The sequence below is a fragment of the Chrysemys picta genome, chromosome 6 (genome assembly GCF_011386835.1).
Source record: "Chrysemys picta bellii isolate R12L10 chromosome 6, ASM1138683v2, whole genome shotgun sequence".
In the NCBI taxonomy this organism is placed as follows: domain Eukaryota; kingdom Metazoa; phylum Chordata; order Testudines; family Emydidae; genus Chrysemys; species Chrysemys picta.
In genome coordinates this window covers 83,991,033-84,118,817 of record NC_088796.1, presented here as the reverse complement: position 1 = coordinate 84,118,817, position 127,785 = coordinate 83,991,033, and the positions used below count along the sequence as shown (strand labels likewise).

Here is a 127,785-nt window from a genome sequence, read left to right as displayed (position 1 = left end):
TCAGTGAGAGCTGAGATTGCTGAGCACCTCAAAGGATTGAGTCCCATATTTGCTCAAGTTACAAACAAAGGTATTTCCCCCTCCCCCCCCCCCGACTCCTATCACTAAAATCTTGACCTAGGATCTGAAAGTCAAGCTGTGACCTTTCTGGCTCATGATCATCACTAGTAACTTCATCCCAGCTGAAGGTTACCCAGGGTAATTGAGTTGTACATCCACCATAACTGTTATCTGGATCAGGGTTAATAAGCCCTAAAAAACACAGCCTAAATTTCAGTTCCCAGGGTAAGCTTGCAATGATGTCAGCTAGGGAAAAAAAACCATGCTACTTATAAACTGAACAAATTTGTTATGGAGTCACTGAGACACAATAAACATAGACCCTAGGATGCCATTGTTACAGCAGAATGTTTCAAAGTATAATGGCAGTTTAATACTGTGCTTGCTGGTTTAAACGTGATGAGAAAAGCACCGTTGTTAATATTTCAATAAAACATTCATTGTTTAAATATTGCAATACCTTTCATCATTTGTTAGATCAGTATGAAAACAGGAAGGAAACTCTGGTTTCTTGCACTGTGCTTCCTCACTGGCTCTAAAGGTTGTCCGTTTTTAGCAAGAGAGCTTCAACTAACACTGGGATCAAGAAATCACTTTTAACTAAAGAGTGCTTTTCAAATATGGTTCCTGATTTGCTTATACAGAGAAGAGCTTCTTACCACTTGAACTTTCAGGCTACTGAGGTGAACAAAATGGGCCACATCAGCTGGTGTAAATCAATGGACCCTCAGTTAATGAACACTTCAGTGAAGCTATGCCAATTTACACCAGGTGAGGATCTGGTCCTATTTTTATTTTGGGGAAAGAAGTCATGCTTAACTATGATTTGAAACCCATAGATTCAAGTCTGCTCATATGGTTTGATCCTTGGTCAGACCCAAAACTAAAAGGAGCCTCTCTTCCAGTTCTGGCTGGGGGGGGGGGCGAAATCTTTTAAAAATAATAAGTAAAATATTACCTTCTAATGCTTCAGAATGATATTTGGCTACTTTGCTACTCTGCAACACAAAAATTACTCAGAATGTTTGAACATATTACATTCCATATACTGTAGTCCAGTGGGAGCCGCGATCGGCCTGACCTGCGGACGGGGCAGGTAAACAAACTGGCCCGGCCCGCCAGGGGCTTTCCCTACACAAGCGGCGACCCCAGTTTGAAAAACACTGCTGTAGTCATTCAATTTTTAATTTAAATGTGATTGCTACTGAATCTAGCCCATTGAGTAGGAGTGTATTCCACCTATTCACCACCATCTCCATAAAATAACACCTATTCAGACTCATCTTACTTGCAACCTCTCTTAATTAAAATCTGTTTCAAAGAATCAGAGAATCATAGAACTGGAAGGGACCTCGAGAGGTCATCTAGTCCAGTCCCCTGCACTCAAGGCAGGACTAAGTATTATCTAGACCATCCCTGACAGGTGTTTGTCCAACCTGCTTTTAAAAATCCCCAACCTCTTTAGGCAATTTATTCCAGTGCTTAACCACTCTGATAGTTAGGAAGTTTTTCCTAATGTCTAACCTAAACCGCCCTTGCTGCAATTTAAGCCCATTGCTTCTTGTCCTATCTTCAGAGGTTAAAAAGAACAATTTTCTCCCTCCTCCTTGTAACAATCTTTTATGTACATACTTGAAAACTGTTATCATGTCCCCTCTGTTTTCTCTTCTCCAGACTAAACAAACCCAATTTGTTCAATCTTCCCTCATAAGTCATGTTTTCTAGACCTTTAATCATTTTTGTTGCTCTTCTCTGGACTTTCTCCAATTTGTTCACATCTTTCCTGAAATGTGGTGCCCTGAACTGGACACAATACTCCAGTTGAGGCCTAATCAGCGCGGAGTAGAGCTGAAGAATTACTTCTCATGTCTTGCTTACAATACTCCTGTTAATACATCCCAGAATGATGTTTGCTTTTTTTGCAACAGCGTTACACTGTTGACTCATATTTAGTTTGTGATCCACTGTGACCCCCAGATCTCTTTCTGCAGTACTCCTTCCTAGGCAGTCATTTCCCATTTTGTATGTGTGCAACTGATTGTTCTTTCCTAAGTGGAGTACTTTGCATTTGTCCTTATTGAATTTCATCCTATTTACTTCAGACCATTTCTCCAGTTTTTCTTCTTCTAATCCAGGGGCAGGCAAACTTTTTGGCCTGAGGGCCACATCAGTTTTCTCCCTGACCACCCCAGGAACCCCTGCCCCGACTGCCCCCCGGCGCCCCATCCTTCCTGACTGCCCACCAGGACCCCTACCCCATCCAACCACCCCTTCTCCCTGACCGCCCCCAGAACCCCTGGCCCTGACTGCCCCCCGCCATCCCATGCTCTCTTGCCATCTCAGAGCCACATGGAACAGGACAGAATCATTATCCCCAGAGGCAGAATGTAGGGGTATGACAAGAATTCAGTGACAATGGGCTGGTGGGGGAGAAATGAAAATGAGAGACAGGGGAAAGGAAAAGCTAAACATTAAATAGATAACACATTCTAGAATTTGTATTTATATTGTTCAATCACAGAACCACACACGAGAAACCTGAATAACCATGTGATGTCTCATTGTACCCTCATCTTTCCCTCTCCATTCCCTTCCCTTTGTTTGTTGCATTACTTTTTGCCTCATGTCTGCTGTGACTGCTGTAAGGACTTCATGACACCATCACTTATTGTATGTATTATGAATCCTGGCCAGGCTGGCCAGTAAAAGTTGAGAAAGGAGCCTGTGAGTGAGAAAAACCATCTTGAACAAAGACTGTGTCCAAAAGATGTGTGTTTTCTCTTTCATTTGCTTGTAACCATCTCTACCTTTATCCCTTTTACTTGGTGTTGCTTAATCCATGTTCTTTTGTCAGTAAACTTGTTTTGCTTTCATTGAATCATCAGTGCTGTGTAAATTCAGTAAACTGTGTACTTCTAGTATGCTGACAGATTGGAGTGTTTTACCATTTCTGTGAGGGTCCAGTGGGGGGGACTGGTCTTTGTAGCAGAATGATTTGGGAGACAATTTGGGGCTGGAAGGGTACTAAGGTTAGTCTGCAAGGAGTAACCAGGCTCGGCAAAGCGATGGTGAGGCTTCTGGGCTGCTGGCAGGCATTTGGGGATCAGAGCTCTGGACCAAAGCTGCGCAGCCACAAGATATCCAGAGTTACAAGGCAGATAGTGACCAAACCCCTTACTGGCCTGGGTGAACCCCAAAATGTCACAATGTATTTGTACAGTACCAAGCACAATGTGGTCTCTAACCTGATTTGACTCTGAGTGCTACTAATAATAATAAATACAAAATGCCCTGTCTTCTCTGAGCGCACTGGAGGGAAGGGCCGCCGGGACCCAATGCCCCTCACCAATGCACCGCTGCAGAAGCAGCCATACTTGGGCATAGCTAAGTATGTAATTGAGCTAGACAAGTACATATTATGCAGATCCTTGAAATCTCAGTACATTCACACAAAATAATAAAAAGGATAACAGAAGCCACAAAAGTCACATGATCTTGCATTTAGCTTTTAAGATAATAGTAGCCTGGCTTGGACATCCTAAATAACAATCTGAAGCACCAGTAACAGGAAAAGATGTAACTGTCATTGAATACTCTATATACTGATTGCTCTAAGAGTAATATCAAAACTTAGATCACTAAAGCAACATTAATATTTTTAAAGTTCTCTAAATCAAAAATATTATTTCTTTAGAAATCACTAAATAAATATATTCATTGAAAATACATAGTCAGAATGTGAGCTGCTACTACTTAATGTTAGCATAAGTGAATTTTTTGAAATAAATATGTAGGATTTTGTGGACCTAGGCTGCAATCCTACATTCTTTGCATACTCAAAAATCTCAGGTGAATTTAATGGGAATTTGGAGTATACAGGAATGGAGTTTGGGAGCTCCTGCAACTTAATTATCAAAGTTAATTGCTTTGTGAAAGAAAAAAATAACACAAACTTTTACAGCAAATGAAGGCAGGCCAGAAGACAATAAAATTGTGCAAGTGCAAAATAATTGGATACAGATGACAAATATTAAGGGCTAATCATTTCTACAGTTTGCAAAAACGTCCTTTCTTAAATCTAACTGTGACAAAAGTTGTTTGGGGCCCCATTGCCTCACTATATTAACCAAATTTATTTTGGTTGTCACACTTTAGGATCCAAAAAAAGTCCTTCATTGAAGCTTTCTGAATTAAACCATGTTGCAGACAGTGTAACATTAAAAGCAAATTTCAGACAATAAGTATAAGCAACATGTTAGAAAATCATATATGCCACAATAATTCATTATTTAGACAAAACAATGCATATTATTTATAGTTAAGATTTAAAAGTATAAAATCATTAGCAATGGAAAGTAGTAGAGCACTAAAATATTATTTAATATAGTTTGGTCAATTTCATTCTATTTTGAATTATAATTTTAAAATGACATTATTACTGTTTTGGTTTTAGAATGTTAGGAGTAAAGCCCTGCAGCTGGGCCTGTAAAGTCTTCCTGACAGCCTAATGCTGCCTGATGGACCGTCCTTCCTGAGTGGCTGAGGAAAGCTAGCAGGATGGTTCTTAAGCCCATCTGCAGCAGTTGCTTGCTCAATGCATGTGTCCAAAGATTTTCTGCCTCTCTGTGCTTGTCTCTCTTGCTAAGCCCTACTGCTCCAGCCTAGACCCTGCCTGCACCCAGCAATGTTCCAGTCCTGCTCCAGCCTTGCTCCAGCCTTCCCTGACTCCTGGTAGTCTGGTTCTGACCTTTGGCTCTGATTCCTATCTTGATCTTTGGCATTTGGACTCTGACCAGTAGGTCTGACCACCTACAACCTGCCCCCTGACATAGACAAAGCTAACCTACTTAAAATTTTTGAGAACATCTCATGTGTACTGAAAAGTCAGTCAAGAACTAAGACCCATATAATCAATAGATGAAAAGAATCAATGTCAAATCTTTAGAAGCATTGAATGTTAGTCTGAGGAAAATATAACTGAGATGCTATTAAGATGCTGATGGCATGAATTTTTAATGTTGGCAGAAGAAAATAAAAAATATGTCAGCATGCCCTAAACAACTTGTGGAAAGAAGGAGCTGTTAATGGATTTAAGGAGGACAGCCTCATACGTGATACATTAGACATAACTAATGTGTGGGGAAGTTAACCGATATCATTAGTCATCAAGAGCTGTTCTATCTATCATAATATGTTACTATAAATGTTATCTGAGGATAATTTCATATTAACTACAAACCAAGGCCCCAATTCAGGAAAGTATGTAAGCACTTGTTTAATCATGTGCTGAAGTCTCATTTCCTTCAAAGGGATCTAAGCACATGCTTAAGCGCTTTGCTGAACAGAGATGCTTTCCTGAATTGTAGCCAAAAGACTTGACCCAATGACAATTGAAATGAATGCAAGGAGTTCCATTGATTCCAGTAGGCATTTTATCAGTCTCCGTATACTCATCCATTGAAGTCAATGGAAGTTTTGCCATCATGTATTTTGTATATAATACATATTACAGGAAAAACACAGTAAGGAATGTTTTAGAGAGATTTAAAAAAATGTATTCAGACTATTTTTGTATCCCACTCTATATCAAATCAGGATCCTACAGTACTACGAGTCCAAGGGTTCAGGGGAATGCAATAGAAACCTCTAAAAATGATCTTAAATAGCTTTTCTGAATATATAAGTATCAGAGGGGTAGCCGTGTTAGTCTGAATCTGTAAAAAGTAACAGAGGGTCCTGTGGTACCTTTAAGACTAACAGAAGTATAGGGAGCATAAGCTTTCGTGGGTAAGAACCTCACTTCTTGCATCTGAAGAAGTGAGGTTCTTACCCACGAAAGCTTATGCTCCCAATACTTCTGTTAGTCTTAAAGGTGCCACAGGACCCTCTGTTACCTTTTACTGAATATATAAATGTCCCAAGTGTAAGGTCCAAAATCTCAGGAATTTTCTGAGCTAAAAGTGAATGCTGGCTCCTATTGGGAAGTTGGGAATGACCACTAAATGGGAGAAAGCACCTGTTTCTAATCCTCCAACATCCTGAGATCAGTTTAAATTTGTGGCCTGCTTATATAGCAAACCTGCTATTGGTGCCAATGAGAGTTTTACTTATCCTAGGCAACAAGCCAGTGTAATTCTGAGGAGTGAAACTAAATGTATACCAGGAGAAAGAGAAAACATTTCTCTAGCAGGGTTATTTATTTATTTATTTTTAAATGGGGAGTGTATGATATGCTTGAGGAGTCTGGAATGTTAGATTAAGTGCTAGAGAGATGGATTAGTGGGCAGAATGCAGTCCAAGATGTGTGATAAACTTGGCTATCTCCTCCACCTGTGTGGTATATTATAGAGACATCAACAGTAACTTCAGAATTACATTTGCATTGAGATTTCCACTTCAATCAGAACTAAAATCCTTCTGATTATACTTTAATAAATTGACCCAGTCTAAATTTGGCACGATAACTCTCCAAGAGACAATTTAAGATTCATTCCCATTTTAGCTTTTGTAGAGGAAAGATTTTTAAATGCTCACTTTTTAAAATGTTGCCCTTTTTCTTTCATTTATTTGGTTTCTTCTAACTTAAAAGATAAAGGTTACAGAGTCTTCAATTTTCAGCCAGTAACTAATCTTTACAATCTCTCAGACATTGGTTCAGCATTGAGAGTTGAAATAATACAATTTAAAAGGTAGTGCTATAATTTGTCATATCCAAATTGAATTTTGCCCCAAAAAGCTGAAAGACACAAGAAGTTTCATCAATGCTCCACTCTTCTATGAATCAAGAGACGTAGGGAAAAGTGTTCTTATGCAAAGGAGGGAAATTGGCATTGATTTCCTTTCATTTCCAATATACAATGACATATCCAGTTCCTCTAAATCACACTCCAATGTACAACCTTAACTATGGCCACCATGAGATTAAGATATTTTACTGAGAAATACAAATTCCCTGCGGAAGTGGGCATGTATTATTACTACATTAACAAATCCAAAGTCCTAGTTAAGTCTATATACCTCCGTGTTATTTAGAGGAATTGGATAAGTGCAGTGTGAGTAGTTTTACATTAGAACTGAAAGGATGTTTGTTGTGGTGTCTGTGGAAGATGTAAGTGTGATACTGACGGTGGAAAGAAATGTGGGTTTAGGTTGCTCTGAAGTTTATAATAGCCTTAAAGAGTGATTTCCACATCTCCTGACCTTATCACCCAAGACTGGGAGACTGAGGGCCTGATCCAAAGTCCAGTGAAGTCAATGAGAGCTTTGGACCCAGCCTTGAGTGAATAGATGAGGGGATATTGAGTGGCCAGTCACTGATTGTGGCTGTCAGTGTGGGAGTGGCAAAAAGACAAAAATAAGAATGAACTACCATTGGCCCCATAAAAATGACCAAAGGATTGGTTGACAGAGAGGAAGGATAGGTAGGATTTTCACTTCAGCAATTAAAGCCCCAGTCTAGCAACTGACACTATGTAGGGGACCCCTGCACCTCCAGAGAGCCCTGTGAGATCAGTGAGGCTCCACAAAAAGTGTAAGGTTTTGCCCACATTAAGTCAGGTGCTGGATCAGAGTCTAAGTTGTATTGTTCTGTTTGGAGGCAGGGTAAGGCTTTAAGAAACAATGACTAAGTAGTAGGCCATCAGATGAGGAACAAATATTGTTTCAATTTTGTGTAATGTGAAAAAAATGAGCCCAAATATAAGTACAGCTGTATAGTCCCATTACCCCAAAGGGTTACTATGCCTAGTGTCAGAGGAAAGTTATATTTGTCATATTTTTTTACCAATTTAGAAAATAAAAATCAGACTTTGAAAAGGCCATTTGTTCTGCCACTCTACCCGTTTGTGCTTCTAGCTTTCTCAATGCTTGAAAATTGTTCTGTTTTCTTCAAGGATTTGCTTTTCTACTTTCTCAGTAACAAAACTGCAGGCAACATGACAGACCTAAGTATTGCATGGCTGAGCATGTGGCACAAATCCCAGAGTGGCTTTGCACAACTCCAGGAAGGAGACTCCCAAGAAAAATACTGAGACAAGTTGGCAACCTTACAGGACTGTCTGCACTTAGCAATGGACCCATTACAGGAAAATTGATTGACGGAAGTGGTTTGTTGTATCACTCATCCTTACAAGTTCAGCACGTCCACCTAACAATGCTGTCTTTGGGAGAACAGTTTTGATGTATCCACAGACTCCTTACAAGCATGTTTGTACTTTTTGGAACTCCTGTTACACTAAAGTCCTCAGCGCCTCTTGACCAGATGTTTGCATATTTTCAAAACAGCTGCTTCCACATATTTTAATAGAGCCATCTAGAAGTTATGTAGCTATGAATTGTTCTTAACCACTGAGGATAGGACAAAAAGTAATGGTCCTAAATTACAGCACGGAAGATTTAAGTTGGACATTAGGAAAAACTTCCTAACTGTAAGGGTACTTAAGCACTAGAACAAATTACCTAGAGAGCTTGTGGAATCTCCATCATTGGGGATTTTTAAGAGCAGGTTAGACAAACACCTATCAGGGATGGTCTAGATAATTCTTAATTCTGCCTCACTGCAGGGGACTGGACTATATAACCTGCCAAGGTCCCTTCCAGTCCTACATTTTTGTGATCCCAGAACTCCCTTTTCTCAGTCAGTATCCCTGTCATTGTCAGTGTGGGCTCGTCTAAGAACCTATTATAGAGGAAGTTAGAGGCAAACAGTATAGTGTCCTTGCTGGGAGCCTCCATAGAGAAGAGCTTCAGAGTGGTAGCCATGTTAGTCTGTATCAGCAAAAAGAATGAGGAGTACTTGTGGCCCCTTAGAGACTAAAACATTCATTTGGGCATAAGCTTTCGAGGGCTAAAACCCACTTTATCGGATGCATGCAGTGGAAAATACAGTAGGAAGGTATATATACACAGAGAACATGAAAAAATGGGTGTTGCCATACCAACTCTAACAAGACTAATCAATTAAGCTGGGCTATTATCAGCAGGAGAAAAAATCTTTTGTAGTGATAATCAGGATGCCCATTTCAAACAGTTGACAAGGAGGTGTGAGTAACAGTAGGGGGAAAATTAGCATGGGGAAATAGTTTTTACTTTGTGTAATGACCCATCCACTCCCAGTCTTTATTCAAGCCTAATTTAATGGTGTCCAGTTTGCAAATTAATTCCAGTTCTGCAGTTTCTTGTTGGAGTCTGTTTTTTGAAGGTTTTTTGTTGGAGAATTGCGACTTTTAGGTCTGTAATTGAGTGACCAGGGAGGTTGAAGTGTTCTCTGACTGTTTTTTTAATGTTATAATTCTTGACATCTGATTTGTGTCCATTTATTCTTTTGCTTAGAGACTGTCCGGTTTGGCCAATGTACACAGCAGAGGGGCATTGCTAGCACATAGAATCATAGACTTTAAGGTCAGAAGGGACCATTATGATCATCTAGTCTGACCTCCTGCACAACGCAGGCCACAGAGTCTCACCCACCAACTGGAATATATCACATTGGTAGATGTGCAGGTGAACAAGCCTCTGATGGTGTGGCTGATGTGATTAGGTCCTATGATGGTAGGGTGACCAGACAGCAAGTGTGAAAAATCGGGACAGGGAGTAGGGGAGAGGGGGTAATAGGAGCCTATATAAGAAAAAGACCCCAAAATCAGGACTGTCCCTATAAAATCAGGACATCTGGTCACCTTATATAATGGTGTCCCTTGAATAGATATGTAGACAGAGTTGGCAACGGGCTTTGTTGCAAGGATAGGTTCCTGGGTTAGTGTTTTTGTTGTGTGGTGTGTGGTTGCTGGAGAGTATTTGCCCTAGTAGGTGCTGCTCTAATACAAATAACATAGTGATATAGTCAGGCTGAGCAAGGGAGAGCATGACTCTGACTGAAGAATGCCAAAAGCTCCAATGTAGTAAAGACTATCCAATATTTTTTTAAATGAAAAATATTAGCATTTTTGTTGCTCCAAAATGTTTGATTCCAATGCAGTTCACTGCTTCAAGGCAGTCACCCTCCTTTCCACCTATTGTTCCCATTCCTGTCACTACCTTTCCCTGCAGGCATCTGTATCAGAGATTGGTAGTGACAGCAGTAAGATCATAGAGACAGCAGCCAGCCAGCCTCAGTCCTCGCCACAAGAGCACAATATAGAGAGATACCTGAGAAAAGGACTAGAAATGGGATTTGGAAGAAAAGGGGGGAGGAGGGAGGTGAAGGAAAGAGGAGAGGAAGGGCAGAGGAGGGAAATTGAGAGGGAGAAAGAAGTGGAGGGTAAGGGTGGGAGGAAATAGGAAGAAAGAGTCAAGGGAAAAGGCTAGGATCAGGGAATGAAAGGCTGGCAGAAAGAGAAAGAGGAGGGATGAGGTGGAGTGGAAAAGAGAGGCAGGGATGGAGGGAGGATAGGGGAATCGAATAATGGCAAGAGGTGAAAGGCTCAGGTAGGAGTGGGCCACAGGACGTAGAAGGAGCAGAGAGGAAGGGGACGGACAGAGGCTGAGAGGGACAAAAGGGAGTGGAAGGACCAGAGAGCCGGGAATGGGAGGAGGGCGACACAGAGGGGAGGCACTGTGAAGCGGGGCAGTGCGCTGCGGCTCCTCCCAGGCAGCCCGGGAAGTTTGCAGAGCATCCCTGAGACACTGCAGAGCGCTGACTCGCTGCAGGGGAGAGAGAGTCACACGGTGCGGCTGGGGGAAGGTTCAGCTGGAATTGACGCGTTTGCTGGCTGGTCCCTGCTTGGCCCGGAACAGAGTCGGTGAGTGGAGAAAGCTGGGAGCCAAAAAGAAGCGGCTTCGGGGGCATATGCCTCAGACCAGTGCAGCTGCAGGCGCGCCGGACCCGTCACTCTCACCCAGAGGACTAGGAGGACACCCACAGAGACACCCCATCTTCTCCAGGATGCTGGGTCCCCGAATGCTCCCGAGCGGCAGAGGCGAGCTGAGAGTGTGCAGGCAATAGCTCGGGTGTAGAACGTGAGTACAAGCAAAGCTAAACCGCTGATCTCCGCACTTTTCAACTACAGGAAACTCTCTTTAGAAACCTGGCTACGCTCAACTCGCCGCTGCAGGGGCTGTTAGTCAAGAGGTGTCTATAATAATAATTACAGGACTCACGATCCGAGTCACGATCGTCTTTAATTGCCCGGCTATAGGTCGCTAGTGAGGTATCTGTTGGCTGGTTGGATTATTTGGCGCTGGTTCGGGGAAGGGAGTTTTTAAAAAGCGGGGGGGGGGGGGGAGGGGTCATGCTTGATTCCTGGAATTCAGCCCCGCACACCCCCCACCCGGCTTTGTGAATCCATCCAGTCCTCCCCTTGCGGAAAGCCGGCTGCAGAGTTTGGGGAAGTTTTGGACTCTCCGATTGGCTTTTACTGGAAGCTCGCGGCTCGCCTGGCGTTTTTCTAACGAGTCTCACTTCTCCTTGCAATCCGTGCAGGTGGCGCGGTGCGAGCTGACTGGTTTCCAGCCCGTGTTGGCTTCTAACGAATGCACGAGAATGAGCCTAGCTAGCGGTCTCGCTGCCGAGCGCGGGACCCACCTCCCTCGCTGCCGCTCGCGGGTCACCTTGTCCCTCGCGTTCCGGAATCCGAACGTTCACGCCTGTTGCTCCAGCTCAAGCCTGGCACGACGCGGGGTAGAGTCTAGTCAGACAGAGGGCAGGGGACCCAGAGTGGGGGTTTAAAGCGGAGCGTGCTATTCTGGCGGGTAGATGCAGAAAACAGGGCTCTGGGGAGGCACTTACGTATAAAGTGGTGCTTACAGAAATAACCTAGCTAGACATTATAGACCATTACAGAGGTGGGGCCAACAACTAAACCGTACATGCCACCTCTTGTTCACTGGCACCTCACTCTTCTGAGCTAGCTGGAGCTAGCAATGTAGTGGCGTATCAAATACTTTATCCTTAACCTGAATGCCTGGGGCTGACCTTTACGCCGTGGGTGGGTGTACTGTGCAGAAGGACGCTGAGGTAGTTTTGCTATTTGTGGGCTCAGGTCACTTGCACTAGTCTGATGGCTGCGATATGCTTTGCGAGGAAAGGATTGTGTGTGTGTGTGTGTGTGAGAGAGAGAGAGAGAGAGAGAGAGAGAGAGAGAGAGAGAGAGAAATCAGCTAGTTTGGACAGATCCAGACTTATTTGCTTAGTCGTGATTTTTAGACCGATTTGCATTTAAACGTTTCAACTAAAGTCAAGTATCATGACTAAAGTCAGAGGACCGGAATTGTGGTACGTGTCCATCACTCTTGCTAGTCCCAGTTATAAAACCACATATTCTTTGTCCTATTTCCATGTTGATTAATTATTACGAATTTAACCGGAAGGGATATGCCTAAGTAGTCAAGAACCAGCCAGCCTTACCTCCATTGTGCTAAGAACACGATTTAGACGGGCTGTGTGATAGGGCAGTTCCAGTGAACAGTCCTGGAGGTGCTAGTAAAGTGTCAAGGTTGGTGATCAAGTTCCTTGAAACTGAAAATATCATCATTCCCAAGGCTTACAGCCCAAGAGCGGTGTAGTATTGGAGTCAATTACAAATTTGGATCTCCACCTACAGCTGGTTGTTACATTAGCTTAGGCAAAGTTATATGCTGTGAGCCCTGCATTTCTCTGGTCATTGCATTACAAATTATTTCATTTTTTTCTTGCAAATTTTAGTACCTGTCATATTTTATTCCTCAATACTCTCATGTGGTAGTCAGTCTTGGAGGCTTTTTTAAAGTTATACAACTCCCATGTCAGCTTTTATAATCAGTTCTTTATCCTATGTGCTATACTTAATGTAATTTCTAAGGTTTCCTTATACTGTACTAGACAGCCTGAAAAAGTACATGTTGGTGCCACTTGCTGCTTTTTTTAGATTTATTTGTTGCCACTTTATTTGGAAAGATCTTGAAAGAGAAATTAGTTTGATATGTAAAGTGAAGGCTCAGTGTCATGCTGATTGAATTTTTGGGAGATTGGTTAAACAGGTAAAGAAAGTCATGAGAGTTGTTCCGGATTAGAAAATTACTTCCTATTTAGAATAGTGACTCTCTGCATACCTCAGTTCTTTGTTTAGAAAAGAAAGAGCTTTGACCCAAGTGAGTGAAAGTTGGGGTCACTGCAACTTTTTAGAATCTGGAAACTGAACAGTGGATTCTTTCTCAGGAGGGAGGGCAGCTAGAGGGAGTGAGGAGAAGAAAGGAGTGAAGATAACTTTTGCCAATATGCTTAAAGCCAAGATTCAAAACACCCAGAGCTCCTGTATGAGAGTTGCACGCTTGCTACTTGGAAGAATTACTAATGCAAAATGCTGTTGTCTAAAAGCTAGAAGCCAAGAAAAATAACGCTTTATTAAAGGTTTTGGCTTAAGCCATAAAACTGCCAGCACATTCATTTTAAAAACTTTTAAATTTCTTTTTGTTTGTTTGTGCTTTCCAAGAAATATTGTTCTGCAGCTGATGTTTGTTGTCTAAATCCCATTTGCAGCTAGAGCCATTCAATTTCAAATTGGGAATGTAGATTAAAATTCACCTATGTTCTCAGAAAGCTTTTTGTATTCTCAAATTTAATGCCACCAGGGCATGCCTGACAAACTACATACATTTACTCATCATCTGGAAAAGCTTTTAAAATAAACAAAATAGAAGACAGTTTGATGTCATACACATATTCTTTTATTTTCCTTCTCCTTTCTTAAAATTGTCATTTGTGGGTAAAGCAAATGGCTACATATGGAGAAGGATGGAGACCTGGAATGTGTGGACTCTCCAGTTCCTTTATTCAAGAGGGGGTTTTTTTGTTGCTGCTTGGAATGTAGGGAAAGGTCAGTTCCAGTGGTGTACTGGATAGAGATATAATTCAGTTACCAATGTGACTGTGTAATATAATATGTCCTTGTATAGACAAAAGTAAGAAGGAGAACATAGAAACAATGAGCCAAACTCTTTTCTCCTTTAGACCCATAAAACCTCTTTGCCTTCAGGGTGGGTGTAACTGAGAGCAAAGTTGCTCTGTTGTTGTTCCAAATAACATAACTCCTAGAAGACTTATTTCTTCAGTCTACTGCAAGTTGCTGAATGTCTATTGTGTGATGCTGAGAACCCTCAGTTCCCAATAGGAGTCTTACAGGAGTTGCTTAGCACTTTGCAAGATAGACCCTATACATTACGATATGTGTAATGGATCAGCTCCTGCTCCATTGATTTCAGTGGTGCAAGACTGGAGCCAACAGTGTTGGGGCAGATCTTTGGCTTCCATACAGGCCTATGAACCACTCCAACAGCACACTGAGACCACAAAGTGTATTAATTGGGCAGTTAGGTATTTCCCTGACACGGGAAAATCCCCAGCTACCACAGCCACATTACTGATTCTATACTACTGCCTCTGTTCTCAGCATAGAGAGCATATTGGCAGCGCTGCTTTGCTTTGGGATCCCAGGCCAATTTAGTGGGTACTGGGGGGCTATTTCTGCTGGTGTGAGAGCAGCAAGGAGGCTGCTATACTTTGTATAGGGACAAACTGGCCTCTAGCAGCACTGGGGTTTGGAGGATAAAGTGAGGTGTACAGGTGATATACATCCACCTTTGCCCCCTACCTTGAGGTCTGCATTGAGAACAGCTGAATCAGACATGTAGATGAAGGTTTGATATTTAAGTGTTCTCAGTGAGATGTTCATGTGAACCTCAGTTTTTCAAGGTGAGTGGATATCACATTGTTATAAATATGATGGGAGAGAGAGAAGTTTCACAGCTTTTCTGCTGTTATTGTTTAGCTGGAAACAATTTTCTGCTAGGGCAATTTAAAGGAGACCTGGAAATAAATGAGGGGTTTGTGATTTTTTGTTTGTTTGTTTCTTTAATGTATGATGTATGAAGAAGACATGGATGGCTTTCGTTTTATTTAGAAGAAGTGAATGTGGGAAGGTCCTGTTTCTTTGTTACATTAGAAGTTGGTCTCATCTACCCTATTTTACTTGGAACACTCTATGGACAACAGGAGAAACAGAAGAATTGTTAAGCAGGGATCAGTCATTTGTATGTAACTGGCATTAAGACATTTTGTAGAATGTCTACATCTGTAGTGCTGTAGTACAGGAAGTGCTGCTTAAAAATCAATAGCATAATATGGTCCAAAACATTACTTTTAAATGGTGCTTCCAGATTAAATTTTAATTTTCCAGCATTTTCTTAAATTATTTAGTGCATTATTATTAATATAAACATTGAAAAGGTTCATCAGTGAGATTCATTTTCTGTAGGTCCTAACAGGTAATATTGCTTTCTTTAGATCATGTTGACGAAATCATTGTTCAGCAGGAAACTCTATTGTTGATCATCCAATACACTGTCCAAAGCAAGCAAAGGTTTACTTTGATTGTGATACTGCATATGATCATAATTTTAACAAGAGGTAGTTAAGAACAATGGAAGATATCCGGTGTATTTTCTGTTGATTAAATACATAGTCCATGTCGTCAGGTGGTGTAAATTGGTGCAGCTACACTGACTTTAATAGAGCTACATCATAGAAAATACATAACAAAATGACGGCTCTACTCACAAAATAGTGACTACTGAACTATTTATTTTGTTGCATGTGATACTGTAAGTAGGTTTCCAACTTACAGTATCGCATGAACAAAATAAATATTTCAGTAGTCACTATTTTGTGAGTAGAGCCGTCATTTTGTTATGTATTCTCTATTATATATACATCAACTAATCATTTTGTTGTGTGCCCAGTGATGAACATCCTTGCTTGATCTAACTATGCCTATCTGATTTCTTCTATGGTCACACATAAGAATGTATTTTAGTGGGAAGGCACTTACAATGAATGTGGACAATGTGAAATTCCTTTTATAGTGAAGGAGAAACACCCAAAAAGTTTCAGTGCAATACAGTGTGCAGATTGTAAATTATTTATGATAGTCAACCTTTGCTTAGAATAAAGTTGTTTTGTTTAAAAGGTTCAAATTTATAGGGCTTCAGAAAAACTGTTGTCAACCTAATGGTCCAATCCTATTCCAGTGACATCAATGGGAGTTTTGCCTCCCATCTTCAGTGGGGAAAGGATCAGGCCCAAGTTGTAATAGTGTTTATTGAACAGTATATGTATTTTCTATAGTACCTAATAACTAAGTGTTGGTACCAGTCTGACCAGGCAGTATCTAAGTTCTAACAATTCCTGCAAAATCATAAGGCTGAAGCACCACCATACTTACATCATCACATATTATTTTTGCATAGTCATGTAGTCCTTTTGCAGTATTTGTATGTCATAATAAAAAAAAAAGAGTCTCGGAGACTCTATTGTGAATTTATATTACATCAAAGTTCATGGGAAAAACTAGTGATGATTCAAAGTCATGACAGAGAGAAAAATCAAAGCTATTTTTAAAAGTCTTAGTAAAATATTAAGTCTGATTAATCTTTCACGCATAATTCAATCGAGAAACTAATGTAGTTGTGAAGTTACATGCTATGAACTACTGATTTCTTTTCATTAGATGGTACAAATAAAGGTTGGACTTAGTTTGTATATAAAGTAATGATACTGAAAAGTTACCTAATGCAACCAACTAGTAGAATTGTCTTTGAGCTCATGGGTTTTCAGACATCAACTTAACTATAAATAGTATCATTTTGTCATGTTTAGAGAGAGAAACTATTTTAGGCATTTATAACACATCTATTACAGTATCAGCTGGGGCCTGGGCACCTGACAAGTTGAGCACAAGTGGCTAAAATCCACCTTTATACCTTTCTTAATCCTAGGGCTGCCAGGGACCAAAACAGCTCCCACAGCCACTTATAACAGTCACAGGGATGTTCCACTGGTTAGACATCAGCAGAGCACATAGCATTCAAGCACCGCTGCCTAGACCCTGTCACACTCTTGACCTGTCCCAGAATATTCCCATCCTATCCCAAGCTGCCTCATCACCACCTCTGGATTCTCCCATGCTCATCAACACTTTAGAGATGGTGCAAAGTCATTTTGTACCTCTTCAGTGGCCCAGGGAGTCAATACCCTCCATTTAACTCTTTTTTTTTTCATCAGCAGAATTATAATCAAAGTACATGCCTAAACTTTTAGTTAGTAGATGGTTGGCTTTCAGATACCAAATGATCAAACCCACTGTAATGCCAGTCCTTGGTATATATTTAATGTTCCCCCCGGTATATATTATTACAAGGCATATACATAGGATTTCCTTTATATAAAGACAGTGATATTGACTCTATTGACTTTTTTTCTCCACCAGGTTCTTGGTTTCGCTGCCACTGCTGGATGTTGACATGCAACAACTACCGAAGCCTGGGGCATCTTTAAACGACTCAGCAAACTGCGTTCGGGAATGTGACTTGAGCTCCCTCTTGTGGAAAGATATTGGAATTAAACTTTCATGATTTTAAAAAACAACACAAATTATGGCAACAGTTACCATGCCATTTGTTGCTACGTTCACCCCTCCAGAAAATGAAGAATCTGACTCTCTAATCGTGCTACATTATAATTATACAGGGAAACTTATTCTAAAAGAAAAGGCAACTGATCACATAGGGTTAACAACTGTTTCATTTCTGATCATATGTAGTTTCATAGTCCTGGAAAACTTGATGGTGTTGATTGCCATATGGAAAAATAACAAATTTCACAACCGTATGTACTTTTTTATTGGCAATCTAGCTCTCTGTGATCTGTTGGCTGGAATTGTTTACATAGTAAACATTCTTATGTCTGGAAAAAGAACTCTGAGCCTGTCCTACACAATCTGGTTTATTAGGGAAGGAAGTATGTTTGTTGCCCTAGGAGCTTCCACTTTAAGCTTATTAGCCATAGCCATTGAGAGACATTTAACTATGATTAAAATGAGGCCTTATGATGCAAATAAAAAGTACAGAGTCTTCCTTCTTATTGGAACATGTTGGCTTATCTCGATTTCCCTGGGTGCCTTACCAATCCTCGGCTGGAACTGTATCAACAATTTACCAGACTGCTCAACAATTTTGCCTCTTTATTCCAAGAAATATGTTGTATTTTGCATAAGTATCTTCATAGCCATTTTGGTGGCAATTGTTATCCTTTATGCACGTATTTACATACTGGTAAAATCCAGTAGCCGTAACGTCACTAATCATAGTAACTCAGAGAGATCTATGGCACTACTTAGGACAGTTGTTATTGTAGTTGGTGTTTTCATTGCCTGTTGGTCTCCATTATTTATTCTGTTGCTTATAGATGTAGCCTGCAGAGTAAAAGAGTGTGCCATTTTATACAAGGCTGACTGGTTCATTGCTTTGGCTGTCCTCAATTCTGCAATGAATCCCATCATCTATACGTTAGCCAGCAAGGAAATGCGTCGGGCTTTCTTTCGCCTTGTTTGTGGCTGTCTAGTGAAGACCAATGTGTCTAGATCTTTACCTATTCAGCCCACTCCAGATCAAAGCCGAAGTAAGTCTAGCAGCAGCAATGCACAGAAACCAAAGGATGATTTCCCACAGATTAGTGTTCCCTCAAGTATAACTGAAAAAGATAAATCACCATTTCAGAATGGAAACTTGTGCAAATGAAGGACTCAGCAAGTCAAGGACTCATCTATGGCTTTTTAGGATTCAATTACAAACTTTCATTTTTCATGCACTTAAATCATAACTTAAATCATAGGGGAAAATACTAACCACTTATTTAACTGAGTGTCTATTTATCACATGACTTGTTTTGGTTTGGGTTTTAATTCTGTAAAAGATCTGACTCAGGAAAGCTTTTTCTACTACCCAACAGTCTGCACAAAATTCTTGTGTATCATTATTACATGTATGACATCAGTGTATTTGGTAAAGTCTGATCTTACAGTACATCTACATCACCTACAAGAAAGGTCAGCTATTATACATATCCTACTATCCTGTTTATTGTTAATTGGGACAAAGGTTACTTACATTATACAAAGTGCATTATATTTCTCTATACATATCTTGCTATTATGTTAATAGCCTTACATGTATGTGGTATAAATAACTGTATATTTGTACATTTCTTTATTAAATAGTAATTGTATGGCAAAACTTTGTATTATGCTACGCATAGTATTACAGTATATAATGCAATAATACAGATTATACAAATATGTAGAAATTTCAAATAGTATGTTTGAAAATGTATGAAGTAGTAATCCTGAACTGAGCAGATGAAGATGCTATGTCTACTCAGTAGTTTTTCTTGCAACCAGTAACCACAGATTGCTCATGTTTGCATAGTAACAGAATGATCACTAGGGCTGTGGCCAAATTTTTTTAGTTTATTTTAAGCAAACTGTAGCAAATAACCATTGACAGTGAGTATATATGTTTGTTATTCAAGGTAGTTAAAATGTGATCTAACAATTCACACATATATCAAGTGTAGGTACTTTTTCAATGCATGTATTTTTACTTACATTTTAAATACTGTATATTGCAAACAGTATGTTAATCTGTGAAAATCTCTACAAAGTGGCATTCTTCCACAGTTAAAGCAGGCTTCCTTTTAAAAGGCAATGGACCATGACAAAATACTTTCAGAACCTCTAGAGTTCCATCCAGGAGCTAGTACAGCGTGAAGCTATATTAACAGCTTCTAGGGACAGATCCAGCTCATGCAGAACTGTTCGTTTGGCGTCATGCTGTACAAGAGAAGGGATATCAGAGTTTGTTCCTCTGGATGTGGGATGACTGCCCATGAGTCCACTGGGGACCAGTCCCTCTGCACCCATCTTGGCACCCCAAATCTATCCCCTCTGAGGACTTTGTGGACTTTTCCTGCCCTGCTGTCCCCTTCCAAATGCATTCTCCCAAGAGGAGATAGTCTGGTCCATTGTGATTAACAACTCATAAATATATGGGCCCAGAGCCTCAGCTGGTCTAAATCAGCATAGATTGCTTGAAGTCAGTGTAGCATGCCTGATTCACACACAAGTATAAATGAATTGTGCTTTAAGGCTAGGATTTTTCAAAGGGACCTATGTGAATTAGTGCTCGAATTAGCTCCCATTGACTTTCAATAGCAGTTGAGCACCTAGCTCCCTTGGACCTATTTGAAAATCCCAGTTTAAATTAATTAAACCAAGCATTAGAGTCATAGAGGTTAAGACCAGAAGGGACCACCAGATCATCTAGTCTCAGTGGCTGTATATCACAGTCCCCCACCCCACCCAGCACCCACACATTAAATTCAACAACCAAAATTAGACCAAAGTATTACAGCCCACAGGAGACTAGACTCTTATGTGCCATAGGGAAAGAAGAGGTGCACCACTGCCTAAAGCCCCTACAATGGCAGGAAATCACTAAGTAAGGTATTGTAATCCTCAAACAATCATAACCCTTATTAATTCACAATTTACAAAAACTGGTGCTTAGTTTTTTTCTATCTTAATTAAAGCAGCTGTGTTTAAAGAATATGTCCAAGTATGTACAGTGCATAAACCGTGTAATGTATGTAGCAAAGCCTTTCAACATATACTGTTTTGCCTTTTCATTGTCAAGTGCAAGGTAAGAGTCTACGTGTTAAAAATATCAGCAGTAGTCTTTTGACAGCTGTAAAAAGAAAGAGGCTGATTTTGCAGCAACTGTGAAGATACCAATAAATATGAAATGACTTGTATAAAATAGAGACTGCCCAAAGCAGTGAGTTACAATTTATTAGCCACTTGAAAGAAAACCTTGGCAAAGAATGGCAAGAAAACAAGTGTAATGACATAGGAGACTGAACTGTGACTATGAAGTGAATCAAAGCTGTAGGATTTGTATGTGTATTCATTATAAGCTGAACTGTGGCTGTATTGTAGTTTCATGGTTTACCTCTTTACATCTTGGAGTGATGTGTGGTTATACTCTCCCGGTCTTGGACAGCTCTCTTGAAATGAGTGTCATTAAAAATGTTTGCTAAAGTCCTTCTGTTACCTGGTTCTTCTAAATGTTTGTTTAAATGACCAGTCTTCCCCAGCCCAAAAGCTGCATTCTCAGCTATTGTAAACAGGAAGGGCTTTAGCAACTCAACTCCCATTAGTATGAGGGAAAGCAGTGTGGCTGTTGTCTGGCTATGTGGAAAGAATGACAGAAGACATTAGATATGTGTTTAATCAGGCCACAACTTTATTATTAGATGTCTGGGACTAACCTGGTGGATAAAATGTACAGTGCAGGTGAAACCCCCCACAATTCACCGGGGGTGTGTGTGCTTTTTTCAGTCCCCCTCCCCCACCTTTCAGTTCATGTCCCTCCAGCAGATCCACTGCGGGAAACCTCCAATTCCAGAGGGGGAGGGGCTTCCACCAGCTTTCCCCCCCCCCTTCATCTAGGTATCTCCAGCAATTCCCTTGCTGGGACCTTACCGACCGCCCCCCCTCGTAGGAGGGGTTAAGGTGGACTATAATTATGGGTGGTTGGCTCCCTGCTGTACCAATCAGGGGAGTCCCCAACTGCCCCCAGCTCACTCAATTACCAAGCACCTCTCCTTAATTCCTTTCCCAAGCCATTTATCTGTTCTTTTGTGCCTTAGTTTATGGAGTACCTGTACTGAACATCCGCTATACACTAAATAAAGAGTAGCGACATATGGCCTACCGCCCATCATGCTATGCATGAACAGAGCCCACCTGAACCTGCTGCGAGGAAGGCAAAAAAACCCACTGCACCTGGCCAGTATGGTCATAAGGGAAAAATTCCTTCCCAGCCCCCATTAATGGGGCAGCTAGCATAATGCCCACCGCAGATATAGCTAATCACCGGCATATTTCTGACCTAAATAGGGAGGGAGAGTGGGTGCTGCCTAGCCTGTTCCAAGTGATGAGGGGAGGGTCCAGGCCCAGGCTGACCTTTTTAAACCCCTCATTCCTAGGTAGTGATTCATCCACCATGCTGACTGCTTTTCCAGCAGTTTTATGTCTCCTTCCCCCCCCACCAAGCCCGAAAGCATTGCCCTCTTCTCCTGGCCAGCCAGACAACACCCTCCCCCTGTTGCTTAAAGTGCAGGGCAGTGAAACTTACCCCATGCCTCAAGTTTAGAATGTTATGTGTGTCTCCATACTTAGATCTGAAATAAGAATGAAAATATATACAGTAGAATGTCAGTTAAAAACACCTCAGGCATTAACTCTGAAATGTTTGTAACTCTGAACAAAACATTACAGTTGTCCTTTCAGAAGTTTACAACTGAACATTGACTTAATACAGCTTTGAAACTTTACTATGCACAAGAAAAATGCTGTTTTCCCTTTATTCTTTTTTAGTAGTTTACATTTAACACAGAACTGTACTGTATTTGCTTTTTTTTTTTTTTTTTGGCTCTGCTACTGCCTGATTGTGTACTTCAGGTTCCAAATGAGGTGTGTGGTTGACTGGTCAGTTTGTAACTCTAGTATTCATAACTCGGAGGTTCTACTGTCGTAGCCAAAACCCACATACATGTCCATAAGCCTGAGCGTAAAAGCCCAATTCCATTCTAAGAAACTATTTGAGTTAGCCCCATCTACAAGTTACATAAGCCATTCAACTGTTTGGGGCCTCATGGTGCTGGGTTGACATGGCAACCTTCCACTCAACCCTGCTCTCTCCCCCTGATTCTGGCAGTGGATTCCAATGGAGAGGAAACTCATCATTCAGACTCACACTTCCTGCAGCTCAGCACTGTGCTCATTTTAAAGCTAGCTATTCAGCCTGTGCATGCCTATGCAATAGCCAATATTACAATATATGAGGCAGTTATACACAAATGGATAAATCTAGCTCTGTTCTTCATGGGAATTCAGAGCACTGCCCACTGGAGAACCAGCATGGCTCTACTGTAGATAGGGGAGCCTGGATTTAGGAAACCCACCTGGCAGTGCAAACAGAGTGGGGATTTAGGGGCAGGGAAACTAGGGGATTGGCAGTGATGATGGGACACAGGTGCTGTGGAGGAATCCATCCTTAATTCTTTCACCCCAAACAGCAAAGAATATCTTCGAATGCAGCCCAAATAGCTGGGTCTGCACTGGGCCAAGCGTTGTACTTATGTGGGATCAGAATCAGACTCTCAGTCTGTAGCTGATTTGTTGTACACAGAGGAAAATCCACACAAGAAATACACGCTTCACGCTCATTGTTTCATGAACTGGAGCCTTTATTTTTGTTCCAGACTACAAAACAAACCACCTAAGGAAAAGAGCTTTCACAAGAGTTGTTATTGCCAACAGTCTTACAGCGTTACAGTATTTTAAAATCATTAAGTACCATAAACATTTTAGAAAACTTTTTTTTAAATTCAAACCTTTGAACCAAAGTTATGATGTAGCAGTCACCTTTCAAAGAAATGGAACAAGAATTTGTGTTTGTATAGCAAACTTAGTTAAATTATAAAAGTCATGCTTGAAAGCGCTGTATTTACACAAACAAAATGTCAACCAAATATGATAGGCTTTGACTCTGTTGCAGTCAAAGGGAGTTTGTACTCTGTTTTCAATGGGAACAGGCTCAGATCCTTAGTAATTAAGTTAAATGCTCTAAGGGTTTGCTACACAAGCAGAATTATGCTATTTCATAATAAAGGCACATTTCCCAGTAACCAATTATAATTAGAAGTGCAGTATTGCCCAAAAGTTCATTATTTTCATCTGCCATACTAATGAAAATGAAAACAAATAATGTTCACGCAACTCCATCTGCTATCATAAAATCCACAAAGTTATGAACCCCTGAGAGGGGTTGATCAACTCTCACTGGGCCATACTCTTTAAGCTGAATTCCACCAATGTAAACCTGCCATAGCACCATTTAGTTTAATGGAGTAAGTAGGATTTACACCGATGTAATCAGAGCACAATTTCATCCATTGACTTCAGCAGGAGTTGTAGGTTCAGCCTCTCTCAGGAGCCTGGACAGCCCTTTCCAATGGTAAAGCCCATGGAAGTGGGCTAAATTGGAAGAAAACTCAAGGAGAGTTTTCTGAGTTTTGCCAGTATTGTTTGTCCAGACACAGAATTAACTGAGCTGTGGGCCTGCCCACACACCTAAGGATTCCCCTAGCATCTACAGTAGTGCTGCCTCCACTGTCTCTATAGCTCCAGTTCCTCATCCACACTCCCTAGTGGCATGGCTGCAAGGAGCATCCCTGGCCACAGCTACTTCTGACCTCCCCTTAAAGGGGGAAATTCTACAAGAAAGCTAATACAAGGTATTGCCTTTCTCAAGTAATCTGTGAGATCAGAGGGAGGCTGGGTTGATGTGCAGTGATCCAACATGGGGCTGCCCACTCCCCACCCCGCAGCACACCCAATCAGTGCCCTTCCTCCTGCATGAATGCCAACCCTCAGAGTGCTCGCCCTAGTGTCCAAGAAAATAATAGGATGTTACTGTGGAGTTGGCTAACCCACCAACTCCACCCTTTTGCACACGAGAAGGGAAAATCTCAGCACACCGACCAGGAAATTATCTGGCCCAGAATCAGAACATATAGCAGCAATTATTTGTGTTATGGAAATGGTATTTGGCAAAATCTTATTAATGGGGTTTGCTTCTGTTCTTACATGGATTCTTATAAATCAACAATAACTCTGTTGGAGCAAATGGAGCTACTCCAGTGTAACTGAGGCCAACTCATAACATATTATTTGGCCCTAGTGTCATTTTATTTCCCTAGCATATTGTAATCTAAAATAACTGGGGTCAAATTCCACCTACTCTGCTGAGATGAGTAGTTCATTGACATCAGTCAGCCTGCTCAGTGAAGTAAGCCCTGTAGAATTTGGCCCTGGTTCACACTGGGCCTGATTCTGATCTCTCTGTTTCTGCTCTAAATCAGGAATGACTTCAATGAAGTAAAAAATTAGTTAAACTAGTGAGTGGAAAACCTGGATAAAGGGGATCAGAATCAGGGTCACTGCCTACATTTAAAGTTTGTCTGTATGTGTGGCCAAGTTCTCCAGAGGGATGTGATTTGTAGAGTGGTCTAATCTTCTGTGCTCTTACTACCCCATATAGGCCATGCTGGCACACACTGAAAGGTACCTAGTTAATCGGCTACCTTTTAGTTCATGGCAGAAGAGTCTACATGGGGCAGTTAGAGCACCACATGTTACAGCACTCCACTATTCACTATTTCTCTCTAGCGTGCTTTGTTGTGCCATGTACACAAGTCCTTAGATTTGATAAAAGTAGTGGTAAGTTCATTATTTCCTGCACAAGTTGGAAAATCAAAAATGGGCTAGGTGATTAAATTCCATGGCTGAAGTATTTCCTAAAATTTCCTAGATTTCAATTCAGCTCTAAAATCAAAGTGGCCACTAGTAGTGGACTAATAAATACTTGGGACATAGAACATTTAATGATAGATTTCATTTTGGACTCACAAAAGTTCCAGGGACAATAAACAACCACAGTATTTCCACACACCACTCATCTTTACAGAGAGACCAGTCTGTGCAATTCTCAATCAAAAATGTTTCTAAAGAGTAATAAATACTGAATATTTTTAAAAAAATCATGACTGAAAGAAACATATTCATCTTCAAAAAAAACTCAGCTTGTGCCAGGATTAAAGTGATGTTTGGACTAGAGCTCTTCACTTGGAACAGAAGCCATTATTACACAAATCTAATCACCGGGGGAAATAATCTATTTCCCATACCAACTATATTAATTATTTTTCATTGGTTTATAATGTATTTTCATTGGTTTATAATGAATATTTTCTGGGTGGTTATTTTTACCTCACTAAAGATAGTGGAGGAACTGTGGGGGAAGTTGTAGAATAGATCTTCATGTTAGGCATTAACACATTTTAAATGTAGCCACTGTATTTCTTAAATTTGAGGCTATCACACATGTGAGAGTCAGATATATGATTTAGTGAACAGTTCCCCCTACTTTGATCAGCAGCAAGGTAAATAACCTTCACAAAAGTCTAACTAGAAAAAATATGTGAAGTAAAAACTCAATATTGTTGGTAAGTGTTTGAGGGGAGCTCTTTTATTTCGTATTCCTGGTGTGGGATTTTCAAAAGGATTGAGCATTGGCCTAACTCTGCTCCCAGTAAAATCAATGGGAGTCTGACTTTAGTACAGCAGAGTTGGGTGAAGGCTGCATGTCTGAAAATTCCACCTTAGTGTACAACATTGTTTATATATATTTACACTTATTGTACATATTTGGCTCTATTCACTGTGTCAAGTAGACATTGGAGTCCAGATCCTTAAAGGTATTTAAGTGTGTAACTAGTTGGACAACTAAATAGCTTTGAGGATCTATGCCTTGATGCCCTGGACAAAAATTTGGAACATGGATTTGTAACTAAATGTTATTAAACAGTCACAAGTTGCGAAGTCCTGATATAAAGCTGCAAATTTCCTGGACACTGCAAAAATGTGCCAGCTTTAAAATGGGGGCATTTATCACTTACAAATATATAAATATGTATAAATTCCATTAAAAATAAATTGTAGCTGGCATCTGGCATTTTGTCTGCCAGCAATAATTGTACAAGGGTATAAATATTAATTCTCCTCTCCTAACTGCACAGCATGGACCCTGCAGACTATCATGCTAAGAAATATGAGAATGCCATTCCATGAGGGGAATAAATACTAAACCCCAGGCACAGAACATATAAAACTGGCAGGTGATACCTGCCAGATTTCTAGTACATACCTACATCTTCTTCATGCACTGCTTTATTTTCTATTCATACCTTATAATCCTTGTTCAGTCCTAAATTGCAATCTCCCATAGAAAACCTATAGGAGAGGGCCATGCAACCCCATGATGGGACACTTATGGAGTTTCCTTCTAATACTCTCCTCAGAGGGGAAGGGTTTGGGGGTTGTAGAAGAGGCAAAAGGCATGGGCCTCCAAACCTTCATGCTGACCCCATTGATTTCAATGGGCTTTGGCTCAGCCGTCCCAGGAGCAATGGCACCATTGGCTGCTTCCCATGCAGCTCCTTAACACAAACCTTAGGACAGATGCCATAGCAGTTAGTGCTGCTTGGGACAGCATTAACTCCCATTGGTGGTATCTGTGTGGTCTGCAGGACAACATGCTGTGGAATGCTGACTGACTCTATCCTCTCCTGTGCCACACACTATCACCCGACCTACAAAATCTCAGCTCTGAGGGTCTTCCCCACCCAGACATGGCCAGCCTAACTCTCCCACGCTTGCATTATTGAAGATGATCACAGGAGTGCTTTTTGGGCAGAACTCTCATTGAAGTCAAGAGCTAATGGTATTTATTGTTTTCTTTGTGCCATCTAATGCTTGAAATTTCTGCAGCAAACAAAATGTCTGATTGAAACTTTGGAAACAAGGCTGAAATTCAGCTGCCGGAACTAATAAGGCCAACTTCACTGAAAAATTTGCATTGATCTCAACCAAATAACTCTTGCACATCTACAGTAAAATTAATGTGAAACATTTGGTTTACTTAAGAATGTCTTAGTAACATGGCCCTAAGGCATGTCTATTGCACCTGGTTCATATAATTGTAACATAAATGCAAACCAAACTGATGGGCAGATTCTAGCTGTCATCACACATAATTTGGAATGTGTCTAGACAATAGGCCTGATACTGCAAGGTACCAGTAGCTTCCTACATAGTTCTGAGCATCCTCAACTACCCCTTAGGAAGGAAAGGAGGACCCTCCAGTGCTGCAATACTCATAGTTTTATCATGTGTCTCGGAAATTTGGCTCTCTTTTGTTTGTTTGTTTGTTTTGTTTTTGTAAAATCCCAGCTCCTGGAGTCATGGGATGATGTGCTAATCTCAGCTTTCATTCTAAAAAGTAGCCTTTGTTGCTGCAGGGGGGGAAAAAGCTTGAAAACATGAAACCTAAAGCCTCAGACACCAGAAAGAAAATAAAAAGAACCCACAATTCTGATTTTTAAAAATCTCATAATTTTAAGGCCATATCCTGATTTTTTGGACCTGACTCATAATTTTTGAATGTTTGGGGTTGGCAACACTTCACAGATTGAACTCTCCAACATGAAGGGCTTAATAGTGCCTCCTTCCACAGAAGTCATTAGCAAATTGCTCACTGATTTTAATGAGAGCAGGACTTATTATATTATTTTCACAAACAGGACCAAATCCAACGAACAGCCACAAGAGCAGGTGATGGATCACACAAGGATTCATTCCAGGAATTGGGAATCACCATAGCACAGGAACAATGGAGCCACCACCACCCCCTTTTCTCCAGTCACTCTCCCTACCTCAGTACTACTCACCTAGCGAAACTGTGAGCTGGGCAGATTTGCCACATTTCCAGCTTCTTCATGCCACCAGAGCTGCTCAAAGTAGCTTAATTATAGTGGAAGATGTAGCCCATGAAACATATTCTTGAGAATTCAGTAAAAGCGCTCCATCATTCTGTGTCTCCTTGCCACTTACCTGAAGGCTGATTTCCAAAGCATGTGTTAAAGCTTTCAGAGGGCCCATTTACAATTTCAAAACATAAAGTAAAGGTTGTGTTTGTGTGCAATTACAATTACATGATTACAATCTTCCTGCAAATCTCTCACGTTTGATCTAAAACCCATGTGATCTAAAAAATGGTATGTTAGGAAAAGAGTCTGTTACATGCAGCTGATTGATTGCCAGTTTATGAAGGCTACAAATGGGACAATGCATAAGATTTTTTACAAGTTTATTTTAATGCATTTAAAATGCTTTCATTCATGCACCATCTCCCATCACTTTATTCTGTGGGCCAGATTTCCAAAGGTATTTAGACAGCTAAGGATGCAGATAGACTCCTAATGGGATTTTCAAAATCACCTAAGCAGGTGCCTAGCTCTGAAATCGTGCGTTTTAAAAGTACCACAGAAGCCACTTTTCTCCTTGTGTTGTACCATGCTAAAAGTCTCCTGTGAGGTGGCTGGAGGCAGGTGGGATCTGATTCTCCATAGCCTTACACCTTTTGCAATCATCTTACACTTGTGCAAAGTACCAAGTGCAAAGTGTTGTGGTTTCACACAAAGTCCTTAAAACCTAAAGAATGAAGTATTGACACACTGGTGCATTTTAAATAAAGTGAAATAAATGTGTAAAAATCTTTTAGTGTCCCAGCAGTAGTAATAATAAATAAACATGTAAAAATGGATTGCTATTCAGTTGTTTTGTGGGAAAAGACTGTTTTTTAAAAAGCTAAATAAACTAGAAGTCTGAACTTCAAACATTTACTCAGATGATTAGTCTTCATTTATGCAAGTAGTCTCCATGCATTATCTCCTGTGTGCTACTGACATAACTAAGGGCAAGTCTACACTACAGTGCTACATCAGCGCAGCTGCACTGATGCTGTAGAGCGTCTGGTGAAGATGCGCTATGCTGACAGAAGAGTGCTCTCCCATCACATACTGCACCTCGGCAAGAAGCTATGTCGGCAGGAGAGCATCTCCCACTGACATAGCGCTGGTGTGGCAGTGCAAAACTTGCGTTGCATGGGGGCGAGGGGGCTTTTTTACACCCCTGAGAGATGTAAGTTAGATCAACTTAAGCCAGGGGTTCTCAAACTTCATTGCACCCTTCTGACAACAAAAATTACTCACGACCCCAGGACCAAAGCCTGAGCCCACCCAAGCCCCACTGCCCCAGTAGGGGGGGGCTGCAACCTGAGCCCTGCCACCCAGGGTTGAAGCCCTGGGGCTTTGGCTTTGGCCCTGGGCAGTGGGGCTTGGGCTTCAGCAAGTCTAAGCCAGCCATGGTGATCCCATTCAAAGGGGGTCGCAACTCACTTTGGGGTCCCAACCCACAGTTTGGGAACTGCTGACTTAAGTGGTACTGTAGACCTACCCTAAAAGTTTGCAGGTTTAGGGTCCATGTTTTTCCTTTTAAATTCTGTACAAACAAGTTTAGTTTTTATAGTTAGTTACACTCTGTTATAACAGAATAAACCAAACAGAATTGCTAGCTAAATTCTAACTAAATCCTTCAGGAAATGTTGGTATTTCACAATAAATTTCCATTCTGCACAAACAGAGTCAAAATAGCAAAAAATTTCATGGAACAAAAAATTTTGAAAAGGTTTGAATCGGAAATGTTAAAACAGAGAATTTCAACAATTTCAATTTAAATTAAACAAATCAACATTTGAAATGGCATTTTTAGTTTCAAACCAACATTTCATTTTGACATGTCAACTCAAAGTGAACTTTTTCCCTTTGATTTCCCCAATCGTAAATTCAAAAAAACTTTGTCTAACTCTACATTTTTCTGCAGAAATTAGACAAAACCACATTTTCTGACAGGAAAATTTTCATCTAGAAAGTTTCAACCATTTTCACTGTTGAATCTTTCCTACGTTTGGTGATGCACAGACCAGAAAGAATCCAGTTTGACTTTCAATCTCAGGTAGAGATTGCAGGGCTACAAGTTAGAGACAACATTGTTTTACTAATAAACTTCAGAAATGTGATATGGAATTATTGAGAAACGATAAAAATTGAACCACAGGCTGTGCCAGATTAAAGCATAGGCACTATTAGGGCCATGTCTCATGTCCCAGCTCCTAGAGTGACACAACGAAGTCAGAATCTCAGCTTTCATTTGATTTTTAAAATAGCCCTCATGAATGCTAAGAAAAGCTTGAAATTGTGACCCAAAGGTAACCAGTGCCTGTCTGAGTCTATACGGAGCCTGAAACAATAACTCTCAGAGGTGTGCTTGTCCCATACATCTTCACTCTGACACTTGCTGCTACCCTAAAGAGGATAGCATGTGAACCCATTGAAGGGTGGGCCTGAGGCCTTGGATTGCCTTAATTTAGCCCTAACCACAAGATGCCAATATTACAGAGTCACTTTGCACAATATAATCACAGAAAAAGCAAAACAAGACTTTTCTTTCCTAAAATCATGGTCATAGATACCAGACAGAGTGCTACTTAATGTTGTGTATTTGGTTGTCGTGGTAATAGAATCTTGTGTTGCTATGGCAACTGAGTTAGATTATTAAGCGATAGCCCAGCCAGTTTTTGGCTGGCTGTTGGTTAGTTGTATGTGTAGCAATAAATGGCTGCTCCAAGGTTTACAGCTCTCTGTGTCTCCAGTGATTTTTTGCTAAAACTGTTGCCCCCAAAGATATAATAACGTGGTGACGAGGATGGGATATCTGTGCTGCCCCAGCAACAGAAAGAAGTAGAAGCTAAGGTACAAAAACAAACAAACCTTGTTTGCTGCTGGAAGGGGGTGAGAACTGGCTTGTTTGCACTGACTGTGCAAACTGAAACTAAAATCATGGCTACATTTACAGGGCCACTGGAACCTTTTGAGGAGACTACAGTGCAATGGCATGTATATACTAAGCATTTTGAGCTTTTTGTTATTGCAAATGACATTACAGAAGAGAAGAAGGTGCCAATATTCTTAAGTGTTGTAGGGGCTAAGACCTACTCCCTGCTACGCAGCTTACTACACCCTGTTAAGCCAAAGACTAAATCTTACAGTGACATTGTGGAAATCCTGGGGTCCCATTTTTCTCCAAAACCACTGGTAATTGCTGAAAGATATAGGTTCCACAAAAGAGACCAGAAAGAAGATGAAACAGTTGTACAATTTGTAGCAACTTTGAGAAAGCTTGCAGAACACTGTGAATTTAAGGAGATGTTAAATGATGCCCTACGTGACTGGTTAGTGTGTGGCCTCCACAGTGAAGCTATATGGAAGTGCCTATTGACAGAGGCTCAACTTACCTTACAGAAGGCCATTGATATTGCTGTCTCCATGGAACTGGCTACAAAGGAGGCACAATCCATTGGTGCATCCCCTAGGGTGCATAAGGTGTCACAAGAACCTACCCACAAAACTGTGGGGAGTCAGGAATGTTACTGCTGTGGTAAGCCGGGTCACCCTGCATCAGAATGCTGGTGTAAGGACCTGGTGTGTCGACACTGTGGCAAAAAAGGACACATTGAGTATGCCTGTAAACAAAAGAAAAAGAGGCCTGTGGTCTGGCCGACCAAAAAGGGAAATCTGCATACCCTAGAGCAGACCCAGGATGACCAAGGAGATACCTCCTCACAATAAGAAGAGCCACTCCATGTTTTGTCTTTGGCAGTGGGCTCACATGAATACTGGATAACCCCGTTGTTGGACGGCAAACCTATACGCATGGAACTGGACACGGGTGCAGCCATTTCGCTGGTCTCAGAGACTGTGTATAAAGAAAAGCAACAGCATCTTCCGCTTAAAGCAACAAAAACAGTGCTGAAGACATATACGGGAGAAGCTGTGCCCATGTTGGGCACTACTGATGTTAAGGTAGAGCTCAATGGACAGGCTGCTAAATTGCCACTGTTTATGGTGAGAGGTAATTACCCAGCCTTAATGGGTAGGTCTTGGCTTAGGAAGATCCAGCTGAATGGGGCAGAAGTGCACCGAGTGACTAAATAAGAAACCGGTCTGACCACTATACTAAGGAAACATGCTGCTGTTTTTGGAGAGGATCTGGGAAGTATGAAGAGAATCACTGTGACACTGAACATTAAACCTGACAGTCAACCAAAATATCTGAAAGCCAGAACTGTGCCATATGCCATCAGGCCGAAAGTTGAAGCGGACCTGGAGCGCCTGGTCACAAATGGAGTCCTGATACCAGTTACCCATAGCCCATGGGCAACTCCTATCATTCCAATAATGAAGAAAGATGGCTCCCTCCAGATTTGCGGTGATTTTAAAGTCACTGTCAACCCGGTGTTATATGCAGAGCAATACCCGCTTCCCCACATCAATGACCTCTTCGCAGGCCTGGCTGGGGGACAAAAGTTCAGTAAGATTGATCTGAGTCAAGCGTATTTACAGATGCATGTTGATGAAAAGTCCCAAGAGCTGTTGACTATTGTGATGCATAAGGGGCTTTATCGATACTGTCGCCTACCCTTCGGAATAACATCTGCTCCCGCCCTGTTCCAGAGGGCTATGGACCAGATTTTGTGTGGCTTGCCAGGAGTCCAGTGCTATCTGGATGACATCCTGGTCACTGGAAGGAATGAGGAGGATCACCTAAAGAATTTAGAGGCTACCCTACAAAGACTGGAAGAGTATGGACTGCAAGTCCGCAAAGAGTCCGTGAATTCTTCCAGCCCTCTGTTGAATATTTGGGACACATCATTGATGCTACAGGTCTTTGTAAGGCCCCTGCCAAAGTTAAGGCTATTGTGGAGGCTCCCCCTCCTCGAAATGTTCGCTCATTTCTAGGACTATTGAACTATTATGGAAAGTTCATCTCACAGTTAGCCACACTGCTAAAACCACTTCACGAACTCCTTGGCCAGAACAAGGCCTGCAAGTGGACTGAAGCCTGTGATGTTGCATTTAACAAAGCTAAGGATGCATTGCTAAATTCTGAAGTTCTGACGCACTTTGATCCATCCTTACCCCTACAGTTGGCCTGTGATGCACCCCCTTATGGAGTGGGAGCAGTCGTGTCACACATTATGCCTTCAGGAGAAGAGAGACCTATTGCTTTTGCTTCACGCACTCTAAGCAAAGCAGAAACTAACTATGCCCAAATCAAACGTGAGGCATTGGAAATCATTTTCGGAATTCGGAAGTTTCATCAGTACCTGTTCGGACGGAAGTTTATTCTTCTCACAGACCATCGACCCCTGACTTCAATTTTTGGACCTCACACAGGCATTCCTCCATTAGCCACTAGTCGTATGCAACGGTGGGCATTGTTGCTTTCCGTGCTCACATATGAAATCAAATATCGGAAATCCACTCTGCACGGCAATGCAGATGGTCTTTCAAGGCTGCCTTTGCCAGACAACCATCGAGATATTGCCCAGAAGGAAATCTTTTACTTTAAACAGGTAGAGAATACACCCATCATCGCTATTCAGGTAAAGAAGGCAACTCACATTGACCCAGTATTGTCCCAGGTTATGGACCTAGTGATGAATGGAACATCTCGATGAACCTCTCTGGTCTCACACGACCTTGTTACCTACGTGTCCAGGAGGACGGAGTTACCAATCCAATCTGGTTGTATGTTGTGGGGCAGACATGTCATTATTCCACCACCACTGAGATCACAGATGTTAGAACAGCTCCATTCCAGTCACTGTGGAATAGTGCGCATGAAGGAAATTGCACAAAGCTATTTTTGGTGGCCTGGATTGGCCAGTGCTATTGAAGAGAAGACAGGAGCTTGTATGTCATGTCAGGGTGTGAGGAATGCACCCCAGTGGGCACCCCTACATCCATGGGACTGGCCTGAAAACCCGTGGCAACATATTCACGTTGACTTCGCTGGCCCCCTTGAAGGAAGCATGTTCTTAGTGGTGGTAGATGCCCATTCAAAATGGCCAGAAGTCTCTATAATGCAGTCCACTACTGCAGAGAGTACTATCCAAAAACCACGAGGACCCTTTAGTTGTTTCGGTCTGCCAGAACAACTTGTGAGTGACAACGGACCGCAGTTCATCTCTCAGGAGTTTCAAAAGTTTATGAAGGCAAATGGGATACACCACATCACTTCAGCACCATATTATCCATCCACCAATGGATTAGCTGAAAGATTTGTGCAGATAATGAAACAAGCTTTGAAATCGGCAAGGGGACAATTATCCATTCAAAAGTGTCTGGACACCTTCTTACTATCCTACAGAAACACACCTCATGCTATGACCAAGGCATCCCCGGCCTTTCTAATGATGGGATGACAGCTGTACACTTGCTTTGATCTGCTGAAACCCGACAAATTGTGCAACATCAGCAGCAAGATCAAGTCATCAGGCGTGCACCCAGAGCGAAAGACCGAACTTTTAGCCCAGGACAGCTGGTTTTGGCTCGGAATTATACTTCTGTAGCTAAATGGGTCCCTGCCTCTGTCATCGCTCAAACGGAACCTGTTTCCTACACAATCCGGACTGCAGAGGATCTCACCTGGCGGTGACATGTAGATCAGCTGCTGCCAGGTCATACCAGTCCTCAGGACTCATCTTCAGTTGAGTTGCCTGACTTCACCACCTCCGGCGAGACACTGAATCAAGAGTCACCTGTTCCTGACTTTCCCCCCCATTACTGCCAGCGGCAGAGATACCCCTCTGCCCGGCATGAGCTGATACCCCATCCTCACCCCTTCGCCCTACGAACCCTGAGCCCATTGTCAGGCCCGCGCCCAAGACGGTTTTGTGTGCAACAATACCAGAAGTCCGCCATAATCTAGAGACAGAAGGCCTCCTCGTCGGCTGGATGTTTAGCTAGGGTGAACCCACGGTTACAGGGCAAAATAATCCCCGGGGTTTAGCCGGGACTGGAGGCAGTTAGTGTTTGTTTTATTTTGGGGACATTCTTATTAAGGGGGGAGGAATATGTTGTGTATTTGGTTGTCGTGGTAACAGAATCTTGTGTTACAGTGGCAACGGAGTTAGATTATTAGGGGATAGCCCAGCCAGTTGGGCTGGCTGTTGGTTAGTTGTGTGTGTAGCAATAAATGGCTGCTCCAAGATTTACAGCTCTCTGTGTCTCCAGTGATTTCTTCCTAAAACTTTTGCCCCCAAGGATATAACACTTAAGTATCTCCATATTTCAGCCTTCTGTATTCCAGCATCGAATAGGGCAGACCTAATCTGAAGATCTCCATCCATGCCATGGGGGACTGTTATGATCCATCTGACTCCTTTCCTGTGCTCTCTGCTCCTAGCCAAACCTACTGTTCTGTGCAGAGGAGATGGGAACTGAAGCAAACAGCTGTATCATCACAGCAAGGAGGAAAAGGGAAGGATGCAGCCATAATTCCCTGCCTACTAGGAGGCATAAAGAAGATCTACTTCCCCCCACATATAGGGAACGGGGAGGGGGGGGAGAAAGAAGATTTGGGTGTGGTCTGATGGGGAGAAGGTCCAACTGCTGCATGGGGAAGTGGTGGTGATAATCAGCCTCTGCGGCCTAGATGTAAAGATGTGTCAGGGAGTGGTTAGTGGGGATCCAAGAGAGAAGCCAGATGAGTGATTTAGTGTGCGATGCCAGCTAGGGTGAGTCTTGAATGGCTAAAGGAGTTCCAGGAAGGGATCAACATAGTCTGGGAAGTTTCATGGGACTGGGTAGACAGGGTGATAGGGGCTAGCTGTGGGCTGGTCCCATGGCAATGCATTGGGAAGTGAAACATGCTGAGATGGAGAGATTAGAGGTGAAAATGTAATTTTAAATTCTCAAAAATCTTTGAAAGTCAGTTCTTCCTCTGATAGCTCTTTTCAGGTAGTGAGCTATAGACCAGCTGTGGGATTCCTTTTTGAAATTAGAGATTAATCCTAAACAAACTTGCAAAGTAATGACCTTTGCGTAGTCCATGGCACAAGGAGGACATTATTTGTGAGTTTTAAAACTGTCATCCTAGGAATGGATTCTAAAGCAAATCCTGAAGTCAACTTGGCCCCATTTCAGCAAAATACTTAGGCACATGTCTAACTTTAAGGACATGACAGGTCTATTGACTTCAGTTGAACTAACATACTTGAGGGTAGACATGAGTGTAAGTACCTTCCTTAATCAGGGCCTTTATTAATCAAATCCTGAAACTTGGTTTAAATTTCTGACTTAGAAATACTGAAGTTTAAATTTTGCTCTCAGTTACAATGGTGCAACCTTCACTGAAGTCTATGGGAGTTGCATCAGTTAAACAGAGAGCTGAATTTGGCCCTCAGTTAGATATGTATAACTGAAAGACAAAGTCCATTCCAAAAGAAAGGCAAATTAATGAAGTGTGTGTGTGTGTGTGTGTGTGTGTGTGTGTGTGTGTGTGTGTGTGTGTGAGAATGCACTTTTCAATGTACACTTCCCAGTACCAAATGTTAATGAAATATCTGCCAAAAAAGCAACTCTAATATATATATATTTTTTCCACACTGCTAATTAGAGACAACCAATAAATTTATAAAAACAATCACTTGCTGAAGGTTAACTTGAAGCTATACTTTAGGGAGAGGCACATAAAAACTAAGTGAATCAAAGTTAGATCATTTAAATGGACTAACATTCTAGGTATTCATTTTTGTCATTGTTCTATGAGAAAAAAAAAACTTTTTTGTGTGTCTTTTTGACCAACCACAAGCATCTTGCACCAAATATATTAAAAAAACAAGCAGTTTGAACCCTCTTAATCAATGTATGACATCTCATTGGTGACTGGCAGTCAAAAACAATTAATTCTTTAGCACAAGAAGTGAACTATTTGTAAATAATCTTAGTATTGAATTTAATAAATCAAAGCTGCAGAATATTAGTTCAATTATATTATTGTTAGAAAAATTAAATGCATACACCTTGTACACGGAGAGATCACACCAAGTCATTGTCAAAGCAAGTTACACATATCTTGAGTAGCATCATATAAGAATTCAAACTGGACATCAAAAAGAGAAAATGCTTTTGAACTCAGTGACACTGAATAATGCTTTTAAAAATTGTTTCAAGCTAAATTTCCATGTTAGAATACGAGCTACTGAATTTAATCCCCTCAACTGGTATTTAACCAATGTAATCCGCCTGTGTTCTCACCATAATTGTGCTTATTAGATAAAATTACAAATAAGACTTCTAATATTGTATTCTCAAGGAAATGAGACTGTTGAATTCTATTTTTATCTGAACAATCACAATGGGCATCTTTTTCAGTTAAAAACACATGGCACAGAACATTAGTTCCATACCTTCAACAGACAGACTTGAAAAATATAAATATATTACTGTATTTATGTATAATGTGTGTATGTACACTGTCAATATTCACATTAAAGATTCAGAATAATTTTATTGAAATTACATTTTAAGAAATCTATCTGTGTTTTTAATCATACTTCATGTCTGCATAGAGCAGTAAGAAATGTCAAGTGGTACTGTACGGGATGGGGCTTTTTAAAGCTCAAGAAAACATATTGGTGATAGATAGATATATGTGTGTATTTTTTAATGTACATGTTTCCAGGTTTGCAGTGTCCACTGCAGTGGTTATAGCTTACAAATGCTGAACATGTCACCATGGGTCACTGTTTCCTCTCAACTGGCTGCTGGAGGCAGAGTTCACTTCCAGCGGAAACTATTGGCAAATTGTTCTCAAGATGATGGTTGATGAGATGGCTTATGCTGTCAAATACACGATCCTTTGTACGAACCTTAAAAGAAGAGCATGGAAAAGTAAAGGTTAAATATGGACCAATCTTTCCTTTACCATTAAACTAAAGTTAACTGAAAATAAGACAAAATATTTTCCTTTTATATCTGCATACACGCGCGGTCGCACACACGCATACACACAAACACTTTTAAGGGTCAGAGCTGCCTCCCATTAGAGTCAATGGAGGTTTTGTCATCTCCAAATTAGTTGTTTCACCTCCTACTCCCTCACTTCTCTCCAAACTTCTGTTTTGCCTGTTCTCTTATTGGCCACCTTTACTCACACTGAATAGGCCGGGCTGAAGATTTTTCCATCACAACTTTTTTCAACAGAACATTGATCCTCTGATCAAATGAAACATTTTGGATAGTGTTTGCTCTCTACAAACACTTCCAATTTTTTGTTGAAAAATTGAACACCAAAACATTTCGAACAAAATCCAAACCTCCTGGGGATAGGCAATTTTTGGCCCAATTTTTTTTTCATTTTTTGGTGCCAAAATCTGAAAAAATATTTGGCTTTTGGTTTTTCATCAAAAAGCAAAAAATGTCTGCTGAAAATGTAGGCAATACTAATGAAATATTTTGTGTTTGTCAACAAAAAATCCATTTTTCTGACCAGCTGCATCCTGAGTAGACCCCAAGTTGTCTATTACCACATGAGGAGCCTCACTTATTTAAATGAGGTTAATCCCAGAGAAAGGTGTCCCTCAAGGTCAGTAAAAGTAGCAGAACCTAGTCCTATCCTTGCATGTTTCATACTGCACCTTCTACTTAGATGTCAGTGGCCTCCCTCTCTTCTGTCTCAAAACCTGCTCAAGGAAATATTCCAGCTACAAAGACCATTATCTGTATTTGGCTCTGTATATGTTTCTGGTCTGCATAGTACCCAGTTGTGTCTTTGGACTGTAAGCTCTTCAGAGAAAGGAACCTGTTATTTGTCTAGCACAGTGGTTCCCAAACTTGTTCCGCCGCTTGTGCAGGGAAAGCCCCTGGCGGGCCAAGCCGGGTTGTTTACCTGCCGCGTCCGCAGGCTTGGCCAATCGCGGCTCCCAGTGGCCACAGTTCGCTGCTCCAGGTCAATGGGAGCTGCTGGAAGCGGCGCGGGCCAAGGGACGTACTGGCCGCCGCTTCCAGCAGCTTCCATTGGCCTGGAGCCGTGATCGGCCGAACCTGCGGACGCGACAGGTAAACAACCCGGCCCGGCCCGCCAGGGGCTTTCCCTGCACAAGCGGCAGAACAAGTTTGGGAACCACTGGTCTAGCACATTTTACCAGTATTCTTTACAACTGCTGTGCTTCTTCAATGATTAAATAAAAAAAAAATCTAAAAAATCTAAAAGGTTGCAAAGTCAAGCACTCAAAGGTTAAACAATGCCAGATTTAAGGTTGCTCTTGTGTGTATGCATTATGATAGTCTTTAATTACATGATCAAATACTATTTTTCCCCCAAGGACTCTTGCATCATTTGTGTGAACTGAGATTTTTCAAAGGCTTATAACTTGGCCAATTTGGGGCAGATTTTCACAGGAACAGCAAAAGGCACATCCCTGACACATAGACAAGCTCTTGCCAAATTTCAAGTCCCTGCTTCAAAGCGAGGAGCCCCAGATGGTTGTAAGATTTTTTTTAAATGGGGAAAACTATGTATTTTGCCTAATCTCATGCTCAGAAACCAGCTGAACAAATTGTGCTGAAACTTTCCTAAAAAAAAAAAAAAAAATCATCCTGAGGTAGATACCCTCTTTTTATTTATTTTTTCTTGTCTCTTCCCTATTTGGGGGTCAACAAATCCAGATGCAGACACCCAGCATATTTAGTTGAAGTTTTGCAAAGTTGTAAAAGGGTCTTATAACGGGAAGTGCCAGGTAACCTTAACTATAGCAGTGCTACCAGCTCTGCCTATAACAATAATGCTGCTGAAGAAAGTCTGCAGACTTTTATGATTTCTAGAGTCCAACTAGCATTCCAAGTGCAACATGATCTAGGAGGAAAACCTCAGTTCCCATTAGTTGCTTTGAAGCATCAGCTTTATGTAACCTATCAGGCCCATATTTTCAGAACTCAGGGCTTGTCTTCACTGCAAGCTTGAGTTATCTGCATTCAAGTTAACTTCTCTTGAGTTAGCCTAACTCAAATGAGACCAGTCACATTGTGAAACAACACTCTCTAGCATCGGCAGCACTCAAGCTTCCATCCATATCCCCTGATGGCCAGTTAGTTCAAATTTAAAACACCACTTAACTTTTACTAGAGATTTGTGTGTGTACCTGGGAGTCAGGCTGGAGGTAACACTCAAATTAGACTTTAAGATCACACTGCAATGAAGACAAGCCCTAAAAAAAGGCCCCTGAATAATTTGCACACAAATGACCTGTTGGGTGCTGTTTGTATGTACAGTTATCTCAAATAATTCTGAAAATTTGGACCTCAGTATGTCTAAGAAATGCAAACTGTGGAAAAATGGCCTCTTCGGGCTTGCAATATGTTTGCATTTTGTTAGCTATACTCATGACGAGCCACAAATCAAGCTGCCAAAGGGCTGAGCTAGTGGCTCACAAATCATAAAGCCAGCACAGTGAAGTCTAAATACAGAAATAGGCAAGCTGCTCCTATGGGAGCAAATTTCTCAAGTGGTGTGTAACTTGCAGTTAATACCTCCTTGAGGTGACTCTTCACTGAGCAAGGTCCTTGAAATTGCTGATGGCTCCTGAAGTGACATGCAAGACAAAAAATCCACTTGGAAGAGAATTGCATCTGTGCAAGATGCACATGACCCCTATGCCCTGACTTGGCCAATGTGACCCCAAAGGTGGGAGGTGATGGCTGGCAAGAGGGCATGGCCAGTTCTCTCACAGGTTGAGCTGATTTGTTCGTTTGGAGCTCAACTGCAGTTTAAAGCTGCCTAACGAGTGTTGGACAAGCAAACTCCCCACCCAGTGAATTCCCTCTGAAGTGCAGGAGCCCCCATTGAAACACAAGGGTGAATCAAGCCCAATAATATTTATTTGTGTGAGGCTAAATTATTTAATGTGTGTGAGGCATTTTGAAAAAGCGATACAGCCATGGTGGTTGTTGGAAGGCAAGGGGTGTGGGTAGGTGGTGATAACGGTGATAAGTGCACACAGCCAAACACTAGCCACTCAGCACAGTGCCCTCCATCCCTAAAGTATCAGTGTTTTTCTATGTGGACATCCAGAATCTGATAAATAAGTAAGTGAAGTATGAAATGTGTAAAATGATGCTTTGCAATGAGGGAAGTGATGGGGGGGGGGGATATATTTCCATTTGTATTGAAAACTCTGGGGCTAGATTGTAACTTGGACTGCAAGCCTATACAACGGAACACAGAGGGAGTGCACCAGGGCCCACTGCTTCCTGAGTGCCCCCTTCTGGCTTCAGGGAACTTGGGGGTGCCCTGCCTCAGTTTCCCTTGAGTCAAGGCCCTTCATTCAATAACTGTACTAGAGGCTTTCTTGTGACCAATAATACCCCTTCTTGGCATCTGGGTTTATTAACATAAACAATTCAAACTGCCCTCAATCCCAAAATACATTCTATTATTACAATACCTGTTCAGCTCTGCCAGTCCCAGAACACCTGTTCAGTCCCAGTCTGCTTTTTATCAAGTAGCCACTCCAGCCCCTTCTAGCTAGAGTCTGTCTCTGCTCTTCCCAGAAGAAACCTTCCGGTCTTCCTATCTGCAGTTCTTTCTTCCCCAGAAGAGGGTCCAGCACTCTCTCAGTGCGCTCTATTCTCCAGCTTGGGAGGTCAGCAGGCAAACCCCTCTACTACTCCCCTGGTCCTCAACTTTCTTCAGCCCTCTGCCTCTGGCTTCCAGGCTTGAGCCCTCCCACATGGCCAAGGCTCTGTTGCAGGAACCTCCTGCTAACTGCCACTCTCTTACCACCTGCAACTCTGCAGCTGCCTCTCACTCTCTGTCAAGCAGCAACTCCCAGGGCCTCCTGCCTGGAGAGTCAAGTTTGGAAAGGCACATCTCTGGCTCAGGGAATCTCCTCCCCAGCCAGCAAACAGCCACTGGCTTTCCTCCTTTTAAACACTCAACATAAGTGTAATGGAGTGGGGCTAACTGAACAGAGCTGGCTGACCCAATCCCTCCTGGCCCTTAAAGAGGCAGGCCACCCTGTTACAGAAATCAGAACCTTCTTCCATCTCTGCATAGGTTACATGGATCTTGAACCCAGATGGGTAGGAGATACTAGGTAAGACATGTCAACTACTCCTCACCTGCAGGAGGTATGTTGGGAAGGTAATGACAGGATCCTTGGCTCTTCCATCACTTCTTGCTGGCTGGCACTGAGCAAAGGGGTGGGATTGGGGATGAGTGCTGTAATTAGCTAAGTATTGGTAGACCACCAGCAAATTACTACTTCCCCAGCCCCAGAGCAAGGAGGAAGCAGCGTAGCCACTGTGACTCAGAGGTGCATTACAAATGGACTCAAGTGGAGAGAGGTGATGAAAGGAGATTCTCATGCAGGGAGGGGAGCAGGTTCATGTTGCCTTAAGGGGAAGGAGTGGAAGGATGTGAGGCCAATATCCTGGTTGGCCACAGAAGAGAAAATGTGGTGCACCCCTGTGTAGCAATGGCCCCATGCTCCCTGCCTACCAGAACTCCAGCCAGGACACTGCATCTCTGCACCAGCCATATTGCAGGCTTGTGCATTAAAGGTATGATAGGACCCTACTATTTAATCCTCATGGCACCCCACTCAAGAGGTAGCTATTTGTATGCGTATTGCAGATAAACCAAAAGGTCCTTCTGCAGGGTCACAAAACACTGGTAAACTTTCAGTCAGTGAGTCAAAGAGATTCAGCACTCATTTCCGCTGGCTTGCCGAGGCTGACACAAGCCCAGGAGTAACCTCAGGAGTAATCCAGTTATAATGGAAAACATCTTAATAATATTCTTCGACTGCCCTCCTGTGGCAAATACAATGACAGCATGTACAGCAGCCTTCTCTAGTCAAAGCTTTTGTGAATCAAACCCTGCTGGCCTTTTGCAAGCTTTTCTGTTGAAGTCAGTAGGAGTAAGGCCCAACAGGATTGGTCCTTCTGTATATATACACCATATACACTAGTTTGTCAGGAACCTGTTGCTCTGATTCTTATGATTTAAACTAGCATTTTACACAGGAATAGAAAGTCTTGTATTAAGTGCCAAACTGGCTAGCCACTAAGAACAGGGAACTGAAATATGTTGCTTTCCACCCACTCATACCAAGTGGAGCCCCTTCACAAACTTTCACAGGTGCATAGATTCCAAAGCCAGAAAGGACAATTGTGATCATGTAGTCTGACCTCCTCTGTAACATAGGCCATAAAACTTCCCCAAAATAATTCCTAGAACAGATTTTTTAGAAAAACTTCCAGTCTTGATTTAAAAATTGTCAGTAATTGAAAATCCACCATGACCTTTAGTAAATTGTTCCATTGGTTAATAACTCCCACTGTTAAAAATATGCACCTTATTTCCCAGTGAATTTGTCTAGCTTCAACTTCCAGCCACTGGATCATGTTATATCTTTCTCTGCCAGACTGAAGAGCTCATTATTAAATATTTGTTCCCCATGAAGAGAGTTATAGCCTGCAACCACGTCACCCCTTAACCTTCTTTTTGTTAAGCTAAATAGATTTTGCTCCTTAAGTCTATCACTGAAAGGCATGTTTTCTAATCCTTTAATCATTCTTGCATCTGTTCGCTGAACCCTCTCTAATTTACCAACATCCTTCTTGAATCATGGACAGCAGAACTGGACACAGTATTCCAGCAGCAGTTGCACCAGTGCCAAATATAACCTTTCTACTCCTCTTCGAGATTCCTTGGTTTATGCATCCAAGGATAGCATTAGATCTTTTGCCCCTAGCATTACGTTAGGAGTTCATGTTCAGCTGATTATCCACCACAACCCTGAAATCTTTTTCAGAGTCACTGCTTCCCAGGATATAGTCCCCTATTCTGTAAGTATGGCCTACATTCTTTGTTCCTATGTATATATATATTATATATTTACATTTAGCTGTATTAAAACATATTATTTCCTTGCATCCAGTCAGGGCCAGCTCTGGCTTTTTTGCCGCCCTAGGCAAAAAGCCTCCCGCCCTCCCCCCCCCCCCCCCCCCCCCCCCCCCCCCCCGGCGAGGAGCGCCGGGAGGAGGGCGGAGAGCCCGACCGGGGCCCCGCTCTCCCCAACCGGCCGGAGCGCCGGGAGGAGGGCGGAGAGCCCGGCCGTGGCTCCGCTCTCCCCAGCGGCCGGAGCACCGGGGGGAGGGCGGCAAGCCCAGCCGGGGTCCCGCTTTCCCCAACCGGCCAGAGCGCCGGGAGGAGGGCGGAGAGCCCGGCCGGGGTCCCACTCTCCCCGGCCGACCGGAGCGCCGGGAGGAGGGCGGAGAGCCCAGCCGAGCCCCGCTCTCCCCGACCAGCCAGAGCGCCGGGAGGAGGGTGGAGAGCCCGGCCGCGGCCCCGCTCTCCCCGGCCGGCCGGAGCGCCTGGGGAGAGCGGCGAGCCCGGCTGCGGCCCCGCTCTCCCCGGGTGAGCGCCGCCCCAAGCACATGCTTGAAGGGCTGGTGCCTGGAGCCGGCCCTGCATCCAGTTTACCAAGTGATCCAGATATCTCTGAATCAGTGACCTGTCCTCTTCATTATTTTCCACTCCCCCTATTTTTGTGTCATCTGCTTACTTTTTCAGTGATGGGCAGCTACAAAAATACCAAGGACCAGTTTTCATGCCCAGCTCTGGCTACTTTATATTTCTCTGCTGCTAGAAAGCCAATTTAACCAGCTAAGGGAATCCTCAGGTAGCAAAGAGACAGAATATGCCATTTCTCTCCCAGGCCTGAGTGAGAGCCTATTCCCAGAGAAGGAAGTCACGCCCCTATGCTCTGGAGATCACTCTTATCAGAACAACTCATTGGGGCCTCAGGCAGCTGGGTGGAAATAAGAGCAGTGCAAAGGCAGTTCTAACTAATGCGAGGGACCAGACTGCTCCCCAGACAGCCCTGGGATCTGGGGGCCACAAAAGTAACTTAATACCTTTGACTGCCCCTGTATTGCACTGAGGACTAGACTAGAGGAAGTGGCCTCAGAGCTACCTCGCCATGTAGAAATGCTGCAGCAGTTCTTCAGCTAAGCGTCGTGAGTTGAGATTTAAGGTTAGGTGATGGGAACCTTACAAATGCCTGTAATAACAAATAATTGTTATAAATAGGTTTCATTTTCTGGCTTACAGAAAATATATAGAGTCTGACTCTTTTTTACTCTCATTCAGGAGTCAACACTTACAGTTCCTTCCGGATCCACTAAAAGAAGATGTTTGGCTTGTCTATTGTGCATACCAGTCAGCACATAGGAGCCTGGATTTGTGGTGCTTTTCCTGACCAGGAAGTCTCCACATTTCTTTAACAGCTGTTCTGCCTCTTTCCTACTCATCTCTCCTTGATACCAAGGCTCTGTATTCAGCTCGTTCATTATAGTGCAGTTAGCTGCTCTGGGTAATGGAGGACTGGTACACTCGACCGAGGGAGCCTTATTCAGCGCAGGCCCAGTGGCCTGGTTCTTGAGAGCATCTTCAAAAGGTTCTGGTTACAGGCACAGAAACAAGTGCAAGATCACTCACAGGTAAACTGCATTACAAAAAAATACAATTCTGGTCATTTTAACCCTGGTTTATTTTCTTGTAATAGCCACTTCCATTTATCCTTAAGAAGAACAAACACAGTATGGTGTATTACTAGTCCCACTAGTTTATATAATATATTAAGAACATAGAGAATATTGTTTGTAAACAAATATATTAAAAATCAGAGACAATTTTGACTAATTGCTAAGGGTCACATATTTGTAGGTATTTGTATGTTCTGGACAGGATCAGGGCTCTCTTATTGTCTAGCCAGTTAGAATCATAGAATATCAGGGTTGGAAGGGACCTCAGGAGGTCATCTAGTCCAACCCCCTGCTCAGAGCAGGACTAATCCCCAGACAGATTTTTGCCCCAGATCCCTAAATGGCCCCTTCAGGGATTGAATTTACAACCCTGGGTTCAGCAGGTCAATGCTCAAACCACTGAGCTATCCCTCCCCATGAAGTTAGGAGGACTTCATTTTAAATAAACTGCATAATCTGCATAGTCACATATATTACACAGATATCTGCTCTCTTTTCAAAACAGAGTATTAATTTAACAAAGATCCCTGATGTTTAATTACATACTATGATAAACTCATGAGTCTACATCCTAAATTAGGAAAAGAAATCTAGGTTAGATCAGTGTGAGCTAACACATGTTACCAAATTCCAACCTTCTTCCTAGTGTAGATGCAGGTTAACACCTTTTACCCTGATTTAGCTTCAAAACTATAAGCACTCATAATTTCAAACTCAGAAAGATATGGATCACCTTCATTAATTCAAACCATTTTAGGAATGAATAACTGGCAATTCTGTTGGTCCAAAATAAAAGACTAAGTATGTAGGATCTGTCATTAGAGGTGAGAGTTAAAAGGGAACTCACTCATATCAAACAGATCTTTTCTTGGACTGCTGTCTTTGGTACACTCTTTTGTTCCACTGAATGCACTTTCAGCATCTGCCTGAAGTGCAAGTAGAGCTTCCATGTTTATATGTTGGGTGTTCACATAAGCTGGCACCTCTCCTGTTGGGGTTACCTGAGGCTTCCCTTCTGGCACGCTGTAAATGTCCAAGGACCCTGGAAAATTCAAAAATTCTCTTTAACATAGCATTAGGAAGGATAAAGCAGTATTGTTTAGAATAAACATAGGAGGTGTCACTAACCAAAGTGCAAACTCAACAGTCTCTGGAAAGAGAGATGAAAAGACAAACAACATGCCTGTCTATTAGAGCTTGGCACAGTGGAAAAATCATTCTCAAATAGTCATTCAAATTCAAAACGGATTTTGATTTGACTGCATTCATGGTCCTTTTGTCTTCACTTTCTGCCTATTGTTTACTAGCACAAATACAGGAGGAAAGTGAATTTTAAGCCTGACTACTGGCTGATTTGATTGGAATATTCAAAACTGGGGCAGCGTTGGTTAGTTACCTATGTCATGCGATCAGAGAACTGAAGTAAGCTAATCTGATTTAGGTAACCAAACAACACAGCATCAGTTTTGAAATTTAAATATCAAATAGCTGAAACAATACTGCAAACTAGCCAAATGAGGGTGAAATTTCATGAAGACATGCAAAAAAATTCTGAATAATGAATATATTTCAGAATATTATGATTTGCTCATGACGTTCACAAAAAGCAAAACAGGAAAATTTTAGAAATCAATTATTTTTTACAAATAATTTGCTCAACTCAGCTCATAGATGCACATACGTGCATGCACTGACACTGTGATGGCCTGTACCCCTGTATTCACCCTTTGACCATTGCTGTAATAATCTTTGTACAAAGTATGCCTTGTAAGGTATCCTTTAAAAACTCATAATTTACTGGTCAATAATTGTCCTGAACAACATTGTATATAAAATTCCACTGTACAGTGTTATTAACACATGTTCCAAACCACAGCCCTGTCCAAACAGAAAATGGCAAACAGGTCTGTCTCAAACAAAAGAATGTGTGCTCTGCTTAATTTGCATTTAAGCAGAAAACAAAGGGCGTTCCAAGGGGTGGGAAAACCAGCAGGAGATATAATACCCTTAGACTTTTTGTCTCCTGAATCTCAGCTGGAAACATTTCTAAGATGGGGAGTGACTATAAAAATGACACCCCTCCTCCTCCTCTTACTCTCTGTCCATCGATTGACTGCACCAGAAGGACAAAGGAAGCAGCCGTTACACAGAAGACGGGGGCCCTGGTCTAGAAATTTGCCCAGCAAGACTATTGAGAGCACGTGGTGACAGAAACTTTGCTTTGAATGTAACATAGTTTGTTAAGTTAGGCACTAGTTGCGTTTTATCTTTATTTCTCTTGTAACCATTTTATGCCTCATTACTTGTATTCACTTAAAATCTCTTCCTCTATCTCTTTGTAGTTAATAAACTTGTTTTATTGTTTTATCTAGACCAGTGTGTTTGAATTGAAGTGTTTGGGAAACTCCATTTGAGATAACTATATATGTGTATATCATTTCTATTAATAAAATGGCAGACTTTATATTAGCTTGTATTGTCCAGGAGAGGAGTGGGCAGTAGAAGATGTACAGTTCTGGGGAAAAGTCCGGGACTGGAAGTGTGCTGAGGTCACCTTCCAGTGTAAATCAGGTTAGTGAAAGCCTGAGTGTGACCAGCAGGTTGCAAGTGCACACAGACATAGCTCGGAGTGACTTACATGCTAGAGCAGCGGTTCTCAAACTTTTGTACTGGTGACCCCTTTCACATAGCTAGCATCTGAGTGCAACCCCCCCCCCCCAATTAAAAACACTTTTAAATATATTTATCACCATTATAAATGCTGGCCGCAAAGTGAGGTTTAGGGTGGAGGTTGGCTGTGAGCAGTCCAGGAGTGGAGGCAACAGCAAAGCAGTGTAAAGGTTAGAAAGCCTGGGTGTCACAGCTATACATCAGTGCAGAATGTACCCTGGGTATAACTCACACACACAGACCTACATTGTCAGAAGTAACTACTGATTTTGGTTGCCTGATTTGATTTGTAGGACCCACCTGGAGACACCTTCAAGAGGTCAGATTTTCAGAAAGTGCTGAGCACCCACCTCCTGAAAATCAGGCCCCTTAAAGGTGTGTCAAGCTGGGCATCCAAAATCACTAATCATATTTGAAAACTTAGGCTTTTATATATACATATATAAAAAAGCCTAAGTTTTCAAATGTGATTAAATAAACAGCTCTGGGAACTGAAATCCAATATATATTCTGAAACACACACACAATCCAATATATATTCTGAAACACACACATATATATTGGATTTCAGTTCCCAGAGCTGTTTATCCAATACCTTTCACAAACACTGATGCTAAAACTCACTTTAAGGAAGAAAATAAACTATCAATTAACTATAGTGTCTTGCTGCAAGATTTCCATGCATCAGACTTTCACTGTATGGCCCCAATCCACCCAATCAAATCCAACTCTATGATTGGGGCCTATATAATGTCTACACTAAAAAACAAAACACGGCAGTGTTTCAGAGCCTGGCTCAACTGACTTGGGCTCACAGGGCTTACACTGCAAGATCAAAGATAGCAGTATAGATGGTTCCTGCTCAGGATGGAGTCCAGGCTCTGAAATCCTCCCCACTTGCCAGGTTTCAGAGCCCGGGCTCCAGCCCAGGCAGGAACGTCTACACTGTCATTTTTAGCCCCTTAGGGTAAGCCCCATGATCCTGAGTCAGTTGACCCAGGCTGAGACTCTCAACAAAAAAACAAAACAAAAACAAAACCAACCCTGCAGTAACAGTGCAGACATATCCTTTGAGAAGTATAATTACTTTAAAGTTTAACTCACCTTGTTTAACAGGAGCATGCTGCCAGTCTTCACTGAATTTGTCTCCGAAGTGTCGACTCTGGTAGTATGTTTGTTCTCTTCCTGCTGCAGCCGACTAGAGTGGACATACAAACAACAATTCTTCAACTACTCCTTCCTTTAAAACACTGTGATGCACTGTTCATCTTTGAGGCTTTGTTCGGTTCTGTTCTACTTACACCTAGTCTTCTTTTCATTCCTTATGCATGACACTATGATTGAGCATTCTGTCTTGAATGTGTTTGTGTAGGGGAATGATGGTGTGAGTGACCTTCATGAGAACCTCACTCCTTCCTGTTTTTATTCTATAAAATATGCAGCCTTCTTTATTTGGCAAACCCTGACAACCTATTGAGGATGTGCTGCAGAAAACAGGTGCTAGAATACAAGAATGAGCAAGCGTCTTCAAAAGGATTAACAGAAAGATTCACTCACTGGTACCTACTGACTGTATGGTGGGAGGGGGTTCTCAACAGACAAGGTATCTCTGGAATTAAATAGAGATGTGCTGCCAACATTACGATCTTTGGCTCAGATGCTGAGTGCTGTTCCACTCAGACCAGCAGAGCCCCACTGATTTCAGTAGAGTCTATATGGGCAGCCTCTTATAGCTGCTCAGCCCCACTGAGGTCAATGGGACTCCATATAGGTGCAGGGACCTGTCTTCATGGATCAGCTTGAAGGAGCACAGACTTTGAGCCCAATCCTTGTATTTTTGCCTGAATGAGAACAGTAGGATTGGCCCTGTAAGGAAGTGCCCTGTTCTTAATCCAGCACACAAACAACTGGATGGCATCCAAACTACCCTTTCCTGGGGTTTCCTTTACTGTTAACCTAAGGGGACACCACCAGCTTGAAATATTAGTCAATTTAAAAACTAGGTAAAAGTAGTTTTAGGTGCTACCCCTGCCCATGAGTCCCTCTGCCAATTGGTTTGGTTAGAATCAAAGTATCCTGTTTCAAAAAATGTTTCTCTCCCCTGTTGTGGAGGGGGAAAGTCATACAGACAGCAGGGGATAGTGACTGTACAGGAGAAATAGTAAAGCTGATATACGAAAAATCAGTTGCATAAAGCAAGCAAATGGAAAAATGTGTAAAAAATTCCCCTCCCTAAGCATGTTCAGTTATAGCATTCTTAGGTGTTCCCTGTAATAAAAATAGGGGGTGGAGGGAGGAACAGGGAGAAATATGATTTATAAGGAAATGGTATCTCTTTAAATAAACCTTCTATCAGGACATGCACTTGAGCTTGGCTGTTTCTGGATTTGCTGCTGCTGCTGCCTGTGCCTCATACAGAGGCTCAACTTTTTTTATGTCATGGGTTGGAGCTAACATGACCCACCTGATCCAGTTGCCTAGGCCAGCCAAGAGAATAGCTCTGCATCCCTATGCAGGCTTCTAGGCCCAGATCCACAAAGGGACTTAGGCCTTGTCTACACTACGAGAGTAGTTCGATTTTACTTGCATCGAATTTTTGTAATCGATATTGCAAAGTCGAGCGTGTGTGTCCACACTAAGGACAGTAATTCGACTTTGTGCGTCCACACTAACGGTGATAGCGTCGACATTCGAAGCGGTGCACTGTGGTCAGCTATCCCACAGTTCCCGCAGTCCCCTCTGCCCATTGGAATTCTGGGTGTAGCCGGCAATGCCTTCTGGGTAACAAAATGAGTCGAGGGTGCTTTTGGGAAACTGTCGTCATCCGTCCATCACTCCCGCCCTCCCTCCCTGAAAGCGCCGGCGGGAAAACAGTTCGCGCGCTTTTCCAGTCATTGACAGCGCGGACGCCACTGTACTCCGAGCATGGAGCCCGCTGCGACCATCGCTGCAGTTGTGGCCGCTCTCAACGTCTCGCAGCTTATCATAAAGGTTTCCCTGAGGCAGATGCAGAAAAGTCAGGCAAGGAGGCTACGGCACCGCGGTGATGTCCTGAAGTCTGAGAGTAGCACAGACCTGTCAGAAAGCAGGCGACCCAGCGCCGAGGACATCACAGTGGCAATGGGTCATGTTGATGCCGTGGAACGGCGATTCTGGGCACGGGAGACAAGCACTGAGTGGTGGGACCGCATAGTGCTGCAGGTCTGGGATGAATCCCAGTGGCTGCGAAACTTTCGCATGCGGAAGGGAACTTTCCTGGAACTTTGTGAGTTGCTGTCCCCTGCCCTGAAGCGCAGTGACACCCGGTTGCGAGCTGCACTGAGTGTACAGAAGCGAGTGGCCATAGCCCTGTGGAAGCTTGCAACGCCAGACAGCTACCGGTCAGTCGCGAACCAGTTTGGGGTGGGCAAATCTACCGTGGGGGTTGTTGTGATGCAAGTAGCCAAGGCAATCGTTGATGTACTGCTGCCAAAGGTAGTGACCCTGGGAAACGTGGAGGCGATCATAGATGGTTTCGCAGCGATGGGATTCCCAAACTGCGGTGGGGCCATAGATGGAACTCACATCCCTATCCTGGCACCGGACCACCAGGCCACCCAGTACATTAACCGAAAGGGCTACTTTTCCATGGTGCTGCAAGCACTGGTGGACCACAGGGGACGTTTTACCAACATCTACGTGGGATGGCCGGGCAAGGTTCATGACGCTCGTGTTTTCAGGAACTCTGGTCTGTTTAGACGGCTGCAACAAGGTATTTACTTCCCGGACCACAAAATAACTGTTGGGGATGTGGAGATGCCTATAGTCATCCTCGGGGACCCAGCCTACCCGCTAATGCCCTGGCTCATGAAGCCCTATACTGGCGCCCTGGACACTGAAAAAGAACTCTTCAACTACCGGCTGAGCAAGTGCAGAATGGTGGTGGAGTGTGCTTTTGGCCGTCTCAAGGGGAGATGGAGAAGCTTACTGACTCGCTGTGATCTCAGCGAAACCAATATCCCCATTGTTATAGCAGCTTGCTGTGTGCTCCACAATCTCTGTGAGAGCAAGGGGGAGACCTTTCTGGCGGGGTGGGAGGTTGAGGAAAATAGCCTGGCTGGTGATTACTCACAGCCAGACAGCCGGGCGATTAGAAGAGACCAGCGGGAAGCGCTGTGCATCCGGGAGGCTTTGAAAGCAAAGTTCCTGAGTGAGCAGGGTAACCTGTGATTTTATAGTTTGTGTACTGAGAAGCTAAACCTGCCCCCGTTTCTTTACCCAGGTAATGTTGACTATCCTATCCAGTTACATACCCCCTTCACCCCCCCTCCAACACACGTGTCGAAATAAAAATAGTTCTACTTTGTTAAAGCACACCGTTTTCTTTAATACTGTTTTAGCGGGAATTTTTTAAAACTGGGACGCAGACTGTGGTGCGGGGCGGGTCTAGTGTTGTGATGCGAATGCAGCTTCTAAACTCAAGGATTGACAGGCTCCGCTGCGGTGGGATGCTTGTTTCAACGGAGCCTGTCACCCCTCCTGATCGGGACTGTGTGTATGGGAGGTCTATTTGACTTTGTGGCAGGGGGAGGACGGTTACAGATCCCATGCTGTGTGGCTCTGTGATCCTGTCTAAGGACCGGCGCTTAAGATCTGTAACTGCCCTCCCCCGCCACAAAGTCACAGAGCAACCCACCCCCCCCAACATTACATCAAAACAACCTCCCAGACTAACCGGGGCAACTAGTCACTGCATCACTGCACTGTGTATGTGCCCTGCTGCTGTGCCTGCCCCCGACTATGTACCCTGCCAAAGGAGACTGTCCTGTCCAATTTCCAACCCCCTTTCCCCTCCTCCTCCAAAAGAACATGATTGAAACAGTAGTTAACAGAAACGAATTTTTTATTATCAACTACACATGGCATTGGGAGGTGAAACTTGGACGTGGGCTTGTGTCAGGCGGGAAGGAAAGAACTTTTCAAATTTTGGGAAATGAGAGCCTTCTGCTACTAGAGCTCTCTGCAGGGGTGGAGTGAGAGTTAGCAGGGACTCTGCCGCCTCTCCTTCTTTGCACTTTGGGTGAGGTGGGTATGGGACTTGGTGGCGGGGGAGGGCGGTTAGAGATGGACTGCAGCGGGGCTCTGTCCTCCTGCCTCCGTTCCTGCAGAACATCCACAAGGCGCCGGAGCGTGTCCGTTTGCTCCCTCAGTAGTCCAAGCAGCGTTTGAGTCGCCTGCTGGTCTTCCTGCCGCCACCTCTCCTCCCGATCCATGTTGGCTTGGTGCATTCGGGTCAAGTTCTCCCGCCACTGGGTCTGCTGTGCTGCCTGGGCTTGGGAAGAGGCCATAAGCTCAGAGAACATGTCCTCCCGTGTCCTCTTCTTCCTACGCCTAATCCGCGCTAGCCTCTGGGAGTGTGATTCCAGGCTAGGTTGTGAGACAGTCGCAGACGGGGCTGTGGAAATGGGAAAAAGGGAGTGAATTCCTCTGAAAGATAAATGTAGTTGTGAACAAAGAACATAGTCTTTCTCTGTGAACAAGACCATGCACAGCACCTTTCACATGCGCACTCAGCACAAGGTCGAATTCTCGGCCTTCGCATTCTGTGCCTGGGGTCTTGAACAGCACATTTGAGAAGCGAGGCAGCACAACGGAATTTCTGTTGCAGGCAGACATGGTAAGCCGTACACTTGTGGCAGTTTAAAACTTTTATATTACCACTGGCCTCATTTCACATTTAAATCAATGTCAGTCCCTGCTGCCAGCAATCCGGCAAGCGGGAACTCTGCCCCTGTCCCACCCCCTCGCGGCTGTCCCCGGGAATGATCCCTTTCGGCTGCCCCTCTCCCGCCTCCACCGCGTGGCTGCAAACCAGCGGTGACAGTTCTGTAAAGGAACGGGAAAGCAGTCCCAACACTAACATTCCCCTACCTAATTAAAAGCAGGTCACCATGGCCGACATCACCCTGATGAGGATCTCCGAGAGCGACAAAGAGAGAATGCTCCGGGAAAGCCTCCAAAGACCAGGGCCGTATGCCGCCCTGCTGTGCAGAGCAATGATCCCCGAGTACCTGATAATCTCGTGGCGCGGCAACGTGTCGTACTTCGGAGGACCCAATAAGGCCGCTCTCCCCAAGAACCTCATGCAACGGCTTTCAAGTTACCTCCAGGAGAGCTTCATCGAGATGTCCCAGGAGGATTACTGCTCTATCCCCGCACATATAGACCGCATTTTACTGTAGCTGCAGTAGCAGGGAATACACAGTAGAGCGGCTTGTGCAGGACAATCACTGAAAACCGGACATTGCTAGATTTCTTTTCAAAACTTGCACTGCCCCTTACTAAACCGTTAAGCGCCTAGGGCACACTAATCATGAACAACCCATTCTTTTAATTGTTAATATTCCTGTTTTGTTAAAAATAAATGTTTAGATGTTTACAACACTTACTGGCTGATCCTTCACCAGATTCTGTGTCCGGGGTAATGGCTGGGGACGCTTCGTAGGGGATCTCTGTAAGGGTGATGAAGAGATCCTGGCTGTCGGGGAAATCAGCGTTGTGAGAGCTGCCAACTGCCTCGCCCTCCTCATCTCCTTCCTCATCTTCCCCGTCCCCTAACATGTCTGAGGAACCGGCCGTGGACAGTATCCCATCCTCAGAGTCCACGGTCACTGGTGGGGTAGTGGTGGCGGCAGCACCGAGGATGGAATGCAGTGCCTCGTAGAAACGGGATGTCTGGGGATGGGATCCGGAGCGTCCGTTTGCCTCTTTGGTCTTCTGGTAGCCTTGTCTCAGCTCCTTGATTTTCACGCGGCACTGCGTTGCATCCCGGCTGTATCCTCTCTCTGCCATGTCTTTAGAGATCTTCTCGTAGATCTTTGCATTCCTTCTTTTGGATCGCAGCTCGGAAAGCACGGACTCATCGCCCCACACAGCGATGAGATCCAAGACTTCACGATCAGTCCATGCTGGGGCTCTCTTTCTATTCCCAGACTGCACGGCCATCACTGCTGGAGAGCTCTGCATCGTTGCCAGTGCTGCTGTGCTCGCCACGATGTCCAGACAGGAAATGAGATTCAAACTGGCCAGACAGGAAAAGGAATTCAAATTCAAATTTTCCCGGGGCTTTTCCTGTGTGGCTGGTCAGAGCATCCGAGCTCGCACTGCTGTCCAGAGCGTCAACAGAGTGGTGCACTGTGGGATAGCTCCCGGAGCTATTAGCGTCGATTTCCATCCACACCTAGCCTAATTCGACATGGCCATGTCGAATTTAGCGCTACTCCCCTCGTCGGGGAGGAGTACAGAAGTCGAATTAAAGAGACCTCTATGTCGAACTAAATAGCATCGCAGTGTGGACGGGTGCAGGGTTAATTCGATTTAACGGCGCTAACTTCGACATAAACGCCTAGTGTAGACCAGGCCTTAGGAACTGTGACATTGAGCATCACAACACCTAACTGTTAGGTGCCTAGAAAAATCACAGGAACAGCACTGCAACCCACAAAACTGAGTTAGGTACCTCGGCTCCTATTCAATGAATGGGGAGAGATAGGCAGCTTAGAAAACAACCCACAAAGTCACCTAATCTAGCCAATAGGAGATGCTGATAAAATGGATGGGTATTAAGACCCGCCCCCTCACAGAGATAGGTGCCTAACCCCAGGTTGCAGGGAGGCACTTGGCTCTGCTAGTGATCCACAAAGCAGGGGAAGATAGGCACTACTCCACCTAACTAACATGAAGGGCCCAATCCATTAGGTGTGCTCAGAGACCACCTAACTCCACACAAAACAATGGGAGAGGGGACGTGGAGGAGGAGAACCTCTCTTATAACCATTAGCCCAGTGGTTAGGGTATGCACATGGGATGTGGGAGACCCCTGGTTCAAGTCACCTCTGCCTGATGAAGAGAAGGGATTTGAACAGGGATTTGCCGCTTCTTAGGTGAGTGCCCTAACCACTGAGCAAGGGAATATCCTGATGAGGAGCTCTTAGTGAAGTTGTTCCACTGAAATTATATAATTGAATAATTAAATGTTAATTGGGCCAGAGAAAGAGGAAAAATCACTCTACAGTCCAGTCTTTAGGGCTTTCAGAAAGCTCCATAGGGCTGGTCCAAAAGGGAACAGTGTACACTATCTTTCCTTCTGTGTGTTAACAGGGAGTGGGGACTTTATCGTTCCTCCCTAGTTACTTAGCTATGTCCTATTGAGGACAACGAATGTTGGCCAGTGACCACTCCTACCTAGCATTCTGTGATCTGGAAGGCTATGATTTTGCCTGTCTACTGAGCAGGTGTAATGGGTAAGAGGACATCTTCAGGCTCTTCTCCCCCAGCACACCCATTGCAGGGTGAGCCAGAATTCAATAATAAACAATACAGAGCCATGTTTCATTTCTTATTCAAGTCCATGAATGAATATGAAGCAGCAATAAATAAAATGCCACAGAACAATTCAGCCATATATGAAAAGTTCCAAGATATTTAACATTGTCAGTGCATTGATCTGGAAATAAAATGCTGCTTTCAAATTTTTGATTGACTAAGAAACTAAGCAGGTAACATTTCACTGACCTGAGCAGTATCTGCGGCATTTGGGATCCTAGTTTTGAATCTAGCATCAATAAAGCCACCAGTAGGAGGCATTTTATTAGGAATGCTGTTGTAATAGGGATGTTCTGCTGGCTCTCCATTTTCCTCCATCCAAGGTTCATCAAAACTCTGCATCCTGTAGAAAGGGATTATGTTACTCATCTTGCAGCACTCGAAGCGCTATAGTACTAGCTACATGGGCCATATACTACCCAGCCCTTTGACAATTAAGTGACGTGTACAAAATAGGATGAACCAAGCAGCACTCCACCCCTGTAATGAGGCTGATCCAAAGCCCACTGAAGTTGATGGGAGCCTTCCACTGACTTCAGAGACCTTTGGATCAGGTCCTATATACCCCTATTAATGACAACCATTAAAAACTTCTTTACAATACCTTACCATGTTATTGGTAGTATTATTTGTGTGATTGATTGGCTGATGATAAAAAAAAGTATCCTTCATAATGTCTTGGGGCCTGATTCTGATCTAAATAACCCTGCTGTGAATCAGGAATGACTTTGGTGAATTCAACAGGCCCAATTCTCTGTTTCACTGCACATCAAGCTGTCATTTACACCAGTGCAAAGGGAAGGTAAAATTCTTCCAAATCAGAATGGTAGCATTCTACACTCACTATGCGTAGGGTTGCCAAAACTCCAGGATTGTCCTGGAGTCTCCGGGAATTAAAGATTAATCTTTAATTAAAGATTATGTCATGTGATGAAACCCTCAGGAATACATCCAACCAAGATGTTGCTCACACCAATGGAGCTGATATGGTGCTAGCATTGGTGGGAAAGTTTCTAAAAATGTTACTGTCGACAGAGACTGAGGTGGGGGAATGGGATGTGAAAATCAGTGTGAAGGCTGAACCATAGGTTAATTTGGTAATCCAGTTCCCCTTTTAGAACAATCACACATAGGGTTTCCTCCCACTCGGCCCTTCCATGTGCACTTCTTTCATGGGGGGGCACTCTGACCTCTATGTATGTGTTTTTAGAAAGCCTGTTTCTTTGACTTTAAGTAAGGGTTATGATGATTTTTATGACTTGCAGCAAAAAGAAAAATCTCTAAAACGAGCAGACCAAAATCTGTCATGACCATTCAAGGAAGGATAGATTCCAACCTTCCAGGGAAGTTCCTCCACTTGCATTACTTCAAGGCTCCATCCACACTGGGTATAAAGCTGGATTTAAAAACAAATTTTAAATAGATTTAGGCTAACATGGCTTAAAGACCTTCAGTGTGGATATAGGCCAGGGCATAGCCATTTAAAAACCATGCTTAAAATAGTGCTTTGACCTGGGGCCAAATATAGAGATGACTCTTAGCTGGTGTAATTTACAACTTGTTCTGGTCACTCACTATGTAAATTATACTAATTTAGGCTCCCTTAGTCTCACTTAGCGATGTGCAATATATCACCTATAGCACACATCACCTCTGAATTTGTGCACCTGTCTCGATCTCTAACAAGCGTTTGACTAGCCAGTATGGGCAGGACATTATAATTTTAAAACAGCTGATCCTAGAGGCCATGTTTAAACGTGATTTTAAAATGATTATGGCCCATCCACATTGATCAGGCAAACCATGTTTCACTCATTTATCAGGAATCTGTTTTAAAGTGTGTTTAAAATCCAGTTCTTCTAAGACAGTTTCATCCACAGCACAGCCATAGATTCACCCCTCACTTTACCAGCTGGTGAAGGAAACTGAGGAACTAGAAAAGATTCTACTGCAATGTTACTCACCTATCATGGAGAGCAGGTATCTTAGAGGGACACCGTAAATATTGCTTAAATCGAAGTTCAAATGCTTGCCCTATGGTGCTGATAATATCCTGGGCCAGGTCATCACAGCATTCCAGTATATGGCACGCTAGAGGAAAGAAAGAAAGATGCTGACATTTACACAACATTATTTATACAGTCTTCACTGTGATGCAGTAATTAATGGCACAAGGACCTCCAGGTCAAGGAGAGTTGTTCTTTTCATGACATATAAATTTTATTAAAATCTGAATGAACAAAAATAGCAATTAGCTACAGCTAACTTAAGACATTGGCTTGATTCTCCTCTCACTTACACCATCTGAAATCAGGAGTGATTCCACTCCAATCCAATGGAATTATCATACAACGCTGTAAAACTGGTATAAGTGAGACCAGAATCAAGGCCCATAATTTGAAAAACTCCTTCAAGAAGAGAAACCTGAATGAATGTCATTCATTATCACCTGACTGTAACTGCGTGCAGCAAGTTACAGGAGAATCCTGAGCTTTCTTTTAAAATAAGGAGATAGACACTAGAGAACATTTTCAGATCATTCCAAATTAAACTTACCTTTATTTCTCTTTAATCTGTTTTCGTAATTGTATTGCCATTTTAGTTGATTTTCTAATCTACTTATCTTGATGTGTGCCTGTGCGACAAAGTTTCCAGCTGGTTCTGAACTTCCCCAAAATGAGGTGTGAGGGAAGTATTCATATACAAGATACTGGCCAGATCTTTGGCCCTGCTATGGCCAGGGCCGGCTCTAACATTTTTGCCGCCCCAAGCAAAAAAAAAGAGTGCTGCCCTCCATAGCGCCGCCATAACACACACCCTCAGCACCGCGCCGCCGAACCCCCACAGCCCCCTGCGGATCGCTGCGCCGCCGAACCTCCCCCCCTCGCAGAGCGCCGCGCCGCCGACCCCCCCCCCCGCCAAACCCGCCAGCCTCCCACGGAGCACCGCACGGCCGAACACCCCCCCCGCGGAGCGCCACCAACCCCCCCCGCCAAACACCCCCGCCGAACCCCTCCCCCACCCAGTGCTGCCAAACACCCCCACCCCGCTGAGTGCCACCGAACCCCCCAGCCCCCCGCAGAGTGCCACGCAGCCGAACACTCCCCAGCCCCCCGCTGAGCGCTGCCGAACACCTCCCCCCACAGAGCGCCACGCTGCCAAACACCCCCCAGCCCCCCCGTGGAGCGCCGCTGAACCCCCCCACCGAGCACCACCGAACACCTCCCCTGTGGAGTGCCGCGCAGCCGAACACCCCTCAGGCCCCCGCGGAGCGCCGCCGAACCCCCCCGCCGAGTGCCGCCAAACAACCCCCCCCCGCGGAGCGCAGCACTGCCGAACCCCCCCGCCGCCACACACACCTCCCGATAAGCGCCGCACCGCCAAATACCCCACCGCCAAGCTGCGCTGCTGAACCCCCCGCCCCGTGGAGCGCCCCGCCCTGCTGCCCCCCCCCACGGAGCGCCGCTGCCGAATCCCACCCCCCAGCACCCCCCATGCACCCAGCCGCCGAAACAAAAACAACCCACCCCACCCCCAGTGCCGCCCGACTGAACCCCCCCCCCAAAAAACCCTGAGCGCCCCCCCGCCACCCCAAGATTGGCTGCCCCTTACCAGGTGCCGCCCCAAGCACATGCTTGGTCAGCTGGTGCCTGGAGCCGGCCCTGGCTATGGCTCCAGTGATGCGAAGGTGTGGTGTGTTGGCATAATTGGCTATCTGGGAAATCCCCGAGTGGCATACAGCCAATACAGCAGCTCGACACTGACTCCCTCTCTGCACTCTTCCAGGCTGATACTCTGGAACTGTGTGGAGAGAGGCTGGCGACACCATTTTTACACCTCCTGGGGGCTGAGAAACCCACTCCCTTTCCACTAACTAAGCAATAAGAATCTGCACCTGCAATATAGCTGGATCAAAGTTGGCTTGAGTATGTCTACACACGCTGCAATTACACTTCCTGATTGCAATGTAGACAAGCCTGCATGTCCAGTGCCTAGCACAAGGGAATTGGGGCCTCTAGGGAATGATGCTGACATTTGTGTGTGCTTGTACAATTTTGTTAGTAACAATCACACAGCATTTGAAGAGCATCTACACAGTGGTCCCACACAGGCTGGCATACAGGAAGGATTTGTGCATAGACCAGGGTAGGACATCATGAGATCTGCAATTATGAAGACCCAGTGGCTGCAATTCCTGCCCATAGAGTTGTGTGAGGTCTTGATGCAGGGCAAATGTTCCTGGCCCTGGGTTGCAGATGAATTTTTCCCCCAGCACACTTCACCTGCATAAAGACTGAGATGGACACCACTGGCTTATGAAGTGAATTTGCCTTACATGAATAAACTGTACGACCAGCTGTGTTAGTCATTCAGCACCAAGGGATTCCCTAGGCAATGTGCAGAGGTCTCCAAACGTGTGGAATGAAAGAAGTTAAGTTGAACAAAGGACTATAATATGTATGCATGCAATAGTGGAAGTGGGTATTTAAAGAGAATATGTTGCCTCCTAAACCTGTTGGGAGCTGAAAAGAAACTTAAGTCATATTAAAAATAACATAATGGATAAACTGTCTCCTTAGATACAAGGATGATTTCTGGGCAGGTGAGAAGTAGAGGCAGGATCCACAAAGGGACTTAGGTGTTGCAACCCTCAGCATCGCAGTGCTTAACTTTTAGGTACTGAAAATCACAGGAATAACACTGCGATCCACAAAGCCAAGTTAGGCCCTTGGGCTCCCTATACAATGAATGGGGAAAGATAGAAGCCTAAGAATGGGAACCACAAAAGCCAGTATGCTAGGTAGGAAGTCACCTATGCTAGCCAATGGGAGATGCAGACAACAGGGATGTGTTCTAAACCCTGCTCCTCTCTCAGAGATAGGTGCCTATCTCCACTAGTGATCCACACACAGAAACCAGCCACCTGGAATCAGGTGGCTTAGGTGTTTACTTGTGGTAATGAGTTAGGTGCCTGCGTTTCTCCATATAAAATGGCTGGAAAAGGGGGCAGTGGTGCTCACCTTACTTACAACATGTAGCCCACTGGTTGAGCACTCACCTGGAGATGGGCAATCCAGGTTCAAGTCCCCACTCTGCCAGAAAGAGAGAAAGGATTTGAACAGAGGTCTCCCACCTTTCAGGTAGGTGCTCTAGCCACCCAGCTACTGATTCTGATGGTGGTGGACTCCCTCAATCTCTCCTGTTGAAGCTGTTCTACTGTGGACAAATAACGAGAGAGTCATTGGAGCAGGAGGATTGGATCCTGGGTCTCCCCTCCTCCCAGGTGGATGCCCTAACCACTGGGCTCTCTCTTTCTCTCTGGCCCAGTGACTATTCAAGTATTTATCCACAGTGGAACAGTTATTGGCCTCAGATTAGGCTTTGCATGTGACTTAGACAGCTGAATGCCTGTCTTCCCCTGATTCATGAATCACTCTGGGGCTTACACAGTATAGGCACCTGGGCACCTAAAGGGAGGCAGCAGTGCATATGCCCCAGGGTCGAATACTTGGGCACCTAGGGAACTTTTACAGAAGGAAGTTAGATGATGAGTGAGCTTAGGTACCCACAGGGTTAGGTGGCAGCCAAGCAGGAGTTTCATGAATCACAGTGGTGCCGGGCACTGAGACACAGGCACCTAACTCTGGAGTTTAAGCATCTAAGTTGCTTCCTGGATCACACCCTTAGGTTTCTTATACAAAGAAGGAGAAGTTTGGCTCACACTGAGATATTTCTTTAGGGTTTGTTACAAACTGGGTGACTGGAAGACAGACAACCGCTACATTGCAAAAGTGAGAGCATTAGGCTGTGAGAGGACAAGTACCATTTTAATCTTTTTAGGGAAAGAATGAGTCTTCTTATATGTGTGTATAATGTGGAGCATGCTGTGGGTGCTAATTTAAATGATAACAACATTTTCATCAGTGATGTAGATAGAAGTACATATAAAATCACTGCTGATAAATGTTGTGGGTGACACGAAGACTGGGAGAGTGGTAAATAATGAGGACAGGACAGTCATATAGAGTGCTCTGGATCACTCGTTAAACTGGGTCCAATTCAAACAAAATGTCTTTCAGTACAGCCAAATGCAAAGCTATATATCTAGAATCAGGGAATGCAGGTCATACCTACAGAATGGGGGACTGTATCTTGGAAAGACATGATTCAAAAGAGGATTTAAGGGTCACAGTGGACAAACCTGAACATGAGCTCCTAAAGCAATGGGTGTCAATTGGACATTGTGAGGGGGTGAACCCCATCATGGGCGAGAAAAGATTAAGGACTAGTTAGGCACATTCACTCCACCTACCAGAGGCTGTTGGAAGCTAGAGGCCTCAGGAAGACTTAGGACAGGACTTGACACCAGAGCTGGGGAAAAGCAGTGAAACCGTTGGAACCCAGGGCCCAGAAGATAGGTGGATACTTTGGACTCTGCTTGGACATTTTGTTACCCTAGAAGGGATTTGGCACAATGGAACTTCCCACCACAAGAGTAAAGCTTGTCTGTATGTGAGATAGAGCCTTCTTCTCAGCCAGAGAGCTGGGTGGTGTGCAAGATGGCCTGAAGGGGACACTGGATATGAAAACTCCTGCTATATTGAGGGGGCACTCTTGAGGTGAGAATGCACCATTACAGATGTATAATAAAAGGAGTAGAGAGGAGGTGATTTTACACCTGTACATGGTGTTGGTGAGACCAATCCTGGAATTCTGTGTCAAATTCTAATGACCACATTTTAAAAAGATTATTGAAAAATTGCAGAGTGCAGAAAAGAGCCACAAAATGATTTGAGAGCTGGAGAAAATGCCTGACAGTGAGAGACTTATAGAGTTCAGTCTGTTTAGTTTATCAAAAAGAAGATTAAGAGGTGACTAAATTACAGTGCATAAGTACCTTCATGGGGAGAAAATGCCCAGCTGTAAGGGGCTCTTTAATCTAGTGGATAAAGGCAGAACAAGGACCAATGACTGGAAACTGAAGCGAGAGAAATTCAAATTAGAAATTAGGCATATATTTTTAACAATGAGGGTGATTAACAACTGGAACAAACTACCCCGGGAACTCGGAACATAGAGGATTCTCCAACTCCTGATGTCTTCAAATCTAGGCTGGATGCTTTTCTGAAAGATATTCTATAGCCAAGCACAAGTTACTGGACTAACACGGGGGTAAACTGAGTGAAGTTTAGTTACCTGTGATATGCAGGAAGTCAGATTAGATGATCTCATGCTCCCTTTGGCCTTAAACTCTACCTGAGAATCTATTTATTATTAATATATTATACATTATTTTGTAACTTAAACTTAAAGCCTCACTAAGCTTTCTGTAATACAAGCAGATGGGAGCCTATTGTACCTGTCTTTCTAGATTATGATTTCTTCTCTCTCTTTCTATAATTTGCTTTTATTTATGAGAATCAGAACTGGATCATAAATCCCGTTTGTTGGAGGCAATCACTAACAGGTGCCTTATAGAGAAACCATTGTCTGACCTCAGGGAAGTAGAAAGAGAACTAGGTAACAGCTTGAATACAAGATCAGAGACAAAGAGGGTTATGATCTCCTTCCTCACGACATTCAGCAAAGAGGCTAGGCAGGTCCAGTCCAGGCATGAGGAGCATCCAAATGATCTGAAATATATTAATCATGGCAAAAAATCTGCTGGACTAACGTGTGTGGCTGCTGATTATTGCTGTGCTGATTGTTCCAGTGATCATCCCTAATGTCAACTTTTTATTGTGTTGAATTTACTCTTTCTGGAAAAATCCAATAAAATGAAAATATGAATTTATATTTTTAAATGGAAGGCACTAAATATAGAAAATACCTTACCTCTGCGATTAACAGGGTCCTTAGCTACATATGCAACATAGTCTGTTGTATCCTGTAAAAAATGGAGAGATATATATATATAATGAATTTGCTTTTGCACTGTAACAAAAGAGCAGAGCATATCACATAAGTATTTCCCATGAAGTGATAGTCTGGTGGTGAGGGTGGGACAGATAGCTAACCCACCATTTTACACACAGCAATATGACTGAGTACTTCCTCTGTGTGGAATCACTCTGAAGGCCATGTTCACAATATAGTTAACACTATGCCATCAATATCCACGTTTAAGCATGCTAGTCTGTAGCAGGCTTCCAGCATGGTTTCCCTGACCAGTGTGGATAGTTTACTCATGATATAAAACCATGCTACAGACTAACTCTCAGGTAAACCTAACACAAGGATGCAAATAAAATGGAAATAAGGAAAAATAAATTTTTATTTTACATGTCTTCCAGGCTACGTTTTTATGTTTTGTGACTACCTTTAACTGATAAATAAGGCTAGGGAATGCTGGCCAGATACGCAAAATCCTTTTTAAAAAGCTTTTCCATCTTGCCCTTAAGCACAGCTAATGCTGGCATCTATTCAATTTGAATGTGGACAGGGCCTAACTATGCCCTGTTGAGCACCATATTAATATCCTGTTTGAACACCTGCAGCTCAGACAGCAAGCATGTGCAAAAGCAACTCTTGTTTTATTCCAAAAACATTTACAGGATTGGTTCTGATCCCACTCACTCTGGTTTCACTCCATTGACTTCTAAAGCATTACCCTTAATTTACACCATGCAAGGCCCTCTTCCAAAGCCCTCGAAATCAGTTAAAAGACTCACATTGACATCAGTGGCCTTTGGATGAGGCCCCAATTGAGAGAAGAATCAGGGTCTCGTCCAAGACACTCAATATCTAAAAGATTGCCTGAAGCCATGGGCGGTGGGTAGCATAGGCAGGGGAAGGCTGTGCCTCCCCAAACAGCCTGGTGTGGCCCCGCCCATGCTCCACCCTGAAACCCCCTCCTGCCTGCTTCCAGTTTCCTTCCTGCTCTTCTGTGGCCAAGAGGCTGGAGCCAATGTGTACAAGGCCCGGGGCTGGGGGCATTGGGGTTGGGGTGCTTCAGCTGTGCTGCTTGCATGCCCGGTGTGTTGGGGCTGCTCCGGCCTCACTGCCTGCTTGCTCAGCGCTGGGGCTGGAGCCGGGGACAATCCAAGGCTGGGGGCACTCCGGCCGCACTGTCTGCCCACCCGGTGCCCTGGGACTGTGGACACTCCGGCCCCACCGCCCACCCACCTGGCACACTGGGGCTTGGGGCGCACAGGGGGAGGCATCAACCATGGAGGGGGTGCTCCATGCTCCATTGGGGGAGCAGAAGAGGAGGGGTCAGGCCTCTGGCAGAAGGGGAGGGGCCAGAGGCTAGCCTCTCCCAACGGCACATTCACCCGCCACCCATGCCTGAAGCTCTGGCATGAAGACCATAGTTGACAACTATGGCACAATGGAACTTCCCACCACAAAAGTAAAGTTTGTCTGTATGGGAGATAGAGCCTTCTTGAGAGCCAGTCTAAGGGCAGGTCTTCACTACCCGCCGGATCAGCGGGTAGTGATCGATCTATCGGAGATCGATTTATCGCGTCTCGTCTTGACGTGGATAAATCGATCCCTGAATGCGCTCCCCAGTGACTCCAGAACTCCAGCTCGCGAGAGGCGGAAGCAGAGTCGACGGGGGAGCAGCAACGGTCGACTCGCCGCCATCCTCACAGCCAAGTAAATCAACCTAAGATACGCTGACTTCAGCTACACTATTTGCATAGCTAAAGTTGCGTATCTTACTTCAACCCCCCCCCCATTAGTGTAGACCAGGTCTGAGACTGTGGAACAAAATCCCTCAGGAGTAAAGATATCACAGACTTCAACACCTTCCGCTCCAAATGCAAGTCACACTTCTTCAACTTCGCCTACCAAAACAAAACATTATATTGCATACACAGTTCTCCTGGGGAGAGGATGAGAGCAAGAACAAACCACATGTGGCAGATGTTAGTCCCTGTGACAGATATGGCAATTTCCTACAATATCCTTGAAAAAAACCTTAATGGGTTAAGTTTAAGTATCTTTTGAGTCCACTGTATTAAATGCAAAGGTTATGTATTATCGTGGGCCGGGATTGTATGGGTAGATATGCTGTGAACCTTGGGAAGTGTTATGAACTTCAAAGAACTGTACTGAACAATGTGTCAGAATGGGCTTTTGGGGACAAACATTGTCAAGTGATTTACCCGAGGAATCTCTAAGGGGAGATGAATGCAAATTCCCTACCTCCAGTGATACAAAAACCCAGTCTTTTGAAGTTCCACCCTGAGGAGAGGGCCATTATCTGCAGATTACCTGTTCTTGGAGTCTCAAGTTCAAAGGCCCAAGCTGCATACAGGAAAGACTAACCTGTTCGTGAGGGTGGTAGTTCTGAGCTAAGGCTGTTATGAATTTGTGACCACAGAAAAGCTCCATTGTGGGGTTCGAAGCACTGACTCTTAATGGAGCCAGGAGGAGTTGGGAGGGATGAACTCTGATAAACTTATTAGAATGTGTGTACGTTCTTTTGTTGTTTTAATGTTTTCTCTGTAATGCTTTCATCTTAAGAATAAATGTGCTTGCTTCGAAAGAGTCGTGTAGTAACTTGTGACTGCTGGTAATTACAGCTGTTCATAACCTCTGGAGAGAAAGCAAAGTGCAGACACTGGCCTGTTTAGGCAGTCTGGCTTGCTGAGAATATCATAGTGTAGACAGGGAACAGTGCAGCCTGCAATAATCACTGTCAGGAGGGAGAGAGATGTGGGTCTCTTCCCAAGAGAGGTGATGGTTGAGGAGCTGGGAGTTTAGAGTGGGTGCCCTCAAGGGACCACTGTGAGGGAATACTGGTGCAATTGCCCTGAACTGTAACACTCACATCACTTAATGCACTCCTGCAATGCACTCAGATACCACAGTAAAAGAAGGTGTATAGAACAGAACAGAATAGCCCTGTCTCTCTGTTCATGCATCTCTAATACTCCCAGTGACCTGATGTATGGGGAATGACTTTGGTGGGAGTGGTGGTGGATTTCACCCCTGAAGAGGAAAGAAAACAATCAATACATTTATATTGGGATATATGCTAGGCTGGTTTGGTATGTTTGGTGTATCAAGCAGTAATTAAGTTTAGCTGTGAGAGACAGGAACCACATGAGCAAGCTCTTTCTTTAAAGTTCTCCCAACTAGGAGCCTACTGTGACAAGCCTGCTGAATGTCAATGGAAGCTCACACCTACTCTCCTCTCCCCCAGGATGAGATCATCATGCAGTGGTCTTGTTGTGTGAATGCTACTTTACAGTTTCACCAGCTCTTGTTGGCTCCTGTACTTGGTACGATTTGATTTCTCAGTGACTCAGTGGCATGACTTTCGTCTCACTAAAACATTTGATAGACCTTGTTTATTTCAATTCAAATCTCTTACTGCTGTGCTGGTAATGCTGTTACCTGGTAAATCACTCTGCCAATGGGTGGGGGTGTTTCTAGGACTTAGCATGTGAGATGGCAGATGGGATGGCAAAGAACTTTCCTATGGAGGCAGGCAACTGTACTAATCACTCCTCTGCCCGCTGCAGGAATTGTTCATTTCCAGTATCTATTGCAAGCTGTGGTATTTCAGAGGTGCTGTTGATTAATTTTTACTCCCTGAATTATTATTTTACAATGGCCCAAATTTATCCCTGCTGTATCCCCATTGAGTTTAGCAGAGTTACATCATGGATGAATTTGACCCATTTAGCATATTGATAACAGTCAGTTTGCAAACATGTCAAGGATATTTTGCCCTGAAGAGCTGGTGCAGTTAACTCATCTTGCAGTTGAGGTGGGAGAGTTATTTCATAGAGAGGGCTATATGTGCCATGTAAGCGGACCTGTCCCTGACAACAGGGACTGGGTTGATCAATCTAGAGCAGGGATCGGCAACCTCTTGCACGTGGCTTGCCAGGGTAAGCACCCTGGCGGGCCAGGCCGGTTTGTTTACCTGCTGCGTCGGCAGGTCCGGCCGATCGCAGCTCCCACTGGCCGCGGTTCGCCGTCCCAGGCCAATGAGGGTGGAGGAAAGCTGCGGCCAGCACATCCCTCAGCCCACGCCACTTCCCGCAGCCCCCATTGGCCTGGGACAGTGCTTACCCTGGCGAGCCGCGTGCCAAAGGTTGCTGACCCCAGATCTAGAGTAAAGGCTTTCAAGACTCAGGAGGGACTTTTACTGTTTTGAGATTTTCTCAATTCTTCATAGATAGGACATATTCTGAAGTGTATTTAGTATGAAATTGGGAGGATAGCTCAAACAAATATGTAGATAAGTAAAAAGCCCAGATCTGCCCTCTGAATTGAATGTGAGTTGCACGGAGGCATCTGAGAGGAAAACTAAACATGGCAAGTGTAGAAATGCAGAACTGGGCTTCTCCTAAAAGCCACATCCTCTCCTCAAACATATGAGTGGAATAGACATATCTGAGGACAGTATTTGGCTCTCCGTTTTCATAAGATAGAGTTGAGGAAAAAGAAAGGAAAGAAAAATTACCTGGGGCTATGAGGCTAGAAATACAGCCACATCCTCAGTCCTTTACTGAAGGAAGGGCAAAATGGATAACAATCAAGATGAAAAGTAAAAGGATATCCATGTGAAAATACTGTGCTTACTTTGAAAACCACAGGGCCCTACTTACAGGATTTATAAGATTTATATGAAATGCTCCTGGCCCTTTGACACTTTTCCTGACACTCATTCATAGAGGAGGATTTGTGACTGCCTGTCAGTGGTTTCCCTCAAAAAGAGCTTGATGGCAACAGTCCAGAAGAGCTTACAAAATAAGAAACAGAAGCTATCATGCTTATATTTTCCTTTGAGTAAGACATGAGATAAATCCTGGCATAAGGTCCTCCTATAGCAATACGTATGGAAGAAAATGACTAAAGAAATGCTTACCGGATCACCTCCAGAGGCAAAGGAAATAGACTGCATATGATGATTTGCTATGATCTGTTTGGATCAGAAAAAAAACAAAAGTATGAGTCAGTAGATTCTCTTTTGCAGTTTACCTCTTTGTTGTTGTTTTTTTTTGTTTTGTTTTTTTGTGAGAGTGAAGTAAAAACCCAAAACAAGATCAAAATAAATTCTTGCCTTTCATCTATGAGGAGTTAGTCACAGAGAACATGCAGCTGATGTAAACAAGCTTAAGAATATTAGATATCCCTACTTCAGGTTTTCCTTAAGTTGAAGGACAATGACATTTTAGAATAGCAATGAATGAACATAAAAATGTGCCCAGCATTCAAGTAAATTATATAGTCCTGCCATACAGTATCTTAGCTGAAAATACAGTTTCCTGAAGATATTTTGGAGAAACTTTAATCTGTTGAAGTGAGTTTTTGTCACAGGTAGCGATGAATGTAGCAAAAGGGTACACTTCAACCAAAATACAGAGCTTCCATATCCTGCATGGCTATAGAGGGCAAATGTTAGGGGCTTCCATAACCTCCTGTGGATTTGAACATTGTGGACACCAGATAGGCTCTCTGGCTCAATGGGGTTAACTGTCAGAGCAGTGGAAAGGGAGTGGGGGTCATAGAGAGAGGCATTCCCTGAACTGACTAATTTTCCTTTCCCCTTTTTTCCCTGCAGCTGAAAGACCATGCCTAGCAGTACCTCCCTCTTGAGAAAAAGGCTGTCTCTTGGAGTTCCTTCGCTGAGTCAGAAAGGGTCAGAGAATAAGGTGAAGTGCTTCCTCCATGTAACGCATGCTGCCTTCATAATACTTCCAGCCCCATCTGCTCACCCAACTATAACCTTTAAATAGATCTTTCATTATTTTTATTCTCAGTGGAGAAACCCTCCCTTTATCCCCAAGGGAGGGTTTCTCTCCCCACTATCACTCAAAGACCTGCATCACGGTGGTCTTTGTACCAGGAGGTCTGAACAGTAATTCACTCCGTGTCTCAATGTCACTCCTAACTAACATGGTCAACTCAATGGAGCAACTCAACTGGTCCCTTACCTCCCTACTCCAAATTAAGAATGCTGTTTTTCCATTCTCTCCAGTCCAAAGCTGATCCACGAACAAGAGACTACTAACAAGAATCAAGCCTGTCTTTCTTGGATAGCACCATAAAGAACTAATCAGAAAGCCACTTAGCCAACCTTGCTTTCAGTATTCTGAAAGGTATGCCACAGAAAGCAGACCACATTTTTATACATTCCAGGAATGCTCTCTGGGGTAATCCAACACTCCTAGTATAAACCAGAAATGAAGGAGCCCTCCACCAGAGTGCTGGTTTGTCAAAGACCCCTTTATTTCCCAGTCCTGCATCATCATAGCTTGTGTAATGAATATAGATACACATGATATCAGTCATCTCTTCTATTTCCAGTTAATGAAACTATATTGTGGAGAGAAGCCAAAACATTTGGGGTTGACCCCCAGCTGGTGTGAATCCGCATAGCTCCATTGACATCCCCAAATCTCTGCTGCTTTACACAGAGCTGAGGCTCTCGCCCTTTATTTAAAATGACTTCTTATTTTTAAAATGCCTTCCGTTTTTTATATGTTTTGCAGATGGGTCATACTAAGGGAAAGCTCCTTGTGCCAGTAGTGAAAGCTGGGGACAACTGCCCTTATAAAAAGTACTATCAGATTCTTTAATAATGGTCCAAAACACTACAACATGCCATAGTGCTGCTACTACAGTGCTTCAGCTAGTACTATAGTAGAAGACTACAGCAGCTTATCTATAAGATGGTGGGGAAAAGACAAATAAAAAGTAAGAAACCTTTCGGGTGTGTGTGTGTGTTTGTAGTTTATTTTTTATCTTGCGGCACAGCAGGTTTTTTTCCTTGCTGTATCTAGGCACATCTAGGTACGTAGCTCACAGCAAATAGCACAGCAGTGATTATGCAACACTATCAGCTTTCTCTATATACATAGCGAGCAAGATTTTTTCTCATCTCATACATCATTCACAACCCACTGCAGTGATTCCCCAAAGTCAGTATATACCTTCAGCACAAAGGAGAAGAATAAAGGGGTTGGTTGACACAGGCTTCCTTCTTCTGAAAGGCAGACATTTCACTGAAGTGCAAAACCCCCAAAGCAGGATTTTTAACATCACCTTATGAATAGAATGCCTTCTAACACAATATATAGAAAAAGAAAAGAAAAAAGACTGGGGATAGGCATTCATCTCTGTAGATTGGTCAGAACCAAAATACCTCCACCCAAACACAGCCAAAGTTTGGAACTGGACCATTTTTTGCCAGAAAACGCCATTTCACATTGTAAAGTGGACCTTTTGAGAGGTAATGACAGAATTACTGTGAAAACATTATTTTCACCAATCTATGTTAAATGTGTAAACAAACTAATCTATTGCACTTTACATTTTCATTCCTTTTTTATTTGATAAAGAAATAACACTTTAAGCACAGGTGAATTTTATCAAGTAGCAAACATTTCACGATATGCTCTTCATCAATGGACTTAGGGATTTTTATACACAAACCTGTTTTGAATCAGGAGTCATTAGATTTAAGCTGGTGGTGGATATATTCAGAGTTATGTTCATTCCTGCAAACTGAAGATTGCTCTTTCCCAAGACGCTAGAGAGAACTTTGCTTGGTGGCTGTGAAGTAAAGTAATACATTTTAGTTGCTTCGCGACGACAACTCACTGTAATGGATTGCTAAACTGTATTATACTATTCAGCCACGTGGGGACACTGTGTAACAAACCCCATTTAAACTAACCTCAGCCGTTCCTGGCAGTTCATTAAAGGATCTTATGGAAGGTTCATATCTGGTGTACCTCTGAGAAGGGAGCTCTGTAGCCAGTCTATACCTAGTACAGTAGCCTGACTTGCTAATAGCAGCCCTCCAACCTCCCCTGTACAAGGTGTACATGGTACACTTCATGCAGGCTCAGCTGACATCTTAAGAGCTGCTATTCAAGAATGACAACTTTTACTCTACTCTAATGATCATTTCATTTGGGCAGTTATTTTTCTCTGTAGGTCATTCCTCATAACACAATTAACAAAATGGTTAAAGCATAAGTGTGGAATATAGCATCAAACCATAGATTACAAAGCATTATTACTGTGCAATAGTCAGTGGGGATCAAACCCTGGACTTACAACACCAAAGCACATACTCTTAATATTTGAGATGAAGGAATAACTTTGTTAGCTACAAGTAAGTAGCAAAGTCTTATTCTCAGTAGAGGTAGAAGGAGATATAACTGCATACACTTCACATAGAAGAATTTTTATTACTATGTAATAAATCCATATTACAGACTAGAGACAAGAATTTGCCCTAGCCATGTAAATTAAGATACCTGAGCTGAAACTGACAAAAACATGAGAGTCACCGTGAAGACAGGGCGGGGCACAGACCTGCAAAAGTTCATGTGTTTTTTGTTGCTGTTGTTAAGATTTAGCTGCTACCAGCACCCTTTCCCTTTCCAAAGGGTTGGTTTGTTTTAAAAGTAGTTCGAGCGAGTGCTGAGAGAATGCGGAAATGATCAACGCGACACTCGGCTGATGCAGCAACTCACGGTGTCGGACGCCATCAGGTGGTCGAGGGACATCTACATAGAACACATCACCGGACATCGGCAAAGTAACTGAAATACTTTCCTCGTGGATTTTATTTTCTAAATGGACAACCTACCTAATTCTCAATTACTGTGGGACAATCTCCACTCATTGATATATTTTGCTTTCCACAACCAAATCTCTGTACAATTTTTCATGAGTGATGAACCCAAGTGTTCAGATTCTAATCTCTCAACAGGAGATACTGCTCTTAGACACACTGATTCAGCAAGATGGCTCATTGGGCACTAGGAACTTCCTTTCATCCATTTTCCCAGTATTATTTTGTGGCATTTTGTTTTTCAAGAAAAAAGACATTTGCCTTTCTTTTACTTTCTGATTAAAAGCCCCCATTAAAAAGGCTGAATATGGAAGATATTCTTTGAAAAGACAATTCTGTTCTGAAGCAGATTCTATTGTCGCTGTGGTATTTGTTGTTTTAGTGTTTGCATATGTCTCACTGGGAGTTAAATACAGTACCCCCGTTGTGACCATGAGAGCTAAATATATATTACATGGCTCTCAGCTACAAGAAAAAGGCCACATTCAGCAAGGACGGTGTGTGGGTTCTTGTTCTGAACCCTCCCTCATACATTCTATTTCTGTTGATAGTGCAGCAGTTATCCATTTCAGATACAAGCTCACGTCACTGCAAACTAGATTTCCTAAGAGCTAAACTGTGGCTTTGCCACAAGCCCTGAGTCAGGGGCAGTTCATAGTTGTGCTGCTCCAGAGATAGAGCCGGGATCGCACTGGCACTCAGAGTCACAATATGGTGCCTGGATGGTTCTTTCCTTGCTCCAGGAGGGCAACAGTTTGTGTCAGCCATATACCTAGCACAGTGTACTTCCCCCTTTGCTGTGGCCAGTAGTGTGGGGGCAGAGCCAAGCCTTCACCCACTCCCCAGCCACTTCCCCCCCCAGCTATGTTACTAGCCATGATATGGATATCCCAGGCAGGGGAGGAAGGAGTATCCTTACACTCCCTTACTTTGAACTCTATGAGCAATGCTGACCGGAAGGGCAGTCGGTGCAATCTACAGTGGCTGCACACAGACAAGACTTTGGAAGATTCTGCACCTGCAGTTCTCAGGCTGACTTAAACACACCTGCCCACTGCATCTGGTTTCTGCTATGCTGATCTAAAGAAATATGTGTCACTGACAAGAAAGAAAGAAAAATACCTTTCTTTTTTTGAAGGCTGCTTTGGCTCCAGGTACTGCTTCACAAACACGGCTGATTGCTTCCCTGTGGAGACAGAAAATAAGCTTTATAGCAAATGGATGTGTTGGTTTCTTCATTATATGTTCAAATTGCACTGAAGGGGAATATTTGGCAACTTAATTCTTTATGGCATTCAGTCACAAGTGAAGACCCGATAACTAGTGAGTCAATTAGTTCTTTTCTCACCAGTAAAGATATCATCTCTGATCAGCTTTAAAACAGACTCAATTTTTTTTTAAAATACAACCTGCCAAAAACATTTCCCTATGACCTTCCTGCCCAAATGTGGAATTTTCTCCAAATTTGGATTACTCTGCTCTGAGGTACAATACTCATTTTTGGTTTAAGGTGCAATAACATGAGAACCATCAAGGATAAAAATTGGCTCTTTATACCATTGGAGAGCTGGTATATGCTGCACAAGTCTCTTTTTTTTTTACCCTGTGAGATATCAGGTCTTAAAACAATGCTACTCTTAATTATTAAACACCATTTGAGACCATTTTTAACATTTGTGTTTATTTTGTTTTTTTTTCTAAATTTAGAACATAGAGACGGTTATTTTCCTCCCCCTCTGAGGCTTGTGCAGAACCAAGCCAGCCTGGTTTCACATAATATCAAAACTCTAAAATATTTCTGCAATCATTTTGCTGCAAAATGTATGTTGTAAAGAAAATATATGACAGTGTGTTGTGGTGTAAGGATTTTACTGATATTTGTTCATTATGACCCACATAACTTGTGGCATTACTGTACCACTACAAATATCTTATGTTTTTTTTTCTACTCAGACTTATGTCATTGGTAAATTGATGCTGGCAGGCTAAGTGAAAGAAACATACACTCAGGAGGAATTTGAATGAAGAATATGATTGTATTTCAAAATGAAATTTTGCTGATCATGCAGCTGTAGGTGAATGTCTTTAGGCCCTATCGGTTTTAAACAATAGGTCAAATGCAACAACCAAATTGTTAATTCTTGAAAATCTGTAAACGTGCATGCACAGTCCTTCTTAGTCATGTTAATATCAGTGTTGTAATGGATGTAGCCTTGATTGATGCAATACATTGTAATGGCTCCACTGGGACTGTTAAAGATAAACTGCAAAATATTGTTTAACAATATTAAATATTGAGGGAGATTTCAAATTATTAACAGAATAGTATGTGTATACTTCCAAATGGATAAATGACATTTATTTTATACAACCAAATATTTTTAAAAATAACAAAATTGGAGGGAACCCACCGCAAACTCGAAAGCCCACAGAGCCAGAAATAACCAAAATCTCAAAGCCAACCTAAAGGATCATTAAAAACCAAAATATTACTTTAATTCTACTCTGACACAATATCTGTGTTACTGTTTCAACCCATAGTCTATGTGAATGTATGTGATCAGTGTGCATATGGGAGGGGGTGCACACGTATGTGCAAGCGTACACACAGAGAATGGCCTAACAAATGAAGTTATTGATTTATTATGGAGGAATCAGTAGTGACTACATAGTTAAGATTGGGGCATGCACTGAAATAAAAATTTGGCCACTTTTGGAGGGGCATTTTCTGTGTCCCCCTTGGCCTGAGGTGCTGGCTCCCCTCTATCCCCCCCCCCCTAGCCCTGGGGCCTGTGGCGCTCGCTCTCCCCTGATGGCTAGAGGAGCTGGTTCTTCCCCTCCTCCCCCACGGCCCCAGGGCTGGAGGAGCTGGCTCTCCTCTCCTCCCCCTGCGGCCCATGGAGTTGGATCTCCTGCCTTGACCCTGGGCAGGAGGAGCTAACTCTCCCTGCCCTGGAGGAGTTCTGTACTCTGGTTTTGTTGACTGGGGGGGTCGTGCCCCTGCTTGCCCCCCTTGCGCATGTCCCTGGTTAAAATTGTGTGGCACTTCTCACCTAGCGCCCAAACCAATGCACCTGAAGTCAGTGGAAAGACTCCCATTAACTTCAACAGATTTTGGATCAGGCCCTTAAAGCAAGACTAAATCCCTCCATTTCACTGTCCAATGATTGAATTTAGTCTCCAAATCTATCCCAGTTCAGAACCCCGATGAATTTTCTGCAATGTGTCTTGTGTAAAATTGTTATTAACTCTCCCAGATACAGCAGTTAACAATCAGGCCAGCTGGCAAATGACACCTGACATGACTCACAAGCACAGTACAACAAAACATCCCACTCCTAGACATCATCCCTGCACCTCAAACAGAGGCTACTTTTGAAAATGTAATGTCAGACAGAAAAAAATATTTCCCTTGTTCATAACAACTGTTTTCATTAACCCCAGAAAAAGCCAACACATACGTCTATGATCCAATGCTGCCTCTTTAGCCCTGCTGCCCAGCCATGAGCACCCCTAGCTCCTCAGATAGGCTCCCAGCGAGCCCTGGATCCTGCAAATACAGTGAGGAAGACTGAGTAGCAGCTGGGAGTCCTTCTCCCCAGCCCATGGCAGGCTTCCCAGACTTACTCCCCATCCCTTCCCAGTGTGCTTCAGAGCAGGTCTGGGCAGTTCTTCAGCTACTCATCCACTCTGACTGCATAGATTCATAGATTCATAGATTCTAGGACTGGAAGGGACCTCGAGAGGTCGTCGAGCCCAGTCCCCTGCAGAGATACAAACTCTGCTTATCGGGTAAATTTTCCAGCAACTCTCCCTGCCTGCTCTCACAATCTCCCAGCTACTATCAGCAACAGAAGGCATGGAGGGGACAGGGAGACTTGCAGGCAAATTTTCCTGACAAGTGCAGCTTGCATCTTTGCATTGGAGACATCTCCATCTCAGATGCTGAGCTGGGGTCGGTACTTCTTTGGTTGCCTGGCCTCTCTGCTGGCTGGCTACTGAGTGTCAAGAGAGGAGCCCTACACTAAGGAAACTCAGTCAATCCATCAGATTGGGACTCCTGCCGGCTACCCTTATTAGGTCTGAAGTTGGGGAAGTGAATGTACTGGAATGAGAGGAAGGAAACCTAGCTTGAAGGATTGGCTGGCTGGCTGTATCACCAGCCTCCTGTTGGAACAACCAGCCAATCGAAGCACTCCACATTTTAGCTGGGAAGTGGATCTGAAAAGGGGGATGGAGGACAGCTGGGGAGCCAAGATGCATATTAGCTTAGGCAGTAATAACACACTACAGACTTCCAACTGCAGGTACATCTGTCCATAAAACACCTTAACCTTGCTGAGCTTGGAGTTCAGGTTGTGTGTCTGAGTGTGTGAAATGAAAGAGTATGCTGTGGATCTCAGGAGGACAAGAGTGCATTTGAGTGTTATGATATTGAGCTGATAAGACATGTTGAAACTAGTCTGGACCGTAGTATTGCTGTAACTAGTGACTTCCTTGATTTTCAGTAAATACACTAGAGCAACCTCAGTTCTAAAGTTAACAATGGTTTTGGTGGGGATATTAGGAGCTTTGAATGAAATACTAGCTTATCTTTGAAGCATGCTGGTGAAGATAGTGGAGCTGGAGAAGAAGTTCTCCAAGCAATTTTGCTTGTGGAAGACAGGATGGCCCAAAGAAATCTGGGGTCAGCTTCTCAGAAGTGATCCTTACAGCTGCTGCAAAAAGGTGTAGCATTTACTTGGCCCGTAGGCATGCAGGAGCTCACGCACTGACGTGCTCATATAGATCCCTGATTAGATAAACAGATGGAAAGAAAACAGCTGGCTGGTCACCTCCACTTTGGACCTAGAAGGCGGGGAAGAGATGGGGCAGGAAGAAGCAGGGAGGGGTTGGGACATTGGAGGAAGGGGTGGAGTGGGGGCAGGGCCTTACCAAAGCTTGGGGGGAGCACCCCCCGGCAGATTAGAAATTAAGCGCCTGTGCCCCAACATCTCTGCCAGTCTGAAAAATTCCTTCCTGACCCCAAATATGGCAAATCAGTTAGACTCTGAGTGTGGGTGAGAACCACCAGCCAGACACCTGGGAAATAATTCTCTGTAGTAACTCAGAGCCCTTCTCATCTAGTGTCTCATTTCCAGCCATTGGAGATATTTGCTAACAGCATTCACAGATGGGCTGTATGCCATTGCAACCTCAGTATAGCATCCACTCCATAAACTTATCAAGCTCAGTCTTGAAACAAGTTAGGTTTTTTGCCCCGACTACTCCCCTTGGGAAGCTATTCCAGAATTTCACTCCTCTGATGGTTAGAAACCTTCATCTAATTTGAAGTCTAAACTCACTGATGGCCAATTTATAGCCATTTGTTTTTTTGTGCCAGTATTGGCCATTAACTTAAATAACTCTTCTCCCTCCCTGGTGTTTGTCCCTCTGATAAATTTATAGAGAGCCATTATATCTCCCCATACCCATCATTTTGTTACACTAAACAAGCCAAACTCCTTAGGTCTCCTCTCATAAGAAAGGTTATCCATTCCTCTGATCATCCTAGTAGCCCTTCTCTGCATCTGTTCCAGTTTGAATTCGTCTTTCTTAAGCATGGGAGACCAGAACTGTAAACAGTATTCCTCATCTGGACAAGGTCTCACTGATGCCTTGTACAATGGTAATAACACTTCCTATCTACTGGAAACATCTCACCTGATGCATGATTGTATTAGACTTTTTTTCACAGCTGCATCACATTGGGGGCTCATGGTCAATCTGTGACCAATACACCGAGGGCTTCTCTTCTGTCACTTCCAACTGATAAATCCCCAGTTTACAGCAAAAATTCTTGTTGGTCCTTAAGTTCATCTTGCACTATTCAATTCCATCCCATTTCTATTACACCAAAATTCCTTGTATGATATTCCGGTCCTCCTCTGTATTGGCAATACCTCCCAACTTTGTGTCATCCACAAATTTTATTAGCACACTTTTTGTGCCAAGGGCATTAATGAAAATATTAAATAAGATTGGTCCCAAGACAAGTTCCTAAGGAATTCCACCAATAACCTCCTTCCACCCTGACAGTGCTCCTTTCAGCATGACTCATTGTAGTGTCCCCTTTTTTGTTTTTTGTCCCCTTTAACCAGTTCCTTACCCACCTTTTGATTCTCATATTAATCATCATCCTCGCAATTTTGCGCCCACCATTCCCTGTATAGGCACACATCAAACCAGATTAACTGTGCATACAGCTGCTAGTTTGAGCGTGCACTTATCTGACTTGTGCATACAAACACGTATCTGAACAGGAAAATACAGAGGTTTGTGGCACATTTGCATGACTAATCAATTGCATGGACTTTGGAAAAATTGGACATAAATGTAATTTCTTGCTTGATGTGGAAAAGTGGTTTTCAATAATATGTTTAAAACTTTCTGGACCCCATGCCCTTACGGTAACCAGGCACTGATCTCAGCTATGTACCACATAGTGCAGCACTTATTTTGATATCTTGTACAATTTGTTTCTGTGCAGACTGCAGTAAGGACCACATACTGAGTTCTAAATTTGGCCCTAAATATTTTCTGCTTTGCAGATGGTCATATCTGAAGTAATTTTCTCAGCAATACTGAATTTCTCCAGTCTTACCTACAGTGCTCCATGATGATCTGACATTATTGTGAGAAAGAAAAGCATGTCTTTCACATTGGCATCATGTTCCATTTAAAAGGCCATAGTCCTGTTGTTTGTTTTTCATAACTTTAACCATCATACTTTGTGTGCACTTCTAGCTCTAAGGAAGCTGGAAACTGTTTCTTTATTAAACATTTTGTTTTGACAATCACACGAATGTACCCTTGCTTGTTTTATTTTGGATTTTTTAAATTTATTTCACTCCCGCAATTGATTACTTTTTATGAAAAGAGAGTACTGAAGCTATTGTTTTGTGGGAAAAGACAGACATGTAAAAGTTGCATTGACTTTTCAATTGAATTTTAAGAAAAAAACTGGTAGGTCAATTTTGAGACTAGAAACCCTGACCAATTTGCACACACAAAATGACTTGCATGCCACGGCCATAAACTTGCTGTTTTTTCTCTTGTCTATCCATGTTACCCCATGCTTCCATCTATATCTTTGCCAGCCTAAACAAAGAGACAAACTATTGTATGCAACAAACATTAAATTAATTTACTTAGAAAAAGAACTGCACATTTTTGGACAAATTGTGGAGTCTGCCACTATTCATTTCTGAACACTCTATCTTTGCCAATCCTTTTAATAAACAAATTACATAGCTACCACCTGCCAAGGAGAAAAATGGCCTATATTAAAATTAATATTAACACTTTAATTCTGAATAAATCCCACAGAGGCCAAAAGTAAACTTTCAGAAATATATTTAATAATCAGAATATTTGTTCATTTACAAAACTGGCACAGTAAATTTGAAGTGTTTGAAGTGGTTAAGGGAGGATTAAGAAGCCTTAAAGGCTAGTGCTCACATATTATAGTTAGTGGTGCTTTAAAGGCAGAGAGGCAAACGGGTGGGGTCTGATAGACGTGAGGATGAAAAAATAGCTAATGAACATAAACTGAGAGTATGGAAGAGAATGATGAAAGGACGGTGAACAGGTCTCGTGATATAATGGGGCAATGAATAATCCTGGAGCAGAGCTGCTTGTACAAGGGGTGAAAGGATCTAATGATGTGAACTCACAGAAGAGGAATGTGAACTAGCCTACTTATTCCAGGTCACAGAAAGCATGGAACAGAGGGGAGGATTTATAGAATAAACTGGTGGTGATGAATATGGCAAACAAATTGTGGTAAACTTAGACAACAAGATATAAAGCCATTCCTCTTTTTCTTCCCTTCAGCTTCTCAGTTTGTTTCTTGCAATGTGGGATTCTCTCTATGTGTGATAGATCTGTAAGGGGGAAACAAAAACAAGCTGGCCATTCTATCCTTAACACATTTTATAAACCGTATACACAATCAGGACTGTGTAATCGACTATAATAAGAGAAATACATCTTTGGCAATGATTAGCTACAGAACATAACTTATGGTTAGATATATGTTGAACTACACAATAGTAATTCAAGTGCATTGGCACAATTAATACTCTTGAACTCAGAGTTTTCTATATGCATTTGAAAAGTGTTTTCTAAATTAATGACAGAAGTCAGTGCACTCAAGCCTTAGGCTATTTCAGAGCACCCTGCGTCAACAATTCGTGGATGCTTTTTTAATCCCTTCACTGCCAAAGATATTTGTTACCCATTGATTTGGTTTAGTGGTGTTCAGTTATTTTCAAACTTCCATAGATGCATATTTATTAAGCAACACACCAGACAGAATATCTTAGAACAACCAGTACTTTTCACTCATGTCAAGCCTTTGTGGGAATCTATTCACAAATTTACTAAATTCCACACAAAATGTGAATAAAATGCAGATTTATAAAACCAATGAGCTCCAGAAAATCCTACTGTTTTATACACCAGCAGCATAGAGAATTACATATTGTTAAATCCTACTTCTAATAAACTAGTTTATGGTGTTCTGATTTTCAGAAATGTGGAATTGTGCATGCAATTACACACCTAATTTGTATTTATAACCACACAATTTGCATACACACCGGGTCAGTTTTGCACCTAACTGGCATCTTTGGAGCATACACATCTGATTTTTGTGCACAGCTATGGCAACTGTACATGCCAATTAGACACAGAACTCCATTTTTGTGCACACAGTTGTGTGCATATTTCTGACAATAACACCCGTTATGTTTAAGCATCATACAGACTCTAAAAGCCCTTCCAGTACAAGGAGTAAATTTTCAAACAAGCTTCTAAAAACACCTTTTAGTGTACACAAATAGTGTGTGTGAAAAACCCTGTATTTGCAATAGGGATTCTCTTTTTGGAAGATGAGTTCAGTGATGCCAACAAACTAAAGGAAGAACCTAAGTCTAGATCAGTTTAGTTAAGAAGGCATAATTCTCTAACCTCCTTTGCAGGCCATTCCAGCATGGCCTCTGGAAGTATAGACCAGTGGGGAGGACAATGGATTGAGACACAGAAGACATAAGCTCTATTCCTAGCTCAGCCATCAGCTCACAGTATGACAGTGGGCACAGGAACATAGGAATTGTCATATCAGATCAAACCCAAAGTTTGTCTAATCTAGTCCCCTGTCTCTAAGAGCAGACAACACCTGTCACTTCAGAGCCCTTGGTAGACAGATATGGGATAATCTTTGCCCCAGGTGATTCTCTCACTAATTGCTAGAGATTATCTTAAATCCTGAAGCATGAGCTTTTACAACTCTTCCAAAATCTCTAGTTTTTGGATTAATGATTATAAAACTGGCTAGCCTTATTACTCATATAAATGTCTAATCCCTTATTTGCTGCCTGATAAGTTCGTGGCCTCAACAACATCTAGTGTCAATGAATTCCACAGATTAATTATGCATGGTGTAAAAGAGTCACTCAGCTTCCCCACACCTTGGTTTTCCCCATGTGTTTGAAGTCCCATGGCCCATCTGCTGTTAAAAATTTGACAGTCTCCTAATTGTCAAGTAATGACTCCACAGTTAACTTTGCACTGAGATTTGCCTTTAAAAGCAGGAATAAAACCCGTCTGCTTCACACTAACTACTAAATGAGTCCCCAGTTTTTAATCTCTTTTTGCTCCAGTAAAATGTTCAACTTTCAAAATGTAGCCCTGAGAAGTCTCACTTCTTTTTGCCTCCCTCTGGCTAAATCCACAGTTGCCACAAACTCCAAATTTTACACACACAGACATTTTCATAAGATCTCAGAGACAGGACACATTTGTATTTTATACAGCAGTACAGACACAGTTATTCTTGAACTGAATGTATTTATCTCTGCTAAGAAAAAGCCAACAGAATTGCTCAGGTTCATCAACCTCTTGTCTGATAGAGCAGGGTGCAGCTACAGCCATAGGAGAGTTGGCAGCTCCACGTCTTTGGCAATTTGGTCTTCAACTCTCCCCCCAACCCTGTCCTCTCTGTAGCTCTTTCTTACTCACAGAGGCTAGCAGAAGAAGACAGGGAGGGCTGCCCAGGCTTAATAAGTTATCATTATTGTCCACTTTTGTTCATTATTGTTGAACTACCATAGGTCAATCAAATTAATCTAACACTACTGAAAATGTTTCCATTAATAATAAATTAAAATTAAAGATGCTTACAATGTAAAGCACATTAAAAAGCCTGTTTGTTCCAACACATTTGCATGCTACTTTATGGGAGCTAAGTGGGCAGATGTAAATTATTCCCCATCAGTATTTGTTACTCTGTTAAGCATGAGTATCAGGTATTATAAATTCTTAGTTATCCAGGTATTATTCATAATTCTGGTGCATATGAGTAGCAGTTATTCACCTAGTGGGCACATTTCCTAGTATGAAACTCAACAATAAATTACTACTTCTACTACTAATCTGGCTTCCATTGAAGGTTCTCAGAGTATGTAAAGCATGGGCTAGACAATGACTTTTGAATGAGGGGGGGGCAGTCTGTCTGGAGCTGCCCTGCCCCAAGCGCGGAACGAAAGCTCCGCCTTGCATAAAAATGGGGCAGATTGCTCTCCTTCCACAGCCCGCTGTTACAGGTTATGAGCACAGCCCTGTCTCCTCCCTGCCCTGAAGAGGGGAGCACTAGCAAGCAGTCCCTGTGCTCCCCAGAGCTCAGCCCCTGTGTAGCTGTTCAAAGGGAGAAAAGCTTCTTGTTCATCCCTCTGTCCATGCACGGGTGTGCTGGGGTTACATACAATCTGAGTCTATGTATGATACACCCCCTACAGTACCATCCAGATGGCAAAATCCATGGTCCATTAACCACAGGTGAACTATAGAACCCTGGTGCTTTCCAAGCAAAAGTAATATTTTCCAAGTAGCTGAGGGGTGGGGAGGAATTCAGTGACTACATAAGACTCATTGTTTGAAATACATGTTACCTAAATTTCTTCATAAGCTATAGTGGAGCCATTTTTCCCTCCCAATGTCTTCCTTCCTTCTGGGTGATCTTTGCTGGCAATAAGTTTCTGTAAAGAATATAAAATATGTAAAGAAATACTATATGAATTGAAATGTCATCAATATAAATTAGTGGTGGGCCTGAGCCTAGTTCTGTACCTTGGATTTGGATTTTGAATACCTCCTCTCCAAAAGTCGGGGCGGGGGGAATGGATGGAAAAGTGTGTATTTATGGTTTTGGTTCAGCCCCTTATGAAGGTAGGGTCCAACCACAAGATCTGGATCTGGACTGTGAGCAGGGTTCAATACCTTATCCCCACAAAGTTCATTGGGGACTAGGATCAGGATTTGTATTCAGGCCCATCGCTAATATAAGTTATTCCACTCCTGTGATCTACTTATTAACAGAACATGCAACATAATGTTTCACTCAGTATGGTGAGATGGCTTTCAGATGCTGCATGCACTAAAGTAATTGCACTCAATTAGCTAACAACAACACTGAACATGCAGGCTTGTAATCCAGATACCTGTAGTATGACAAACTGTACATGCAACATAATTATAATTCGGTTCATGCATGCAACATGGTAGCTAAAGCTCATTATAATATAACAAATTTAACAGTAAGCACACAGATGTAGACACTTGTGTATTAGATGAACAGTAAACATTGCACGTGTTGCAAAAATATTTTACCTGATTATTTTTTTAATAAAAAGTTTGAGGACACAAATGGGCTGGCCAAAAAACTTTAAAGGTGGCCCCTTTCAGTGGCGATGGTGGAAGGAGTCATGGTGAATTTAGGACCAGTTGCCAGCTGCAGTTAGTTCAGTTGTCTGGCTCCTTCTCTACGTTGAAAATGAAACACTTCTGTTCATCCCGCTGCCCAAGCAAGTTAGCATTACTTCATGTGTGTGCCAAGAATTGCCAATGCATAGTTAATTATGCAATTTGTGGATTCAGTTGGCTTTTATTTTACCATTATCTGTACCTGCTGACACTTCTGCTTGCACTTTCATTTAAACGTTCAAAGATTCATGTGGAGATTACAAAAGAATAGGTACAATACAAGTGACAATACAATAGCACTCTAATTCTCACATTTGTTCTGTAGTAGAAGCCTCTGGCAACTTCATATTTCACAACAATCAAGGAAAAATCTCATTCAACTTATACTTACCTTTTAATTTCTCCATAAGCCATAGCCACAGAATAATATAATACCACCTTTTTCTGGGTAGCACTGAAACTGTTGATACCATTCTACTAACAGCATAGTAAATGGAAGCATCTGATCATTGATTTCACTTAAGGAGAAAGTATATTAACTATTAAATATTTAACATTTTAATTTTTAAGAATGATAAACAATTCAAGTTAAGTGTTAGACACACAAAGCACCAAGTGAAACAGTGAAAATAGCTTACATTTTTCACAAGTGACCTTAAGAGAAGGAAGATCCTTAAGCAAATCATATTTATTCTGGGCCTTCAAAAGTTGCAGCCAATTTTTCCATGTGTTTGTTTTGCCCAAGCATATACTTGGATTTGGGTATCTAAATACCTGGTTAATAATAATAGGTGGGATGATTTTCAATACTTTTTAGGGGATTTGGACACCCAAGTCCCATTAAAATTTCTCATGGGACTTTGGCATCTAAATCCATTAGGCAGCTTTGAAAATCTCAGCCAGTATTATTAATTGTTTGCACTTTTACAGTCCTTTCTATCCAAAGATTTCAGTGCACTTTACAAGCATTAACTTATTTAGTCTCACAACCCTGTGAGGTCAAAACAGATTAAGTGATTTGTCCCAGGAGACACCAGAAGCCAGAATCTATAGAACTCAGGATTCTGACTCTCAGGTTTGTGATTTGGCTAAAAAAACCCTTTCTTCCTCTCTGCAAGCATGCATCAATGTAGCAGGTATGCACAAATCTATATGATTTTGCATAGGCAAAAACTTAGATGTGACACATTGTGGGCACAATTTTAAAAGCTGCTTTAGAAATTTTGGCCCTTGAGATCAACAGAACCTCCCAGTGAATTACAATTTTGTTTTCATTTGATTACGGGCAAGACTGTGGAGTCTTTTACAATCATCATGATGAGCACTTATTAAGACAAGCCATAGACTTCAATAGGACTATTCATGTGAATAAAAGTTTGCCAGTAGAAGGAGTCACAAACCATCTGGCCCAAAGATAAATTCTATACACCTGAACAATATATATGATCAAATATGACATTTACACAATCTTTTAACCTGGCCTCTTGTTTAGGAACTTTATCTCCCTCCCATTCCACCCCACAGTGTTATTTTAATGTGCAATAACTGTGTTACCTATTTAATTTAAATTTTCTGAGCTCTTGGGTTTTGTGCCTCAGATAAAGCTACTCCTTGGCCCCTTTACCTGTGATCATGTCCTCAGGAATCTCTTACCTCTCCTTACTCATTATTGATTTGGAAAAAGTCAGGGGGAAGGAATTACAGGGTCAGATTTTTCAAAAGAGCTCATCTCTTTTCACTATGTGGCCACTGATGGTGATGCCTAAATGAGAGCTGAGCTCTTCAGAAATCTGGCCCCAATTGTAAGAGCTGAAATCTTTTGAAAATCTGCCCCACAGAGAAGAGGAGTGTGCAATGACAGATATCATGGTACTGCCACGGGAGCAACTGTTGATGTAATGTTAGAAAGGGAGTGACTACGCTACTCTCCGTGCACACATTCACGTGACAAGCCTTCAGCATGGCCACCGGGAAATAGATGTTTCCAGAATCCTGGCAGACTCTGACTGGGCTCATATTCTCAAACTGGACTCCATAGTGCTTACTAAACATTACCTGACGTCAGAAGTTATATCAGGCCAAAGGTGGAGCCATTTCTTCTTTCAAGTCTATAGGATTTGCAAGGAGACCTCACAGCAAAATGGCACCAACTAAAGCAAGAGCAATCCATGCTTACAGCCAGCCAGGAAGGTTGCATTATAACTAGAGGTCCATACATAGATTTGAACTGCTTAGACATTTGAAGCTCAGTGTATCTTCTCCAGCCAAGAGGAGTGGTGCAGCCACGCTTACACAGCATGACTCTCTGTCCCCTTCCAGTGGCTAGTCATAGAGCAATTTATGGAACCTGGGCTCTTTAGCTCAGGCAGTAAAGGCACCACAGGTCCCAGCTTCAAACCCTGCTGATGATGATCCATTACACAAGGGTTTTCAAATTTTAAAATGATTCTCACTGGTGAAGGAGCTGCAGAGAAATCAGCTAACAAGCAAGCACTGATAATGCCTCACTTGACAGGCCCAATAGCACAGCAGGTATATAACATTTATACAAGAATCAAGGACAATGATACAGAGCATTTGGCACTGATTACAGATGAACTATAGAATTACTACAATCCTAGAATAAATGTGACTTATTAGAGACTTCTGTTTTCTATTTATAAGTGAGGTCAGCAGGAACCAGTTGGTGCATATGTGACATTTTACCATGAAGGTTAAAGCTCAAATGTGAATTTGGGGAAATATGTCACTTCTTAATCAAACATAAGCTTGTATGATGTGAAATACAAAATTACAAAGTGAGGCAGAGACTGCGTGTGGTGATTGCTTTAACTGCAACCCAAGCCATAGGCATTTCTAATGTCCGTGATTATTTCTAATGTTAGTGAAATGCAGATTCAGGTTCTAGCATCTGATTCAAAGTTCATCCAAAGCTCCAACTGACTTCAGTGAACTTTGGATCAGACCCTATGAATGAATCCGAGGACTGAGTCTATGTGACATCATTTTTTTAAAAAAATCAGAAACCTCAAGCAACATAAGGTTTTCTGTCTGCAACTTTTCTTATGTTTTAGAATCATAGAATATCAGGGTTGGAAGGGACCTCAGGAGGTCATCTAGTCAAACCCCCTGCTCAAAGCAGGACCAATCCCCAGACAGATTTTTGCCCTGATCCCTAAATGGCCCCCTCAAAGATTGAACCCCCACCCTGGGTTAAGCAGGCCAATGCTCAAACCACTGAGCTATCCCTCCCCGCACTATAATTGAGAGGGTCACCCTAAACTGAACCTTGCTTGCTAAGCAGGTTTATCTCCATATATACCCCCTATCTCATAGAACTGGAAGGGACCTTGAAGGTCATTGAGTCCAGTCCCCTGCCTTCACTAGCAGGACCAAGTACTATCCCTGACAGTTGTTTGTTTGTTTTAGATGTGGTCAAAATAATATGAGCCAAGGAAGTGCCCAGCATGTGATCAGCTATGCTACAACTTCAACAGAAAAATGTCATTTTCCAAATGTATGTTTCACAGTTAAAGCCAAAAATAACCATGAGCTCAGAGAACACTGAAGCAGGGACATTTTGCATGTAAAAATGACTGCAGATTATACTGCTTTTTGATTGGCAAATAAAGGTTGAGTTTTACGGGCAGAGAGAGTCTTTAAACTAGTTACTGGAGAAAAAGGCAATGCTAAACCAAGGAAAGTGTATACCAAAAAACAAGTGCTTCATATTCAGATACAAAATACCAAAGCAAGTAACTATTACAAATTGTTTTATAAGCCAGTGTCACTTAACTTTCGAAGTGGTAAGTACAAATGTGCCGCCGGTGTCAGAACTAAAATTCTGTCTGGCATGAAGTCACTTAAAAAAGGCCATTATTGTGAATACTGAAGAAACACATGCAGAGAGACCATGGAGACAGCTTACAAGAAATATTCTCAAATGTCTTCTAAGGCTTAGAATGTTTGACAGGAAAATATAATGTTCTGTCATCTCTCTCTCTCTCTCTCTCTATTCCCCACATCATCATAGTATCTGAGCACCCAGTTAAAGGACTCATAGGGTATGCCTACACTGCAGCTGGGTCCGGGTAGACAGATTCATGCTACTTCAGCTTAAGCCAGCATGCTAAAAATTGCAGTGCAGAAGTTGTGGCTCTGGCAAAAACTCCGGCTAGCCACCTGAGCTCAGACACGGAGGTTTGGATGGGCTTGAGAGTTCGAGTCACAACATCATACTGCTACTTTTAGTGGGCTTCCAACTGCAGTGCAGTCATACCCATGGGGGCAACTCAAAGCTGGTGCATGCAGGTGCAACTCTCTTAAGTCAGTGAAATTACACCCATGTACAAAAGCTCTGAATCTGGTCCATGGAATCTACAAGAATGACATCCAAGCACGAGAGGTATTAGTTTCATAACAGATGTATCATGTCTTCTTTGATTGAAATAGACAACTAGAAACTGGGAGGTGTTTTCCAGAATCACCCTTCACAACCCATCTCCCTGAATTCAAAAAGACAACAGTCTTCTCCACTAATCCCATTTTATATTTTTCTTTTCAAACAGAATGGTTTATTGCCATGGATCTGTGACACCTGATTTGGCTATGGTTTTTGGAAGCTGTACTGTCCAAATGCTAGAACCGGCATCTTGCCACATTGGAGGCCTGATTCAAAGTGAATGGGATCAGGCCCTAAAACTAGAATGTATACAAACAAACATTTGCTGTATTTCTCCCTAAAGAATTTCTTTATAAATAAAATTATTCATGGATAATGTTTTAAAGCAGTATAATCTTTTAGTGATGAATTTAAAAAAATGCTGTGCTTACAAATTCTAATGTCTACCCAGTATATGTTTACTATTTATTATGGATTGTCCGGAAAGAATAATAGGCTTGTATTTATTTCTATTGCCATTCTACTGATTTCTTTCCATTTATATTTTCTGTATTATAGATTTTTAATTTAAAAAAATATTAACACTTCTTTTGTGTGGTTTCAGAAGGAAAAATTAAAAATATATACACAGAAAATTCCTTAAGGCTTTTTAGCATTTCAAGCATTGAGGCCCCAATTCAGCAGTCCATCCCTATTCAGTGAAGTATTAAGTATTTATTTAACGGTAAGCACATGCTAAGTTTCATTGACTTCAATGGGACTTAAGCACGTACCTAAACAAGTGCTTTGCCGAACAGGAATGTACTTAAGCAGATGCTTAAATGCTATGCTGAATTGGGGCCTGAAAGGGCAGAACAGGCAGAAAATACTCTTTAAGTTCCTTTGGAGCTACACTGATATAAGATGCCCACCTTTAAATGCAAGATATAAGAATGGGCCCAAAGAGTCTAAACATTCAGTTACATATTTGCTCTTCTCCAGTCATATGCTTGACTGTTTGAAGATAATACAAGAGTTAACTATGTGAATTTATTTGCAAAAAGTCTTACCTTGTAATCTGTGTTCTTGTATTGAAGTCAAGAGATCTCATTGAGCGTAAGACCTCTATACAACCCAAGTACTGCAGGAAGAAAGAAAAGTTATAAAATATGTATTATATGCATTGCTGAGCTCTAGGAGAAGAAACAATTAATCAAGAAAAGTTATTGTGCAATCTTTGTTTTACATCTGATTTATCTTTTGTAAGCTAGCTTTTCATAACTAGGTTCTCTGGGTCACAGGGTTCTTCTACAAATACTGCATTTTATTTACAATTTAGGTATATGTCAACATATCTTTTTATGTCTAATCTCATTTTAACACACAGTACATAATGTACTGCTTAGTAGTTCATTCACATTCATATTCTTTATTAGGCTTGAAGATATTCAAAGAAATACAAATAATATCAATATAAAAAGGGGTTAAATTGAAAAATATGCCAAGATATTGTCATGTCTATCATCAATTTGTTATAAACAAATCCATATATTACGGGCCAGATGATCAAAAAGTCAGGCATACAATTGCATGTAACTACACCCCAAATCAGATATTTGAAAGAGTAAATGGTCAGTGAGAAAAACAATTGAGTATTTGCATGTGCAAACATCTGATCTGCACATGCAATTGCAATAAGTGGATGTGCACATTATCTGCCCTTCCCCAAACTCCTAACTATCTTATGGTCACAGATATGGGGTTCTTTATAAAGCAGATGGTGTGAAAAGCAACATGTTAATCTTTTTATCAACTGCTTGTAAATTCAGTTCAGGAAACCCCTAAAAAGACATATGGACAGACGTCTATCTATTGTTCTAAAGATAATCCTGCAAAATTAGAAATATCTTACTCAAGCAGATTCTAGCACATGGCTGTCTGAATACAATCTGCCTTGCTGTCGTGTTAAAAAAAAAATCTAACTGCAAAAATAAAACGGGTGGAATTCGAAAATGTTCTAGGAAATGGTCATACCAAGCAGATCACTTTAGACAAATGCAAAAAAGCATTATTGACCTGATTGAAAGCAAAGCATGTAATTGTACATGAACACTCTCCAAATTATTATAAGCCCACATCAGGTATTTCCATGTGCAAGTGACCAGTTAGACATAGATGCTCTGATTCTCCATTAGGTCCAACCTCTATCCCACCAGTGGAAGACTGAGCATGACAGAACTCAGTTCTACCACAACTCCACCTTGCCCAACACCAATATGCCTCTTCCTCCCGCTTACGCTAGGAGTGCAAAGGGAGCAGGGGTGGAAGATGGCTATACATTCCCCCTACGCAGCGGGAATTATCCACTGCAAATCTCTGGCCAGTTTAAAGCTACTTTGCAGAAGCAGTAAAGTGGCCTTAGCAGACTGGAGAATGCACTTCTATAATTAGTTATTTGTGTGAACAAATACCTCCTCAGCACATGGACATTAGGTGCACGATTATCCACCGGACTTTTTGAAAATCAAGCCATACAAAATACATAGTTAAAGAGAGAGATCTATAGATAACAGGCCTGATCCTTCGCTCTAGTATATTGTTTTTACACCAGTGTAACTCCAATGAAGTCAACTGAGGTATGCTGGTGTTAAACCGGTAACAAAGTAGAGAATTAGACCAGCATTCTTTGGAATAATGGATAGATGGGTGTCCCAAAGTCTAATCAAGAAATTTTTTGTACTGAAGTTATGAATTTCTGATTAAATGATTATTATGTTGTAGGGCTGTCGATTAATCGCAGTTAACTCACACAATTAACTCAAAAACATTAATTGCAATTAAAAAAATTAATCACAATTAATCGCACTGTTAAACAGTAGAATATTTAATACATTTAAATTGGTATTTTTTGATGTTTTTCTACATTTTCAAATATATTGATTTCTGATACAACACAGAAAACAAAGTGTACAGTGCTCATTCTATATTATTATTTTTATTACAAATATTTGCACTGTAAAAATGATAAACAAAAGAAATAGTATTTTCCAATTCACCTCATACAAGTACTGTAGCCCAATCTCTGTATCGTGGAAGCGTAACTTAAAAACACAGATTTTTTTTTTGTTACATAACTGCACTCAAAAACAAAACAATGTAAAACTTTAGAGCCTACAAGTCCACTCAGTCCTACTTCTTGTTCAGCCAATCACTAAGACATACAAAAGCATGCTTGCATCTGAAGAAGTGAGGTTCTTACCCACAAAAGCTTATGCTCCCAAAACTTCTGTTAGTCTTAAAGGTGCCACAGGACCCTCTGTTGCTTTTTACAGATTCAGACTAACATGGCTACCCCTCTGATACTAAGGCTTGGTCTACACTAAACCCCCAAATCGAACTAAGGTACGCAACTTCAGCTACGTGAATAACGTAGCTGCAGTTCGAAGTACCTTAGTTCGAACTTACCTCGGTCCACACGCAGCAGGCAGGCTCCCCCGTCGACTCCGCGGTACTCCTCTCGTCTAGCTGGAGTACCGCAGTTGACGGCGAGCACTTCCTGGTTCGACTTATCGCGTCCAGACAAGACGCGATAAGTCGAACCCAGAACTTCGATTGCCAGACGCCGAATTAGCGGCTGGGTGTAGACATACCCTTAGACATACACGTTTGTTTACATTTATGGAAGATACTTCTGCTTGTTTCTTATTTACAATGTCACCTGAAAGTGAAAACAGGTGTTCGCATGGCACTTTTGTAGTAGGTGTAGCAAGGTATTTATGTGCCAGATATGCTAAACATTCGTATGCCCCTTCATGCTTTGGCCACCATTCCAGAGGACATGCTTCCATGCTGATGATGCTTGTTAAAAAAATAATGTGTTAATTAAATTTTTGACTGAACTCCTTGGGGGAGAATTATATGTCTCCTGCTCTGTTTTACCCACATTCTGCCATTTATTTCATGTTATAGCAGTCTCGGATGATGGCCCAGCACATGTTCATTTTAAGAACACTTTCATAGCAGATTTGACAAAATGCAAAGAAGATACCAATGTGAGATTTCTAAAAATACAGCACTTGACCCAAGGTTTAAGAATATGAAGTGCCTTCCAAAATCTGAGAAGGATGAGGTGTTCCTGTTCATGGGTTCATGTTCGTGTGCAGCATGCTTTCAGAAGTCTTAAAAGAGCAACACTCCAATGCAGAAACTACAGAACCTGAACACCAAAAAAGAAACTCAACCTTCTGCTGGTGGCATCTGACTCAGATGATGAACATGAACATGCATCAGTCTGCTCTGCTTTGGATCGTTATCAAGCAGAACCCATCATCAGCATGGATGCATGTCCTCTGGAATGGTGGTTGAAGCATGAAGGGACATATGAATCTTTAGTGCATCTGGCATGTAAATATCTTGTGATGCCAGCTACAAAAGTGCCATGTGAACGCCTGTTCTCACTTTCAGGTGACATTGTAAAAAAGAAGCGGGTAGCCTTATCTCCTGCAAATTGTAACCAAACTTTTTTGTCTGAGTGATTGGCTGATCAAGAAGTAGGACTGAGTGGACTTGTAGGCTCTAAAGTTTTATATTGTTTTATTTTTGAGTGCAGGCTTTTTTTTTTGTACATAATTCTACATTTGTAAGTTCAACATTTGTGATAAAGAGATTGCCCTACAGTGCTTGTATTAGGTGAATTAAAGAATACTATTTCTTTTGGTTTTTACAGTGCAAATATTTGTAATAAAAATAAATATAAAGTGAGCACTGTACACTTTGTATTCTGTGTTGTAATTGAAATCAATATATTTGAACACGTAGAAAACATCCAAAAATATTTAAATAAATGATATGCTATTATTGTTTAGCTGCGCAATTGATCATGCGATTAATCATGATTAATTTTTTTAATTGCTTGACAGCCCTATTATGTTGCTTTTTACCTTATCTGGAATCTTGACAAAGTGTCTTATAAAGGAGCATACAAGTTTAGAGAGTTTCTTGTTTGTTTTCATATGTCCAGCATATATTGTCTTTTAATTTATCTCTATAAAAGGTTATTGGAGTCATTATATCTTGGAGTAAAATTAAAGATTGAGTAAAATGAAAGATTGAGTGACTACTGTGAGTTAGATGATTTTCTGTTGTTGTAGTATAAGAAACTACAGTTTGGGGGATAGATTTGTTTCAATATCTATTTTTTTGTACCATTACACTTCCCTTGTATCTCACCTTCTGGTTTTTGAAGTTTCTAAAATCTTGATGCAAAAGGCGTCAGCAAATATGAAGCCAAACTTTAAAGGTCAGATCCTCAGTTGTTTTAAACGAGCACAGCTCTACAGAAATTAGTGGAGTTACACTGATTTACACGAACTGAGGATCTGGCCTAACCACCTAAAATTAAAAATGCAAAATATATTTGAGAGACCAACTGCATGTTTCTGCAGGTGCCATTACCTGTTTGTATCCACGTATTTTGCATGTGCAACCCAGGCACCTACAACAACATTTTTAGGCTTTAGAGCATAAAGTTAAGATGCTAAATTTATATTTAGGTACCTCTGTAGGTAGCCTGATTTTCCTGGGGGCTGAACACCTAAAGCCCATTCAAGTAATCAGCTGATTTCAATGAAGCTCTGCCAATATACATCAGCTGAAGATCTTTGGTGCAGCATATTGAGGAGTGTCTGGAATTATTTAGAATCAAATTCTGAGAGGTAAATTAACAAGCACACATGCACACAGCACTGTAGGAATAAACAACAATAAAGTAGTGTACCTTACTTTAATGGAATTGTTTTTCTATTTTCTACAAATTATGGCCGATGATTCTACAATATGCTGATGATTACCTGTTTATAAATACCTAAAAGGGAAAATCTAGAAAGAAGACTGTGGACTTTTCATGAATCATGGAAAACCAGAATGGTAATACAAAATCATGGGGGCTACTAAAAGCAAAATGGTAAGACTTGCATTATTCCCTATGTATCTAAGCTAAGATGGCAACTCAAAAAAATTTTTTTTAGATCAGAAGATGCCAACCCTTAAACATCACATGTTTTCAAGTAACAAGATGGCTGTAAATACTAACTGTCACCAGAAAGTACAGATAAAGTCCCAAGAGCCAACAGCAGGACGTATGTACATCTCACATGTTGTCATCCTCAAATCACTCCCCAACACTAATACTGACCGCTGAGAAATATCCACTTGAAATATACATACAAGAATCCACCAAAAGATAAATATAGTTAACTTAACAAAAAAACCCCACAGACATTCATTTATTTTAATTTGTACTCTCATTCACTGAAAAGAGTAACCTATCTTTTGCTCCTGGCACTCCATGAAACACTTAAAAATGCAGTTATAAAAACAGACTACTCCTGTAACCTCTATCCTTCACCCAATACTTAGCAGCTAAAACATACTGATAACCTTAACAAGCTTCCACCAGAGTCTTACCAATACCTCACAACTCAGGAAAACTCGTGGGGCTTGCAGCACATTCTGGAGTAAGATTATTCTGGACTAGCACAGATCATGTTCCAAAGCTATGGGGCTTTTGTGAACAATGCAATGCTGGCTGATCCCTCTGTCAAGCAACTGTGGCAGTTTGGCCTGGAGAAAGAAGCAGTCTTTCAAATAGATCGTTCCAATCCACTTAGGGCTTTGTAAATCAAAATCAACACCTTAAATTCTACCCAGTACCTAGAAAGTAGCCAGTACAGATCCCAAAACATGGCATCTCACGTTGCTAGAAAGATGTATTCATTAGCAAGCAAGATGCTGAATTCTAAACAAGCTGTAATTTCTGGATAGATTTTAAAGAGTGGCCATATGTCTCAGAGAACTTCTTTCAGGCCACCTGAAGTATCCCTTTCTTACATCAATGTTATTTTTTAAATAACTAGAAAATGTTTAGTCAAGACTTATTGCTAGACAGGATTAGAATTTTTTCTGTGTTTACAGGGAACAAATGGTTAATCCCCTGGAATGAGTGTTCAGTGTAATCAAGTGTTTAGAGTGAAGAGAAAAGTCAAAAAGTGTAAGCACTATCAGCCAGTTTTTGCTCAAAGGGAATGTTAAAAATTATTGTTCAGTGTTTCAAAGTAGGCTTATTCATCACACTACATTTCTGGAAGAAATCCTCCACGCCAAGAAATATGCACATGTTACTGTTGAGTCAGAATCTGGCATTAGAAATACCAACATTGTTAATAAAAATGTACAAAGATGTAGCCCCACGTAGCGTGGATTGCAACAGTCTAGTTTGGCAGTGACAAAGGCATGGATGACAGGTGCAACATCTGCATCCGAAAGAAATACCAGAGCCTCCTGGCCATATATAGATGGAAAAAGCTTACCTGCCCATAGCTGCTACCCAATTTTCGAATAGCAGGTGGGAGTCCAGGCAGACTCAGGCCAGTGCAACCCATTAGGTGACCTAGGTGGTCGCCTAGGGCACTAGCATTTGGGGGGCGGCATTTTGGTCCTTCGGCAGGCGACCGGATCTTCGGCCGCCCGGGTCATCATCAGCATTTAGGCGGAGGGAGCTGGGGTGGGGGGTCCACCTGCAGCAAGTAAGAGGGGGGCAGCACGCAGGGGAACTCCCCGCCCCAGCTCACCTCTGCTCCACCTCCTCCCCTGAGCACGCTGCCCCGCTTTGCTTCTCTCCCTCCCAGGCTTGTGGCGCCAAATAGCTGATTGGTGCCGCAAGCCTGGAAGGCGGGAGAAGTGGAGCGGCGACGGCATGCTCGGGGAGGAGGCGGAGCAGAGGTGAGTTGGGGCAGGGAGCTGCTGCATGGCTCCCCGGGCCAGGGGGAGCTGCCGCGGGAGGGAGCTGCTGCAGGGGGATGGGCGCCTCAGGGCGGAGGGGGGGGAGCTGCCACAGGAGGGGCGCCTTAGGGCGGGGGGGCAGAGAGCTGCCACAGAGCTCGGGGGGGAGGGGGCGCAAGGTGGAAGTTTCGCCTAGGGCATGAAACATCCTTGCACCCGCCCTGGACAGACTACTATATTACACACCTCTCTCACAAAAGTTGAGCAAACCCCTTCAATCAGTCCGAAACAGGGTTAGAACTCCCATCCTCCGCAGCTGAGCTACTGGGACATCAATACCTAGCTCACCAGTACTATACAGGTCATCCTCATGAGCTAAAATGTACTAGCAACATTTGCTTAACAAGAGGATTGTCATCAATGAAGTCCATAGCTCATGACATTACAGATTGTACCAACAGTACATAGCACCATGTACAAACTATGTCAGAGATAGCATGGTTGTGTTAGCAAATAAGACGTGCACCTGCCATGTATAGCCTTTAAGTAACCCAGTGCCTTCAGATCCTAACACATGTAAAGGCTGATATAGTTTTTGTGTAAACTACTGACAATAGCTCCGTGGTGATGTAGCCTCAATGTCTTGGATTCTGGGTTGAAATTCATCTAATATTTGCAAGAAGAATGGTCTAAAATATATTGGAACATACTCTGTAATAAGCCCACTAGAAGCACAAGTTCTTGATGCTCAGGCTTAAAGTATATCTCTATTTTGGAAAGTAACTATGTAAAAATGGCACATATGTACTCACCACATCTGTTCCTTGTGCGTAGTCAAAGTGATCAGGGCCGGCTCTAACTTTTTTGCCGCCCCAAGCAAAAAAAAAGAGTGCCGCTCTCCATAGCGCCGCCATAACACACACCCTCAGCACCGTGCCGCCGAACCCCTCCGGCTCGCTGCACCGCAGAACCCGCCCCCCCCCCCACGGAGCGCCGCGCCGCCAAACTCCCCCACCAAACCCGCCAGCCTCCCGCGGAGCGCCACGCTGCCGAACACCCCCCCCGCGGAGCGCCGCTGAACACCCCCACACACAGAGCGCCACCAACCCCCCCCCCGCCGAGCGCTGCCAAACACCCCCACCCCACGGAGCGCCGCCGAACCCCTCCCCCACTGAGCGCTGCCAAACACCCCCACCCCGCTGAGTGCCACCGAACCCCCTAGCCCCCTGCAGAGGGCCGCCTAAGCCCCCCAGCCCCCCGCAGAGCACCGCGCAGCCGAACACTCCCCGGCCCCCCGCCGAGCGCCGCCAAACACCCCCCCACCGCAGAGCGCCGCGCAGCCGAACACCCCTCAGCCCCCCGCGGAGCGCCGCCAACCCCCCCCCGCCGAGTGCCGCCAAACACCCCCCCCCGTCGCCACACACACCTCCCGATAAGCGCCGCACCACCAAACACCCAACCGCCAAGCCGCGCTGCCGAACAGCCCCCCCCCCGTGGAGCGCCCCGCCGTGCTGCCCCCCCCCCCGCGGAGCGCCGATGCCGAATCCCACCCCCCAGCACTCCCCGCGCGCCCAGCCGCCGAAACAAAAACAACCCACCCCACCCCCCAGCGCCGCCCAACTGAACCCCCCCCCCCCAAAACCCTGAGCGCCCCCCCAAGATTGGCTGCCCCTTACCAGGTGCTGCCCCAAGCACGTGCTTGGTCGACTGGTGCCTGGAGCCGGCCCTGAAAGTAATATCACTTGACTTTCATTATTAAATTGAGTTTGTGCTGCATTTTACTCTTATTAGTACCACACAATATGACTTAGGGTACGTCTATACCCAGCCGCTAGTTCGGCGGCTGGCAATCGAACTTCTGGGTTCGACTTATCGCGTCTTGTCTGGACGCGATAAGTCGAACCCGGAAGTGCTCGCCGTCGACTGCGGTACTCCAGCTAGACGAGAGGAGTACCGCGGAGTCGACGGGGGAGCCTGCCTGCCGCGTGTGGACCGAGGTAAGATTGAACTAAGGTACTTCGAACTTAAGCTATGTTATTCACGTAGCTGAAGTTGCGTACCTTAGTTCGATTTGGGGGGTTAGTGTAGACCAAGCCTAAGAGTGAATGAACAGGATTTGGTTCCTGTTTGTGCATCAACAAGATTGTTCACTAAATTCTAGCTGCAGGGACCATCGTTAATAGCTAAAAGGCATTGGGGTTGTGAAAATGTCACTAAAGGGGTGGTGCATAATCTGAAAACAATAGGATTATACATGTGTAACTCAGGGAATAATTTAAAGGCTACAGGGTTGATCAGGTGTAACTGAGAGCCTAATTTGGGCAGTATACATTTTACAACTGGTGTTGATACATGATCATAAAAGAACCCAGACTGATTCTCAGGTCCCAGGTTGAGTTTCTAGGGTTGGCAGTTACAAACATTTTGCATCCTGCCTCGACCACCACCAAGGAAGCATAGTCAACAGGTTGCTACCCTTTTAGTACTCAAGCCACAAAGCTACTTTGGTAATTAATGTTTTTAAATGGTTGTTTTAACTGAACATTTATTATGTTGAGCAGCTCACTAATTTGTACTGATGGCAATTGGAAAATACATTGCAAGTGACTGAATTTATTAGTAAGATTAGATCATAAAAAAGTAGAGATAATGCATCACAAAATACATTTGGTCATTTACTTCACAAGCAGATCATAGCTTAATTTCAAATATTTATGATACTTCATAGCATATCTTTCTAGTAAACTCTGTCTTTGTAAAACTAATGATGTCTTAGTCACATAACCCTTCTATAGCAATTGCTATTAAACTTTTGTGAAGAATTAGGGGGAAATCACTGATTTCTGTATTTTGAGACACTTCTCGGGTTATACAATCCAAGCCAATGCATAGGGTAGTCCTAGGCCTGGTGACTGACAGCTTATTGGGAACCTTAGAAGACTGGGCCTTCAAAGATATGGTAACAAGCCACTAGGCAGTGTTTGTCTAAAGAAACACAGTGCCAATATATCCTTTGACAGTTTTGATGGCAATAATATTGGAAATGGATTTCTAAGATTTGAAATAATTAGCAAAGAGGTGACCTGTTTTGTTATTCGTTGCAGGGTATTTTGCTCTACTTATAAAAATAGATACCTCTTTCACTCCAGACTGAAAGAGCTTTGAGAGTACACCATTGTCTCCAGAATGAATGTGCAATTGCTTTAAGTTCTTACGTGGCCACGTCTGCTATCCTTACTTGAGTAATAACTTATTCTGGCATTAGTCCCATTTAAGTCAATGGGATGACACATGAATTAAAGCATTACTCACTGTGACTTGAGGGGGGGGCAAATCAGGCCAAAGTGATTATCCCAAACTATTTAATTTATTTGAAATACATTTTTCTTGGCAGATGATCCCTCATAGATATGCCTTAAAGCAGTGGTTCCTCAATTTTTCCATCCTGTGACCCTATGTTATAAGAAAAGAACGTTTCAGGCCTCCCTCCCCGACCCCTCCATAGTTTTGAGATCCTACTTCCATCCAGCCAGTGTAAAAAGAGAGATTGGTCACGACCCCTAGAATGAGAACTCGTGCTTTACAGGCACTCCAGATAAAGCAGAATAGGAGAATCTCTGATCTGTTTTGTGGGAAATAATCTTTATAACGGGTAAATTGTCAAGTTCTTACTTAGGCAACCTCCTATGGAAGTCAGGGTTTGTCTTCTCACTTCTCAGAGCTAAATTGTGCCTTAAAAGGCATGTCTGTGAGCTGGATGAGATATGGAGGAGCTATGCTACAGCTGGAATCCCAGGAAGAATATTGGCTAACTCATTCAGACTCCCTCCTGAGGTTCTTAGGGAACATATGATGCACCAACACTTTGTCACACTTTAAATGGATAGTGTTCACTCCCCTGCATCTGGCTAGCACCTCCTCTGGTGAAGAAGTAAGTGGCATGGCCTCAAATTCACCCTGTCCTTTGCCACTAGACTCTGTGGTGGCTAGTACCACTGGCAGCATGGAACAGTGACTCTACATCACACTCTGACCGGCCCATGCACAAGGTGTAAGCTCCCTGCACTCTTCTTTACCTCCCACGTTTGTGAACCCACACACAACCTGGTGCTACATTTGGAACAGAAACAAATGTCCTATAACAATTAGGAGGCATTTGTATCTGGGATGTTTTAAAGTGGGTGGAATACGGGCCTGGTCCCAGATTGTGAATGGATCTATTGAGACTGATTGCAGATAATGATACTAGAAAGTATTGCAGGTAGAAGTAAGAGTGAAGGTCTGAGAGTAGGAAGTAAATGCAGGTGAGTAATAGCCAGACTGTTTTAGGTCAGCACTTAGAATTTAGTTTTTCTGGCACTTTAAGATGTAAATATTTGTCTTTAAATGTTCTATTTAGGTTCTAAGTGAGATGGCTATTGACACCTCCCCTATTTTGAGTCCAAATATATACATATAACATTGTACATTATATAGAAACAAAGTATTTATGTATCAGAGGAGTAGCCGTGTTAGTCTGGATCTGTAGAAAGCAACAGAGGGTCCTGTGGCACCTTTAAGATTAACAGATGTATTGGAGCATAAGCTTTCGTGGGTGAATGTCCACTTCGTCGGATGCATGTCAGTATTTATGCAGTCAGATTCCTTGACTTCTAATGGCCCCTCTTCACAAAGATGCACTGTGCCTCATGTAAAGAAACGTGTAAATTTGAAGAGAGCTGATTAGTTACAACTTTTTTAACTTGAAATTTTTTTGTCTTCACATCAAGACTTCAGCATATTTTCTAAGGGTTCAGCCATGCATCATATTCACATTGTGCTCTGGGGGGCGATGCAGCGGGGCATCTAGTCCAGGGGAGCTCCAGGCAGAATTCCCCCTGCAACTATAGAGGGTACAGGGAGAGGGAGCCGGCTGCTCCATTCCTTCAGGCAATGCAGCATACGCTCGCTGCTTTGCTGTTTGGTGCATAGGGTGCCACAGAGTACACTGAGGGAAGCATAGGGACTGCACTGTGACAGGCTCTTGCACAGGCTGGGGGAGATTTCTTGTGCATTCCCATTCCCTCCCTGTGCACCTCACTGAGTCATGCACTCACTAATATTGTGTTAATTAATAAATGTTCACAGCCTCATTCTGGGTGAGATAAAACGATTTATCTTGGTCTTATTTAATAGTAAAACAAGTGCCAACAACATATATATTTACAGTGTAAAAATAATAGCATGTAACACACTGGAGTTGAAAAGGGAAAAAAGTACTATTTAGTGTTTCCATACATTTGCAGTTTTTGGTAAATCTTATAGTAATATGTAATCATACACAAAAGTTTACAAGTCAATTTCTCATTTTCTTTTTCTCATTAAGGACTATATAGAATGCATGTTCTAGCCCAGACAGAAAACGCTAAGTTAAGATTAATTGAATAGAAATGGAACAGAAAATCTGAAAACAAGTCTTTAGAGTTTAACAACAAATGACTTGACCCCTTCAGCTGTGAATTTATTGTCACAAATTGCTCCAAATAAATAATGCAATATTGCAGTACAGTACTTCTACACTAGTTTAAACCACTATTAAATATTATTATCAATAGTTTTTCATGCCTCTTAAATGGAGAAAATTATCACAAAAATGCAGTCAGCTAACAGATGACATAGCTCTGGAAAAGGGGAACTAGTTAACTAGTTTTTTACTACTAACTAAAGTTGTACATAATACAATTACTAGCTTGTGCTAACTACAGAGAGAAAGAATGTAATCTATATGGCACATGCTTTATTAATCCTTAATTGGTGAATAGCAGTCTATTGTTTGACTGCCACATTCTATTTGAACGCCAGGATAGTTTTGCATAACTGTAATAGCAAATGGATTTAGGGGACATAGTTGCATTTTCTGTGGATGAGTTCAATGCCTCCCAGAAATCACTTTAAAAAAAAATCAATTGCTGCAAACGTTCTATAGTGTATGTATGCTTTTTTTTTTAAATGGTACCTCATTACTTTCATTTGGGCTTTCTGTGAAGTCTACAATTCGGCACTTTCTCCATTTTGTTCTCTGAACTGTCTGCTTGGTTTTCTGATAATGAGGTCATTGCTAAAATTATATTATTAAAATTGTTATGGAAAAGAGCTCTAGATTTAATTAGCATAGTAGAAATAGACAGCATTTTCATAATGGACTTCAGAGGGAAAAAGAGAGATTCCAAATTTTTTTTTAATCAGTCCAAGATATTTTTTTAAACTCACTTTATAAAAAACAGTGGATCTAGACAATAGCACTAGGAACTTTAGTATTTGTTTAATATCCAGTGTGCAAATTCTTTAAAAAAATCAGGGACAGTTTTAAAATTTTCACTGCATGACTGTGAGTCACTGCATATTATTTGAGGATGTGCTTTAAATAGCTTAAAAGCTTTTACAATTAATTTCCTGTGAACTCTTTTGAACGGGAACCTTGTCTTCATATGCATTTGTTCAGGTACCATAGGGCTCTGATCCTGACTTGGATCTCCGGGCTCTACTAGAATATGAATATTCAATAAGAATAATATCAATAAGAATAGATGCTGAGTGACTATACAATGTTTTTGTCTAGATAAATCTACCTTATGACTAATCTACTGAATCAGCTTCTGACCAAAGAATGACAGCCATGTTGTCCTTTCTAACATACAAACTCTGTGTGTTTAGTTGTTTAAATGATAAAAAGATTCAGCCTCCTATGACAATGCAAAAAGTTATCATAAATAAACTATAAGTTCCTTTAATTAATATATGGACTTCACACACACGCACAAATATATGATGTCATGGATCTTAAAAAAGCTTATTAAGAATAATTTTGTGAGTAACAGAACTATTTTTTGTCCTTCTAAAACAGACATACATATACATAAGTATCTTACTATTTGAGAGAAATCTAGGTCTCGATACTAATAAGTGAGATATCCACTTATTAAGAAGATATCAAGATTTACTAAAACCCTAAAGAGGATCAAAATAAGCAAATAAACTGTCACGGGAAAAGAGGGAAGGTCCTCTCATGGATCAGTAACTGGTTAAAAGGAAACAAAGGGTAGGTATAAATGGTTAGTTTTCAGAATGGAGAGAGGTAAATAGTGGTATCCCCCAGGGGTCTGTATTGGGACCAGTCCTATTCAACATATTCATAAATGATCTGGAAAAAGGAGTAAACAGTAAGGTGGCAAAATTTGCAGACGATACAAAACTACTCAAGATAATTAAGACCAAAGCGACTGTAAAGAGTTACAAAGGGATCTCACAAGACTGGGTGACTGGGCAACAAAATGGCAGATGAAATTCAATGCTGATAAATGCAAAGTAATGCACATTGGAAAACATAATCCCAACTATACATATAAAATGATGGGGGTCCAAATTAGTTTTTATCACTCAAGAAAGAGATCTTGGAATCATTGTGGATAGTTCTCTGAAAACATTCACTCAATGTGCAGCGGCAGTCAAAAAAGCTAACAGAATGTTGGGAATCATTTGGAAAGGGATAGATAAAACAGAAAATATCATATTGCCTCTATATAAATCTATGGTATGCCCACATCTTGAATACTGTGTGCAGATCTGATCGTCCCATCTCAAAAAAGATATATTGGACTTGGAAAAGGTACAGAAAAGGGCAACGAAAATGATTAGGGGTATGGAACAACTTCCATCTGAGGACAGATTAATAAGACTGGGACTTTTCAGTTTGGAAAAGAGACGACTAAGGGGGGATATGATAGAGGTCTATAAAATCACAACTGGTGTGGAGAAAGTAAATAAGGAAGTGTTATTTACTTCTTCTCATAACACAAGAACTAGGGAACACCAAATGAAATTAATAGGCAGCAGGTTTAAAACAAACTAAAGGAAGTATTTCACACAATGCACAGTCAACCTGTGGAACTCATTGCCAGGGGATGTTGTGAACACCAAGACTATAACAGGGTTCAAAAAACAACTAGATAAGTTCATGGAGGATAGGTCCATCAGTGGCTATTAGCCAGGATGGGCAGGGATGCAAAACCATGCTCAAAATTTCTCGGTTTTTCCATGGAACTTAGCTAATCTGTACAGTCCCTCCGCTGTAGGTGGCAATTCATGTAAAATTGTGTGCACTGGAGAAAGTGAGCACCTCTTGCAAGGTACTGAGTGACTCTAACTCTCACTGACTTCAATGGGAGAAGAGAGTGCAAAGCCCCTAAAAGGAAATACAGCACACCTCACAGAACTGGGCACTGGATAATAAAGGGATAGGTACAGCACATAGTTCAATGTCAACAGGAGATGGCAGTTTTGTATGCTCAATAAATAACACTTTTCATGTCTGGTAATATGGTTCATGAATAATCAGGCATAAAGGATTTATGCAGTAGAACCTTTTCATCTACTGGGGGAAGAGGTCCCAGAAGAATTGTTGTGTAGTGATGTAGAATATTTTCACCATACATTTGAATACATTTTCCCCCATGTTGTCAGGCTATTTACCCATTTCTTCCACACCTGGCTGTGCTCTTAACTGCTGAAAATTAAACCCTGTCCTTCATTTCTTGTGTCAGCAGATGCGGACAGGGGAGAACAGACTGGTTAGGGAAGTTACTACATAGCACACGAGCAGAGGCATCAGGGAACAAAAGGGCTATCCAGTAAACCTCAAGAAGAACTGCAGAGACCCTTTACCAACTGGTATATCTCTGCAAATCTAACTACAACCTCAGGTCTTTATAATGAGTTAGTGGCTTTAGATTTGTCCCCAGTGAAATGGTCTAACACCATCTCAAAACTAACACATACTGATAATTCAGTACCACTTAAAAGAGAGAGGCCATGGAGTCAGTTAATGACGGAGAGTACATTTTGTCTCATCCCTAAAGGGCAATTCCTCTAAGTCAACACTAAGGTTTCATTTCATTTCATGTTAGAGATGAAGTACTGCTGAGAAGCAAATTTCAGCTCCCAGTTCTGAAAAATTTCTAATCTTTATTAGTGTGGATAAATACATGTTCAAAATAAATTTGGCCTGAACACTTCAGAACCCTATTCTAATCTTTTTGTATTTCCTATGTTTGTGTACATGAATTAAAATCACTATCACTATAGCTCAAAAATACACATGCAGTACAAAAAAATCAATGGGTCACAATTTCACTAGCTGCCTCTATAACTGCACTCACAATTTTGCATATGCAAACTTTTGTTTGTGCATTTTTTCACCCATTTTTGCATGCAAAAACTTAGTGTAGATTTTGACATGCACATATTGGACAGTTATAGATCTACCTATTTTATTTTATGTAAGCAAATGCATTTTGCATCATGCATCCAAGTTTTTCTACACAAATATCACCTGTGGAAAACTGCACATGCAAAACACTTTAGTGTGCCAAATTTCTGATGCAATTTTCAAGTCACTCTGATTATCAAGCAAAAAGAAGAACAGGAGTACTTGTGGCACCTTAGAGACTAACAAATTTATTAGAGCATAAGCTTTCGTGAACTACAGCCCACTTCTTCGGATGCCTGATTATCAAGGAGTGTGAATGTAAAAAATATGCACTATGTAATACTGTATCAGCAATGTATTGTTTATTCTTCATTAATGCATACTTAAATAAGATGAACTACTCTGCCACAGTTGTCAGAGTATTTTGTTGCCCACCAACCATCTCTGACAAGATACATTTTCTTAAAAGCACTGTGCAGATTAGTTCTAGCAGCTTGTGTCACGCATCAGAAATCCTTTAATATGAACATGCAAAAGCTTCTGCAACCAAAACATTTTGCTACAATAGAAGATCTTAATGACATATGTTAAACCACAAAAGTGTGCAGTATATCTAGATTTATTTAGTATTAGTATTGCCGCAGAACCGGGCAGCCCTATTCATGGACCTGGACCCTATTGTGCTAGACGATGAACAAAGACAAAACAAAAAAGATGGAATTTGCTCTAATCTAAACTTGTTATTCTGAACATCATCAGACAATACAGTGGCAAAATGCCTGAGTCCTATCTGTGCTACAACCTCTCCCACTTTTACTTTCAATGTAGCTTCAAAGGTCATAATGAATTTTGGATCCTGAAAGTGCCAGAATAGATGCAGCTCAAATGTAGATAGTAAATCCAACCTGTACTCATACTTCAGATGGTTTGCAAAATTCTTGTCAGTTTTTTTCACTGGGCAAAAACAAAAATTGTTAGCGAGCACACTTTTTAAATGTATTACTCATGTAGGGCAGTCAAAAAGTTTAGTTCCACATCACAACAACTTGGCTGTATATCTTGGGCCAAATTCTCTGCTAGTGTAAGCTGTTGAAACCCTATTAAATTCAATGGCGTTAAACCAGTTTACACTGGGGTCAGGGTGGATAAAAATCAATGGTGTTTTTTTTTAAATTAAAAAAATGGATTTTTTTGATAAAATGCTTTTTGAGGGGAAAAAAACCTATCTAAAGATAGTTTTAATTAAGATACATTATAGTTCAAAGATACCTCATAATGGAATAGGGATTATAAATTCTACTTCTATAGTATGAGACAATATATTCATGTAATGTTTAAAAAAAGTTTTGTAAATGAGTTCCAATAGTTCATGGATTAGGGACCCAATCTTATGGGGTTCCAGGAGCTTCTGTACAGATTATTTAGGTTAATCTTTCTATCTACCCAATGGGACTCAGTGCTTAGTCTAGAACAGGGGTCAGCAACCTTTCAGAAGTGGTGTGCCGAGTCTTCATTTATTCACTCTGCTTTAAGGTTTCGCGTGCCAGTAATACATTTTAACCTTTTTAGAAGGTCTCTTTCTATAAGTCTATAATATATAACTAAACTATTGTTGTATGTAAAGTAAATAAGGTTTTTAAAATGTTTAAGAAGCTTCATTTAAAATTAAATTAAAATGCAGAGCTCCCCGGACCGGTGGCCAGGACCCAGGCAGTGAGAGTGCCGCTGAAAATCATGCAGTTGTGATAAAAAATAAATAGCTGAAATAGGCAGTTCTTCCTTTTACAATTTCACCTTTAAAGTAGTACTGAATGTCAGTGAATGCAGTGAGTAATACTAAACGAGCAGTATGGTAATAATAATTAAATAACTGCATTGACTTATTTTGTTTAGGAGAATCCATCTCAACATACAGGATTCTGAAGACTATCGACCTTCAAGATCACCATCATTTTCTATAGTTTCAGAGTTATCTGCCAATGATAGCGTTTCAGTCACATCATGTATGTCACACAGCCACAGTATATCACTTGTAGCAAAAAGAAAAAAAAAAACATCTCTATCATCCAGAAACAACCATAGATAAGTTTGTGATAAGAACCAGCAGATTACAAAAAGAGGTAATTGATGAAAAAATTGCCTGGTTTGTTTATGCAACAAACTCTCCTTTCCGTATGATTGAGAACCCAAACTTCATTAACATGGTTCAGTCATTAAGACCAGGATACAATCCACCCAACAGAACAGATGTCGCAGGCAAATTGCTGGATAAAGTGTATGAAAGAGAAATTGAGCAGTGTGCAAAAGGTCTAGAGGGTGAAATTGTTAACCTGAATCTTGATGGGTGGAGTAATGTCCACAATGATCCGGTTGTATGTGCTTGTCTGACAACTGAAGAAAGGAATGTCTTCCTTACAGAAACAATTGATACATCAGGAAATGCACACACAGCAGAATACTTACAAGAGGTAACAGTAAAAGATATAACAAACTGAAAAAAAATTCAAATGTCTAGTATGCAGCTTGGTCACAGACAATGCTGCAAATGTATCCAAGATGAGAAGATATTTAGAAGAGAGTGCAGAGAGTCCCAAGCTAATAGTGCTCATTTGGTGCACCTCCTAGCCAAAGACTTTAGTGTTCCAGAAATAAAAGTTAATGTTGTTGAAATTGCAAAATACTTCCGAAACAACCACTTTGCAGCAGCTGCTCTGAAAAAAGTGGGAGGAACCAAGCTAACTCTCCCACAAGACGTGCGATGGAACTCAGTAGTGGACTATTTTGAGCACTATATCAAGAACCGGCCTAATCTGATGACAGTTTGTGAACAAAATCATGAAAAAATAGATGACACTGTCACAGCCAAAGTTCTCAACATTGGGCTTAAGAGAAATGTTGAACACATGCTGAGTACCCTGAAACCTATTTCAGTAGCCTTGAACAAAATGCAGGGAAATAGCTGTTTTTTTGCTGACGCTGTTGAAATTTGGAAGGAACGGAGTGAGATCTTAAAAAGAGAAATATGCAGTGACAGAGTTAAATTACAAGCATTAAAAAAACGAATGGGACAAGCACTATCTCTAGCTCATTTTCTTGCAAATTTTCTCAGTACTCGATACCAGGCTCAAACCTTAACTGCTGAAGAAGAGGAGTTGTCTATGACATGGACATCCAGCAATCATCCCTCCATAATGCCAACTATAATAAACTTCAGAGCTAAGGGTGAACCATTCAAGAAATATATGTTTGCTGATGATGTTTTAAAGAAAGTCACACCAGTGAACTGATGGAAGTCACTTAAGCACTTGGATTCAGAGACTGTTGAAGTGATAATCTCAGTTTTAAAAGCAATAGCTTCTTCTTCCGGTGTAGAAAGAATATTTTCTTCCTTTGGACTAATTCATTCCAAATTGAGAAATCGTTTGGGACCTGAAAAAGCAGGAAAGCTTGTTTTTCTTTTCCAGATTATGAACAAACAGGAAAATGAAGGTGAAGATGACTGAGTTAGCTGCAGAAGCCAGTATTTTAAGTTTCTCATGTTGACCCGGCTGACATAGTCGATTTAATTTTTGTGTTGTTTTTTTTAAAGATTTCATTTAACTATTTTAGTTAAAAACAATTTTAACAAAAACAAACCTGATATAAAAAAACTTGAATGTTTAACTAAATTCAAAAATTCATATGCTTGTTTTGTTAAATTATTATATGTTTGCGGTTAAAGAAAAAAATCCAGAATACATAACGTTGTCGTTTTAGTTACGGTAAATAAAACAATTTACATGTGTGTCTGGTGATGTTCTCCTTCTAATACATGGCAAGAAAATCCCCAAAATATTAATGATTAACCTGTTGAACTGGAGATAGTTCACCTCCCAATGATTTCATAAGTATCTGCTTCAATTACCTTTGGTAAATGAAATAACCAACCATCATTCATTTTCTGATATAGCTGTAAAACTAATCTGAAAGTTTACAAAATAAATCACTTTAAAAATGTATAGTCTGTACCTTCTAAAAATGAAACCTATATCTATCTCTGAGTTGTGATGAATATGTATTAAGGTTATAACAACCAACAAGAATGCACTTTTATGTAGAAATCCATGATTAAATCGAGTCTTCCTGACTAGTGATTTAATTCAGGATTTAAATCAATTTGATTTCAATCAAATCCACCCTGGCTGAGGTGAACTTGCCTTCTTGTCTTTTTCGATGTGTTAGAACTGTCACCAGCTCTTACACCAATATCAGTGCTTTCAGTACACGTAAGCACACGTACGCATGCACGCACACACGCAGAGATGTGCAAATAAAACTGATCTTAACACAAATTAAATAAATTAAAATAAATAACAGTTAGGAGAAGTTATCTATCCTGGGCCCAAATCTAATTCAGATTTCAGTCAAACACTAGAAGTATTTAGCTTTTCCTTGTCTGCCATGAGAATATCTTTGGGCTTGATTCTCATTTACAATAAAACCACTCTAGCAGGATAAGAAAACTGAGAGCACTGTAGCCTAGTGGATAGAGCACTGTGAATTAAGGGAAGAGAGGAGGGATAGCTCAGAGGTTTGAGCACTGGCCTACTAAACCCTGGGTTGTAAATTCAATCCTTAAAATGGCCATTTAGGGGATTTAATTGGGGATTGGTCCTACTTTGAGCAAGGGGTTGGACTATATAACTTCCTGAGGTCCCTTCCAACCCTGTTATTCTATGATTCAAGTCTTAGAAGACCTGGGTTCTGGTACTGAACACATCAAGCTGTCACTGTTTTAACAACTACATTGTATAGTGCTTGCAACACAATTCTTCATTTAATAACTTTTTTTTAGAAGGAGGCTCACAGACATGCACTTTAATTGTTTGATCTTTTCTCCTGACTGCTGCTTAGATTTTAGATAGTATTAAGTTAAAATGGCTGATGTCTTATTTTACTATAAAACATGGCATCTGCCCTCACTGTGAGTCATTCGGGTTTCTGAGGAGGTGAAGAGAAAAGGATCTATTTAAAATGCTTGGACTACAATACCTGTTGCTGCTTAACAGGTTCCTGTGCAAGTCAACAAGAAGAGTTTTGCTTTTTACAATTACCTTATTGTGGTGATATGGCGTCGGAGATAGTGAAGATGTTACACTTTACAAACAATAAAGGCATTTCTTGGTATATAATTCTGTACTAACAAATAAAAGGGTAATAAAAGCAGATCAGCATCGAGATACATGCAGCATGCATACTATACAGTGTACGGCATTTAGAAGACCTTCAGGGAACAGACAGGATTTATTTTCTTTTTTGTTCTTGTTTTTCTTACTTCCTGGATTTGTATAATTTAATGTATTTCCCAGATTTGATTTAAAATGAAAAAACAAACAAAAAAACCTAACTTCTGTGCAAGTATAAATGTAATGGTGTCAAGGGGAAGAGATTTTTAACAATTTTCTTATCATCTCTTACATTATCATCTTTGGATCTGTTCCTTGTCTTTCACTGCCCTTTATCTTAATGTATCTTGTTTGCTGTGCAGGTAGGGACCTTTAAATCTTTACGCTGATTTCACTATATACATTTCAGTGTTGGCTGGGATTCTTAAAGCAGGCTGATGAAGTTAGGCACCTAACTCCCATTGACTTTCAGTGGGATTTGGGGGCCTAATTCCTTTAGGCGCCTTATAAAGTAAACTTTCCAAATAGTGAGTCAGATATTAAGCCATAGCAAACTGACACATGCAAATTGGTTATACTGGGCCAGATCAGATCTTCAACCCCACAGAATGAATAAAGAACAGGAGTACTTGTGGCACCTTAGAGACTAACAAATTTATTAGAGCATAAGCTTTCGTGGACTACAGCCCACTTCTTCGGATGCATATGTGCCACAAGTACTCCTGTTCTTTTTGCGGATACAGACTAACACGGCTGCTACTCTGAAACACAGAATGAATAGAATCTACACTAGATCTGGCTGGAATGGCTGGAAGTAGGAGCAGTGCCAACCTACTCTCCTTCAAACCTCTGAAATTCATTCCCTGGTCACATCATGCAGTTGATTCTCCATGGACACGATATCAGGGGGTAGCCGTGTTAGTCTGTATCTACAAAAACAACAAGGAGTCTGGTGGCACCTTAAAGACTAACAGATTTATTTGGGCATAAGCTTTCATGGGTAAAAACCTCACTTCTTCGGATGCATAGAGTGAAAGTTACAGATGCAGGCATTATATACTGACACATGGAGAGCAGGGAGTTACTTCGCAAGTGGAGAACCAGTGTTGACAGGGCCAATTCAATCAGGGTGGATGTAGTCCACTCCCAATAAGAGACGAGGAGGTGTCAATTCCAGGAGAGGAAAAGCATGGACAGGATAGGCTGTGTCAGTTTTGAAAAAAGGGAAGCGTTGGGGAGATACCTGCACTGTGTGATACCATCTTCTGGCAAACCTGCAGTGTTTCCACTGGAAATGTCAGCAGGATTTAACACTGACATTTTCAGCATTAGCTTCCACTCTATGCCTTAAAATGGAGTGAGAATAGGGTATAGGTAGTCTGCCAATTGAAGTAGGCTCTTCAATGGGGTATGTTGCCAGGGGACAAGGGCATAGGTCCTTGAGTAGTACGGAGGAAAGGAAGAGACTCTGCACGAATGCCCATATAAGTGGAGGGCTGTGCCTCTTTTAATCTTTAGCAACAGATATTTAAATAACCTGCACAGAATTGCTCTTGTGATTGTGATGTTATCTGAATGTAGCGAAAGTAATCAAAAATCTAATTTCCAAAGGGGAAAAAAAGGGCATCTGGGTGCAGATTTGCCACCTAAACTAGTTAGTTTTATTTGGGTAGTTTATATTGTAAATAATCAGCAGGATTTCATACTGACCTTTCTTTAAACATACATAATTGAGACTGTATAAAAGAATCATAAATATGAAGAAACATGCTGAAACTTCTACAGCATTTTGTGAATCTAGAGATCAAAAGTTCTCACTGGGGGCCTGATCCTGCAATAATGAAGTCTATGTATGCTTTGCTTTTGACCTAAATGGTTGCTAGCAAAGTACCTGGTGAGTAATAATCTCTGATTGATGGAATAAAAACAACATTACCATTATGGGCTGTCATCTATGATTTCTGCCCATAGGGCCTGATCCAAACTCAGTGGCCATCTTTCCATTGACTTCAATAACCTTTATATCAGGTCCATAGACACTAGATCAGAACCAATAAGCTCAATGGGAATTTGGACTGAGCAAGAAACACAGGGTTTACTTAACTGTAGACAGTCTTACCATTCAAGCAAAAGCGAAGACTACAGATTGGCCACAAAAGGGTTGTAGAATATTAGAAAAATTAATCTCTGAGATCAAAGTAGTTCTTTTTTAATTCTGCCTTGTCCCCTACCCAAGTTTTTGAATTCAGAAAACAAAACTGAGTTGCCACCCTTCTGGTGTTTTTCGAAAAGCTCCAGCACCTGGAGTCATGTGATTAAATTTTTCTTTAAATGAAAGCTGAGAATCTCATGTAAGTTTCTAGTTCTCATGGTTGCTGAGAAAAACTTGAAAACATGAACCCTAAAGACTCAAAAACACAAAAAGAATCCAAAATATATTTTAATGTCATGATTTTAAAGCCAATCTCATGATTTTTTTTTGAGTCCTGGCTCACGATTTTTCAAAGATTAGGAGGTGGCAATAGTGGAATTTAAAAAAAGGAATTCACCTTCATCCCTGTTATTATCATAAGGACAAATTTAAAACTTGGTCTGGAAACATGCACACAAACCCCACATTTGGATTTGCAAATTGAATATTTGGGAATTGTGTGCCTAATTACTTGAATTACATGTACAAATACCTATTGAATACCCAAATTTGGCATGTGATAATTTAGAGGCTGCCACTGAAAACTGGATCTATAGTTAACATGCTTAGTACCAGTTATTCTGTAGTTAGTACAGGTGCATCGTGCTGGACGTAAGGAGCAATGAAAAGCTGACCAAAAAAAAAAAAAAAAAACCCACCCCACACAATACTGTTATAAAGAAGAAAAACAAATTTAGCATCAGCCAAATGCAGCAGGCTGCAACAAACAAAAGCAAACCAAAAACTCGTGTTTCAATTTTACTACTCTACAAATAAAACTAAGGGCTAGATTGTAACTTTGATTATATGCCCCTGCAAGGCAGTAAAGGAGAGTAAGAATACCCCTTCCCTCACTGCCTGAGCTTCCTAAGAGTAGGTAGGCAAAGACTCACCAGAACAACTAAACGGATACAGAAGTTGTTATAATCTGCTGCTGGTGTAGGCCAGTAGCAAATTATTGCCCACTACAGCATAGGGGAAGAGAGGGAACTGTGCCTCAGAAGCGTAGCCCTTAAGTACAATGCCTCCCATGGAAATGAAATGGGTGGTGCAGTTTACACGTCAATCCCTTTTCAGAGCTGTGTTTAAAGGTATGATTTAGTCCCAAAAGATGGAAACAATTCCCTAAATTCAACAACTGCCTGCAGAATGCTGTTAAAATCTCGTATAACCTGCTTGTGGTCTGACATGGATCCTCCAATAAGATCTAAATGGATGATGATGTATAAGCATTACCTTTCCTCTAAACACATACAGCTTTAATTTTACGTATGAGAGTAGTCACGTTGATTTCACTGGGACCACTCCTGTAAGTAGAAAGAACAGGAGTACTTGCGGCACCTTAGAGACTAACAAATTTATTAGAGCATAAGCTTTCGTGGACTACAGCCCACTTCTTCGGATGCATCCGGATATGGATATGCATATGGATATGCATCCGAAGAAGTGGGCTGTAGTCCACGAAAGCTTATGCTCTAATAAATTTGTTAGTCTCTACGGTGCCGCAAGTACTCCTGTTCTTTTTGCGGATACAGACTAACACGGCTGCTACTCTGAATCCTGTAAGTAGAGTTAAGCATGTGTGTAATAGTGTGTATAGGATTGGGACCTAAATTTGGTTACACTTTCAAATTGCTACACAAAGAAGTATCCACCTGTTTCCATTTCAGTTTTAAAAATTTTCTCCCACTCAAGACTGCAGTGTGAGTGTGGTGACCAAATTTATTAGATATCATTGCCAATTAGGCATTGCACCTATGTATTTTTGCAATATGATTTTAATGTACTTTGAAATGTTTGATCATTCAAATTTTTGTTTGTGGTGTCATGTTTTATCCCTTATATCTGGAACTCTGGTCCCTTGATCTGAAAGACTGATCATATATTTGGGTTTTTTTAAGACCTGGTTTACATAGTGCTTTTTCTATGGTTTATCCACATTAACTGGCTTGTTTTTATGCCTAGTAAAGCACTTTTGGGTGCACTGCATGAAATGTTTTCAATATAATAATGGATTATAATGCAATATTATAGCATTTTTTGTTTTGTTTTACTTTAAAACTGCTGAAGGCCACTATTTTAATCTCATCGGTACTTATTACAAGACTAAACCACAGGTTGTTTAAAGGCTAAGATCTATTTACTTCCTATCGTGATTGTTGACTGTGTTGTCAGTTAAATCTACAAATAAATAAAACATCTATGCCATTATCACAGTTAAGATAATCAGTAGACTTCTATAATTTGAAACAAATGAGTTTCATTGAAACACTTAACTGCTGTTAGTTGTTAGATTATGCAGTTTTACACTGTTTTATTACATGGATTTATTTTTCTAACAATATGAACATTTGTAATCACTCTATATTAAAATTAGGCTCTATAACAGAAACCATTGAGATCTTCAAGGACATCCATTACTACAAGCCATTTTTTCTTTCATTTTTTTCATTAATTCACAAGTTGTTAAATTGTTCACCAATGGTGTAAGTAGAATACCAGTGCCCTTCAGTATTTTGTCTCCATACATGTCTGATGTCAAGAAAATGAACTAAAAAGTCAAATATATTTTGAACAACTATAATTTATTACACAACCTTTTCACTGTGTTTGTGATGAAATTTTACCATTAAAAAATCCATAATCCACATGAAATTCACAGGTAAAACAGATTATAGATAGCATCTGTAGTTTTAAGTCCAAAAAAATTCCACCACAAGAGAAGATTGTATCACAGCTCCTGTGCAATATAAATCCTACCCATTTTTAAATATTGCACTTATGTTGTCCATTTCAAAATGGACAATGTGCACAAGCTTAAAAAACTGGGATAGCAATAAAGTCTGGCAAAAAAATGACCAGTCTCATCACTGAGGAAAATATCTGCCCATTTTTCTTTTGCAAATTATATGTTGTTTATAATTGTGGACTTGAAAAAAAGCAAATTGAGGAAAGGGCATATATTTTATATTGCATATAATACACATGTACAGTTCAAGTCAACATAGGAATATTGCTCATTGTACTTGGAGATGTTCCAACATGGTTTACATCAAACTGTCCACTGGTGACATTTTGCCCTCCTCCTTGAATAATTTCCACATTTCTGATGTGAGTTAATGAAAAATACTAACCCTATGCCAATACACACATACAATGATAAAAGCTTTACTGGTTAACAGCAAATCTAATTTTTGTGTCATTTAACTAATGGCATATGGAATGCTCAGCAAGGCATATGGTACTAATTAAACACTGTACAAGTCCCCCAGATATTCAATATAGCCATGAGGTATCCAAAGACTGCTTCCCTTCAATGTACATTATCTATGTATTGATTTGATGTTTTGAATGCACAAAAGCCTGGGGAACTAACAGTGTTTAATGATGTGGGAACTGCACTTCTGTTCTTATCTATGTGAATGCTGCAGTTGCTGAGGAAAAAAATTCAGAGAGACTTAATGAACAGGCAAATTATTAACTATGATGGGTTTTAATTTCATTCATACATTATCCTTTGTTTTTTATACTATTTTTAAACTTTCTTTTGACATTTACAATACATTTTTATCTATGAGTGAGTATTCCAGACAGCAAAAAGTTAAAGATCTCATCATCCTATTTTTAATAGAAATGCTAAACATCATAATGTTATACATTTTGATTACATATAAAACACAACTGAAATATAGGCTGTTTAATGCTAAAGCTATTTTTTTTTAAATATCCCAACATACTGGTTAAAGCATGTGACCCTAGCAGCATAGAGAGAACATTAAATATTCGTTCGTTTTTGAGAGTTCACTTTTATTTTTTAAAAAATCATTCCTTTCATCTCTTTTCAATCAAACTCAAACTTTTCAGTTTCTTCTAGCATGCTTATGGTTAATCAATCTACATATTAGCTCAAGAAAATAAGTGTTGTATTAGTTCTGCTTCATAGTTATTACTTTTGATTGTACTTGTAACAGTGAATTCCAAAAGCCAGTAACTTCATGTTTCTGATGATATCTTAAGCAGAAAAAAATGGATTAAGTTTCATGAGCTAAGATGAGGACAGTATATGATCTTTTGTTAACCAGAATATTGTCACACAAGAGAACAACAGAGACCCGCTACTTTAACATCCAAGTGTCAATTTTACCAAGAGACTTCTTGCAGAGTAACAGAAAAGCAGTGTGCATTCAGAAAGGTGATACTAATTCATTTTCCTTTATGTCTCATGGTAAGTTTGAGACTGACAAAGAATGACAGTACTTTTTAAAAAGGGTTTTGAACTTGTTAAATCTATCATCAATCAAAAACATACTTCTCAAAACTCCAATTGTTAAAAAAGTGCTCTATTTTTAACATTGCTTACCTCACATTATTCTAAATTCAGTGTAGCTTTAACTCATTTAAAACATTGTGGATTAAACTTTATGCTGTAATTTTTTACTCGCTGAATAAACTGAGATAAAAATAAATCTACATTCTGCTTACCACTGTTACATAGTAATTTAACTCTTAAGCATCAGAGCTGTTACATATGTAAGAATTTGTGATTTAAGAGGGAATTTTGCACAGTATAATTATTTTTATACCTACTATGTGCTATGTTTGAAAACATCAGCTGGAATCTTCCACGACAGAGATACTGCATGCACCCCCTTCTTACCAAAGGTACCATCCTTTTTACTGTACATTTTAAATGCTTTCAAAAATACAACAGTATTAGCCTGGATATTTATGGTTCACTGCTCTGGACATAAAGCATAAATGAACTGAAAAGAGAAATAACGTTTAAGGTAGCCAAATCCCTGTTATGTAAAACGAGTCTGCATTTTGCCTGCACTACTGAGATAAACAATATCCTTATTTATGGAATGAGACAAAACGGTAATCTGTGGTTTTCTCACCATGAGATTGCAAATACAACTTCACTCAAAAATGCACTTTTCTTTGAAGTAATTTGTAGTTTGAAATATGGTGCATGATAAACAGGTCTCACGTAAAGGTGTTTCTCCTTCCTCCTGTATTACAGATTGCACCAGACATATTGAAAATCTATGTATCAGAGACGTACACAATATGCCAGATAAAACCAAAAACCTGAATTCAGAAAAACATGGAATGTAAGAAAAACAGCTTTTTATCTTGAGAAATAAAATCTTCTACATAGCTGTAAAACATGCTAACTGATAGAGCCAACGTGCCTGTTTCCTCTTCTCTAATATAACAAATTAACACTGCTTTCTAATCCTGCCTTTCTACATTTGCATTCTATGCATTCCACAGAAAAAAGAACATACAAATAGAGATCCTTTCAGCTTCACTAGTCTGTCATCAAAACCTGCAGAGAAATTTTCATTGATTAAAAGAAGAGAATGGAAGGAAAGCAGACCAACCTTCACAATGTACGTCACACCAGGTCCCAGGATCTTCTCATTTGAGTGCAGCCACCCTCGGGAGGGTTTATTGACAAAGCTGCTACTTTGATTCCAGTCTTCACCTCCCAGGTGCATTTCCTCTGACCGTGTTTTTTTTCCTGTACTCATCTTGCTCATGTCCTGCTGAGAACACGGAGTGGCAGAGACAAGGTTACATGTGTTTTCTGAAGCCCCTGCTGCTGAGCTAGAAGCACTCGAGCTTCCCTGCAATTTGGAGACAGCAAGCTCCTTCACTGCAGAGGAGAGATTTTTGATACCCAAAAGGCTGCCTGTGTTGGAGAGTTTCAAGTGGGACACCTTATGGATGAGGGTACAAAAGGTGGTGGGTCCATCTTCTTGGTCTTTGCGGAGAACTTCAGGCGAGACCAGGTATGAAGGTGCTGTTGAGGTCGTAGCAACTGCTGAGACTTTGCTGTTCATGGACAAATTGTGAATAAGATCATCAACTGATGTCACTGAATCATTCCTGAAGCGGTTATACTTGGTACGCTGAAGCATGCCCTTCTATCTGGTTTCCTGCATATGTTCTGGCAAATCTGATGCCAATGCAGGAGATGCCTGTGCTAACATAGCAGGCGATTCATAATAATGAGGACAGAGAGTAAATTTTGGCTTAAAAAGAATAAAGAGTATAAGGAAGTGCAAAAAAATTTTTAAATAAATTTATGGTTCCACGTTAAGGTTGGGTGAAGTAATAGTTTTCTATGACAGAGATCCCAGTCCTGCTTAGAGCTGCCAAGTCGCTCACAGCAAAAGCATGACTCACACAAATGAGAAGGACCCTTTTCAACAAAAGGCTCAGTGAACACTGCAAATCACTTCCTGTAGCAAAAAAAAAAAAAAAAAAAAATATCCACCCACTTACAGCACACTAGCACCAATCAATTCTCAAATTTCCTTTTCCTGTCTTCTCAAACAGATATTTCCTTCCAATCTTTAATTTTTCCCCTTTTTCTTACCAAACACAAATACCTCTAAATATCTGTATTAATTTAAAAAAAAATACTCCACTCTATTCTTCTGTTAAAACGTTCTTCCATATCACATATTCGTCAATCTGTTAAAAAAAAAAAGGTCACAGTTAGGTATCAGATATTATAACAATGCTTCAACATACACAAACAAAACAGGATTCATATATCTTGAAGGCTTTCAGAAAATCTTGACATACAAAAGCATTCAAAAAATTGGGTGGACATACTACACTAAAGAATATACTCATTTTCTTTCACAAAAGCAGCCTACCAGCCTTAACAAATACCTTTGTGCCAATGCCGTTTCTCACAAAAACTGTTACATCAAAGTTTTTGTACAGAAACAAATCCTCCTGCCCTATATTATTCAAGAGCAAGCTTTTTCTGTTTTTAATGCAGTGTTACATGAAGTACCTGTGTCCGAAGAAAAAAAAATTTCTGATGTACGGCAGCAGGCTTACGAAATATGCCTTCATTCACCATTGATCTTCACTCTAAAGCAAAAACTGTAAAATGGATCTTCAGTACAGTTGAATATTTGGCTTAGCTCTGAAAAATTAAGAAATACCAGAGGAATATTCAAAAGTCCTTATAGCAGCATACTGATGCCCTGCAGTAAAGAATATAAAATGCACTAGCTCCTGTGAAGCATAAATGCCAGTCAAAAACACCTAGGAGGAATAAGAAAATACATATAAATACTGAAATTTGCATTTCTTTTCCCTTTTATTGTAAAAATCCAAAATGTACAGTATAATGAAAATACAATGCAGATTATAAACCATATGGCTCTTTTTTGTCAGCTGGTCTGCTTTGCAAATTATGGATTTTGGACATTATACTGCACTGTAAGAAGTGAATTCAGACAAAAGAAGTTTAACGGTTCAAGTTCTCTTAAAAGAATCAGTATAGCTACAGCATATTTTTGAAGGAATTATCTTGAGTGATTCCCTCCCTTCCCCCATGACTAAGGCTGCAGTACATGAAGTACAAATACACTAAAACAGCTTTAAATACAGGTATTTAATTAGAATAATTTATGACACATTAAGTTAAGTCAGCACCTCTTATCCCAGCAGTGATGAATAATGGAAATGTCCTATTCAGTGTAAAAACAGATTTCTAGTGATCTGCAGAATAGCCTTTCATCACCACACTGCAAACCTGCTACAGTATCCACACAGCATTCATTTTTCTCTCCATCCTGCTAGCATAGCAACAGCAAATATACACATCATAGATTATTTCTACTGTTCTCTAATGCACAGAAAACCCTGTCATTTCCAAATGGCTCTCTTCATTAGAAGCAGATAAAAAAAAAACCTGCAAAATGTGAATGAAATTCTGTGTATGTGAATGAAAGGACTGGCTAGCATACCAACATTTCTGTGAATGAAGCAAGGCCTTGCAGCCTCTGCCAGGCAATCCCTTGGGTGCTAACCATCCCAGCCAATAAGAAACAGCTTGGATGACTCATTCAACAAAGGCTTGCTAAATAGTGGAAGATTCCATTTCAAACACAGGCGGGATCTTTCATACAACAACCTGAGAAAAAAAGGCTGCTTACAATGATCTAAAGATGACTAGCACAATTGTTTTGCAGTAAAGATATTTCACAACTAAATGTAAGGGATTTTTATTAGGATGGGGGTGTTAGCAAACCTGTTTTCTTGAATGTGTATTTCACCCCAAGACATTCATTCAGCTGTTTCTTTTACATCAAGGACAGCAACATGAATGCGCCGATTTTGTTTGATTTTTTGATTGCTACAAATGTACATTGGCAGATTCCAATTTTTACAGGTTTGCCTTTAGAGATCCTCTGTTTTGTATTAGCCTTTTGAAAAATTGAAGCTAAATATTTAACCCTTTGGCAAACTGGGTATTTTAAAATAGTGTCATCTGTAGTCCAGTGAAAGAGAGAGGCAGAGGAAGGGGTAGAGAGTGAGAGCTTATGGACTTTTAATGCACTGACAGCAGATCCTTTTCTGAAACTGACCTAGAGGGTATAGAAATGTTACCAAAGCAACTAATGAAGGCCTAGCTCTTTTGAAAATCTGGTCCTGGGTGCTGCACTGAGAGCTGCTGAGTGCTGAATACTTAGTAGTCTGGCCCTTATTTCAGTGTTGAATGGGAGCTGAGCCCTTTTGAAAATCTGGCCTCAATTGTAAGTAGTGAGCACTTGAAAATCTGGCCCCACATAGCTCCTGGGACTGATAATTGTATAAATCTTTCAACCACACAATTGGTTCAAATCCAGTTCAGGTGAATAGTGATCAAAAGTCACTCCTGAAGGATGGTCTGATTCTCATTTACACTAAGGATCCTGTATACTGCCCTGGCAGTGCTATAGAGAGGCCTTCAAGTGGGCATAAATTACAATTAAAGACCACTTTACAGAGCAGTGTAATGGAATCTTATTGTAAATGAGACTAAAGCCTTAATAATTGTTTAATGGTTTAACTGATTTAAACTATTCTCTCTCCAGGAAGCAGTAATTTGTTACCCTCATCTTCATAACCTGCCACATTTTATGGAGCTCCATGCGTGATAATTTACATATGCCCACAAACATCTGTTTTGGAAACACTGTGTGACTTTACTGCCAGTGAAAGGTGTTGGATTGAGAGTACATTTCCCTTACAGAGCTCCCTGATAGTGGGTGGCAGGACCTTATTCCATGCACCCCTCAAAAGGAGAAGGCAAGGACTTGGCGGGAACCAGAAGCAGCCTGGGGGAAGCTTGGGATAACCTAAGGAGATGTTGGGCAGGAGAGAACCTGGGGGCGAGGGGGTGGCTGCTAAGGGATGGCATTAGGCCCTTTAGCTCAGGTCCTCTCTATTAGCTACTATCCCTCTCCTGTCTCCCCTGCTATTCCCCATTTACCTCTGCTCCACACAATGGCTCCTGCTCCTCACTTAGCTCCCACCAGTGGCAGTAGCTCCTGCCTCACCTTCCTTCCTCTCAATAACTCTTGTCCCTCCTTTCCCCCCAGTAACTTCTCACTGCCCTGCCGGGGCACTGGCAAGGCTCCACCTGCTGAGAACCAGCAGACAGGGCTTCTCAAGCAGGTGCTTGGGGCGGCCGCTCCGGAGAGGGTCGGCATGTCCAGGTATTCGGCGGCAATTCGGCGGACGATCCCTCACTCCACCTGGGACTGAAGGACCTTCCGCCGAATTGCCACCGCAGATCGCGATCGCGGCTTTGTTTGTTTGTTTGTTTGTTTGGGCTGTTTGGGGCGGCCAACACCCTGGAGCCGGCTCTGCCAGCAGAAAAAGTGGGGAACAGACAAGAGAGATACATCTGGCTGCCTGCTCTTCAGGCACCACAGTGACCCCTTGCTTCAACCAGGATAAATTACAGCCCTGGCTCTTCCGCATACTCACAGCACAACTGAATGGTGACTTTCAATGTATAAGTGAGTGTCACACAAGATGCATGACACTTGGTATGTCTGCATATTCAGACATGTTAATAGGTTTCTTATTCTTCTTTTAATCCATTTCTAAACTGCCCTCCTAGTTTCCAGAACTCTCCATGGATGTGCTCCAACTCACTTGTGACAGTGAGCTACCCTCTGATGTGAATCACACCTGATATCAGAGGCGACACATGGAGGGGCATGGGTAGTCACATGCTCCTCCCACCCCCAATTTGCTGCTTGGCTTGTACTGAGCATGCTCAGTAACACTGCTGAAGCCAGCTGCCCTCCCTCTGCCCCCCTCCCCAGCCCCCCCCATTGGCAGGCTCTGATCATCTCTGTCCGATAAACAAACAGCAATGATTAATTTAATTTGTGTGTGTATAAAAATCAGGATAATAGAATATCAGGGTTGGAAGGGACCTCAGGAGGTCATCTAGTCATCTAGAATGCCTGAGATTTCTGACTGAATAAACATGGGGACCACTTGGGATGAGAACATAATTAATATTCAAAAAACACTCTTCACAAAGGGTGAATGTTTGTGCAAAAGCCACCCCGAAGGAGAGGGTCTTATGGAAAGATGACAATATATAGAATCAAAAGAACTCTGCAAGTAAATATTGATATGCTCATTTGACCCCAAAAAAACAAACTGGGAGACTAACTTTCTACACTAAAATTACACTTATTCTACTTCTCCTTTATGGAATCACACACTTACAACTCCAGCCAACTCTTCACATGTTTGACTCTCCCTTTACGCCCTATTCACATATTATTCTCTCCTCCCCTTCTGCAAAGGGTCTTCCTGATTTCTTCAAGAAAAAATTAATATGACCCAGCTTGACCTCCCCCTCCACTTTTCCCCTTCTATCCTTTCCCCCAGTACATGCCCGCCCTTCTCTCCTTTTACTGACTAAGAATTCCAATCCACTATTTTCCTCCACCTCCTCTTTCTGCCCAGGTAGCCCCATCCCCTCTCATCTTCTAACCTCCCTTACCCCTGCTTTCACCCAATCTTTTACTTTTCTCCTCAATCTCTCGTGGTGTTGGGAACTGTACCTTAAAGTGGTTTAGCTTACCAGACAAGAAGTCTGTGGGAGTGCACTACAGAAGCCCGCATTTTGCAATGCGGAGGCAGTTGAGAAACTGCATCACAGAATAAAGAGGTTCTCTTTCAAGCACCTTAGTCCCAATGTGATTACTAAACACCACATGCTATTGGGAGTAAACAGAAATTAAAGAAAAAAAACCCGAGTGGAAGAAGAAGAAAAAAAAACATATGGGAGATTTTTTTTTTTAATCTGAGGGTAAAAAGAAAAGTGAAACTATAGAAGAGTTTCATACTGATTTATGGATTAAGAACCAATCTTGAATTTTTTGTGGGGGAAAGGGGCTACCTGAGTGCATGATAAGTAGTCTGGCAGAATTCCAATTTCATTTGGAATTGGGGTCAGATAATTATCTAATGACAGTAGACATTAGGATTAAAAAAATTAAAGCTGTGTAACAGTTAAAAACAAATTATCAACACCATATGTCAAAATATTCAAAGAAAATAGCCTCAAATCAAACTCTAATAACTACTCAAGCAGATTTTTTCTTACTTTGCCTATCTGTAAAATTCAATTATTATCTACAAAAATATTTTTTTCATCAGTTTGTGCGTGGATGGTGAAATCGACATTTACCAATAAAAATCTAACCCTTGCAAGCCTAATAATAAGAGACTGGATTCTGATTGGAATCCTCAAAACTTCAGAGAGGTCTACGGAGAGACCCAGAATTAAACCTTGACAAGGCAATTAGAATTTGCCGACCAATGGAAGTCACTCAGTCCAGAATGAAACTTATGGAGGGTGGACAGTGCTCTGACCATAAACCCAGTGGCATGCCAGGACAATTTTAGTAAAGCATGCAACAATTCAATTGTATGCCTTAGGTAGTCCAAAATGGTGTTCTCCAGGCAGCATGATCATGCTGTATAGAGGACACCATTTTTTTCCTACAGAATGGCACCATGCATAGGAGTATGACAGAATCATCCCCTGGGCCAGATCCAGCCCATGGGCCACTGCATAAACCATTTATTATCATTGCCAAAAGGGGCCTAACAAACACCTTTCTGAGAATATAGATATTCTTTCGGTCACAAATTTATGATTTGCAAATTGAATGCAAACCTGGTAGAGATTTGGTGGCTGCAGACACACACTGTAAAGCATTTAACAAAAGAGCAGTGGAGGAATGTTCGGACTTAGACAGTGAACATATGAATTTGATTTAAAAAAAATGTCCACTCAGACAAAATGTTGACTGTGATTGCAACAGTTTAGGATGAGACCATTCAGAAAGGGAGTAAGGCCATTATCACAAAGTAGGTGGAACACCATGTTCTCAGTCCCTATCACCAACTCAAGGGGGAGCTCTCAATCTTAGATGGGATTTTGTTTAGAGACACCAGATGGTGAGCCCTAAAGGTTAAGATGAAATATGTTAAAGAGGATAAATAGATGTCACTTAAGATAGAAAATCTACAAGAAAGACTAGTGATGTTTTATATTGGCCTCAAATGAACAGCACCCTTGAGGAAATTATTAAGGCTTGTCACATATACCAAAAATACAGACCAAGTCAAGCAAAAGATCCCATGTTAATGGCATAGGAAAAATTGGCCCTGTGGAGCAAATTAGGTGTAGATTTGTTTATGTTGTTTGGGAAAAAATATGTACTCATTCTAGACTAATATTCTTACTTTCCTGGGATAATTTTTTTAGAAGATACTATGGCTAAATAGCAACAAAGAGTCCTGTGGCACCTTATAGACTAACAGATGTATTGGAGCATAAGCTTTCGTGGGTGAATACCCACTTTGTCATACGCATGGGGCTAAATAGGTGATCAAGCATATCATATTTGTTTTTGCAAGACATATTCCTGACATAATAATGTGTGACAATGGGACGCAGTTTAGTGGGCATGATTTTAAGCAGTTTACAGTTAAGTTTGTGTATAGACATGGAACCATAAGACCCCATTATCCCCAGTTCAATGGATTGGTGGAAAGTGATATTAAAATAACTAAGTGCTACTAAAATTGGCTGCAGAGTCAAACTCTGATCTATACTTAGCATTGTGAAATTACAGGATAGCGCCAATGAAACGTGGTTGGTCACCTGCAGACATTTTGTTTAACAGAAAACTGAGAATGAGAATAACTGTAAAGATAGAAACGGACATCAGAAGAACTGGGGATGTGCAGAAATATAAGAGACAGATACAGCTAAACAAAAAAACCCCAACATGATTTAGAATCCCAGGAGCTAGCACTTCTTGATCAGAATGCAGTGTGCATCTCAGATGGAAATCAGTGATCACAAACAGCAGTGGTTTCACATGAAGTTGCCCCAGTGTCTTACAAGATTGTCATTCCAGACATGTACTGAGGAAGAATAGGCAATGCCTTCTCCAGCTTCCTGAAGGGAGAGAAATAAGGGGCATGAGTTGGCCCCTTTGCCTGAGAAGATCTCAATTAGGCAACAACCACAACAGTTCAAAGCAACCAAGCCTTAGGACACGACAGCACCAGAACAAATGGACTTACGAGCTCCTGACAACAGTAATACCAATATTTCAAGGGCAACCTGAAAGACCAAGTGACAGCGCAAGGCACTTCAGAAGTTAATCAAACATTGGTAGTAAGTTTAGTTAGTAGGTTAGTTATAGAAGTTTTTGGAATTGCCTGTTGAGTGGTTTTGTTAGAGTTTTGGCTGGAAAAGGCAGATGTGGTATGAGAACTATATGTTGAAGTATAGCTTCCCAGAGGCCCATTTTCTGTTATGCAGAGGGAGTTTGAAAGAGACCCTTGTTATTCAGTGAGGCAGTTCCAAGACTTTGGGCCCATCTCTTATCTGCAAGTATGGTTTTAACTGATTACTGAACACCACATCTCTCACTTCA

General features: G+C 41.7%; 3 protein-coding genes across 8 annotated transcripts; 1 reads left to right on the top strand and 2 right to left on the bottom strand.

The window, feature by feature from the left end:
• The first annotated feature begins 10,353 nt into the window (after positions 1-10,353).
• S1PR3 (sphingosine-1-phosphate receptor 3) lies at positions 10,354-20,966 on the top strand. Of its 3 annotated transcripts, none has more exons than XM_008163182.4 (2): positions 10,354-11,016; positions 17,298-20,966. In XM_008163182.4, exon 2 carries the CDS (start codon positions 17,464-17,466, stop codon positions 18,604-18,606), a length of 1,143 nt encoding a protein of 380 aa, XP_008161404.1. In that variant the 5' UTR covers positions 10,354-11,016; positions 17,298-17,463; the 3' UTR covers positions 18,607-20,966. The 3 variants fall into 3 exon arrangements, with proteins under 3 accessions (XP_008161404.1, XP_023956912.1, XP_042710514.1); XM_024101144.3 differs by lacking the exon at positions 10,354-11,016 and adding an exon at positions 11,352-11,677; XM_042854580.2 differs by lacking the exon at positions 10,354-11,016 and adding an exon at positions 14,708-14,725.
• A 16,269-nt stretch (positions 20,967-37,235) lies between these two features.
• On the bottom strand, positions 37,236-121,795 carry SHC3 (SHC adaptor protein 3). 4 transcript variants are annotated; one of them, XM_005307639.5, is made up of 14 exons: positions 121,466-121,795; positions 120,816-121,072; positions 119,386-120,484; positions 90,690-90,760; positions 74,559-74,622; positions 72,284-72,403; positions 69,714-69,767; positions 64,718-64,769; positions 58,846-58,972; positions 57,071-57,224; positions 49,622-49,715; positions 46,695-46,889; positions 45,467-45,762; positions 37,236-38,166 (listed from the first exon to the last, which is right to left on the bottom strand). In XM_005307639.5, the coding sequence occupies exons 3-14, from the start codon at positions 119,923-119,925 to the stop codon at positions 38,038-38,040; spliced, it is 1,896 nt and encodes a 631-aa protein (XP_005307696.1). In that variant the 5' UTR covers positions 119,926-120,484; positions 120,816-121,072; positions 121,466-121,795; the 3' UTR covers positions 37,236-38,037. The 4 variants fall into 4 exon arrangements, with proteins under 4 accessions (XP_005307696.1, XP_005307697.1, XP_023956904.1 ...); XM_005307640.4 differs by lacking the exons at positions 119,386-120,484; positions 120,816-121,072; positions 121,466-121,795 and adding an exon at positions 118,897-119,340; XM_024101136.3 differs by lacking the exons at positions 119,386-120,484; positions 120,816-121,072; positions 121,466-121,795 and adding an exon at positions 84,428-84,514.
• On the bottom strand, positions 53,382-55,522 carry LOC135984359 (uncharacterized). The gene is made up of 2 exons (XM_065599325.1): positions 54,946-55,522; positions 53,382-53,951 (listed from the first exon to the last, which is right to left on the bottom strand). The coding sequence occupies exons 1-2, from the start codon at positions 55,520-55,522 to the stop codon at positions 53,476-53,478; spliced, it is 1,053 nt and encodes a 350-aa protein (XP_065455397.1). The 3' UTR covers positions 53,382-53,475.
• Positions 121,796-127,785: the final 5,990 nt, after the last annotated feature.

Excerpts from the sequence above, each read along its gene's own strand:
- S1PR3 (XM_008163182.4), top strand. The coding sequence starts at position 17,464 with ATGGCAACAGTTACCATGCCATTTGTTGCTACGTTCACCCCTCCAGAA.
- LOC135984359 (XM_065599325.1), bottom strand. The coding sequence starts at position 55,522 with ATGCAGAGCTCTCCAGCAGTGATGGCCGTGCAGTCTGGGAATAGAAAG. Across the intron at positions 53,952-54,945 it reads ATCTGGTGAAGGATCAGCCA|CCCCGTCTGCGACTGTCTCA; the intron begins GTAAGTGTTGTA and ends CCATTTCCACAG.
- SHC3 (XM_005307639.5), bottom strand. The coding sequence starts at position 119,925 with ATGCTTCAGCGTACCAAGTATAACCGCTTCAGGAATGATTCAGTGACA. Across the intron at positions 69,768-72,283 it reads TGACTCCTGATTCAAAACAG|ATCATAGCAAATCATCATAT; the intron begins GTTTGTGTATAA and ends TGATCCAAACAG. Across the intron at positions 64,770-69,713 it reads TTGCCTCTGGAGGTGATCCG|GATACAACAGACTATGTTGC; the intron begins GTAAGCATTTCT and ends CATTTTTTACAG.